This window comes from Elephas maximus, chromosome 25, assembly GCF_024166365.1.
Source record: "Elephas maximus indicus isolate mEleMax1 chromosome 25, mEleMax1 primary haplotype, whole genome shotgun sequence".
In the NCBI taxonomy this organism is placed as follows: Eukaryota; Metazoa; Chordata; class Mammalia; order Proboscidea; family Elephantidae; genus Elephas; species Elephas maximus.
In genome coordinates this window covers 36,116,566-36,243,262 of record NC_064843.1, presented here as the reverse complement: position 1 = coordinate 36,243,262, position 126,697 = coordinate 36,116,566, and the positions used below count along the sequence as shown (strand labels likewise).

Sequence of the window (126,697 nt, the reverse complement as noted above, 5' to 3'; positions counted from 1 at the left end):
GGGTGAAGAGATGGCAAAGCTGACAGAGACCCCCTTGCACACCACAGCACCTGTTGGAGCCCACAGGAAGTTTGGCCTGACCTGGGAAAAAGCAGATAAGGAGAAAATTTGGACCGACTGTGATGAAATCCCCACCACAGGCAGGATGAGGCTCATAATACTCTCTGTCTTGGAAGTGGGCAAGCTTTTGGCTCCCCTAGTAGTCCCTTCTGACCTCTGAGAAATGGAGGAGTGGGAGGGGCCTCCCAGAGGCCAATTCTCCACTCTGCAGTCCAAACGAGGGAGAGACCCCATAGGTTTTCATGGGCTCTGGTGCAGGGTCTCTGTCCCTTAGCAATAGGTTGGAGCCCAGAGCAAACTGTGGATTCTTTGACTCCCCAGCCTGTTTTACAAATACGAACCACAAGCCCAATCTTGAACAGAAAACATGTTCCCAGCAGGCAGTCCCCCTGGAGAGGTCTTTGGGCTAGAGCGTAGGACTTTGACCTTGCTCATAGGGGAGTCTCCCCACCCTTAGTGCACATATGAGATACATCTAAGGTAGGGTGGAGGCTGGGGCATGCTCTCCCATAGGAGGATTGAACCCTAACCCCATATCCAGAAATTTGCCACCCATATGTGAATGGGGTCGCCATGAGTGGGAACTGACTCCACAGAAACCAGCAACAACAACAACGTGAGCACAGCGCTGGGTATGAAGATGGTTGAATGTATACTCCCTCGGGACCCTGAAGGAAGCAGGGCGGGCCTCAGCCCCCTCCTAAGCAGGTGCGGCCTGTCCAGGCACGAGAGGGTGTCCTAGTCATCCGGTGCTGCTATAACAGAAATACCACAAAGTGGACGGCTTTAACAAAGGGGAGTTTATCCTCTCACAGTCCAGCAGGCGAGAAGTCCAAACTCAGGGCGCCGACTCCAGGGGAAGAATTTCTCTGTCGGCTCTGGAGGAAGGTCCTTGTCATCAGTCTTCTTTTGGTCTAGGAGCATCTCAGCACAGAAACTTCAGGTCCAAAGGACACGCTCTGTTCCCAGCGCTGCTTTCTTGGTGGTATGAAGTCCCCACTCTATGCCTGCTTCCCTTTCTTTTTATCTCTTGTAAGATAAAAGGTAGTAGAGGCCACACTCCAGAGAAACTCCCTTAAAATTGAATCAGGGATGTGACCTTAGTAAGGGTGTCATAATCTCACCCTAATCCTCTTTAACATAAAATACAATGACAAAATGGAGAACAACCACACAAAACTGGGAATCATGGCCTGACCAAGTTGACACATATTTTGGGGGGACACAATTCAATCCAAGACAGAGGGCCTCCCCTACCAGCCATGAAAGGCTGTGATTCTCTCTCATGACTTAACAGATGCACCACACTTCAGAGTTTATGCACTCACATCTGTTATTCTATTAGATCTTCATGACAATGAGGGGCCCCTGACCCACCAATAGGGATTTCGATTATCCCCACTTGCCAGGTGGGGAAGATCATACCACTTCTGATGCTGGAAGTCAGGACACAGGTCAGCCTGACTCCAAAGACCATCTTCCTCCTCCCTCAACCCTACATGGTCTCTCCCTGCCCCTACCCCTACCCCAAGGCCTCTAGGCTCAGCTGAGAAGCAAACCACCAGTTTCCCCCTGCCCCAAGAGATGTCTCCCTCTCCTGCTCTGGTAGTCTAAAGTCCCCCATTGGCATCACCCCTGAATGGTCTTCTTTAGGAAATAACATGACTTTCGAATTTTTCAAAGCTAATGGCCCGCTTCTTCAAATAAAAATCCTACAAAGAAGATTAATATGTAACACAGATGACAAGAAAGCTACTCTGGTTAGAATGTGGCTGGAGGCTGGAGCCTTGCGTCCTCAAGTTCCTCCTCCTATCCCCCAAAGCTGGCACCTTTAAGGAAGCTCTACCCTTCACGGAGGTAAGGCACTGACTTACCCAGGAGGGAGGCCCCAATATGTGAACTATCAAGAACCAAAGAGCAGAGCACTAACGGAAGGGAACACAAGATGGATGTGTTTTGACAGCTGGGATAATAATCTAAAGAATAGGGGAAAATTCCTTGGAAGAAAGGGACCTAGAAGGAAGAACAGGGAATGCTCTTAGTCTTCCCACCCAGGACAAGGCACCACCACCCACTAGGAGGTGGCTCACCCAAAACCATGATTCCCCCACGCCTAGTCCAACAGGAAATCCTGTTGTCCTACTTTCTAAGTCACTCTCAAATCTACCAGCAATACCACCTGAACAAGGCTACCATCATCTCTCATCTGGATTATTCCAACCGCCTTCTCTCTAGTTTCACTGGGTCCACTCTGCCTCTTCAGTCTAGACTTCATGAAGCCAGAGCGAGTTTCTCAAAAGATGAATCAATAATACCACTTCCTGCTTATAACCCTCCAATGGCTTTCTGTTCAACTCAGAAGAAAATCCAGAGTCTTCACCACAGTCCACAAGGTTCTATGTGACCTGGCCCCAGCCCACCCTCCAGTCTTATCCTCCTCCCACTCTGCTCGGCCACATGGCCTTCTGCAAGTTGCTTAAATACATCAGATCTTTCCACCCCAGGGCTCACACAAGCTGCTTCCTCTCCCTCTCTCCCTACCTCTTTGCATGGGTAGTTCCTTCTCTTCCTTTAAGTCAACTTAGAAATCACCTCCTCTGAGAGGCCCCCCACTACCGCATCTCAGCCCCACATTTCATTCAAAGTGCTTAGCCCAACTTGTCATTATTTTATTGAACAGTCTATCCACTTGTTCTGTGTCTGTCTCCCTGAGAAGACGTCATGACAGGAGAGACTATGGCTCATTGCTATATTTTCACTCCCTGACACATAAACCAGCTGCCAGCAAGTCGATACCAACTCATGGTGATCCCACGTGTGATAGAGTAGAACTGTACCCCATAGGGTTTTCAAAGGATGGTTTTTTTGAAGTAGATTGCCAGGCCTTTCATTCAAAGCACCTGGGTAGACTTGAACCTCCAACCTTTCAGTTAGCAGCCAAGTACATTATCCACTTGCACTACCCAGAGATACCTGACACACAGTAGGTGCTTAATAAATATCCAAGGAAGGAGTGAATCAATGAACGAATTCATCACATCCTATATCAGCCCTTATCCAGGCCCCACTTGCAACACACCATTGTTGGCACCAAGGGGAGAGGCAGGGATCAAGGATTTCAGATGCTCTATTTACATAAAAACGTATTCCAAGGAGAAATAATTCTCACCTGTTTATTAGAGCAGAGTCCCTGAAGAGGTCTTCTAGGTGATGCCTTAAAAAAAAAAAATTCTAGTTTGAGATGTTATATGGAGTCGAACTGCTTTTCTTTCCAAAGTAAATTTATAACTCTGACATTTTTCTAATTGACACTCGCTTTCCCCACAAGAAATCCATATGCTTGAAGTCAGCAAGAGTAAGCCAGGTCTCATGTGAATTAAGAACCTTGAAAATATTTATGTTCTTTAAAACACATGATAAACTCCCAGATCTGGGAATTTCCTAAGGAAATAATCAGAGATGCAGGCAAAGATTTAAGGACAAGACTGGCTGCCACAGCACTGGTTTCATGGCGACAAATTGGGAAAAACCTACGTGCCCAGCAATAGGAATGCTTCATAAATTAATTTCTATGATAAACTCCCAGTAAGAAATATTGTACAGTCAGCAACATCATGCTTTTAAAGGCCATTTGGTGTCATAGGAAAATGCTCATAATAGAATGTTTTGTGAGAAGATCAGCACACAAACTACTTAGAATATAATCCTAGATTTTAATACGTATGAAATAAATTGACTCAAAATGTTAGAACTGTCAGATGTCTTGAGTGGTAGGATGCACACGATTTCTATTTTCTTTTTAATGTCTTTGGCAAACTTTTTATGATCAACATAGTTCCTTTTATCATTAGGATAAAAATGTTTTCATTCATTCAGTAAATACCTGCCAAGCACCTACTCTGAGGCAGGTGAGCAAAACAAAGCAAAAATGGTTTCCACCCTCATGAAGCTTGTGAGGAAGATGACATTAAACAACTTGGCCAACAAAGAGACAGATGACTAAAAATTCCAATAAGGGTACCAAGAGAGAGAATAATGGCAGGGCAGGCAGATAGAGATGGAGTGACCAGAGGAGGCCTCTCAGAAGAGATGATATTTGAGCTGAGACCTGCAGAATAAGTAAATCAGGCAAAACGTGAAGGAAAATGTTTTAGGCAGTGGGAACAGAATGTGCAAAAGTCCTGTGGTGGGAATGAGCTAGGTGTGTCCAAGAAACTAAAAGAAAGCCAGTGAAGCTAGAGAGCAATTAGCAAGAAGTGGTAGGAAATGAGGTTAGAGAAGCAGGCAGGGATCAAATCATGTGGGGCCTCACAGGTCAGGGCCAAAATATAAGTGTTATTCTTTGGGCAGTTGCAAGCCATTGACAAGTTCTAAGCAAGAGAGTGATGCGATCTGAATTATGTCATATGTTTTTAAAAGAAAAACACTGGGCCAGAACTACAAAGCCACAGACCCCCAGAGATTTGGGGGGGAGTCCAGTGTCTATTTTATTATGAGGGGTCAGGAGATTCATCCCTGAGCTGTCTTAACTGACCATCCTAGGGAGCCCGGATCTCTGCCCAGTGCCATCGTGAAGACCAGTGGAACAGGAGACAGGAAGTCTGTAGATGGAACAAACTTCTTCCTCATGGCCACTGCCTTGTCCAGTTTCCACAACCACCATATAAGACAAAGCAGGAAATTGTTAGCCTATTTGACAAACAGAAACCAAGGCCCAGAGAAGTTTGCTCCTTCATTCATTCAGCATTTACTGCACAACGGGTAGGGACAGAACGGGTACACAAGAGGAGTAAGACATGCCCTGGTCCTCAAGAATCTCACAGACAGATGGAACAAGAAGGCAAGTGGCATGTCCTAGGTTAAGGTTTGGTCTTGGGCACATCTAAGTGTGAATCTCGACCCTACCACTTGTGTAAGTAAGTAACTTAACTTCTCTGAGTCTGGTTTCTTCATCTCTAAAATGGGGATGATGGTGATGGTGAAGCCGCTGTTAATGATGATGGTGGTTAGAAGAGTGTAAAGCATTTTCTGAGCGCTCAGTAGTGGGGGCTTGGCAGTTATGGTAGCAGCCTTTAGACTCCAGTTTTAGTTCAGTTTCCAGGACATGTCCCGCCCCCCTCCATCTAGGGCATCACTCATTCTCCCCCATGTGAAACCCAAGCTGAGTCCACAGGCGTATGTCGCCACAGGGACACTTGAAGCTCTGCACCGCCAACATGCTGAACTTCCAGAAGGGGTTGCTTTCTGGCAGCAGTGTACCCAGTGGATGGCAAACTGGCAGGAGACACTCCAAAGTGAAGCAGCCAAAGCGGAGGGTCCCTTTGCTCCTCTAGGAATGAAAAGCTCCCCTTGGCACAGACATATTCCATTTTGACTTAGGGAGCATAGACTGCAGACCTACCCCTGGATGTCGGCATCTGTGAGTGGGTAGATGGGAAAGGACCAAAGCAAAATATTTGTGAACGCATCTTAAAGTAAACTCTTAGCTTTTCGAAAACTCTTCAACATTTGTGGCAAGTTGTATTCATATGTATAATAGTAGGCTGTGTCAATAGAACTCTTCTCTCCTGTTGAAAATAAAAACTTCATGGTGAGGTTTAAAATCTCTATACCTTGTCTTCATTTTAATAAAAACATTGTAAGGGGTCCATATTTTTTAAAAGGAAGATAGCCAAAAAATCCTTACCTCATTGTTGTGAACAAGTAGTCAATGGTTGCCAAAATCTAGGTATACTGTATTGATGGCAAATGATATAAAATATGAGAAAAAAGAAAAAAAAAACTTTATGAACAGATGATATAATAGAAATGACGATGATATTAAATTGTAAAATATTCAAAAATAGCAGGTATGGTACTAGTTGCTTGATGTATTTAATCTCATTTATCCTTATAGCAACTCTATGACAGGCACAGAAAAGTGGGATCACTTCCCAAGGTCCCAGAGCCAGTATGCTGCTGAACCAGGACTCATACCCAGATCTGTCAGGCCCCCAACCAGGTACACAGGAGCACTGCCTCCTCCTAAAACACAGGTTCTTTACCTCTTATAAATCACAAGACCTGAGAATCTCATGGAAGGGATGTTCACTGAGAAGTACAAATTAACACCGAATTTTACACGTAATTTCAGAGGGTTCAGGGACACAAAGGCTCCTGCAGGAGGCCCCAGTAAAGAACCTCTAAACTCCTGCCAGAGATAAGAGACTAATTCTACATGGGGACCAGAGAGGGAAACTGAGGCAAGAGTGCCAGACATGATCTCTGAATTCCAGGGGACTAGATAGCATTTTTTTTTTTTTTTTAGATAGCATACACAGATAAAGGTGTAAACATCTACACAGGGATGTATGTGTCACCCAAGAAATATCCAGGTAAGGTCAAAATTCAAATAACACAATCAGTAGGACACCCTTGGCTTGACAGGGTTTATTGTAGCATCTTCACACAGAGGCCATTAAAATCTGTGGTTAATCCCAGCCAGCACTGGCCAGCTTTGAAAGGGTAATCACATCAAAGAGTCAGCAGGTCAAATCACTTACTGCTTAGGAACAAACAGGCCCTTGTGTCCAGCCTGATAACCCACGCTGCACGGCATAGTCCCTACGGATGCTGGATTAGCAGAATTCAATGGCTGACCCACCTCCAAAAACCGAAGGAAACAAAGACAAAGAACCCGGAAGGCTCGAGGGCCATCAAGGCCACATCCTGGACATGCCCCTTCCCGGCTTCTAAAGCTGGGTTCAGCCCGGGCTTTGGATCCAGATCTATTGGAGGCACCAAAACCAGGGGCCATGCCACCAAATTTCTCCAAAAAGATGGTTCAATTTCCCTCCGATGTCCAATAAAAATAAGACCCAGCGCAACTGGATTTTGTCTTCTCCTTATCATCATGTAAAACTCTAGGCTCTTCCCTCAGGGAAAATGTCAACCGTCATTTCTTCGATGCATCAGACATTTCAGCAATGCCCATTTGGGTCTCTTTGCAAGCAGAACTGTAGTTGTGGCTTGGAGTACGAGAAAGGCAACGGGCGTGGAGAGAGTCCTGCAGCTTGGGACAAGCGGGAAACAAGGTGAGCCTGCTAGAGGGTGGATACAAAAAAAAAAATCAAACTCACTGCTGTCGAGTCGATTTCAACTCATAACCACCCTATAGGACAGAGTAGAACTGCCCCCATAGAGTTTCCAAGGAGTACCTGGTGGATTTGAACTGCTGACCCTTTGGCTAGCAGCCATAGCTCTTAACCACTAGACCACCAGGGTTTCCTCAGAGGGCAGAGCCCAGCCCAATTCCAGGGATTGCAGGTGAGCTGAACCAGGCCCCAAGTCGCCATCCTGGTCAGAAATTATCTCTGTCCTAGACTCTTGCTTTTAAGACACAAAAACAATAAACATCATGACGAAATATACAAAATCACAAACTTTCCAGTGGTAGGACCTAACATCTGCCTGGGTACACCTGCTATTAGACAGAAAAAAAACAGAAACCCAAAGAAAAGACTCTAAAATGTTGGGAGCCAGCAAATAAGACAACATGTACGAAGGTGCCTGGACTAGGGACTGAGATTTCTTGAATACAAATGAGAACCACAGCAAACTACTGACACCATTTAGTCTCATTCCAGGGGTAAATAGGGAAAAGAAAAGGGGCTGAATGAGTTAGTCAACTCCCTTGCTTAAAACCCTTAAGGCCTCAGTTTACACTAAAAACAAAACCCAAACTCTCTACCACAGTGGATCACTGAAGATGCATCTGGCCACATGAAACAGAAACCAGGCTCCTGTTTATGGTTTCCCCCAGGAGGGCTCCAGAGACAGCTCCAGACTGGAACCATCTGGAGACCCATCATCCTTTTCATCTCTCTGCCTGCCTCCAGTGGGTGCGGGCTCCATCTTTACCCTCCCTACCATCCACCCCTCCCTTGAACTAGATAAGATCTTGCCCAATTCTGGGTCTTGGTTTTTTCCTTCTACATCGATTGCTTGGCCCCCAGACATTTTCATGGCTCAGTCCTCCAGGTCACTTATGTCTGGGATCAAATGTCACTCCTCAGGGAGGCCTTCCCTCAACACCCTCTCCAAAGTGACCCCAATCCCTCTCTCTATCATCTGGGTTTTTCTTTTTTCACACATATATCACTGTGAGAAACTGTGTCCTCCATGAAGATGTGAACTTCTTGCAGGGAGACCTTCTCTGCTTGTCTACTGCTGAATCCCACAACCTACCACAGTACCTGGCACAGAGAGGGTGCTCAAGAAATATTTGCTGAACAAATGAAAGCAGACACACATGCTAAGGGTCTCCAACAGCTTCACGCTTTATATCATGATAAGTAAGGAATTCTCTGCTGATCCCATCCTCCAAGTTCCCTCCAGTAAGGAGAAGCAGATTTAAGGAAGACAATTTTATTTCTTCTAAGAGGACTTGATTTCAAATCCTAAATCAGCTGCAGACTCATTTGTGTCCTGGAAGAATTCACTCCTCTCATGTGCAAAATCAGGATGTGGAATGGACTAGACCAAGGGGCCCCGTACCTGATAATGTGCCTGGACCACCTGGAAAGATTTACAAAAACACAAATTCCTGCAAATTGACTCTTACTCAGTAAAGCAGCCTTTTAGGAGTTGTGGAGAGGATCCAGGTATGGGAACTCTTAACAGCCACATCCAGGTGGTTCTGATAAGGCCACTCTCTGCAGTGACATAGAGGGTCTTCTAAACTCAGAAACGCTGGGAACAGAGAGCTAAGCCAAGCCTGTGACTACCATGAGGGCTCCATCAGACAAATCTTCCTGATGTTCCCATCGTGCCAGCTAGGGCCACTCAGAGAACCAACTTCCTTCCCCTCAGAGCCTCATGTCAGGGATCATTCATTATCTGTTCAATGGGTGCGGAATGTCAGTCTGTCCCACTGGACCATCAGCTCCGTAAGGGCTAGGACCACATCCAGGTTGTGCACCGCTGTACCTATGACCACACACAGGGCCTGAAATAATACATATTTGTGGAAAGAAAGAAATGAACAAGGGTAAGTAGGCCCTTCACTGTAGGACTTCTCAGAGCCCTCCATAAGTTAATGTGCTGAGAGGATCTCCAGGAGAGGGTTCACTGTGACACCTCCACCAAGCTCAGTCAGCCCCAGAGCCCTTCATCATCAAGCGTCTGGCAAAATGAGTATGTCAGGGGGAACAGGGCCCTAGCCCAGGGCAGGGTGTGTTAGAGGCACTCAGTACTGGAAAAATGCACAAGAATTTCCTATGTCTTGGAGGCCCATTAAGCTGCCAATAGACAGTGACCATCTCATCCTGTTACTGTTGGCATAATTCAACTAACTTCATTTTCTAGACTCATTTAGGAAGCATTTACTTTGTGCCAGCCTTTGTACTGAGTTCTTCATGTGCTTCATCTCTAGACTTTTCCCATAAACCTATTTCTAGGTGAAGTGAGTCCCTCAAACTCCCCAAGGTCTAGCCACCACTGGGCCTGTGAAAACTTTTCTCTCTACTAGAAAATTTTTCCACAGCCCGCTAGCTCATCACTTACAGAACACCTACTCATCCTTCAGATCTCGCTCCCATACCACCTCCTAAGGGAAGTCCTCCTAGATCCCCCTTGCCTTGTTCTCTCACAAACTGGGCTCCTTTCTATCTCAGCCCACCTTTTCCTCACTAAAACCAAAACAAAAAAACCACTGCCATCAAGTCAATTCATAGCGACCCTATACGACAGAATAGAACTACCACATAGGGTTTCCAAGGAATGACTGGTGGATTCGAACTGTCAGCCTTTGGTTAGCAGCCACAGCTCTTAACCACTGTACCAACAGGGCTCCTAGGCCCTCGATAAACAGCAGAGCACACTGAATTACTTGATTAACTTCTATTGACCCCATTAAACCAGAAGCTCCAAAGGACCAGAGACTGAGTTGGATTCTGCCAATCACTGTGCCCACAGCATCTGGCACACAGCTTGGCACGTTTATCCAAAATAAATGAATGAGAACAACAGAAGCTTGGAGAAGTTAAGTGACTTGCCCAAGGTCACACGGCTAGTAAGTGGCCCACCCACAGTATGAACCCAGAACTATCTTAATCCAAAGCCCACACTCTTCCCTGCTCAGCCACTCATGGGGTGGTGACAAGGTTTGGACACTCACGTATTGAGTGCTATCTATGCCCAGGATACCATACTGCCAGCACATAGAGCTCTCAGCTGCATGGTACCTGCCAGCCTGACAGAGACGTTCTGTTGCCCCATTCACCAAGTATCTCGTTGCTACAAGTCAGCAGGCCCCTAAAGATTTAGAATGCGGAGGGGGCTAGATTCCTGGCCTGGCTGCTGACTAGCTCTAAGGGTTCTTGACATCTTTCAGAAAGACACTGACAAATGGCACAACAATTAGATGGTGCTGATATTGGAACTCAGCCTGTATCATGCCACTCCTTATCAGCACAATTGGCCCATATCGCCTTGTGTGATGCCATTTTTCGAGAGACGTTGGATTATAAAAAGGGGCTGTAGCTTTCCCACCAACAGTTCGGAGGTGCAAGGAGAAAGTGAGACAGTTTCCGAAATCCTTTACCCATCAAGCACTGGGCAAGGTAAGAACTCGCTACTTCAGATGCTCAAAGGAGAAAGTCAGGAACCCTTGGGTAATACTGAAAAGTCCGGTAAAATCAGGACCTAAACATATGCTTTTTGAGCATAGTAATAGAAAGGCAACGGGAGGAGGGTACACTTGGGCTTTGGAACCAGAACAAGCTAAGTTCAAAACCTGACCCTATGCCTTAGAAACTTTCACTTTGATGTTGGGCAAGTGACTTAACCTCTCTGGTCTCAATTTTCTCATTAGCGAATTGTGGGTACCAATGATATTTACTTTATACAGTTGCCATGAAGGTTACTGTATAAAGTAAATATCAGGTAGTATTTGTAAGAAACCTGGGTGGTGGCCAGCTCTCAGTAAATGCAGTCAATAATAATGATAATGGTAGCTAAGTACACAGTAGCAATATTTCATAGCAAGCAGAAGTAATGAAGATATATCTATTTTCCTGTTCTTTTTTTAACCAAATTTTTATTTTTATAAAATAATACATCTTTATGTTGTAGACAGTTGTGATCATTTAGGTAAACAAAAAAAATAAAAATCACCATCTGGGGTGGGGGAGAGAAAGTCAAAATTCTGAATTTGAGCAAGAACAGCAGAGCTCATCAAAAGACTGGTAATTATGTCTTGTGCATTTATAATCTTTACAGTAAAGTTCCTTCCTTGCCAAAAACAGTAGGTCCTTAATAATTTCCTGTGATACAACTGCTTTTAAGAGAGTTAAAAACTTATTAATAGAATTCTCAAAGCCTACTTTGTGCCACCCGTGCATACAATAGCGGGACTGGCAGGTATGTACCTTCAGACCTTGCCCTCTGCCCTACTAGAAACACAGATAAAAGCTTTGCAAAGACAGAGATGGCCCTGAAGTGGTCAAACACACATGGAGATCTATCTGGCTTCAGCACACTGAGCGTAAAGGCCAGAACCGCCCAACAACCAAACGGGTGACGTCTATTAAAGCCGAGATTGATTCATTCAGCGGTTAAATTGTAACCAGGCAAAACTACCAGATGGGGTTGAAACTTGGGCTCAGGCAAATGGTTAACCACTTTTGCCTCAAGTTTCACCATCTTTAAAATGGGGCCATAGGCCCTGCCTCTCAGAGTTGTGCTCAGATTTTAGGGTAGCTTGTACCCATGACCCTACCACATAGTACCTGGCACATAGCAGTCATGCACCATTGAGAAAGTGTGCTGCCTGTCACCTGACCGGGAGCACAAAGTGCCCTTGAACCTCAGTGGAATGATAAAATTTGTAACTGGATTCCTCTCAGCTCTCAAATTGCCCAGTGGGTAATTCAGTCCATTCCAATGATGTTTGAGTCAGGAAGACTAGCCAAACGAGGCCAGGTCAGTGGGAAGGAGTTGGCCTGTAGTCCAAGGCTGCCACTGGCCCATAGAGTGCTATTACATGAAGTAGAAAAAGGGGACCTTCCTCGTGACATTCACTGCCATATGTGGGAACACTGTCACATGAATAGAGTGTATACGGTGGGATATCGACAATGGAAATGGCACTCTCCTACATCAAGCAGGGCCCTTGTACATGTACAATCTACATAGTCGTACATGGAGGCCCTATGGTCAGTTGGGAATGTGGTGTCTGACGAAGTCTTCCTTTGCAGATATCAACCACCAAGATGTTGACCCTATGGGCTATAGCTGTCATGCTGTCTGTCCACGTGACAGCGCTTATCACTGTGACTCCACCCTCAGCTGTGAAAAACATTTCCTGTCAAGCTGCCCTCTGCGACTGACACCAATAATCTTCCCGTTCCGCCACCACTGAATGTGCTTTCCAGGGGTCCTTCAATCCCAAAAGGCCATACATTAAGGAACTGTCCAGCTGGGACTGCAGGAGGCAGGTGTCCAACCGTGGCCACATACTTCATATCTAAACACAAACTCCAAAGCTGTAAGTAAAAATTGCGTTACCCACACACCTTTGCTCTTTCCACCTCTACACACACTTACTCATTTACAAGCACAAATGGCAGGCTCTACCTTCTGAACTTGAAGTTCTCCAACATGAGAAGACATGGGAATCACCTTGGGAGTATGCTGACAAAGCAGGTTCCTGGGTCTCATTCCCAGAAATTCTGGCGTGACAGTACCGGAGTGGGCCTGAGAACCTGGATTTGTAACAAGCTCCAAGATGATGTTAATGTGGCTGGTTTGCAGCGCACACTTTGGGTAGGCCAGGTCTAAGCAACCCTGGAGGAGAAAACTCTTAGATGCAGCAACCTGCAAGTACACCTTATTACCTTCCTTTTACTTGTCAGAAGTGGGGACTGGGCCAGGAAATATCACAGCTTCTCACTGCTGGGCCCCAGTGCTCACCCCAGACTCCCATGGGTGATGAAAACATCAACCTGGTTTATCAGCAGGCAGGAAATGGCAAATCTGGTTTCTACTACCAAATCCTTTGACCAGATTTGCCCCTCAGAGCTCCCTTCTGACTCCCTTTCTCAGTCTCGGCTTCCTTTCTCGGAAGAGAAGAAATTCTGCCTCTCCAGAAATCTCTCAGATGGCAAGACCAGAGGTGTTTGGGAAGGCCAAGGTTTGGCAAAAAAAGTGACTCCTATTTGGGGAACAGGAAGAGGATAGAACTAACTGGCAAACGAAGGTCAGCAGGAAAGTCCTCAGAGCTCCACTTGACCAGCCATCTGTGTCTAGGCCTAGGTCAGCCTTTCAGGATGAGAGGGGTATGAGACAGACTGGATCTCAGCACCTGTTGAGTGACCACGGTGCCCAGCTCCACAGCTCCAACATACCCTCTTTGTCTCTGAAATAAGAGTTGCACCGACTTTTCCAGACACTTTTCCTTATTTTGAATTATTTCAAATATATAGAAAAGTTCAGAAAAATGATTTAAAAAAAAAAAAAAAAGGAGAGAGAGAGAGAAAACCATGTACCTTTAAGTCCAGTGTGGTTGTTTTTGTTTTTTTAATTTTTAGATATACAAAAAGGTTAAGAGATATATATCAAAACACCCAGTTACCCACCCCTAGATTAAAGAATAAAACACTGCCATACGCCCGAAGACCCCTGTGACTCCCTCCATTCCTCCAGAGGTGGCCTTGAGCCTGAATTTGATGATTATTTTTATATTGCAATTTCTTTATATTTTATGACATGTGGATATTCCATACCAATATACAGAATTCACTGCCTGTTATAAAGTTTATAAAAAGGATGTCATGCTTGCTGCTGCAGCCTCATGTTTGTGAGGTGATTCATCCACTTGAAATGAAAAACGCTTCTCCATTCATCTTCACCACTATATTCTACTGAATGAATTCACCATGATTTACTCATCTACTCCATTTAGGTTTTTTTTATTTCCCAACTTTGCACTACTCCAAGCAATGTTGCTCTGCACACTCTCGTGCAGACCTCTCAGTGCACATGTGCATGAGAGTGAAAGCGCTTCCACGTTGCTGCACACTGGATAATTGCTCTCCAGAGTAGAGCCAGGGCGAGGGAAGCAGCGGAGATCCCAAAGCCTTGGAAAACAGACTTGACTATAGCTGATATTAGCAGATTGCTTCCTTCAGCTACTCTGCTGAGGTAGAAATGGTGTCCCGTGACCTAGTTACCTTTATTTGCTGATGCTGGCAAGGTTGGCCACCATACAGGTGTAATACCTCTTCTCAAATTTGTTACGGAGGCCGTCAAGAATGGAACGTTAGGATAGAACTCTCCTGACTTGACAGCTCTCTAGGTCAACTGTTGTTACTTCCATTCTCCTTCCCTTCTCCACCATCTTCTGGGATTCTACCTCTCCCTGCCCGGTATCTCAAGGTGCGGAGGCAAAGACACGGCCAGCACCTCCTACATCCTAAGAATGACACTGCTGCAGGAGGAAATCAAACCGGTGGAGCTTCATGTACCAGGGAAATCTTGTCAGAGGTGGCCGAACCTCCCAATGATCCACAAGGGGAAAATAAGGCCAGAGAGGAAAGGGAGTTGTGCAGAATCACACAGGACAGCAAGAGAACCCAAACCTATCAGGTGCACCACCACTTCCCCCACCCACCTCAGGTCCTATTCAGCACTTAGAATCGCCATCATCTCCTTCACCCTCCACCCAACAGCTACATGCAGCAGAGTCTACTGTTTGCGCACTGGACAGGTACAGAGACTAGGGTCCGGAAAGGTGAAAACCTTGTCCCAGGCTACTCAGCCTGCAAGGGATAGACCCTAGATTCGACCCAGGGATGCTGGGCTCCAAAACCAAACTAGGTCCTTTAACTCCACGTCCAAACTGCTAGAAAAGTAAAGCACTCGCCATGAGACCGGCTACAGAGCAGGTGCTAATAAATGTCTACTTTTATCCAGCAGATGAGTATTACTCTGTGTCGCCAGGCTGCTTCGGAGGTGGGCAGAGAGCAAGGATTACTATATTCAGGATGGACAATATCAAGTTTCTTTCTGCCCCACAATTCAAAGGAACATGTTCCTCCCGGCCCTTTTCAGATCTGAATGCGACCTTGCCACAGAAGATGGAGAAGATGCTGTTGTGTGAAAAGGTTGACATGGCTGGCATACTTGGGTCAGTGATATCAACACTGAAAAACCTCAGTGTGGGGTCTCTGACTTCATCCCTCAGTGTGCTTGATGGTATTGGTGTTGGTGGTATCTTAGGAAACGGAGGCAGCAGCAGCAACTCTGAAGGTCCCATTGATCTCAGACATCCTATCCGGGAGCCAACAGCCTCAGGACAGCCAGCCAGCCAGTGGTTCAGAGAATGATGCTCTTAACGGACTCACTGGCACACTGGGTCTCCAGAAACTCTCCTTACCTGTGAATGGTCTTAACAGACTCACTGGCTTACTTGGTCTCCCAAAAGTCCCATCGTCTGCGAATGATGTGGTAGACAAAGTCAGCGCACTCAAAGAATCCGCCGACAGCGCGCTGAACACAGCTGTGGCACCAGCAGTCAAAGGTGTAGTTGGTGATCTGATAAACACTGTTAACGTGGATGAGTTGTTGCTGGGGTAAGCTGTTGCTTCCTTGACCCTAAAGGCTTGTGGCATAAGAGGAAGGCTACCATTTTTGAATACTGATTTCAAACACATTTGTGGTTAAAGAGAAAAATGTGTTTCACATAACAATATACTCACTCTGAGCTGAAACTGTGACCTTTCAGTAGGAAATACGATCAAGATTTCTTGAGTCTAAGGAACTGAGAGGAGCCCTGGTGGTGCAGTGGTTAAGCGCATGGCTGCTAACCAAAGTTCAATGGTGCGAACCCACCAGCTGCTCTGCGGAAGAAAGATGTGGCAGTCGGCTTCTGTAAACATTACAGCCTTGGAAATCCTATGGGGCAGTTTTATTCTGTCCTACGGGATCGCTACAAGTTGGAATCAACTCACTGGCAACGGGTTTAAGGAACTGAATAGAGAGAGGGGGAGGAGAGTGGGTAGGTTGTTAATTGGGTGCTTACACAGGTAATTCTCCTACCTACCAGTCTGATTCCTTCAGTCAGAACTGACTCTTGATGCCGTTACCTTGCAGAATGAAGGTTACAAAAGTGACCGTGGAGACGGTGAACTTGAACCTAACAGGTGATGGGATTCACGTCTACGCCACAGCTATTGTCTCCATAGGTGGAAAAGGGCGAGCATGTTTCTGTATCATTCTGCACGGTCAGGTTGGACAGGGTCTGTAAGTTCCAGCGTCCAAGGGCCAGATAGTTAAGGCATGCGGTACAGCAGGATGGTAAGGTGTGGGCAAAGTGGGCACCTGGGACAGATGCTGCTCTCCTCCAGCCCAGAGACCAAGCTGGGAGTATGAACCCATGGAGCCCCATCTTCCAACCGTATAAGTTAAGACAGAAGTGCAGATTTCCAGTGAAATCTCAGAAAGTTTAAATGAAAAGAGAAACAGGCCACAGAGAGGGCCACGCTGGACTTCCAGAAAATGTACCTTCCAGGTCATTTGGACTCACATGGAAAGTCAGCCTGTTTTGTACAAACAACTATTCTAGGCAGTTGTGGGAGGTAGATACCTAAAAGGCCCTCATTGTCCTCAGGCAGCTACTAATTTAAACATGCAGGCATGTAGTCATTCATCTGCCTACAGGTAGTTAACACACACCATTCTGGGCCAGATACTGTGTTGGGCACAAAAAGAGGACAAAATACCATCCCTATGCTCAGGGAACCTCAAGGAGGTAGGGGAGGAACACTTTAATGGGTGTAGAGAAAAACATCCACTCTGGGGAGGAGACAGCTCCTTGGACAGACTGAGCACCTGCTACATCAAGAATCATTAAAGCCTCTAGAAAACCACTGCAGGAGAACAGTCCTGCTTTAGACTAGAAAACTTGGGCAAATCACTTATGTTACTTGCTCAAAGTCAGCTACAAAATGGCAACCACAGGATTTGAACCCAGGCAGTCTGGCTCTGGGGCCCGTGCTTAGACCCCTCCAGTAGCAGTATCGGGAACAGCCATTCATCTTGTTCAGAACATTTCATCTTTAATCTGACCAGACTCTGAAAACAGGTGGGTTTTCATCAGGCCGTCACTTCCCACAAGAGAAAGCTGGGGCACCAGGCACAATAATGAACCTGTCATGGGCATCTCATTGCGTCTGCTTTGTGCCACCAACAAAAGTAGGCTGATTCCTGTAGGTCGGTTAGGAAACTGATTTTCTGAATTCATGTCACCCTCAAATGGTCAATGAATGCCAACCATGGGCCAAGTTCTGTGATAAATGCTAGGGAATGTCACAGAGAGATTGAGAACCACGGCCTGCTCATGTCACTGCGCTCATTGTCCCACCACATGTTTATGGAGCACCTCAAGTGAGCCTGGCACTGTGCTGGGTACTGATTCTCCCTGACCTTGATGTGAAAGAAGAGGCTGTGTCCCCACGGGAAGAAGGAAAGGAAAATGTCACTTAGAAATGGAGTCCACCTTTAAAAATCAATTCTTTTGAAGGACGGGAGCCAATTTCTATCAGGTAAACACCACCATCACAGGGATACTAGTGTTCCAGAAAGAACGTTCCCAGGAAAGAATGGGACAGGCCTCACTAGTGTGATCCTGACGCTTTATACTGTGTGCCGAAGGAAGTTGAGCACTTAGGGCACGTTTACCGGAAAGTGCCAAACTTCCCGTCTCCTAGAATAACCTGGACAAATATATAAGGCTGCGCCCAAAATGCCTATCACTTGGCCTAATTGACATCTTGGAGTCAGGCCTGGTTTAACCTGCCTCTTGCTCTCCACAGCTTACCGGGACCCATAGTCAACAAAGTTGGATTTAAAGTGGCCACAGAGATGTTTCTGACAATTGGCATTTCCACAAGCAACACAAAATGCCCTACCCTCCAAGTTCAGAACAAAGACATAGCAGCCAAGAAAGTGAGCATTCTGATAGTGGAGATGTAAGTAAGATCATTTTTTGTGTTTTCTGAGTCAACTAGCATGTGTGCCAGAATGTGCCGGTGATACCACCCATAGAATTGAGCTCCTTCAACCCAGTGATTTTTACCCATCTATAAATGGATTTTTTTTTTTTTTTTTATAAATGAAAGCACAGAGAGGGTTCTCTGCTTAGGATAGCTCACTGTCTTTGAGAACGGCCTTCCTTCCCTCCACGTGCATTCCAGCTGCAGAAGCTTACTTTTTAAATTTAATTCTATTTTGTACATAAGCAGCACCTTTACCAGGATCAAAATTCAAAAGATACAAACAGGTATATAGTAATAAGTTCTCCTCCCACTCCTGTGTCCTAGCTAGCTAATTATTCTCCCTGGGGGCAACCGATGAACCCAGCTTTTTTTCTTCCCTCTCAGAGATACAATCCACACATGCAAGTAAATATACATGTGTGTATATATACAAACGTAGGTTGTTTCACTTAAAAAAAATAGTTTGGGAATGTTTTGCCTCAGTACATAAAGACCTTCGTTTTTTTATGGCTGTCTAGTACTCCATAATAAACATGCATTATACTTTATTTAACCAATCCCTTAGCAATGAATAGTTGCTGGTTTTCAATTAACTTTTGTAGCCTACCCCAATAAATAAAGCCATAAACAAGGCTTTTCTCCAATGTGGACGAGTACCTGAAGGATCAGCTCCCATATGTGGGAAGTCATCATGTGCATCGGTCATTTTGCCAGGTATTCTTGCATCCTTCTTAATGACTGAAGTTGAATGTGAAAAGGGGCTTGTTGCTTGTGCATATTAGGCAGCAGGACATCACTGCAGCTGTTACATCGTTTGGTGGGTTTTCACCAATGTTTGGGCAAAATCGAGAAATGCGAGAATCACTCAGTTCTCCACATTTGTCTTTCACAGGCTCACAGATTCTTTGCCCCTGCCTCTCCCTAACCCTGTTCCTCTGGGTGATATGGTTGCTAAACTGCTGACAGTAGAACTGAGTTCTCAAGTAAGTGACGGGAGACCCAGGGCCCCACCGGAGGCATAGTGCATGTGGGGGAAAGACCAGGGAGAAGTCCTTCCCTCAATGTGGTCGACAAACAGTAGCCCCTCTGGCTCAAAAGACTCAACTAGGAGGCTTGGACAGTTCCTCAGGCTGGGGAGAAGGAGAGTGAGTTCCACCAAAAATAAGGCCTAGAGAATGAAAAGGAGAACAGAGGAGAAAAAGAAGAGGACTGGGTGAAAAGACTTGCATGTAGGGAGAAAGCCTACTTGTGTGTCCTCAGCAAAGCTAACCGGTGGTGTTTTGACAGAGTTAAGACTCAAAATCGTGTGCTGTTGCCTTCAGTGATGTCAACGAATGCAAGAACTGTGAGTACAAACACCTGACCTCCCTGTGGCTACCTGGGACAATTCAGAGAGATGGCCATGGCTCTTATGGGACAGCGCTGGGTGACGGCCAGGAGAGAATGGTGCTGTGAGATACGACACCTACACACCTACAAATACCCAAACAAACTCCCCTGAGCACCCTTTAGGACAGAAAATATTACAACTTACCTACTTTTCTGAACCACTTGGACTTTATCCCCCAGGAACGTAAGATAACAGAGAGCCCCTGAGGAGTCTCTGTTGTGGCTCCCAATCCCTATTGGTCCCTAAAGTGTACACATGTACAGTGTCCGAGTGAGGAGCAGTCCTGGCCCCTCATCCCTGGGAGGCTGAAAAACTGGCAATCCCTCTGCTGTCTCCAGGCCTGCTCGAGAGGCAGGAATGAAAACATACGGGGAGGAAAGCAGCCACCAAGACAGTTGAGGAAGGAAATCAATAGCATTTCCCAAACCCCAGAGACACAAAGCATATGACCAGACCAGCAAGCCTTCCCTCTCCCCTGGAGATTTTGACACATCACGGACATGGTGGTATCCTCATGTCAAGTCTCCCCCACCCCACGCCTCACAACCTCCTCCAGACGTGCGAGAAGCCAATGAGGGCACTGGCTTTCCTGTTCTTGACAGGGAAGAGGGAGGTGTCCACACTGGCCCCACGTCTGTAGGGCAGAGCCTGGCAGAGCCTATGGCATAACAGCCTTCAACCGGTTTTCTGTGATCTCCACATGCTCTCTCTTTCCTCTTGCCTGCAGCTACCACCCTTTTTAAGTACCGACTTAGAATGAACATTTTCCAAAGACGGGCTTTCAATCTTTTACTGTGTAAGTGTTATTTTTCTCTATGAAGACTGAAGGTATGCTCCAACTCGCAAAATGTACTCGAATAACTTGCCAAACCAGCCTCAATCCCTTGCAGAATCCTCAGACCTTTAACCAGGGACTCAATCTCCAGGCTTCCCCAAGAGCCCTGAGCAACTATTACCGGGTCAGCTGTGTTTTCCAGTTCCAGCCCAAGGTAGCAATGCCCTTAGAAAGAACCCAACAACAACCACTTCTGGAACCATTAGATGTGCGTAGCACTGGTCTAGTCACTAGATGGGTAACACATAAGAAAACAAAGCTTTCTGGACTTTTCTGACTATCCCCACTGACACTATCTCAACCACCCAAGGAAGACAATACCTAAGTCATGAAAGTACTAAAGAAAGGCAAGGTTTTAAATCCACTCTGGGAATTCATATGGAACAAACATCCTAAGTGCAGATATATTTAAGTACAAAGATATACAGGGAGCAATGATGGAAAAGAAGGAAAAAAAAAAAAAGGAAACCATTAAACCAAGTGTGAGATCATTAAAATGTTTACAAAGTTTTTAATGGAATTTGAAGGCACTGTTAAATTTTTTAATGAGGTTAAAAAAAAATGAGGTAGTCAAAGATATGCAGAAAGATGAACCCCCCTACGAAAGAAATCTTTTTCCCTTCTTTATACTACTCTGAAATTTTCAAATTTCCTACCATAGGGAGCATACATTTTGAAAGTAGAAGGGGAAGTGCATATAAAGGGAAAAGGAAGTAATGGAGGCCAAAATATCTGTGAAAAGATTTCATAGACAATTTCATACAAACCCAAATTGTATAGAAATGGGAAAGAAGGAAGGAGAGCATTCCAGCCTGGGCGACCAGCGTAAGGAAAGGTGGGCCAGTGGGATGCCCACACACGTGCATAGATGGAGCGAACACCTCAGGTAGAATTTGTCTGAAAAATAAGCATTGTGGCTTCTCTGGGGAAATCAAAGCTGGGGGTGCCCTGAGCTACACTACTTAGGGGCTACCATCAACTGGAGCTGAGCAGTGGGTTTTCCCCTTAGAAGGGGTTCCTGCTCTCTAATCTCCACAAATCCCACCACTCCCCGCCTTCCCCAGCCTTGGTGCCGGGGAGCTCATCAGCCCTTTGTCTTTATGCCCTTCTCTCTCTTTGGCATCACGGCCAGGCCTCCAAAGCTGTTGAAATTGGTGTTAGTCTTATATAATGACAGGGATTTTTCTGTTTTTCTTTCTCTAGGCTGATGCCGTCTTGAATGGAAAATCAATCCCTGTACCTGGAAGTCGCCTGCCTCCAGGTCCTAAAAGTGCCAAAATTTCCCTGACTCTCTCCCACAATCTGGTCAAGATAATTTTCGCTAAGACTGCCAAGCAGAGCTCTGTCTTGGTAAGCGTCATCCACATGGCTCCTGGTACCACTCTCCCCTTTGCCGAAGCCTAGTCTGTCAGCCTCTGAGAGTGGATAGGTGGGAACACAGCAGGTATCCAGGAAGTTCTGCCAGGGGTAAAAATCAACAAATGCTGTGGGATACATATTTTCTCTTAACGATCATATAAGCAAGAACTTGGTCACTTCTGTGACAGCAGGGGAGCCAAGGAACAAGGGGAGTAACGCTTTCTGAACGCCACCTGTGTGCCAGGAACTAAGCTAGGTATTGTTACGACATAACCCATTTCATGTAACCCTCAGCACAGTGCTAGGATGTAGGTATTCTTATTCCCTTTGAACAGATGAGCAAAGTGAGCAGAGAAACTTGTTTACAGCCACAGCACTAGCAAGGGAAGTGGGTTATCCACATGTGAAGCAGTCATCTCCTACTGGCCCTAAAAGTGGTAGAAGGAATAGTAGCAACAGTCACGATAAAACTAGTTAATAACTGACCACTTTTCTATGTGCAGGCCTCCTAAAATCATCAAGCGCAGGGCGGTCATCCACAAAGACATAGGAAAAAACAGGTTTCAGAAAATAAAAGGCATAATAGAACAGTAATATTTTACACGCTTCATACCTACGGGTCCTCCAAGAAGGGAAATAAGACAAAGGACAATGCTGGGTAGTAGACTTTGTCTGTTGTGGTCACATCTGCCTCCTGAGCAGTCATTGAGGCACCTGGCTCATGACAGAGGATCAGTAAGTATTTGAGAGAATGAATTGAATGATGCATGAGTGTCTCAAAATGGTGACTTCTTTTACAATAGAAAGATGGCCTGCGTACAACCATAACAAAAATAAGCCGCTCCTACAACACACAGAAGGAAATCCAAGCCACGTACTCCGTAAATATTCACAGGGATCGTAAGCACATTGCCACCGGGGAAACGGTGAGTGCTGAGAAAAGAATCCGAGTTCAGTTGTGAGGGGGACGTAAATGGAGCAGAGCTGAGGAGGAAAGAAGAGAGCGTTCTGCGGGAAGCTACTGCCAAAACCCTGAGGCCCAGAGCACCTGTGGGTTGCTAGGACGAGGGAGACCAGCCAGCCCCCAAGGGGAGCATAGAGGAGGTGGGTTGGCTCAAGTGGTATCATGTTTGCTGAGTACGCAGGTCATGTTCCTATTCTTAACTCATGTTCCTTTTGTATTAATTCAGAGTTTAACCCTCTCACATGTGAGCAAGATTTCAAGTAACAAACTGGTAACAAACATCAAACTTTTCAGGTACTGTCCATAACTGCGTAATCCTCCTAACTTTTGACATTTCAAGAGGTAATATCCAGAACGTTGTATAAATTACATGAGAAGGATAATTTAAAAGGCCTTTGGGAAATACTTGCATAATGACAAGGAAATCAGGGGTTTTAAACTCTCATGCTCTCCTTCACCTCAATTTTATCATTTCCACTCAGTATTTTCTCATTTCCCCATGACTTCCTTTGAGTTAACACTTAAACTCTACTCTAGAATCAGGTGGTATTTTTTATAAGAAGCTAATCTTTCCTTGTACTTTGTTTTCTGGCAGCCCTGCACACTCTGTGACACCCCCTGAGGCTGTAAGTTGATTCTACTTTCAATACATTTATTTATTGATGACATGAGAAAAATTTTCACACCAGACTCTGAGTGGCACAGGGATTCTAAGAAAGGAAAAGGCCATGCGGACCACATCACAGAGGCATATATATGCAGTGGAACTACGAGCTCCAAAAGGGCTAACTGCCAGGGTCCCACATGCTGGCCCTGAGATAACAGGGAGTCTGCTGAGAAGCAGGCCCTGGGAGTCATCAAAAGCCCAGGTTTCCCTCCATCTAAACTTTTTTTTTTTTTTAAACTTTACTGGGCGGTTGTGATGTGCCAGGCTCTGTGTGACCTGGACAGAGAATATAAAAAGCACAACCCCTGACCTCATATAACTACCCAGCTAAAAGAAGAAACCGATATTTATACAAATTTTTGCAAATAGAGCGCATATGATACAGGCTGGAGAAGACAGAGTGGAAAGAGTATCAAGTGTGAGTAGACAGTGGGTTCACTGCAAAATTGATGTCTAAACAGCCTTCAAGGAGGAGGAAGAGTTTAACATACAGGCTCAAAGGGTATACCAGGTGGGGGACACAGAATGTGCAAAGGGCAGGCAGCAGGAAACCCTCAGGCCTGCTGTGGAGGGACTTGCAACAGGAAGGAAGGTAAATAGAGCACCAGCAGGGAAGGACGAGATCTGGGAGGGCCTCGGATATAGCACAAAGGAGACACCATTCAGCAACAACCAGTGCTCCATAAAAACAAACCTGCCTCTCATTCACTGCTATACCCCTCTCCGTAGAGCAGTGTCTGGCACATAACAGGAAAGAATCCAGCAAACATTTAATCAAGGAACCACCTAAGGCATCAAGAGATACTGAAGGGCCTTTGAAAACCCCAAGGAATCATGGGCCTGAGGTATAGACTGAGCACCACCTCCTCACACAGCCGTGTCTAGGGACAGACTTCCCCACTCTAGAGGAAAATGACGCACGTACAGAGGCACCTAAGACCCCTTCCCTGACGTTAAAGGCTAGATGAGGGGCTGCTGAGTGCTTTGCCCATCTCTTACAGATTGAAGAGGTAGGAGAAATCATAAAGGAAACTCTGAAGAAGTTCTACTTTGGCATTAGTGGTATGTGGAATTAATAATCTGACCATCTAGAAGAGTCTCTGGCACAGGAAAGGTTCGAGGGTATGAAGCCCTCAGACACTGAGGAAAAAAACATTAGAGCAACGACTGAAACACAGAGCACATTTTTGCTTTCAGATAGGGAGTTCAGCCTCTAGACATGGTGAGAAAAATAAAAACCAAATCAAAATCTCCTGGTCCTAAGGAAGTCTAGCCCGCTTGCACTCTTGGTGACCAACACCATCATGCCACTTGGAAGAAACATGACATTGGGGTCACCAAGTCACCCAGACATTGAGGGATTGAGAAATTCAAGAGGTTAAAATCACATTCCCTAAGAGCACCAAAGGATGATGGTGCAACCTATCACCTGCACGTATTTCTGGTTAATCAAAAGGGGTATAACATAGTGCAAAGGACACCAAAACAGCAGAGCCTAACCTTGAGGTTTAAGCTAGCAAGGGCAGACATGCCAGCTTATCACAGGGCATCAAATCATTACATACAGGATAACTACCCTGCTTCCACTTGTCACTAGGGTCTTCTCTCATACTTGCCACCCAAACATCGATCCCTAAAAGACTTTGAAAGACTATGCCTTAACTCAACTCTCTCAGTTAATGGTTAGAGGTGAGATTTCTCCTAGAGCCAGACGCTGACCGGAGGGTCCTCCAAGTTAAATGTGGCTAAAACAACTCAGCCCCAGTTACTTTTTTTGTTCGACTCATATCATAACATGCTTCTTTATTTCAGAGGGTCTTAATGAAATAAATGTACCAGAAGGATTACCACCATTTCATCTAAATGATGCCCCAGTTGTCAATGTTAATTTGGTAATTTGCTAAAGCCCACTCTGGGGGTTGGATCTTCAGAGAAACAAATGTGGACAGTGGGGTCCTGGAATTAGTCTTTTCCGGCTCCTCTATCAGTTCTGTTTCGATCTCCCACTCCTTCCTAGTCAGAATCGTTGTCTACTGTCTGTTCAATCATCATACAAGTCCTAACGCTGAGATGATCTTGTTCATAAAAATCAAATAATCTGTCCCACTGTCTCTCACATTGACCTGAATACATCTCGGTTATTTCTTTGGAACTATCCCTACCTCATTCTCACTGTCACTGTGTGCCCTGCTACAGCCTCTCATTCTCTGCTCCCTGACTCAAAATTCCCTGTATTCCTGTCTATCTAACACTAAACCCAGAGAAAATTTGAAAGAGAATCTGCTTCCTGAAAAAGGTTCAACAAAAGAATGCCATATTTATTCAACCTTTGTCACCAGGAGAAAACTTAATAATGAGGATGGAACTGGGGAAGATAAAGGAAAGAGTAAAGGGTTTTAATCATCTTCATAAACATTAGACTTTCCAGTCTTGACAAGTCTGCTTAATGAGTATGAAACCTGACCTAGAGTATCTCAACTTCTTTCATTTTGACTCAAACTTCAGAAGTATGTCTTCCTATTTTTAGCAAAATCTCCAAATTCCCTTGAGTGTGGTAAAAACAGCATTTCCCTCAGTGTTAGTTCTCTCCTCCAGCTCTAACACTCTCTACCTAAGAGTGGCCTTGGACACATCACCAAACCTCCCCAAGTATGCCTTGAGTCAAGGGTTTGGATCAGGTGATTGCTAAATGTGTTTTAGCTACCAGTGACAGAAGCCCAACCGACAATGACAACAAAAAAAACCGTAGGTCACTGAACATCAAGGGACGGTGCTAGCTTCAGTAAAGGCTTGATTCATGACCCAGACAATGACCCTAGAACTCATATCTTGGCTCTACTTCTTCTAGGTGGGCTCTGTTCAGGGTCTGCAAGGAGGACCTATGCTAGCAGGCATTTCATTCTTTATATTCTTCCCTAGCAGCTCAAATAACAATCATCCAGAAATAACATCTACGGCATCTTTTGGCCTGACTTCGGCTGTATCCACATCCTTGAAACAAGCACTGACGTTGGGAGGGATGGAGTGTATTGGTTGTCTCACCGGTGCCTGCACCCAGCTTATGTATTTAAGTGCATAATTAGCTGTCTTTTATCTCCTCACAGAAGGATCTCCAGGCAGCAAACTAAAGGCAGCACACCTGCAGCCGGGAACACTCCAGAATGAAAGCAGCAAAACTCTGTAGAACTTCTTCTCTGTGACGTTTTGAGCCAAGGACATCCTTACGGTTAAAGAGCAGAGAAGAGCTAGTGGTCTCAACATGCCAACTATCTTTTAGAATAGAACCGACACTACTCTGAAATAACAAGTTAGAAAGTCAGGAAGTCAGAGAGTTTTGGCATTTCTGTAATCATCCCTTTAATAAACAACCTATTTTCATGCAAAAAATGGCTCACTGCTCTTTGTTTCCTGCAAATAGACATTTCTTCCTATGTTTACAACTAGTGTTAGCACAACTGACCTGTTACATAAAAAATTAGCAATATGAATGATGAGGCAACCCCAGTATTAATTTATCTAGAGCACAAGGGGACAAGCATGATAATGATTAAGGCTTTTCTTCCCATGTCCTTCCCCCACCTCAAATGCATATGCTACATGTTCCACATCAGCCAAACACCAAAATCACATGGGAGCAAGAATCCAACTTCCCCTTCATCAGATGTCACACACTGAAAGGCACAAAGTGCTAAAAACTAGATGAAACAGAGCAGGTTAAGAGCCTAGTAACACCATGAACAGGGCAACACACAAAATCTAGGTCCCAGGTCAGTGACTACAGGCCCATCCTGGTGGCTGTGAGTGGAAAGCCAAGCTGAGAGGTCAATAGATCAGTAAATGCAGAGAACACTGGAAAGATATACAGAAGATGTTTTTATTGTGGTTAGGCCATTTAAGGTCCTCCTGATTTTACCAGATGTCAAGGCAGCACTTAATATTGAATGTTAATTTCAGACCTTACACCACACAGGGATGTTTGTGTACACGATTGAGACCTCTGATACCTGGCAGAGACGCTCTACCCTCTGTCCAGTATCTATATAACATGCCTATGCTGGGGACCTCTGGAATCAAAAGAGTTCAAATTGAGGCCAAGCAGTCTACACAGGGGAAGCAGGGTCAGATATTGTGCTTACCTTACAGCTCAGGACACAGTGCCACAAAGTGAAAGCAAAGGACCCTGTTCTCATCAGCCCGTTTTTCTAAAACTCAAGTCTTGATTTACCCCAAAGCCAGTTTCTTTTACAGTCTGTCACATTGTGGCAAATGGCACTACAATCTACCCAGCTTTCTTACCCAAAAATCTGACAATTCTTGATTCTTTCCCCTCTCTCACCAACAGAGCAAGTACTATTGATTCTGCCTCAAGAATACCTCTCCCATCTCTCTACTTCTCTCCATTGCTACCCCAGTCCAAGTCACCATCATCATTTACCAGGGCAACTGGTCTCCTTGCCTCTGCCCTGGCTACCTACAATCTGATCTCATCCTGGCAGCCAGAGGGCTCTTTATAAAATACATGACCTCCCTGCTTAGAAATCTTCCAAGTCCAGAATGAAGAAGAAACAAAGATACAAGAGAAAGATTAGTCCAAAGGACTAATGAACTACAACTACCACAGCCCCCAGCTGACTGAGTCTAACACAACTAGATGGTGCCTGGCTACCACCACTGACTGCTCTGACAGGGATCACAACAGAGGGTCCTGGACAGAGCTGGAGAAAAATGTAGAACAAAATTCTAACTCACAAAACAAGGCCAGACTTACTGGCCTGACAAGAAACTGGAGAAACCCCAAGAATATGGCCCCCGGACGCCCTTTTAACTCAGTAAAGAAGTCACTCCTGAGGTTCGCCCTTCAGCCAAGATTAAACAGGCCCATAAAACAAGACTAAAAGGGCACACCAGCCCAAGGGCAAGGACAAGAAGGCAGGAGGGGACAGGAAAGTTCCTGATTGGGAACCCAAGTTCGAGAAGGGAGAGTATTGACATGTCATAGTCTGGGTAACAAAACGATGTCACAAAACAATATGTTTACTAATTGTTTTTAAAAAAAGAAAAGAAATCTTCCAATTCCCAGTAGTAATAACAACATTCAGCACCAAGATGTGTGTTTCTAATGCCATTCCCCAGTGAAAGGAAGTAGGGCTCCTTAGAGAAATGGCTTATACTAGGAATGGAGTGGGAAATATAAAAGATGAGCCTAGATCATCTTGTAGAGCCTGAAAGTGAGGATATGCTTTAACACACACACACAGACACACACACAGTGATGGGGGTATGTTGACAGGATACAGGAGCCAACTGAAACAGCTCCCAATGAACAAGGTTGGAACAATCTGAGCAACAAAATAAAGTAGCATTATATTATAATCCAAAGAATAATATAGATATCCATCAGTCTATACTTAAATAAATAAATAAATGGCAGAAAATATAAAAACCTCCCATGCAGAAGGATTCCAAATAATTTCTGTAGGAAAAAAAAAAAAAAAAAAACCAAACCTGTTGTCATCAAGTCTATTCCAATTCAAAGCAACCCTATCAGACAGAGTAGAACTGCCCCATAGGGTTTCCAAGGAGTGCCTGGTGGATTTGAACTGCCAACATTTTGGTTAGCAGCCATAGCTCTTAACCACTATGCCAGCAGGGTTTCCAATTTATGTAGATAGTATGCCACTATGGAAGTGGATATCACACCCTACTCCTTAAGTTTGGGCTGCACTTAGTGACTTTCTTCAAATAGGACAGTATTCAAAGTGGGGGAGGGGGGAGAGAATAACTTTAATTGGAGAAACCTGAAAAATACTACCTGAAGCCAGGTGGTCAAGGTTCACATCCTCATTTATAAGGCATATTGACAGTATGTACCCTTGTTACGATACCATGAGAATGCTACTTTATCTCTGTGGTCTTCCTCCCAAAAGACAGCCTAATCATGAGAAAATCATCAGACAAATACCAGTTGAGGGACATTCTACAAAATACTTGACCATTACTACCCAAGGCTATCAAGGTCATCGGAAGCACGGAAAGTCTGAGGAACTGTTACAACCAAGAGTACCCTGAGTGATTCAACTAATGGTCTCAAATTGTCCAAAGCAAAAGAGAAAGAAGAAAACTAAAGACTCAAAGAAGAAACTTAGTCTACGGGATAAACAGTCTACATGAACCACAGCCTCATCTACCCTGAGACCAGAAGAGCAAGATGGTGCCAACTACCACTACCGACGTTCTAATCAGGGCCACAATAGTTGGACCATATTAGAATGGGAGAAAAATGTGGAACAGAACCTCAAATTCCTAAGGGAAAAAAAAAACAGACCTACTGGAGGAATCCCCGAGACTATTACTCTGAGACACTCTTCAAACTTCAAACTTCAAACTTCAAACTAACCTCTGAGGTCACCCTGTAGCTAAATAACATATTGGCTCAAAAATAATGACTATCATCCAGAAATACTGTGCTCCTTTGAAAATCACTACATGAGACCAAACAGCCAACAATTACTTTAAAGCAAAGATGAGAATGTAAAGAAACTAGATTAATTGAAATGGAACAACCAGAACAGAAATAATGAGATTCTTCACACATTGTGAAGACTGTAGCCAATGTGACTGAAAAAGTGTGTAGAAATTGTTAAATGGGAACCTAAACTGCTGTGCAAACCTTCACCAAAAATTTAAACGATGCAGGAAGCATCAAAAAAAGATGGTAGGTATATACAGAGTCACTGTACTAAAAAGAATTTGTCAAACTTCAACCATTTCAGGAGGTAGTATATGATCAAGAACCAATGGTACTGAAGGAAGAAGCCCAAGCTGTATTGAAGGGAATGATGAAAAACAAGTCTTCAAGAATTGATGGAATACCAATTGAGATGTTTCAAAAAATGGATGCAATGCTAGAGGTGCTCACTCATCTATTTCAAAAAATTTGGATAAATAAAAGACAAGAATCACACAATTTCATCAATTGATGCAGAAAAGGCATTTGACAAAGTTCAACACTCATTCATAATAAAAAAAAAAAAAACTCAGCAAAATAGGAATAGAAGGAAAATTCCTCAACATAATAAAGGGCATTTATACAAAGCCAATAGCAAACATCATCCTAAATGGAGAGAGTCTGAAAGCATTCCCCTTGAGACTGGGAACCAGACAAGGATGTCCTTTATCACCACTCTATTCAACATTGTGCTGGAGGTCCTAGCCAGAGCAATTAGCCTAGATAAAGAAATAAGGGGCATCTGGATTGGTAAGGAAGAAGTAAAAGTATCTCTATTTGCAGATGACATGATCTTATACACAGAAAACCCTAAGGAATCCTCCAGAAAACTACTGAAACTAGTAGAAGAGTTCAGCAGAGTATCAGGATACAAGATAAACATACAAAAATCAGTTAGATTCCACTACACCAACAAAAAGAACATTGAAGAGGAAATCACCAAATCAATACCATTTACAGTAGCCCCCAAGGAGATAAAATACTTAGGAATAAATCTTACCAGGGTTGTAAAAGACTTATATAAAGAAAACTACAAAACACTTCTGCAAGAAACCTACATAAGTGGGAAAACATACCTTGCTCATGGATAGGAAGACTTAACATTGTAAAAACGTCTATTCTACCAAAAGGGATCTATAGATTTAATGCAATTCCAATCCAAATTCCAATGACATACTTTAATGTGATGGAGAAACAAATCACCAATTTCATATGGAAACAGAAGAGGCCCCCAATAAGTAAAGCATTACTGAAAAAGAAGAACAAAGTGGGAGGCCTCACCCTACCTGATTTTAGAACCTATTACACCACCACAGTATTCAAAACAGCCTGGTAATGGTACAACAACAGATACATAGACCAAAGGAACAGAATTGAGAATCCAGACATAAATCCATCCACATATGAGCAGCTGATATTTGACAAAGGCCCCAAATCAGTTAAATGGGGAAAAGACAGTCTTTTTAACAAATGGTGCTGGCATAACTGGATATCCATCTGCAAAAAAATGAAACAATACCCATACCTCACACCATGCACAAAAAACGAACTCAAAATGGACCCCAGACCTAAATATAAAATCTTAAACAATAAAGACCATGGAAGAAAAAATAGGGACAACGTTAGGAGCCCTAATACATGGCATGAACAGTATACAAAACATTTTTAACAATGCAGAAGAAAAACTAGATAACTGGGAGCTCCTAAAAATCACAATGCTCATCCAAAGACTTCACCAAAAGAGTAAAAAGATTACCTACAGTCTGGGAAAAAGTTTTTGGCTATGACATTTCCGATCAACGCCTGATCTCTAAAATCTACATGTTACTGGAAAAACTCAACTACAAAAAGACAAATAACCCGATTAAAAAATGGACAAAAGATATGAACAGACACTTCACTAAAGAAGACATTCAGGTAGCTCACAGATACATGAGGAAATGCTCATGATCATTAGCCATTAGAGAAATGCAAATCAAAACTACAATGAGATTCCATCTCACTCCAACAAGGCTGGCATTAATAAAAAAAACACAAAACAATAAATGTTGGAGAGGTTGTGGAGAGACAAACACTTATACACTGCTGGTGGGAATGTAAAATGGTACAACCACTTTGGAAATCAATTTGGTGCTTCCTTAAAAAGCTAGAAATAGACCTACCATACAATCCAGCAATCCCACTCCTTGGAATATATCCTAGAGAAATAAGCCTTTACACAAACAGATATATGCACACCCATGTTCACGGCAGCACTGTTTACAATAGCAAAAAGATGGAAGCAACCAAGGTGTCCATCAACAGATGAATAGATAAATAAATTATGGTATATTCACACTATGGAATACTACATATTGATAAAGAACAGTGAGGAATCTGTGAAACATTTCACAATATGGAAGATTCTGGAAGGCATTATGCTGAGTAAAATTAGTCAGCTGCAAAAGGACAAATATTTTATAAGACCACTATTATAAGAACTCAAGAAACAGTTTAAATAGAGAAGAAAATATTCTTTGATGGTTATGAGGGGGGAGGGAGGGGGGAGGGATGGGGTATTCACTAATTAGATAGTAGATGAGAACTACTTTAGGTGAAGGGAAAGACAACACACAACACAGGAGAGGTCACCACAACTGGACTAAACCAAAAGCAAAGAAGTTTCCTGAATAAACTGAATGCTTCGAAGGCCAGCGTAGCAGGGATGGGGGTTTGGGGACCATGGTTTTAGGGGACATCTAAGTCAATTGGCATAATAAAACCTATTAAGAAAACATTCTGCATCCCACTTTGGAGAGTAGTTTCTGGGGTCTTAAACACTAGCAAGCGGACATCTAAGATGCATCAATTGGTCTCAACCCATCTGGATCAAAGGAGGATGAAGAATACCAAGGATACAAGGTATTTACAAGCCCAAGAGACAGAAAGGGCCACATAAACCAGAGACTACATCAGCCTGAGACCAGAAGAACTAAATGATGCCCAGCTACAACCGTTGACTGCCCTGACAGGGAACACAACAGAGAACCCCCGAGGGAGCAGAAGAGCAGTGGGATGCAGACCCTGAATTCTCGTAAAAAGACCAGACTTTAATGGTCTGACTGAGACTAGAAGGACCCTGATGGTCACGGCCCCCAAACCTTCTGTTAGCCCAAGACAGGAACCATTCCCAAAGCCAACTCTTCAGACGTGGATTGGACTGGGCAATGGGATGGAGAGGGATGCTGGTGAGGATTGAGCTTCTTGGATCAGGTGGGCACTTGAGACTGTGCTGGTATCTCCTGCCTGGAGGGGAGATGAGAGGGTAGAGGAGGTTAGAAGCTGGCAGAATGGACACGAAAAGAGAGTGGAGGGAGGTAGGTAGCAGGCTCTCTCACTAGAGGGAGAGCAATTGGGAGTATGTAGCAAGGTGTATATAAGTTTTTGTGTGAAAGACTGACTTGATTTGTAAACTTTCACTTAAAGCACAATAAAAATTTATTTTTTATTTTTTTTAATTTGGAAAACAGCTTCCTGGCCAACTGACTAGAAGAGATCCATATCTGTGCCCTTTCCAAAGAAAGGTGATTCAACAGAATATGGAAATTATTGAATATCATTAGTATCACACACAAGTAAAATTTTGCTGAAGATCATTCAAAAGCAGTTGTAGCAGTTTGACAAGGAACTGCCAGAAGTTCAACCCAGATTCAGAAGAGGACATGCAATGAGGGATATCATTGCTGATGTCAGATGGATCTTGGCTGATAGCAGAGAATACCAAGATGTTTACCTGTGTTTTATTGACTATAGAAAGGCATTCTACTGTGTTGATCATAACAAATTATGGATAATATTGTGAAGAATGGGAATTCCAGAACACTTAATCGTGCTCATGCAGAACCTGTACATAGACCAAGAGGCAGTGGTTAGAACAGAACAAGAGGATACTGTGTGGTTTAAAGTCAGGAAAGGTGTGTGTCAGGGTTGTATTGTTTCACCATACTTATTCAATCTGTTCCTGGACTACATGAAGAAGAACATGGTATCAGGATTAGAAGAAGACTCATTAACAACCTGCAATATGTGGATGACACAACCTTCCTTGCTGAAGTGAAGAGGATTTGAAGCACTTACAGATGAAGATCAAAGACTACATCCTGCAACATAAATAAAACAAAAATCTTCATAACTGGACAAATAAGCAATATCATGATAAACAGAGAAAAAATTGAAATTGTCAAGTATTTCATTTTACTTGGATCCACAATTAACATCCATTGAAGCAGCAGCCAAGAAATAAAAGGACATATTGCATTGGGCAAATCAGCTACAAAAGGCCTCTTTAAGGTATTAAAAAGCAAAGATGTCACTTTGAGGACTAAGGTACACCTAACCGAGGTCGTGGTATTTTCATTCACAAAAGCTGGCCAATGAATAAGGAAGACTGAAGCAGAATCGATGCCTTTGAATTACGGTGTAGGAGAAGGATGTTGAGTATACCACGAACTGCCAGAACAATGGACAAATCTGTCTTGAAGAAGTATGGCCGGAATGCTCCTTAAAAGCAAGGATGGCAAGGTTTACTCTCACATACTTTGAACATGTTATCAGGAAGGACCAGTCCCTGGAGAAGAACATCATGCTTACTAAAGTGAGAGTCAATGAAAGAGAGGAAGACCCTCAACAAGATGGACTGACACAGTAGCTGCAACGATGATATCTTAGGCTGGGTTCTCTAGAGAAGTAAAACCAGTAAAGCATATAAATATATATAGAGAGAGATTTATACTAAAGAAACAGCTCACATGGTTATAGAGGCTGGAATGTGGGTCAGGTTGGAAGCTTCTGATTCATGCAGCTGCGGGGGCTGGCGAACCCAAGATCAGCAAGTCAGACAGCAGGGCTCTTGCTCACAGGCTACAAAGACAAATCCCGAGATCAGCAGGCAAAACAGCAGGTAAGCTGCTAGCTCGAGTCTCAAGAACCAGAGGAGGTCAGACGAACAGGAGCCAGCTGCAGGGGCCAATGCAAGCAAAACCCCACGAGCCTTGCCAGAAAGTCCACCTATACTGGACGCATGCCACACCTCCAAGGAAATGCTCTTTCAACTGATTGGCTACTCACAGCAGATCCCATCATGGAGGTGATCACATTATTATATGATCTAATACAGATCATATAATACTGCCAAACTACATCATATCTGTCAAACCACTGAGAATCATGGCCCAGCCAAGCTGATACACAACCTTAACTATCACACGTAGGCTCAACCACAGTAACTATTGTGAGGAGGGTGCAGGACTGGGCAGTTTTCGATCTGTTGTACACAGGGTTGCTACAGGTCAGAACTGTCTCAACAGCACCTAACAACAACAACATGACCAGAAAAAAAAAAAAAAAGATTCTCTTGAAGTTTTAGATTGCTTTGCAGCCAAACACTATCACACAACTCTGCAAATGGCAAAAAAATAAAAAGGAAAAAGGTTTTTTTTAATGAGAATTCTTCTCACACTTCCCAGGTCTTATGGTTTTCTTAGCTAAAATAAGGAGGGCCCTTGTGGAGGTTTTGTAGTCCCATGATGCTGTGCACTTTCATCAATGCAAATGCCCTTAAATCAAAGACAGGAAAAATAAAAGTAAAAAAAAAAAGTTCATGCCTGGGAGTTTTCACTCCCTTCCCTGATCTGCCTGCTGTTGTTTAAGTGTCTTTGGGTAGTTGTTTTTTTTTATTCTGTGCCCAGTTTAAATTACAATTAGTGGATGTTACAGTTAATGTTATGTGTCAGCTTGGCTAGACTATGATTCTCAGTGGTTCAGTAGAGATTGGACTGATTGCTCTTCCACAATGTAATATAATGTAAAAATCCTCCATTTTGTGATCTGATGTGAGCAGCCAATCAGTTTCCTTGAGGGTGGGTCCTACATCCAATATATATGGCTGTTTTGGCAAAGCTCACTCTCAATCCTGCATTCTACTTGTCATCATCTGACTGCCGGCTCTTAAGACGTGAGCCACAGCCTGCCATCTGACCTGCAGATTTGGGGATTTGCCAGCTCCAGCAGCCCCATGAGCCAGCAGCCTGCCATCTCACCTCCCAATCTTGGGTTTGTCAGCCCCTGCAACCAAGTGAGTCAGGAGAAGCCTCCAGCCTGACACCTGACCCACGGATTTAGGATTTGCCAGCTTCCACAACTGTGTGAGCTATTTCCTTGAAATAAATCGCTCTCTCTCTCTCTCTCTATTTATATATATGTATATTATGAGCCCTGGTGATGCAGTGGTTAAGAGCTACAGCTGATAACCAAAAGGTCAGCAGTTTGAATCCACCAGCTGCTCCTTGGAAACCCTATGGGGCAGTTCTACTCTGTCCTATAGGGTCACTATGAGTTGAAATCGACTCAGCAGCAATGGGTTTATATATACATACACACACACACACACATATGTATATATGCTTCACCGGTTTTGCTCCTCTAGAGAACCCAGCCTAAGACAGTGGTCAACATAGGAAGCAGTATGCTTGCTCCATCTTGGCTGGCAACAAAGTCAAAGAACTCATAGCACCTCCATCATGGCACCTTTGTTGTTACTCAAGAAATGTAAAAGAAAAAAATTATAAATATGTTTCATGATCACAATGTAAATTAAAAATAAATAACAAAAATACTTGCATATTAAACTCCTAAGTAACTCATGGGAAATGAAAGCACAAGGGAAACTAGAAAATGTTTCTAAGTGAAAAATAATGAAAACATAACACATCAAGGATTTAGTGTACTGCTTGTCAGACATTTACTACCAAACAGAGGTCCATTCTACGCATCTTCCCTCTTTCAGTACTTACTCCTAGGACCGAACAGAGAAAACTGAAGGAAATGAGCAGTAATTAAGGCAGATTGGGACAGGGAAACACTGAATCCAGCATCCTGAAGGAAAATGAATAAATAAAAAAATAACTAGGATGAGAGCCAATCAGAAACGGAGCGCTTTCAATTCAACCTGGTTGATTGTGACATCTTCACACAGAGGCCGTTAAGGGCTGGTACCTGCCTTATCACCTGTGGTTTTAATCCCAGCCAGGTTTGGCCAGCCTGGAAAGAGACCACCCTTCAAAGAGTCAGCAGGTCGAATTACTTAAAGCTTGGGAACAACAAGCCTTTGTGTTCAGCCTGATGACCCAAACTGTGTGGCAGTCCATACAGATATCGGAGAATTCAATGGCTAACCCATCTCCTAAGATTGAAGGAAAGAAAAACAAGAAACAAGAAGGCCTCAAGGGCCATCAAAGCCACATCCTGGACATGCCCCTTCCCGGCTTCTAAAGCTGGGTTCGGCCCGTGCTTTGGATCCAGATCTATTGGAGGCACCAAAACTAGTGGCCATGCCACCAAATTTTGCCAAAAAGATGGTTCAATTTCCCTCAGATGTCCAAGAAAGATAACACCCAGCACAGTTGGGTTTTGTCTTCTCCTTATCATTGTAAAACTCTAGGCTCTTTTGTCATTTCTTTGATGCATCTGACATTTCAGTAATGCCCCAAATGGGTCTCTTTGCAACCAAAACTGTAGTTGTGGTTTGGAGTATGAGAAGGGCAATGGGGGTAGAGAGGGTCATGCAGCTTGGGACAAGCAGGAAACAAGGTGAGCCTGCTAGAGGGCAGGGCCCAGCCCAATTCCTGGGATTGCAGATGAACTGTAATGCAGACCCCAAGTTATCTGCCTGGTCAGAAATCATATCTCCAGTAGACTCTTGTTTTTAAGATACAATAAGGATAAACATCATTCATGACCAAATGTACAAAATCACAAACATTCCAGTGGTAGGAACCTAACATCTTCCTGGGGACACCTGCAATTAGGAAAAAACAGACACCCACAGAAAAGGCTCCAAAATGTTGGGCGTCAACAAATGAGACATGTGTGAAGGTGGCTGGACTAGAGACTGGGATTTCTTGAATACAAATGGGAAACACAGTAGGCTACTGACATCATTTGGTCTCACTCCAGGGGAAAGTAGGGAAAGGAAAAGGGGCTGAATGAGTTAGATAACACTCCTGCTTAAAGCCCTCAAGACCCCAGTTCACCCACCCAAAAAAAAAACACAAACTCTCCATCTCAGTGGATTACTGAGGCTGCCTCAGCCTGAGGTAACAAAAACCAGGCTCCTGTTTATGGTTTCCCCCAGGAGGGCTCCAGAGACAGCTCCAGGCTAGAACCATCTGGAGGTCATCATCCTTTTCATCTCCCTGCCTGCCTCCAGTGGGTATGGGCTCCATCTTTACCCTCCCTACCATCCACCCCTCACTCAAACTAGATAAGCTCTTGCCCACTTCTAGGTCTTGGTGTTACCGATTGCCAGTCTGACACAAAGGGTCCTTGTCTTTTCCCGAGTAAGAATATACGTGCAAGACAAACTTTATCTTCAGCAAGCTTTATTTTGTTTGAGTCAAGCAAAAGGAGTCAGCGGGGATCTATGCCTCTCCAAAAGACTACTTACGTGGGTTTGGTGGAGACAACAGAGTAATGAATATTTAGTGGGCTTCTTTCAAGGGGCGGATACTTCTCAGAATGGCGGTGCATGTTAATTAGGTTGCTCAAGCATCTGAAATCCAAGATGGAACCCGCTGATATTCAAGATGGAGTCCTCTAGGCAGCCCTTGGCATCACTTATTATGGGATATAGCCCACACGCACTGATCTTTGGCACAACGTCACCATCTTTGGAGGGCTAAGGAAGGTTAAACAGCAGTCACACTTTGTTCTTCTGCGCATGTGGGAGCCTGTAAAGGGGGAAGGGACTAGAAAAAAACACAAAGAAGGGGATAGTAATTCACGGGTCGTTTCAGCCTTATCTCACATTGACAGGGTGTGGTTCTTGTTCACCCAACCTCTAGATGGTAATCTTTTTTTTTTTATTATTAACTTTTATTGAGCTTCAAGTGAACGTTTACAAATCAAGTCAAACTGTCACATATAAGTTTATATACACCTTACTCCGTACTCCCACTTGCTCTCCCCCTAATGAGTCAGCCCTTCCAGTCTCTCATGACAATTTTGCCAGCTTCCAACTCTCTCTATCCTCCCATCCCCCCTCCAGACAGGAGATGCCAACACAGTCTCAAGTGTCCACCTGATACAAATAGCTCACTCTTCATCAGCATCTCTCTCTTACCCACTGTCCAGTCCCTTCCATGTCTGATGAATTGTCTTTGGGAATGGTTCCTGTCCTGGGCCAACAGAAGGTTTGGGGATCATGACCGCCAGGATTCCTCTAGTCTCAGTCAGACCATTAAGTACAGTCTTTTTGTGAGAATTTGGGGTCTGCATCCCACTGTTCACCTGCTCCCTCAGGGGTTCTCTGTTGTGCTCCCTGTCAGGGCAGTCATCGGTTGTGGCCGGGCACCAACTAGTTCTTCTGGTCTCAGGATGATGTAGGTCTCTGGTTCATGTGGCCCTTTCTGTCTTTTGGGCTCTTAGTTATCGTGTGACCTTGGTGTTCTTCATTCTCCTTTGATCCAGGTGGGTTGAGACCAATTGATGCATCTTAGATGGCCGCTTGTTAGTATTTAAGACCCCAGACGCCACACTTCAAAATGGGATGCAGAATGTTTTCATAATAGAATTATTTTGCCAATTGACTTAGAAGTCCCCGCAAACCATGGTCCCAAAACCCCCGCCAGTGCTCCGCTGACCTTTGAAGCATTCAGTTTATCCCGGAAACTTCTTTGCTTTTGGTCCAGTCCAGTTGAGCTGACCTTCCCTGTATTGAGTATTGTCCTTCCCTTCACCTAAAGCCGTTCTTATCTACTAACTAATCAGTAAAAAACCCTTTCCCACCCTCCCTCCCTCCCTCCCTCGTAATCACAAAAGTATGTGTGCTTCTCAGTTTATACTATTTCTCAAGATCTTATAATACTGGTCTTATACAATATTTGTCCTTTTGCCTCTGACTCATTTCGCTCAGCATAATGCCTTCCAGGTTCCTCCACGTTATGAAATGTTTCACAGATTCGTCACTGTTCTTTATCGATGCGTAGTATTCCATTGTGTGAATATACCACAATTTATTTAGCCATTCATCTGTTGATGGACACCTTGGTTGCTTCCAGCTTTTTGCTATTGTAAACAGAGCTGCAATAAACATGGGTGTGCATATATCTGTTTGCGTGAAGGCTCTTATTTCTCTAGGGTATATTCCAAGGAGTGGGATTTCTGGGTTGTATGGTAGTTCTATTTCTGTTTAAGATAACGCCAGATAGATTTCCAAAGTGGTTGTACCATTTTACATTCCCACCAGCAGTGTATGAGAGTTCCAATCTCTCTGCAACCTCTCCAACATTTATTATTTTGTGTTTTTTGGATTAATGCCAGCCTTGTTGGAGTGAGATGGAATCTCATCACAGTTTTAATTTGCATTTCTCTAATGGCTAATGATCGAGAGCATTTTCTCATGTATCTGTTAGCTGCCTGAATATCTTCTTTAGTGAAGTGCGTGTTCATATCCTTTGCCCACTTCTTGATTGGGTTGTTTGTCTTTTTGTCATTGAGTTTTGACAGAATCATTTATATTTTAGAGATCAGGCGCTGGTCTAAGATGTCATAGCTGAAAATTCTTTCCCAGTCTGTAGGTGGTCTTTTTACTCTTTTGGTGAAGTCTTTAGATGAGCATATAGGTGTTTGATTTTTAGGAGCTCCCAGTTATCTGGTTTCTCTTCGTCATTTTTGGTAATGTTTTGTATTCTGTTTATGCCTTGTATTAGGGCTCCTAAGGTTGTCCCTATTTTTTCTTCCATGATCTTTATCGTTTTAGTCTTTATGTTTAGGTCTTTGATCCACTTGGAGTTAGTTTTTGTGCATGGTGTGAGGTATGGGTCTTGTTTCATTTTTTTGCAAATGGATATCCAGTTATGCCAGCACCATTTGTTAAAAAGTCTATCTTTTCCCCAGTTAACTGATACTGGGCCTTTGTCAAATATCAGCTGCTTATATGTGGATGGATTTATATCTGGGTTCTCAATTCTGTTCCATTGGTCTATGTGCCTGTTGTTGTACCAGTACCAGGCTGTTTTGACTACTGTGGCGGTATAATAGGTTCTGAAATCAGGTAGAGTGAGGCCTCCCACTTTCTTCTTCTTTTTCAGTAATGCTTTACTTATCCAAGGCTTTTTTCCCTTCCATATGAAGTTGGTGATTTGTTTCTCCATCACATTAAAAAATGACATTGGAATTTGGATCGGAAGTGCATTGTATGTATAGATGACTTTTGGTAGAATAGACATTTTTACTATGTTCAGTCTTCCTATCCATGAGCAAGGTATGTTTTTCCACTTAAGTAGATCCTTTTTAGTTTCTTGTAGTAGTACTTTATAGTTTTCTTTGTATAGGTCTTTTACATCTTTGGTAAGATTTATTCCTAAGTATTTTATCTTCTTGGTGGCTACTGTGAATGGTATTGATTTGGTTATTTCCTCTTCGGTGTTCTTTTTGTTGATGTAGAGGAATCCAAGTGATTTTTGTATGTTTATTTTATAACCTGAGACTCTGCCAAACTTTTCTATTAGTTTCAGTAGTTTTCTGGAGGATTCCTTAGGGTTTTCTGCGTATAAGATCATGTCATCTGCAAATAGAGATAATTTTACTTCCTCCTTGCCAATCCGGATGCCCTTTATTTCTTTGTCTAGCCTAATTGCTCTGGCTAGGACCTCTAGCACAGTGTTGAATAAGAGCGGTGATAAAGGGCATGGTTGTCTGGTTCTCATTCTCAAGGGAAATGCTTTCAGGCTCTCTCCATTTAGAGTGATGTTGGCTGCTGGCTTTGTATAGATGCCCTTTATTATGTTGAAGAATTTTCCTTCAATTCCTATTTTGGTGAGAGTTTTTATCACAAATGGGTGTTGGACTTTGTCAAATGCCTTTTCTGCATCAATTGATAAGATCATGTGGTTTTTGTCTTTTGTTTTATTTATATGGTGGATTACATTAATGGTTTTTCTAATATTAAACCAGCCTTGCATACCTGGTATAAATCCCACTTGGTCATGGTGGATTAATTTTTTGATATGCTGTTGAATTCTATTGGCTAGAATTTTGTTGAGGATTTTTGCATCTATGTTCATGAGGGATATAGGTCTGTAATTTTCTTTTTTTGTGATGTCTTTTCTAGATGGTAATCTTTTAACAGCTCTTTTGTTCTGCCAGCACAGTTAACCCTATCTGTCTCATTGGTACTTTGCCTCTACAGAGATTGGTTAGCCCCCAGACCTTTTCATGACTCAGTCCTCTAAGTCATCTACATCTGGGATCAAATGTCACTCCTCAGGGAGGCTTTCTCTCAACACCCTCTCCAAAGTGACCCTCTCTCTATTGTCTGAGTTATTCTTTCCTCAAATATGTATCACTATGTGAAATTGTCAAGGTCCCCCATTAAGATGTGAACTCTTCGGGGGGGAGATCTTCTCTGTCTTGTCTACTGCTGAATCCCACAATCTACCACAGTACCTGGCACAGAGAAGGTGTCCAAGAAATATTTAGTGAATGAATAAAAGCAGGCACACATGCCAAGGGCCTCCAACAGCTTCATGCTTCATATCACGATAAGTAAGGAATTCTCTGCTGATCTCATCCTCTAAGCTCCCTCCAGTAAGGAGAAGCAGGTTTAAGGAAGACAATTTTATTTCTTCTAAGAGGACTTGATTTCAAATCCTAAATCAGCTGCAGATTCGTTGGTGTCCTGGTACAAGTTACATACTCATGTGTAAAATAAATCAGGGTGTGGAATGGACTAGATCAGGGGTCCCCAAACCTGGGCTATGTGTCTCAACCACCTGGAAAGGTTTACAAAAACACAAATTCCTGCAAAACAACACTTACTAATTAAAGCAGCCTTTAGGAATTCTGGAGAGCATCCGGGAATGGAAACTCTTAATGGCCACACCCAGGTAGTTCTGATAAGGCCACTCTCTGCAGTGACAGCGAGGGTCTTCTAAACTCAGAAATGCTAGGGATAGAGGGTTGAGCCAAACCCATGGCTGCCATGAGGGTTCCCTCACAGAAATCTTCCTGATGTTCCCCACGCCCAGGTAGGACTGCTCTGAGAACCAGCTTCCTTTCCCTCAGAGCCTGGTGTCAGGGATCATTCATCATCTGTGCGATGCGATGGGTGGGGAATATCAGTCTCTGCTACTCGACTGTCAGTTCCATAAGGGTTAGGACCACAACCAGGGTGTGCACTGCTGTGCCTACGACCACAACCAGGACCTGGAACGATACATATTTGTGGGAAGAAAGGAATGAAGAAGAATGAACAAGTCCTTCACTGTGGGACTTTTCAGACCCTTCCATGGGTTAACATGCTGAGAGAATCTCCAGGAAAGGGCTCAGTCAGCCCCAGAGCCCTTCATCATCAAGCATCTGGTAAAATGAGTATGTCATGGGGAACAGGGCCCTAGCCCAGGGCAGGGTATGTTGGAGGCACTTAGTACTGGAAGAATGCACAAGAATTTCTTATGTCTTGGAGGCTGATTAAGCTGCCAATACACAGGGACCATCTCATCCAGTTACTGCTGGCATAATTCAACTAACTTCATTTTCTAGACTCATTAATGAAGCATTTACTTTGTGCCAGCCTTTGTATTGAGTTCTTCATGTGCTTCATCTCTAGACTCTTCCCAACAACCTATTGCTAGATGAAGTGAGTCCCTCAATCTCCCCAGGTCCACCCACCATAGGGTCTGTGAAAACTTTTCTCTCTACTAGAAAGTTCTTCCACAGCCCACTAGCTCATCACTTACAGAACACCTACCCATCCTTCAGATCTCAGCTTCCATATCACCTGCTAAGGGAAGCCCTCCCAAATTCCCCTTTTTCTCTTACAAACTAGGCTCCTTTCCATCACAGCCCACCCTTTCCTCACTGTTGTTGTTGTTGTTAGGTGCTGTCAAGTCGGTTCCAACTTATAGTGCCCTATGTACAACAGGACGAAACACTGCCTGGTCCTGGGCCACACTCACAATCTTTGTTACGCTTCAGTCTATTGTTGCAGCCACTGTGTCAATCCATCTTGTTGAGGATCTTCCTCTCTTTTGCCGACCCTCTACTTTTCCATAACTCTTTGGGGCAATTCTACTCTGTCCTATAAGGTCGCTATGAGTTGGAATCGACTGGACGGCACTGGGTTTGTTGTTCTTTTTTTTTTTTTTCTACTTTCCAAACATGATGTCCTTCTCCAGGGAGTGGTCCTTCCTGATAACGTGTGCAAAGTAACATGACAAAGTCTCACCATCCTTGCTTCTAAGGAGCGTTCTGGCTGTACTTCTTCCAAGACAGAGTTGTTCATTCTTCTGGCAGTCCATAGTACATTCAATATTCTTCACCAACACAATAATTTAAAGGCATTAATTCTTCTTTTGTTCTCATTCATTGTCTAGGTTTCACACGCATGTAAGGCAATTAAAAACACCATGGCTTGGGTCAGGCACACCTTAGTCCTTAAATTGATATCTTTGCTTTTTACCGCTTTAAAGAGGACTTCTGCAGCAGATTTGTCTAATGCAATACATCCTTTGATTTCCTGACTGCTGCTTCCATGGGCGTTGATTACAGATCCAAGTAAAATGAAATCCTAGACAATTCCAATGTTTTCTACATTTATCATGATGTTGCTTAATGGTCCAGTTGTGAGGATTTTTGTTTTCTTTATGTTGATGTGTAATCTGTACTGAAGGCTGTGGTCTTTGATCTTCATCAGTAAATACTTCAAGTCCTCTTTACTTTCAGCAAGTAAGGTTTTGTCATCTGCATATCGCAGGTTGTGAATAAATCTTCCTCCAATCCCGATGCCCCATTCTTCTTCAAATAGTTCAGCTTCTTGGATTATTTGCTCAGCATACAGATTTGATTTAGGAGATAATGTTGGAGCCATTATTCCCCATCCTAAAATGTGACCCAGCTGGAGCTGGACTCAGAAGGACATATCAACTGGGCTCTAAGGTATAAAGACAATAGCTGGGAAAATCTTGGAGAACATCTTTTAGAGAATCTTTCACATAAACAAATAATAAAACCCAGCACAAAAGACCCACATACTTTCCACTCTTATCTTTTTCTAGCATTTAGTGAGTTTTTTTTTTTTTCTAGTGAGTAGTAAGGTTTGTTGGACCAATGAGGACCCTCCTGACTGTAGTTACTGAAACCTGTACCAATGATTGTTAAGAAAGATGATTCAAAATGTAGAATCCTGGTGACTTGACAGTTTCTAGCCAATCTGCGAAAAGGTGAAGCTTTCAATGATTTTGCCCATTTGTAATGTTAACATATACAGATGACTCTGTAACACTCCTCAGACTTCAGCAGAAATGGCTCTAGCAGTATGCTTGTCCATTTTCCCACTTTTGTCTGTTCTTTAATATTCCTTGGATTCGGGCAGACATGGCTCTGACAACATGCTTGTTCATTTCCTGCTTTTGCCTCTTTGAAGGTACGCCAAATAAAACTTTCTTTTTGCTTTACTAAATTTTGTGATGTTTTTACCCTACAACAGATTGAATAAGTATGGTGAAAGGATACAACCCTAACACATACCTTTCCTGATTTTAAACCTTAAAGTATCGCCTTGTTCTGTTCTAACCACTGCCTCTCACTCTATGCACAGGTTCCTCATGAGCACAATCAAGTGTTCTGGAATTCCCGTTCTTTGCAATGCGTTATCTATACTTTGTTATAATCCACACAGTCGAATGCCTTTGCATATGCAATATAACACAGGTAAACATCTTTCTGGCATTCTCTGCTTTCAGCCAAGATCTCTCTGACATTAGCAATGATATCTGTGTAAGGCAATTAAAGAGAAATTTGAGGTACCTGATATGATCTGAAATGGCCAATTTGAGGACTAGGTGCAATTCCCTGTGATTCCCTGTTTGTGGTTCCGTTTTCACCCTAGAGGCAACCACCTTCCATACTGTTTCTAAGAGAGGAATATCTGGTAATGATGATCTAACCACACTGCGACCCCTCCCTGTCACATATCTGTGTAATTGTTGCCCTGTAACCAATCTAAGAAAGAGATGTTACCCCTTTAAGCCAACTGCCTTATAGAACCGGGCACAGGAAGCCCTGCCTTAAAATGATCAACTACCAGTCGAGTAATGGCTTTTAATGATCTAAACCTGTCATTACCAATCAAGTAATGTCTTTCCATGATCTAAGTTTGTAAATACCAATCAAGTAACGTGTTTCATATTTATTGTTCTCCTATAAAACGTCACTGCTGAGTTGCCATTTTGAATTTCTGGATTCCACCGCAGGGAGTTCAGTTTATTCCCAACTCAAGCTGTCTCTTTTCTTATGATAAATCTCTCAGTTTTACACTAATCAGAGTACAGATGTTTACTCTATTCTCTATCCCTTGTTCCATGTCCTGTTCTGAATCCGGCTTGAATTTCTGGCAGTTCCCTGTTGATGTACTGCTGCAACTGCTTTTGAATGCTCTTCAGCAAAATTTTACTTCTGTGTGATATTAATGATATTGTTGATAAGTTCCACATTCTGTTGGATCACCTTTCTTTGGAATGGGCACAAATATGGATCTCTTCCAGTTGCTTGGCCAGGTAGCTGTCTTCCAAATTTCTTGAAATTGGCAAGTGAGCTCTTCCAGTGCTGCATCTGTTTGTTGAAACATCTCAATTGGTCTTCCATCAATTCCTAGAGCCTTGTTTTTTGCCAGTCCCTTCAGTGCAGCTTGGGCTTCTTCCTTTGGTCCTTGAGCATATGACGCCTCCTGACTTTCCTCACTGGCCTCTCAATAAATAGTGGATGCACACTGAATTACTTGATTAACTTCTGTGACGCCATTAAACCAGAAGCTCTACAGGACGAGACTGAGTTGGGTTCTGCCAATCACTGTGCCCACAACACCTGGCACACAGCCTCAAACATTTGTCCAAAAATAAATGAATGAAGACAATGGAAGCTTGGAGAGTTTAAGTGACTTGCCCAAGGCCACATTTTACCACAACAATGAGAAATAAATTTGTGAAGGGAGCCCCAGCATCCTTGAAGGCTGGTGTGATTGCTACTTTATGTCAGATTTGACAGTGGGAACTGTCCTAACTGAATAAAGACACCTAACTACATTGGGGCTGATTGGACACTGTGATGGTAGGGGTCAAGTGGCGGTACGCAATCGACAAAGACAGGGTGGGCGTGGTTACCGTAATGGTCAGTGTAGTCAAAGCAGTAATCAGAATAATCTGACTCGTATGGATTTAAGGTATTGGATACTTAGTCATGGTATCCCTAGGAGTGAAATAGATGGGAAATCTACTAAATATTTACTTCATCAATAAAAGCAGAAGAATTCTAGGTCCAGTGAACAGTAGTCTAACTCAAATCACCAGAACAGAGATTCACGGCCCCACAATCAATTCCCAGACTTGACCCAGGTTACAGATGCACAGCCCCTTGAATGAAGGGGACGCTGTGTCCCCTCGAGGAAGGACCCCACTACTCTGTAGAAAATTTATACTGTTTTCTCCCAGCCTTCCCCAAAGGGATCTGCACAAGAGTGATGGTTCATTGGAGAAAAGGAAATAATCAGACTTTTCAGGGATTCCTGGACACTGGCTCTGAATTGGCACTAATTCTTGAAGACCCAAAATGTCACTGTAGCCCAGCAGTCAGAGTGATGGCATATGGAGGTCAGGTTATTAAATGGAGTCTTAGCTCAGGTTTGTCTCACAGTGGGCCCAGTGTGTCCCTGAAATCATCCTGTGGTGATTTTCCGGGTTCCAGAATCATAATTGGAATAGATATACTCAGCAACTGACAGAACCCCCACACTGGATCCCTGACAGGTGTAGAAGGGGCTATTATGGTAGAAAAAGTCAAACAGAAGCCATTAAAACTGCGCCTACCTAGGAAAATAGTAAACCAAAAGTAATACCGCATTCCTGGAGGGACTGCAGAGATTACTGCCATTAAAGACTTGAAGGATGCAGAAGTGGTGACTCCCTTCACATTTCCATTCAACTCGCCTATCTGGACTATACAGAAAAAACCGATGAATCTTGGAGCATGGCAGTGGATCATCGTAAACTTAACCAGGTGGTGACTCAAACTGCAGCTGCTGTTCCCGAAGTGGTTTTATTGCTTGAGCGAATTAACACATCTCCAGCTACCTGGTGTGCAGCTATTGAGGACCAATGCCTTTTTTTCAATTCTAGTTTCAGAGGAACACCAGAAGCAGTTTGCCTTCAGCTGCCAAGGCCAGCAATACAATTTTCACTGCCTTACCTGAGAAGTATACCAACTCTCCAACCCTATGTCATAATTTAGTTCACAGGGATCTCAATCGTTTTTACCTTCCATAAGACTTCACACCGGTCCATTACTGATTGGACATAGTAAGGAAGAAGCGTCAATGACAATGACTCTGGACTTATTGCGTGCTAGAGGGTGAGAAATTAACCCCACAAAAATTCAGGCACCTTCCACCTCAGTGAAATTTCTAGGAGTCCAGTGGTGTGAGACATGTGGAGACAGACCATCTAGGTGAAGGACAAGTTGTTACATATGGCCCCTTCCACAACTATAAATGAGGCACAACACCTTCTGGACCTTTTTGGATTCTTGAGGCAACATATCCCACATTTGGGTGTGCTACACTGACCTATTTATTAAATGACTCAAAAAGCTGCTAGTTTTCAGCAGGGCCCAGAATAAGAGAAGGCTGCCATGCAAACCATTCAACCACTTGGGCCATATGCTCCAGCTGATACAATGGTGCTTGAAGTGTCAGTGGCAGATAGAGATGCTATTTGGAGTCTTTGTCAGACCCCTATTGGTGAATCACTGTGCAGACCCTTAGGATTTTGGAGCAAAGCCCTGCCATCCTTTCCTTTTGAGAAACAGCTTTTGGCTTGTTACTGGGCCTTAGTAGAGGCTGAATGCCTAGCCATGGGCCACCAAGTCACCATGCAACCTGAGCTGCCCATCACAAACTGGATGTTGTCTGACCCACAGAATCATAAAGTCGGACATGTACAGCAGCACTCCATCACTACATGAAGTGGTATATACGAGACTGGGATCAAGCAGGACCTGCAGGCACAAATAAGTTGCAAGAGGAAGTGGCCCAAATGCCCATGGTCTCCACTCCTGTCACACTACCTGCCCTCTCCCAGTCTGCACCTACGGCCACATGAGGAGTTCCTTATCATCAGTTGACTGTAAAAGAGAAAGCTCATGTCTGGTTTACGGATGGTTCTATGTGACATGAAGGCAACACTCAAAATCACTGCATTTCCTTTCCAAAACCTCCCTGAAGGAAACTGGTGAAGAAAATCCTCCAAATGAGCAAAACTTCAAGCAGTGCACCTGGTTGTTCACTTTGCTTGGAAGGAGAAATGGCCAGATGTGCAATTGTATACTGATTCATGGGCTGTGGCCAATGGTTTGTCTGGATGGTCAGGGACTGGGAACAAACATGATTGGAAAATTGGTGACAAGGAGGTATGGGAAAGAGGCATGTGGATAGACCTCTCTGAATGAGCCAAAGAAGTGAAGATATTTGTGTCTCATGTGAATGCTCACCAACAGTTGACCTCAGCAGAAGATTTTAACAATCAAGTGGATATGATGATGCGTTCTGTGGAACCTGTCAACCTGTTTCCCTAGCCACTCCCATCATTGCCCAATGGGCTCATGAACAAAGTAGCCATGGTGGCAGGGACGGAGGTTATGCATGGGCTCAGTAAAATGGACTTCCACTCATCGAAGTCAATCTGGCTACAGCCATTGCTGAGTGCCCAATTTGCCAGCCTCAGAGACCAAAACTGAGTCCCCAATATGGTACCATCCCTTGAGGTTTGCAGCCAGCGACCTGGTGGCAGGTTGATTACACTGGACCACTTCCATCATGGACAGGGCAGCATTTTGTTCTTACTGGGATAGACACTCACTCTGGATATGAATTTGCCTTCTCTGCAGTCAATGCTTCTGCCAAAACTACCATCTGTGGACTTACAGAATGCCTTATCCACCATGGTATGCCACACAGCATCACTCAGATCAAGGCATTCACTTCACAACAAATGGAGCACAGCAATGGGCCCATGCACATGGAATTCACTGGTCTTACCATGTTCCCCATCATCCAGAGGCAGCTGGCTTGACAGAACGATGGACTGGCCTTCTAAAGACACAATTACAATGCCAGCTAGGTGCCAATACTTTGCAGGGTTGGGGCAATGTTCTCCAGGAGAATGTATATGCTCTAAACTAGCATCTAATATATAGTGCTCTTTCTCCCATAGCCCAGGTTTCACAGTTCCAGGAATCAATGGGTAGATGTGGAATGGTATCACTCATTATTCCCCTAGTGACTCATCTGCAAATTTTTTCCTTCCTGTACCCACAATATGCTCTGCACATCTGGTGGTCTTAGTTCCAAAGGGAAGTATGCTCCCATCTGGAGAGACAACACAGATACCACTGAACTAAAGAATGACACCAAGCCACTTTGGGCTCCTTATGCCTCTGGATCAACAGCATAGAAGGGAGTTCCCATATTGGCTGGTGTGAATGACCGTGACTACCAAGGGGAAATTGAATTGATGTTGCATAATGGAGGTGAAAAAAAGAGTATGTCTGAAATGCAGGAGATCACTTAAGGTATCTCTTAGTACCACCGTGCCCTGTGATTAAAGTCAATGGAAAACTACAGCAACCCAATTCCAATATGACTACTAATGGCCCAGACCCTTCAGGAATGAAGGTTGGGTCACTCCACCAGGCAAAGAACCATGACCAACTGAAGTGCTTGCTGAGAGTAAAGGGAATATGAAATGGGTGATGGAAGAAGATAGTTATAAATACCAGTTATGATTATGTGACCAGTTGCAAAAAAAGGACTAATTGTTATGAGTATTTCTTCTTTGTATGTGTGCATCAAATATTTTTATTTTCTTCACTTATAAACTATGAGATGTAAACAGGCCTCGTGTATTTTCAGTTAAACATGTTAGCTGTGTCATGTTAGGTGCAAGTATGACCTTGTGTCTTTATTTAGAGACTGTGTACAGGTGCCAATCTGACAAGGGGTGAACTATGATGGTTAAAGTTGTGTGTCAACTTGGCTGGGCCATGATTCACAGTGTTTTGGCAGTTACGTAATGATGTACTTTGGTGGCAGTTATATAATGATATAGTTATCCTCCATGATGTCCTCTGTTGTGATCAGCCAATCAGTTGTAAGGGGAGTTTCCTCAGGGGAGTGGCCTCCATCCAATATATATGTGGACATTCTGGCAAAGCTCGCTTGCTTGCTTGCTTGCTATGAATCCTGCATCCAGATCCAACTCGTCATTATCTGACCTCCAGTACTGGAGACTTGAGCCAGCTACCTGTCACACTGCCTGCCAATTTAAGAGATTCATCAGCCTCTGCAGCCCAAGAGCCAGCAACCTACCATCTGACCTGCCAATCTTGGTTTGTCAGCCCCTGCAGCTACATGAGTCAGGAGCAGCCTCCATCCTGATGCCTGACCCACGGACTTGGGACTTGCCAACCCTACAACCACATAAGCCATTTCCTTGAGATAAATCTCTCTCTTTCTATATATAAAACCCATTGCCGTCAAGTCAATTTCAACTCATAGCGACAGAGTAGAACTGCCCCATAGAATTTCCAAACAGCACCTGCTAGATTTGAACTGCTGACTTTTTTTGGTTAGCAGCCATAGCACTTAACCATTACACAACCAGGGCTTCCTTTATATTTATATATATATATATATATATATATATATATATATATACACACACACACACACACACACACACATATATGTGTGTGTGTATGTGTGTGTGTATATATATACATATATATATGCTTCACTGGTTTTACTTTTCTAGAGAACCAGCCTAAGACATTACCTCAATAACTTTTTCTTAAAGAACAGTATGTACAGTGTGCAAACATTTGTGAAGAACAAATACATACTTACACAAATCACTGTATATAGAGATGAAAGTGCTGGCCTTTGTAACAGGGAAAGAGGCAATTACAGAAAAGCGGTAGGAAGGAAATTGACTGATTGTAGGTACCTACTGTATTATTTGAATTATTTGCTACATATTTTACTTTCTTATAAAAAGTGAAATAAAATTTCAAACTTTTTTTTTTTTAAATATCTTTTGAATGAAGAACTGAGGTAAAGTGCCATAACAGATTTTCTTCCCAACAGAAGACAAACCCTGAGACTAGGAACCCATTTTCTCAGTGTAACCAGTACCTGAGGAAAAGTTCCCAGACTGGGGTTCCCAAAGGCTGCGATGCAGGTTGATGAAAGGCCTAAAGGAGATCACGTAGCCAGGCATACGATAAACCTTCACCATATCCTAATAAATGCAGTCTATTTTAGAGGCAAAATCTTTCAGTGATCACTCACATTTAATTAAAACTGCCATGGACTGTAGTAAGCTGTTTACAAGTGTAAATCTCGCTTAACATCAAAAGCAACATATAAGTATTTTATTGGTATCGTCTTGTCCCACATTAAAAAGCCAAGGCATAGAAGAATAAAGTAACTTGCTAAAGATCACACAGCTCTTAAGCAATGGAGTGATAGGGACTTGAGCCAAAGTTCTTCTGAGTTCAAATATTCCATGGTACCACCTCTTAGATTTTTTTATGACACTGACAGGAAAAAATAATCTAGCTGGTAAATTAGCCAAGAACCTGCTCTGAGGCTATTGGTGGGTAATGATGTTTTCCAAAAACCCAAGGGCTTCTAGACCTGAAGGAAAAGAATAAACTGACAGGCTAAAAAAAGGGTCCATGAGGAACATCCTCAAGTAAGATATGAAGAATAAAATAAGGAGATAGGCAGATGAGTCAATGGTATCAAATCAAAGTGTCAGAAAGATCTAGAGCAGTTTTTCCTAAGCAAATGGTTCTCTTCCCATCATCCTCTCCTCTAGTCTCTAGTTCCTCAGGCCAAGGGGAAAAAAAACAGAGATTAGCAGTGTCTGCAGCTCAATCTGGGTTGGGAAACACAATGCAGAGATTATTGGGAAAACTCTAGACTAACACTAAAACTAGCCAAGGCAAAAATGAAGTAAAAGAAGAGAAACAAAACAGGCCACTTAAGTTTAGGCAAATTTAATAATTTAAAGGCTGTTCACAGAGCAGCAAGGAGAGGTGTGTTCCACTTGACATGAAGTTGAGTCACCATTTGCAACCAGTCTCCAAAGCTTTATTACCTCTTTGATTAGTGACCAGTCAAATCTCCCTTCCTGTTGGGAAGGACTGCCCAAGTCAGCCCTGAGTGGCCATCCACTCAGGTCAGCAATATGCTGAGGAGTCCTTCAGAGTGGTCCTGTAGAGAACATGTCCCTTCAGTGTCTGAGAGCTGGCGGAGGTGATCTGAAAGAAAATCAGTCCGAAGAAGACAAGGTAAGCAAGACTGCACCACAGGGACTAAATGTAGAGCCCCTGGGGGAGAGGCCACTAAAAGGAATCTGACGGAGATGACAGGCTGGTAGAGGCTGCGTGGTTTCCGTCAGCCCCCAGTCCTGGGAGAAAGAGATGCAATGGCAATGCATATAATTTAAGTCATCAAAAATGGGTGAGTCCTCAAATAGCCACTTCCCCTCTTCTCTCGGAAAATAGCTACTCCCCAGCTCCAACCATAAGGTTCATGTATGAAATGCCTATCACAGACCTGTCCTCCTAAGCCCAGAGGTGAGCTCTGACCCAGGCTGGGCCAGTCAAATGTTTCCTTAGGCTATTTATAGCCAAAATACGGTGAGAAAGGTTCTCTTTCCTCTTTAATTGGAAGCTAAAAGAATGTGGGCCCCAAGTTTCCAGTGCTCAGATCTCTTACCATGACAGCAAGTCAGTCCATTAATAAATATTTACTGAGTGCGTATTATGCGTTAAGCACTGTCCTAGGTGCTGGAGACAGAGTTGAACAAAACAGATATTTTCCCTGCCCTCGAAGGAGCTTACGTATCACTAGGAGAAGACAGACAATAAATATGTAAACGAACAAATAAAGATGGTTTCAGGCAATGAAGATAAAATGGGTTAATGTGGTAAAAAATGACTGGAGAGAGATGGAGAAGGTGCATTAGCACTACAGAGGAGGCTTCACCAAGTAGGTGACATTTGAGAGAGAGAGAGCCAGAGTTAAAAAGAAGGCAGTCAGCTGCCTCCATGAACAATGGCCTCCTTTGCCATGAGACTAGAAGAACTGGATGGCACCTGGCTACCATTACTGAACATTGTCATCCATAGAAGAATTCTGATCAAAAGAGTGAGAATGCAGAACAGAATTTCAAGTTTTCATGGAATCCAGACTTTCTGGAGCCATGACGGCTGAACCCCTGAAACTATCTCCTTGAGAAAATCTTTAAACCTTAAATCAAAAATGTCACCTGAAGTCATCTTAAAACCAAACAACAGTTCAGCTTAACTAGTGAAAAAAGGTCTGCCTTTAGCATTATGCTCTTTTAAGAATCTTATGTGGGATTAAATTGACATGTGCAACTCAAAAGATTAGATAGGAACCTTAGGGGGAAGTGAGTTTATGTTAATGAGGGAGGGACAACTCAGAAAAGGAGGGTGAGAATGGTTGCACAACTTGAAGAACTTAATGTCACTAACTCGAACATGTAGAAACTGTTTTTGCTGTGTATATTCTCAACAACGACAAAATAAAATTTAGAAAAAAAATGCCAATTCTGTTGATCAATTGGGCTATCAACAGGAGAGGGGTTAAAGAAATTACAGTATAATAAAATAATGGGCAAAAAAAAGAAGGCAGTCAGGCAAAGATCAACAGCGTCCCAAGCAAGAAGGGTACATGTAAAATCCCTGAGACTAAACCAGGCCTGAGGGGCAAAAAAGAGGCATGAAGGCTGGAGGACAGAGAATAAGGAGAGCAGAGGGACCAGGGGATTGCAGAGTAGTTGGGACAGGTCACAGAAATTCTTCATTTGTTGTTGTTGAGAATATACACAGCAGAATATATACCAAGTCAACAGTTTCTACATGTACAATTCAGTGACACTGATTACGTTATTCAAGTTATATACCCATTCTCACCCTCCTTTTCTGAATTATTCCTCTCCCATTAACATAAACTCACTGCCCCCTAAGGGTCCACTCTAATCTTTCAAGTTACTGCTGTCAATTTACTCTCATATGGATAACTCTTAAAAGAGCATAATGCTCAATGCAAACATTTTTTACTAGTTATGTGAAATTATTGTTTGGTTTTAAGAAGACTTCAGAGTCAGAATTGACTCAACGGCAATGGTTTATGGTCAGGAATATTTTTGGTTTAAGGTTCAAAGATTATCTCAGGGGGTTCGTCCAGCCTCCGTGGCTCCAGAAGGGTCTGAATTCCATGAGAATTTGATATTCTGTTCTATATTTTCCCCCTTTTTGGATCAGGATTCTTCTATAGAATCCTTGATCAAAACGTTCAGTAGTGGTAGCCAGGCACCGTCCAGTTCTTCTGGTCTCACGGCAAAGGAGGCAGTCACGAAGGCAATTAGTCACACATCCCTTTTCTTTCTCCCATTCCTAACTCTCCTTCTTCCTCTTTTGCTCCAGGTGAGATCACATAAATTCTTGGGCACTGTGCATTTCATGCTGGCTCCAATGGGAAGACACTGGAGGGTTTAACCAGGGGAGTAAGTGATCTTATTTAGAAAAAATCACACTGATTGCTGTGTGGCAGGCAGACCAGAGGAGGACAAGAATGGAAGCGGGGAATATGATGCTTCCAGAACTCTCATACACTGCTGGTGGCAGTGTAAAATGGTACGATCACTTACACAGTTTCTATTACACACACCCCACGACCCAACAATCCCAATTTATACACCCACCAGACATTAGTGTGCATCAAAAGACATGTACAAAAATATTCAGAGCCACACCATTCATAACAGATCCAAACTCGAAACAATCAACAGTACAATGCATAAACAAACTCTGGCACATTCAGGTGATGAAAAACTTGGCAACAGACAATGGTGATGGTTACACACAATTAATATAATTGGTGTCACTGAACTGTACATGTAAAAACTGTTGAATTGGCAAATATTGTGTTATACGTATTGTTTACAGCAACAAAAAAATTTGTGGCACATCCATATAAAGGAATACTATGCAGGAGTGAAAATAAACTATTACTACATGCAAAGCAAGGATGAACCTCACAAACATAAGGTTGAGGGAAAGAAGCCAGATACCAAAAATATAAACTGTACGATTCACTTTTATAACAATCAAAAACAGGCAAAACTAAACAATGGTGTTAGAAATTAGGGAAGTAGTTACCTTTGGGTGTAGGGAAGAGGAGTGACTGGGAGGATCATGGGGCAGGAGAAGATTCTGGGGTTCTGAAAATATTCTATTTCCTGACCTGAGTAGTAGTTACATGGATAGAGTCACTTTGTGATAATTCCTCAAGCAGTATACTTGTAATTTGGGCACTTTTCTACATTTACAATATCCTTCAATAAAATAATTCCTTAAAAAAAAAAAAGAAATAGAAGACCAGTGAGGAGGCTTCTGCAAGCTTCCACACAAGAAATGATAGTGGTTTGAAGAAAGAAAGAAATTGTCAGGTTCAAGATACATTCCACAGGCAAAGCCAGGACTGCTAATGGGGAGTGCAGAAAAGAGAGGATTTAGGATGAGTCCTGTATTTTTGACTTGAGCAACTGGGTAGTGGCATATGCTGAGATGGGCAAGGATTAAAAAGAAGAAAATTGCAGGAGAGCAAAAGAAAATAGTTCTGTATTAGCTAAATTAAGCTTAAGATGCAAGCAAGAAATCATTACTGAACATTTCGATCAAAGATTCTATTGAAGAATCCTGATCAAAAGGGTGAATATGCAGAACAGGATTTCAAATTATCATGTACTCTAGACGTTCTGGAGCCTGGGGACTAGGTGAACCCCTGAAACTAGGGCCCTGAGATAATCTTTAAACCTTAAACCAAAAATATCCCCTGAAGTCTTGCTAAAACTAAACAATAGGTTAACTAGTAAAAAAAGTCTGCTTTGAGCATTACGCTTTTTAAGAACTATCTATATAAGGTCACTATGGGTCGGAATCAACTCAACGGCAACAGATTTGTTGGTATCAAAGTGAAAACAGCAACTCAAAAGATAAGAACATTAGGGTGAACTAGATGGTGCTCAGCTACCACCAATGAATGCCCTGACAAGAAAGACAACAGAGAGTCCCTGATGGAGCAGGAGAAAAGTGGGGTGCAGAACTCAAATTCCAGTAAAGGCCAGACTTAATGGTCTGAGAATGGTGGAACCCCAAAGGACATCTCCCCCAAACTCTCAGTCTACCCAGAACTAAAACCATTCCCAAAGCCAACTTTTTTTTTTTAATTTTTTATTATGCCTTAAGTGAAAGTTTACAAATCATGTCAGTCTCTAACACAAAAATTTATATACACCTTGCTGTATACTCCTAATTGCTCTCCCCCTAATGAGACAGGACACTCCTTCCCTCCACTCTCTACTTTTGTGTCCATTCGGCCAGCTTCTGACCCCCTCTGCCCTCTTATCTCCCCTCCAGGCAGGAGATGCCAATATAGTCTCATGTGTCTACTTGATCCAAGAAGCTCATTCTTCACCAGTATCATTTTCTATCCCATAGTCCAGTCTAATCCCTGTCTGAAGAGTTGGCCCAAAGCCAACTCTTGAGACAAATAGACTGGACTATAAAACATAAAATGATACTCGTGAAGAGTATGCTTCTTAGTTCAAGTATATACACGAGACTAAATGGGCAGCTCCTGTCTGGAGGCGAGATGAGAAGACAGAAAGGGACACCAGCTGGGTAAAGATGCAAACTAAGCAAGTAACTGGTTTCGCTGGGGTTGAGATTTTGCCAAACAAGCACCACAGAGGAATGGGGGAATGAGCAAATGAGGACATGGGGGTGGTTATAACGCTGCCCAGAGACTCTAACGTGGGAGAACACACAAGCAGCAGAGATGAGCAAGAGCGGGAGGAGAAGCAACAGGCACCTGTTTGCAACTTCTCCTTCAAGCCTATCCTTCCACCAAGTCTTACTTGTGGGGTGTATACCACTTGGGGACAAAGTGTCCTGAGGAACACAGCATCATCTTTCTATCTTTCTTGCCAAATGGAACTTTCCTATTTCACAAGATAGTACCATACTAACACAATTCAAACAAGCAACCACCCTTTTTTTCAAGTAACCCTTAGCTGCAGTGCAGGGCAACCCGGGGGTTATGCTCAGGAACAGAGTGAATAGCCAGGGGCTGTGGGAGGTCAACTCTGTAGTGAGAAGAGGGGGAAGTGCTTCCTGGCTCCCACAGGAGGATGTGATTGGCTTCTTTGAATACTTCTGCAGACTGGCAGGGAACCGAAACCAGCTATGCAGGGCTAAGCAGGAACTGTGCCTCATCTCCTTGACAGGAGGGTTGTTTGGCTAGGGGACCTTATCCACGGGAACAGAGCAGGGAGCGGAACTTGTATTTAGGCCATCCAAGGTCCTCCCAATTTCACCCAATGGCAAAGCAGCACATAATGTCGGGCCTTAATTTTAGACCTTAGATCACACAGGTCCACAGAAGTTATGTGCTAAGGTAATGAACCTCTTTCAGCTGCAAGCACTGGGCCATGACTTCCATGACTCAAGACCTAGGTGACAGTAAGAACAAGGACAGGAAAGCAAAGCAGAGGATGAGGCTCTAAGGATAAGGAGGAGGCAGTAACACTGATCAACATCAGGGGAAAAGAATCACCCTCTACTCATCTCTCTCACTTTTACAAATGCCCTTGGTCTTGGAGAAGCATCTGTGCCCCTCCTACCTCATTAGTACATGCCCTGCTGGCTTCTGGTTCTGGGGCAAAGTGGACGTAAGAATCATAAAAAAGGGAAGATGGCAGTGCCAGACCTGTTAACAGTGTGAAAAGACATGAAGCATGAAACACACGGACAGAAGAAAGAAAGCCCTCAGTGAAAGGGGAAAATCCCATGTAGCTAGACTTGTGATTCCAAGGAAAGAACCCAGGAAAACTTGAACACAGTTAAGTTAGGGGTGCCCGGGGTCTCAGAGACCACAAAGACTATGCTGACCTGACAGAGGCCACTATCAACTAACTCAAAATCACCTACAACTCCTGGCCTCCCTGTAGCAGAAACTATATGCTACACTCTCACTTCACCAAGTTCCCTCAAAGAAGACTTCCAGGGCAGGAGAAAGAAAAGGAAAAACAAGAGGACATTAGTTAGGAGCAGTCTAAAATCCAGTCCAATCTGCTGTACAAGTTGAGAAATCTACTGACAAGGGTTTTTATCTCACTAAATCTTACTTTAGTAAGATTTTATCTTACTAAAGACTTTCTCCAGGAAAAAACCTTGTCTCCCAAATTATCCAACCCAACATTCATTTTCACAGTACAAGCCAAAAACGCAGAAGGACACCTTACCTTCACCATGACATAGTCCCCAGGTTGGGCTCTGACTCTGAGCCCAGGGTTAGTGACATCCTCCATTTCTGTATCAGGAAAGATCACCTTAAGGTTTCCATCATTTCGGCCACACAGGTCAGTGGCAGAGCGTTTACTGAGCTGCAGAAAGAACAAAGAAGGGTACTTTTCGGCAGTCATGGTACACGAATTTTTAAGGGGAACAGAACTACAATATATCTTCTGTCTACTATGTGCCAGACACTGTGCCAGGTATTTTACATCCATTGCCTCTTTACCCTCTTGACGTTAATACCAGACTTTTGCAATAGGCTCCTAATTACCTCCCTGCTTTCACCCTCTTCCCTCTATGGTCTAGCCTCAATAGCTATCCTCTCAAAACGTAAGCTGGATATGTCAAACCCCCCACCTCACTCAGATTAAAAATCAATGTCCTTATGAAAAGAGAGAGTGGAGGGAGAGAGCGGGCTGTCTCATTAGGGGGAGAGTAATTGGGAGTGTGTAGCAAGGTGTATATGGGTTTTTGTGTGAGAAACTGACTTGATTTGTAAACTTTCACTTAAAGCACAATAAAAATTATATTTAAAAAAAATCAATGTCCTTAAAATGGCCTATGTGGCTCTCAATGGTGTGGGCCCTCTACCTGTCTGAATGCATCTGCCACTGTCTCCCCCTCACTCACTCTGTTCTAGCCACATTTATCTCTTTTCTGTTCCTCCAAAATTCCAAGCTTGTTCCTGCCTCACTGAAGTTGCTATTTCCTCTGCTTCACACAGTATTCCCCCAAATATGGCATGGCTCACTTTACTTTCTCCAGGTTTTTCCACAAACATCACTTTCCTGGTAAGGTCTTCCCCATCATTGATGTAAAATGCTAAATGACCACTATGCGCCTCTACCTACTCCTTTGCCCACTATGACAGCTAGCCTCCAAGAGGGTCCCAGTGATCCCCACCTCCTGGAATACAGACCCTTGTACAGTCTCATCCCATACTAAAGGAACGTTGACCTATGTGACTAGGAGAATAATGAAGAAGTGATGATACGTCACTTCTGAGATCAAGTCAAAAAAGACTGGAGCTTCCAGCTTCCATCTTGGACTCTTCATGTTCACTGTTTCCCTCCCCTTTTCCCTGTCTCTTGAACCACTCACTCTCAGGGAAGCCAGCTGTCGTGTCATAAGGACCCTCAGGCAGCCCTATGGAGAAGCCCATACCATCACTTCTATAATATTCTACTGATCTACAGTATTCTACATAGATCAACCTTCTTCCAATATGGATGAACTTTAAAAGGGTGTTATATCAGGAGGTGGGGATCACTGGGACCATCTTAGAGACTGGCTACTACAGGGGGAGAAGGCGTGAATAGGGGTGCACGGTGGTCATCAGCATTTTACATCAGCAGCAAGGAACTGTGGCCTCTGGCTAACAGTCAGCAAAGAACTGAGGCCTGAAAACAACCACGTGAATGAGCCTGAAGGTGGATCCTCTAGCTCCAGTTGACCCTCCCGACGGCCGCCCTGGCCAATAGCTTGACTACAACTTCATGAGACACGAGCCAACTAAGCCACTCCCAGATTCCTGACCCTCAAAAACTTTGTAAAATAACAAATGCTTATTGTTTTAGGCTACTATGTTTTAGGGTAATTTGTTACACAGCAATAGATAACTAAGCAGCCCTGGTAGCGCAGTGGTTAAGCTCTCGGCTGCTAAGCGAAAGGTTGGCAGTTTGAACTCACCAGCTGCTCCACGAGAGAAAGATGTGACAGTCTGCTCCCAGAAATATTACAGACTCAGAAACCCTATGGGGCAGTCTTACTCCTTCCTATAAGGTCACCCTGGCTCAAAAATCGACACAACGGCAATGGATTAATTAATAACTAACACTCCCCCTTCCTTGTTTTATTTTTTCTCCTTCTAATATAACATCCATTTGTTTGTTTAAAGTCTGTCTCTCCTAAATAATGCAAAAGCTTAGGAGGCCTGTGTCGGTCTAATATGTAGAACAGTACCTGGCATATTTTAGGCATGCAAGAGGTATTTGTTGAATGAAAGATTAAACGATCTAAGAGATAGGTGTTGTTAGCTCCATCTAAAAAAGAGGACAAACTTAGTTAAGGAACTTGCCTAAGGTCACTGAGGTAATGAATATCAAAGTCAAAATGCAAGCCTAGCTCTAACTATAGGGCCAATTCAGGGCAATCACCCTGTGGCTTTGGCTAACCTTCAGTAGATGCTCCTGAAAAGGACAGAAAATTAGCAGTGTTCCCGAGACCCCTGACCACAACATGCAATGGGAACAGAGCGACAGGTGAGAAATAACAGAAAAAAGCCCAAGCCCTCTGAATGGCGGGGAACTGTTCTCACTCACCTTTAAAGGTAGAGAGCCAGTGAGAGGAGAATGGAGTTACCTGCAGTCGCTTGGCTACAGACACAGAGCAAGCAGAATGGGAAAGGAGGAATGAGCACTGAGCATCCTCCTTTATTAAGGCACTGACCATATTATACTGAAACAGTCCTTATCTGTTTATTAATTTGTCATAGCCATAAGTTCTTGGAAAGCAGAAATTGTGCTTTACCTATCTCAGAACCCCAACTGTCCTATCCACAGAGCATTCCAAGGTATCACAGAAGACTAAACATTCACTGCTGCTTCATCAACAAGAATAGTGCATGGCACGCGGCAGGATCTCAACAAAGTTTTACTGACTATATGTTAATGAATGACTCAATCAAGGAGTCTCTGACTATAGAATTACCTTCTTCAAGAATGGACCTCCAACAGGCCTAAAGCCAGAGGCTTACATGTGATGTACTTGGCAAACCAATTTTCACTTTACTCCGTCTCATAGAAATCACTCAGGAATGTCCTAGGGTTATCTGGCCTAGGTAAACTGCTCCTACTAAGCAGGCAGACTCAAAGCCAGAGTGTCCATCACAACTGGTAGAAGACAGGGCCAAGAAGATAATAAAACCACTATGATGGGGTTAATTTCTAGAATATATATGAGGCTTTCTCATGTATCTTCTCATGATGGAGTGACAAGAACCAAACTTACTCTCCATTCTTAAATAACCAGGAAACTGGACAAAATACATGAAATGACGATTTTCAGATATTGGACAAGAGATCGTGCAAGACCATGATTCTTTGAGAAAAGGAAAACAAATGAGGTGAGTCTAAATGCCTGTGCTCTCTGCCAGAAGGCACATACCAGACAGGGAGAGGAATCTCAAGGAGAGCATGGTAGTTTTCTGTGAATTGAGGAGACAGGGTCAGAGTTCACCAAGTCTGAGACAGCAAGAAATTGTGGAGCAGAGTTCTAGAGAGGAAAGAGCTAAGCAGGAAAAAAAAACAGCTCCAAAAAATATGCATTGGTCAATTGGATAACAAAGTTTACTAAGCAAATGTTCTGCAACCCACTTTGGTGAGTGGCGTCTGGGGTTTTAAAAGCTATCAAGCGGCCATCTAAGACACATCAATTGGTCCCAACCCACCTGGAGCAAAGGCAAATGAAGAACATCAAACACACAAGGAAAATACGAGCCCAGGAGACAGAAATGGCCACATAAACCAAAGACTTCATCAGCTTGAGACCAGAAAAACTAGATGGTCCTCGGCTACCACCAATGACCGCCGACAGGGGAACACAACACAGAGTTGCTGATGGAGCAGGAGAAAGGTAGGGTACAGAACTCAGATTCTATTAAAAAGACTAGATTTAATGGTCTGACTGAGACTGGAGGAACCCCAGGAGACATGGCCCCCAGACTCTCTGTTAACCCATTCCCGAAGCCAACTCTTCAGACATAGACTGGACTATAAGACATAAAATGATACTTGTGAAGAGTGTGTTTCTTAGTTCAAGTAGATACATGAGACTAAACGGGCAGCTCCTGTCTGGGGGAGAGATGAGAAGGCAGAAACAGACAGAAGCGGGTTGAATGGAGGAGGGGAGTCTGGGGTAAAAAGGAGTGTGCTCTCACATTATACAGAGAGCAACTAGGGTCACATAACAATGTGTGTATAAATATTTGTATGAGAACTAACTTGAGCTGTAAACTTTCACTTAAAGCACAATTGGAAAAAATATTTTTTAAAAAATATATATATATGCATTAAGGGTCCCTGTCATGGACTGAACCGTGTCCCCCCAAAAATACACAACCCCTGTAACCCTGTGGGTCAGTTCTACTCTGTCCTATAGGGTCACTGTCAGTTAGAATTGACTCAACAGCAACAGGTTTGGTTTGGGTTTTGGTTTTATACCTGTGGAAAGGAACCCTGGTGGCACAGGGATTAAGCACCTTTTGGCTGGCAGTTCAAACCTACCAGCCACTGTATGGGAAAAATGTGGCAGTCTGCTTCTGTAAAGATTACAGCCTTGAAAATCCTATGTGACAGTTCTACTCTGTCCTATGGGGTCCCTATGAGTCAGAATCAACTAGATAGCAAAGGGTTTGATTTTTTGGTTTATACTTGTGGAAATAATTCCATTTGGGAAGTTTCTTTGTTATGTTACTGAAGCCGTATCAGTGCAGGGTGTGTCTTAAGCCAATCACTTGCAAGATATAAAAAAGAACACACTGGGCAGAGAAGCAAGGAAGCACCAACGGATAGGGAAAGTCTGATGCCACGCCAAGGAACAAAGGAAGAGAAGCTGCAAAGAGATTACAGACCTTCCCCCAGAGCTGACAGAGAAAGCCTTCCCCTAGAGACCATGCCCTGAACTTGGACTTCTAGCCTCCTAAACCGTGAGAAAATTAATTTCTGTTCATTAAAGCCACCCACTCATGGTATTTGTTACAGCAGGACTAGATAATTAAGACAATCTCCTTGAGTCTGCTAAATACTAACACATGCATCTGTAGAGTGAAACTCTACGTCAGGCAAAAACACTGACCTAGGAGCTGTCACCTGAACAGTTCCCCAAGTCCATACAGTTCAGAAGGGCCATACATTAGTGAGTAGTGAGGCAGATATTCCTAGCATAAAAAGGCTTTTCTAATAAAGCTTAAAAACTTACTGAACAGCAAGTAACTCAACTGCCTGATAGAACGAAGCCCAATGCAAAATCCAGACACACAAAAATGAACATTAAGATGTCCATTATCTAATAAAAAATTACTAGTATTCCAAGAAAGAGAAAAATGTGATCCATAATCAGGAAAAAATAAATCAACAGAAATAGACTGAGAAATGAAAGCAATGCTAGAAATAGCATACAAGACATTAAAACAGCTATCACAACTATTTAAAGAAAATAGTAAGAAGTGGAAGACACACAAGAACCAATGAAACTTATAGATAAAAACATAGTATCTAAAATGTGAAGTTCCTAGGGTCTCATAATAATGTGTGTATAAATTTTTGTATGAGAAACTAACTTGAACCATAAAGTTTCACTTAAAGCACAGTAAAATAAATAAACAAATAAAACGTAAAACTCAGTGGTAACAGGGGCAAGGAAACCAGATTAATGGAAACAGAACATCCAGAATGGAAATAATGAGAATGTTCACACACTGTGAAGAATGTAACCTATGTTACTAAGCAACTTGCATAGGAATTGTTGAATGGGAACCTAAACCGCTAAATCTTCACCAAAAACACAATATGAAAAATAAATAAATAAATTCAATGGTAACAGCAGGTTAGACACTGCCAAAGATAATAACAGGAAACTTGAAGCCAGAGCTAAAGAAACTATGCAAAATAAGTACAGAGACTAAATAAAAGACAGAGAAAAAAAAGAACAATCTCAGTAACCTACGGAACAATATCAAGTAGATGAACATATATATAGCTGGAGTGACAGAAGGAGAGGCAAAAAGGGGAGAGAAAGGGAGTACAGAAAAAATATCTAAAAAAGTCATTGATAAAATTTTCCAAATTTGATGAAAACCATAAACCCACAAACTAAGAAGCTTCACCAAACCCCAGAGAAAATACAAAGAGGTAAACACAAAGAAAAACCATCTCAAGACACATCACATCCCTAAGTGATAAAGCAAAAATCTTAAAAGCAGGTAGAAAAAAAAGGTATTTTATGTACGGAGAAAGACAGATAAGAAAGACCTCAGATACCTCATCAGAACTATGTTAATCAGAAGACAATGAAATGAAATCTTTACACATCAACCTAGAATTTGACACCCTGGGAGATTAATTTTTAAAAATGAAGGTGAAATAAAGACTTTTTCAGACAAACAAAAGCTGAGAGGATTCTTCACTAAAAGACATGCGTTACAAGAAATGTTAAAGGAAGTTTTTCAAACACAAAGAAAATGATATCAGATGGAAACCTGAACGTACATAAAGGAATGAAGAACACCAGAAACAGTAAACGATATACATAGAACAGTAATAAACATAACCTTTATATATAACAACATATTTTGTGATGTAGAAATAAAAATCTATGACAACAGCACAAAAGGTAAGGGATAGGATCCAGCTGGGACTGGGGATGAGCCTGGACCGTGATCAGTAACAAGTGAACGATCTGAAAAAAAATTCCACTAAGAAGGACACACAGATCAATGTTCTCTGACAAACTGAAGAGAAGCAAGTACAACAAACAGAGCAGCAGTTAAAATGTTTGGCATTTCAAAACCCTGGACCACAGGTAGAAAGAAGACTTCAATCCTAAAAACAGCAGAAAAACGAAGTTGTACATCAAAGATGAATGAGTATTGCTCTGTGCAGTCCAAGGTTATGAGGAAGTATGAGAAAAGCGGCAGTCTAATTTGCAGTGACGTGGATCTGTGTGGCTCCCTAGAGAAGAGGTGCCTGGGCTGCCCCAACCCTGCTCCAAGTGTAACTCCAAGTGTGGGCCTGAGTGCCGCTGCAACTGACGGTGGGTGCATGATGCCATGGTCACCAAATTGGGAGAGGTTATCAGCAGGCTGCCATTTAATATGCCTGACAAGGAGCTATTATGTAGGGATTAACTTTTTTTCATCTTCTTATACATTTAAGTTGATCTCTTTCTCTTGTGTGAATTTTAGGGCTTGGGGAAAATGTTGGGAAAACCTACTTAAGAATCATGCTCTCCCCAGCACTAGAACAATACAGAATGTCTTCTCAAATTGCTTAACTTGTGACCAAAGAATGTGACAGTGGATGAATTTCAGGGCCTCCCATCAGTTCCCCCAGTCCTACTCCACCCTCAAATTAAAAAATCTCTTTCTTCTTTGCTGATATCTGAGAAAATGTAATTTTAATATTTTCAGAATTCTGTAACAGAGATTTTCTTACACTGCACATAGAATCATAACATTTATAATACCCAGTTACTCTGAGATCTTACACATCACTAGTTCTAAATCAGAATTGCCACTTAGATTTAAAAAAAAAAAACTTGTGACTTTGCACTATATACCTATAGCCTCATTTTTTAATTGTTTGAATAACACTAAAATTCCATCTGGCAATTTAAAAAAAAATTAAAGAGGGAAGAATAGAAGAACATTGTTCTAAGAGTCTTACATTATACATGTTGAGTGCCTTGTCTGGAGTTAAAACAACTGACCAAAGATAATCGAAAGGGCACATAATTTACCTTTAGAAAATTAAGCTCCAACTACATGCTGTATTATTAAATGATCAAAGACGTAGAAAGCAGTGTAGTCCTTAAAATACTAATTCAGAGAAACATACATCAGATAAGACTGAAAACGATCCTCCACTCTGCAGCTCTCTAGTAAGCATGAGTTCCTCCTATACCCCGGTAAAGCCTATGTGAGAACCAGCTCTGGGCTGTAGGGAGGTGACAGAGGTCAACACCTACTGACTAGTACTGAATTGACCCAAAGATGCAGACGAAAAGATATGAACTTCTCTGTATACTAGGAGGGACAGAAGTCACAGCACAGGATACTCATTCTCCCAACAGAACTTTTAACACACTGGGACAGTCTCCCACCCGCAAGAATAAGAAATGAATAAAATCAGGTGCATCTCCCTTCACCCCTGGAGACTCCCCATGTAGAAAATTACAAGGAAACTATAAAAAGAGAACACCTAGAACTATTACGTGAGCTCAGCAAGGTCTCAGGATACAAGATAAATATACAAAAATCAATAGTATTTCTATATGAGTAATGAACACACGGACATTTTAAAGTATATCATTTACAATCACTCAAAAAAAATGAAATACTTAGGGGCACTAGGAGTCAGAATCGACTCAACGGCAGCGGGTTTGGTTTTTGTTGTCTTTTTTTTTACACCAAACAAAACATGCGCAGGACTTGTATGCTGAAAACTACAAAAGGCTGATAAAAGAAATCTAAGATCTAAATAAATGGAAAGACATACTATGTCCAAAAAAACAAAATATATATATGTATGCGTATACACACACACACACACACACACACATATATATGTCCTTACCCCCTCTACCAGCACCAGCTGGGAAGAGCCGACAGAGGTCTTGTTGGCTTTTGTTGCTTCTTCTCGGAATACAGAGATAAGTTCCTTCAAACGCCTTTTTTTTACCTCTCCCGGGACATCATCCTGCAGCCTGTGATACGCCCGCGTCTTCTATTAAAGCAAAAAAAAAAAAATGGAGGTCACCAAGGACTTGTAGAATCCATCCTTGAGACACAGAGTGGGATCATGTTTGTCCACCTGCAAACTACAGACACGTGTACAGAGATCCAAGCCATTCCAAGAGGGCTCTCTGACTCTGGAAGGATCCCAAGAGAAAAAGATAACTCTACAGTAGAGTGAAGTCACATTTTTACCAGGGTTAGATTCTAAATTTACCACATGAAATGAAAATCACAGACTCAAAATTACTCTTGGTATTTATCGTAAGGTTACATTTGTATGTATGCTAAATGGCTCACGTACTAGGTTACTCATTGCAGCACTGTCTATAAAGATGCAAAATGCAAAACATTTTAAATGTCTATCAATAGGTAACTAGTAGAACAAGTTATGGTTTATTTATACAACGGAATACAAAGCAGCTATTAAAAAGAATGAGGTAACATACTGACGTGAACTGCTCTCCAAAACATACCACTTAGAAAAATAAATAAGGTGTAGATCAACATCTATAAAATGATACCTCTGGTGTAGAAAGAATATATTTACAAATGCATGAAATATCTTTAGAAAGTTATACAAAAATTGTTAAGAGCATTTGCCTTTAAGAAAGGAAGTGAGAAAGTAGGAAACATGAAGAGAATTACATCTCATTTATACATTTTGACCTTCTGAATTTTATATCATGAACATATACTACCTAGTCCAAAAAGAAAAAGGAAATTTATTCTTGTAAATTCCTTAAATCACCCAAACCACAGTGAGTATGTATTTGTATGTTGTTATGTACATGATCTCATGTTCACTACAGCTGGAGAACCACTGACCTAGACAAAAGTGTAGATTAAAAGGAAAGTCCATACACAGGAGCACGGACATTCAAACTAACATGCCTTTGAGAGAACTACCAAATCCACAGAGGAGAATGGAGTATGAGTGAAGAATTCCAAAATGTTTGCAGGGTTTACTCACTGTCTCATTATAAACAACAAGAAAAATACATCTACTGTGAACTATGTGCAAGATGCTATTCTAAGTGCCTTATACGTAATATCTTATTTAATCCTCAAAACAACCCCATGAAGTTGGTACCAGTACTATTCCAATTTCACAGATGAGAAAACCAAGGACTTTGTGGAAGGTTCCACAGCTAATATGGGGTAGAGCCACAATCTCTTATCCACTAGGCGACCTGATTAAGTTTCTATAACCTTAACCCTAACCTAGGAATTAGATCTCAAAGTAAACATTATATTCAGTGTCCATAGACTATGTTTCCACCACACAGTGAAAATCCATTTCCCAACCTTAGCATTATAAAGAATTTCTATTGTATATTTGGGACAGCCACAGAAAAAAAGTAAAACAGAACCCAACAGCTCCTCTGGAACTTCATCCCTAAAATAATTCTGTAAAAGAGACATGAACGTACACATTGGCCTGCTTACATGCCTACAAAACACTAGGCAGTGGGCTTTAAAAGAAATAAATCAGCTTGGTTGACAGCAGCTCAGTGACACTGAGGCTAAGATCATGGGTTCGGTCTTCATCAGTCAGCTTTCCTAAACTCCATGGCCAGACAGGCTCCCCAACCTACAGCCCAGACATGAGGCACACTGCTCTCAAGGTGACTGGGAGAATGAAGGATGGCACGTGCACATCCATTCTTACCACCAAGTGCATGGCAGCAGACCAAGACTATCCCCTCTCTGCAGGACACACGCATATCTCTCCCTCTCTCTCCTCATCTCCTTCTGCTTCATTTTCCTGGCCATCTGTGTTACAAGGACTCCAAAGTGAGTAACAGTAGGTTCAATTGGCCAAGGAAAATGGAAACTAGAAATAGCTGAGGATGGCTCGGAAGATGGCTGGGAGGCTGACAAGTGGCCTCTATAAAACAAATCATATCTGTCAAAAAGTTCTGCATGTTGAGTAAGTTTCTTATAAAGAAGACTAGTCTCACTCCCTCCACATCCAAATTCTAAGCAACCTAAACTTAATTTAAAATATTCTAAGAAAGAAGAATATTAGTGTAAGTAATCTTTTTTCATCTCAAATTGCTGAATTGTGTCAAAGAGTAGACACAGTTGGTAAGAAAAACAAAAAAGAAGTGAACGGAAAGATCCTTGTGGTTCCTCAAGTACTGTCCTGCTGCTACTTTCTTTTCTGTCCAGTTGTCTATAATGAACCCAACATTGGTCAGACATGATGTCAGTCCCAAAGGAGAAGCAGCTCTTCCCCCAACCCAGGGCTCACCTGTCTCATGCTGTAGGCAAAGAGGAAGCCCATGTTGTACTGAACTTCCCGAAGTAAAGACACTGTCTGGAGGTGATCTTCCTCAGTCTCACCACAAAAGCCAGCAATGAAATCGCTGCTGAGGCTCACACCTGCCACACATAATAAAGGACAATAGGCAGTTGAAACTTACCTTTAAGAGAGGCCTTTGGTATTTGTGGATTACAGAGGGAGGGACATCAACTGTAACACTTTCCCTGGAGCTATTCAGCACGTCCGCAAATAGAACAGTCATTACAGAGCAAGGGGGATTTACAGAGCAAGGAGGATGGGTCAGAGCCTGGCTTCTCAGTCTAAGTGCCCCTTAGCACAAGAAAAGGTATTTCCATTTCAAATCCTGGATTTAACAACAAAAGCATCCACATTTTCAAACTGTTTGTTTTCACCAGTGAAAACCCTGCAGTGCCTCATACAAATATATTGCTCTGAGTTTTGTTTCACGTAATTTTCATTTAAGGCAGTAAGTATTAACTATCAGTTACTGAATACTTACTAAAAATCCCATTGCCACAGGGTCAATTCCGACTTAAAGTGACCCTATAGGGCAGAGTAGAACTGCCCCATAGGGTTTCCATGGGGAGGCTGATGGATTTGAACTGCCAACCTTTTGGTTAGCAGCCAAGCTCTTAACCGCTGTGCCACCAGGGCCCCAAATAGTTACTGTGTGCCAGAATTTACTATCTATTTAATTATCCCAACAATCTGAAGAAAGGAGTGTTATAGATGAGGAAACAAAGGCCCAGAGAAGTGAAATGAAGTGTCTTGTCTGTGGTCAGACAGCCGAAGCCCAACATGAAGGCAATGTACTTAGCCTCCATACCATTATGCCCTATCAAAATGAAAGCATTTGTACGCATACAAGTGAAAATCATCAGAAAGCTTGAGGGGAATATAGATACTGTCAACCAAATTTAAACCAAAATTACAGAATAACTTTATTAGGAGGAAGGTAAAAGTAACAGATCCATCTGCCAGCCCAAAGCAGAGGCAGCCATGTATTGGAAGCTATGCAAAATAAAAGGGAGTAAATAAGGCTTAAGATAATAAGGAATTATCTCTAAAATTTGTAATAATGAGTTGCCAAAATGCTAGTTAGAAAGAGTACATGTTTTAAAAGATAACAACTGCCCCCAAATCAGAACTAATTTAGACCATAACTTTGCCAGCTCACTAGAAGGAATAAGGTCACTCCCACATGTTCAGAAACACCAAGTATAGAAAAGGAATCTCTTGAACTCCGAGGTCATAAGCTTATGAGTATTTTTAGCAGGACCAAGCTATCAAAAAACTCACAAAGATGTAAAGAAAAGCAGGAGAAAAAAAGAGAGAAAGGAATAGGTGCAAAAGAAATATAAAATGGTGTTGCAAGAACTGTCACAGGGGTTGGTGGGTACCTGTATCTGACAAGAAGATGGTGGTCACTCATACAGTAGTAAGTTCATTCAACAGAATATATTTCTTTTTTAAACTTACTTTTTGTTGCTGTTATTGGGAATACACACCACAGAACATTTACCAGTTCAACAGTTTCTCTATGTGTGTAATTCGGTGACATTGATTACATTCTTCAAGTTATGCAACCATTCTCACCCTCCTTTTCTGAACTGTTTCTCCTCTGTTAACATAAACTCTAAATTTCCTATCTAATCTTTAGAGTTGCTGTTGTTAATTTGATCCCACACAGATAGTTCTTATACGAGTACAATATTCAAGTCAGACATTCTTTACCAAATAAGCTAAACTATTGTTTGGTTTCCCACCTGAATTTGGAGACCATCTCAAGGACAGATTTGACACACTTAACACTTCTGACTAAAGACCACACAAGTCATGGGATGACATCAAGGATATCATACACAAAGAAAATAAGATTAAAAAAACAGGAAAGAGAGAAAAGACCAAAATGGATGTCAGAAGAGACTCAAACTTGCTCTTCAGTGTCAAATACCTAAGGCAAATGGAAGAAACAATAAAGTAAAAGAGCTGAATGGAAGATTTCAAAGGCCAGCTCAGGAAGACAGAGTAAAGCATTATGACATGTGCAAAGATCTGGTGTTATAAAACCAAAAGGGAAGAACGCACTCAGCATTTCTCAAGCTGAAAGAACTGAAGAAAAAATTCAAGCCTCAAGTTGCAATTTTGAAGGGCTCTATGGACAAAATATCAAATGATGCAGGAAGCATCAAAAGAAGACAGAAGGAATACACAGTCACTGTACCAAAAAGAATTGGTCAATGTCCACCCATTTCAGGAGGCAGCATATGCTGAAGAACGGATGGTACTGAAGGAAGAAGTCCAAGCTGCACTGAAGGCACTGCTGAAAAACAAAGGCTCCAAGAATTGATGGAATACCAATTGAGATGTTTGAACGTATGGATGCAGCCCTGGAAGCACCCACTTGACTATGCCAAGAAATTTGGAAGACAGCTACCTGGCCAACCAATTGGAAGAGATCTATAGTTATTCCTATTCCAACAAAAGGTGATTGAACAGAACGTGGAAATTATCGAACAATATCAGTTCTATTACACACGTGTAAAATTTTGCTGAAAATCATTGAACAGTGGTTGCAGCAGTACATCGAAAGAGAGCTGCCAGAAATTCAAGTCAGATTCACAATAGGATATGGAACAAGGGATATCATTGCCGATGACAGATGGATATTGGCTGAAAGCAGACAATACCAGAAAGATGTTTACCTGTCTTTTATTGACTATGCAAAGGCATTCAACTGTGTGGATCATAACAAACTATGAATAACATTCCGAAGAATGGGAATTCCAGAACACTTACTTGTGCTCATGAGGAACTGTTTGTACATTGATCAAGGGGCTAGTGGTAAGAACAGAACAACGGGATACTGCATGGTTTAAAGTTAGGAAAGGTGTGCATCAGGGTTGTATCCTTTCACCAGAGCTATTCAGTCTGACCTGTATGCTGAGCAAATAATCTGAGAAACTGGACTATATGAAGAAGAATGGGGCATCGAGATTGGAGGAAGACTCATTAACAACCTGTGATATGCAGATGACACATCCTTGCTTGCTAGAAGTGAAGAGGACTTGAAGCACTTACTGATGAAGATCAAAGACCACAGCCTTCAGTACGGATTGCACCTCAACATAAAGAAAACAAAAATCCTCACAACCGGACCAATAAGCAACATCATGATAAACGCGGAAAACACAGAAGTTGTCAACGATTTCATTTTACTTGGATCCACAATCAACACCCATGGAAGCAGCAGTCAAGAAAAAAGGATTTCTTTAAAGCATTAAAAAACAAAGATGTCACTTTAAGGACTAAGGTGTGCCTGACCCAAGTCCTGATATTTTCAATTGCCTCATATGCATGTGAAAGCTGGACGGTGAATAAGGAAGCCCGAAGAAGAATTACTGCCTTTGAATTATGGTGTTGGAGAAGAATATTGAACATACCATGGACTACCAGAAGAATACACAAATTTGTCTTGGAAGAAGTACAGCCAGGATGCTCCTTAGAAGCAAGGATGGCAATACATGGTCTCACATTTTTTGGACATGTTATCAGGAGAGATCAGCCCCTGGAGTAGGACCTCATGCTTGGTAAAGTAGAGGGTCGAGAAAAAGAGGAAGACCCTCAACAAGATGGACTGACAGCACTGCAATAATGGGCTCAAACACAGCAATGATTCTGAGGATGGCACAGGACCAGGCAGTGTTTTGTTCTACTGTACATAGGGTCATTATGAGTCAGAACCAACTCGACAACATCTAACAACAACAACAACTGTTTGGTTTAAAGAAGACTTCAGAGGATATTTTCCATTTGAGGTTTAAAGATTATCTCAGGGCAGTAGTTTCATAAAGTCTGGATCCCAGAAAAATTTTAAATTCTGTTCTACATTTTCCTCCTTTTGACCAAATGTTTCTTAAATGTACCTGGAATAGACTCCCTGATATGGTGAATCAACTCCACATATGCTTCTCTTGAATATCTGCAATAAACAACAAAAAGAAAAGGCCTAGGTAAACTAAACTTCTTTAAATGAGTGCTGAAAGTATCTGGTCAAAGTATCCAAAACAGCTCTTTTGATCCAAACTCTATACCATAATCTAATCTAGAGCCTATAAATTTTTAGTACAAGTACATAAATTATTTTTAATTGCCTTTTTTTTTAATTTAATTAATGAATCAAAACAGATTAAACATTTAAGAGATCTCTAAAACTCTTTGTTTGCCAATATGAAAAAGAAAGCAAAGCACCAGTCCCATACAGCTTGCTATGGGTCAGAATCTCTTTTCAGTCATCATCTCTGCAATTCTCATTCCCAAAATAAGTAAATACATATATAGCTATACGTATACTTCAAGACATAAAAAAAAGTTTAATGTTAAAAATCAGAGGATTAAATCTCAGGATGTGCCACATAGTAGGTGTTAAGGCTTAGGAAAAGAACTTGGTAAAAAAATGAAATGAGTGATCTAGCCTTTGGTCTATGCTTTTTTATGGAGTGAGCAGAAACAAGCTTCAATGTCGGTGGGTCTAATGCCCAATATCCAAATATTTACTGAGCAGCTACTATGTGCCACACACTGCGCTAGGTTCCTAGCAATACAGACGCTGTCTGGTCATTAAGGAAACATGGAAAGGTGTGATATGCCCTTCTCCCCAACAAGTCTGACCCCCTACGCATGGCCTCCAACACACGGCTGCTTCCACTCTGGGCCGGCAGGTGGATCTGTTTACAGATGTTGTGTCTCTCATCAATCAGCTGCAGAACCTAACCAAATAGAACACATTATGGGTCATCACAGTCTCACCAAAGAATCTTGCAGAAACAAATGACACCCCCACCATTTCTCATCAACATTAATTTTCAAAATAATTAAGAAGCTGATTAAACAGAACATATGAATTACTCAGATCCCTTACTTCTGCTCAAGCCACCTTCTGTCTGTCCCAGATATTTCACCTGATGACACCTCTGCTTTACAAGAATGGAAGGAAGAAAACAAGCCGACTTCAAATTAAATTCAAGACACAGGGCTGTTTGCGGATAGCACAGACACAAGGGTCAGCAAGCCAGAAGACAAAAATGGCATTTCTTTCATCTAACTTATAAACTAATTTACAAGTGCTTTATCGCTCACTCGCCAAACACTTAAAGAGCATCTGCTAAGTGTCAGGACTATACTAAGATGCTGCGAAACACAAAGATGAATGATAATGCCTTTCCCCTGAAGCTCACACCACTTGGAAACTGGCTATTTTTCTTTCTAGAAACCCCAAATAGGACAGTAGGTTCCAAATATAAGAGCAAAATGAGAAGTCAGGAAACAAATCTAGAATTTGTTCTCGATTTTGTTAATAACCCTTTGTATGCTACTGGTATGGCAGTGAGCATCAACCACCTAACAAAGCCAGAATGCCTCTTCTGGCCACATTTAACATTTTTATTCAAATTCTTACTTAACTGTGGTATAATTTTTCCCCATTTTTCTTTAAAATACTATTTTTTTTTAACAAACAGGTGCACAGCCTGTCACTTTGCTTCTACTCTACAAGGCCTTTGTGTGTATGTATATATACGTGTGTGTATGTATTTTATATATAATATATATATTTATACTTTTTTAATTAAAAAATTACAGCAAATTTTATTTATAAGATATTTGGAAATTAAAGTGTAAAGTTTCAGTAATGCTTAGGTCAGGAGAAAATACTAGCTCCTGCCTCCTTAAAAAAATCCCGTTGACAAAAGCATTAAAAAACATAAAAATACTTATGAATAAATTTAATAAAAGATGTGCAAGACCTCCACATTGAAAACTATAAAACATTACTGAAAGAAATTTTAAAAGATCTAAACAAACATAGAGATAAATCACATTCATGTATTAAAACACTCAGTACTGTTAAGTTGTCCATTCTCCCCAAACTGATCTACAGAATCAATACAATTCCAAACAAAATCCCGGCAGGTTTTTTTGTTAAAATTGAGAAGCTGATTCTAAAATTTATATGCAAATACAAAGGACCTACACTAGGGAAAATACTCTTGGAAAAGAACACAGTGTGGGGACTTCCACATCTGCTTTCGAGGCTATAGAAATCAACAGTACAGGACTGGTGTACAGTTAGACATATAGGTCAGTGGGACAGAAGAATCCAGAAATAGGGCCAACACACAGATGCCAACAAAATTTAGCTCAAAAAGGATAATCTTTTCAACAAATGGTGCTGAAAATCATATGAAAAAAAAAAGACCCTCCACCTCTACCTCACACCATACAAAAAATTAAATTTGAAAGGGACTCTAGACCAAAATGTAAAAGCTGAAACTATAAAACTTCCGGAATAAAACAGAAAATCTTTACAATTTTATCAGGTTTTCAAAGACTTCAACAAATTAAAATCTTCTGTTCTTTGAAAGTTACCATCAAGATACTAAAACTGGGAGAAAATATTTGAAAACATGTATCTGACACAGGATTTGTATACAGAATACATAACCAACTTTTACAACTCAATAAGAAGACAACTAATCCAGAGGAGAAAAGGTAAGAGTGGAGGCAAAAGACTTAAACAGACATTTCACCAAAACAAAAAACCTATAAAACAAAGGTTTCCTGTGTGGGGTACCTACTCCACGTCAGGCACTGTGCTAAGTATCATGGATATACTATATCTATTTCACAACAAGCCTAAACAGGAGCTAATTATTCATCCCATTTTACAGATGAAGATGACAAGTTGATAAAGTCACGCTGGTAAAGCAGTGGAAGGGCTGAGATTTGAACCCAGGTTTAAAGCCAGTGTCTGGGCTTCACATTGCCATCCTTCCTATCCTCCCCATACCACCATTACCACCACCATCACTACCACACAGTTGCCACCTTGTAATAAAACCTCTCTCTGCGTAGCCCTCATGGTCCCACAGGTGATCTTAACCTCCCATTCAATATCAATCTTATCTTCACCGTCCACCTTGTGGACTTTAAGTTTTTCCAAAGGGCTGGTGGATTCGGAGGGCTATACAGCAATACGTCACAGGACTCCGAGAGCAGGATTTGAGGTCTCTGTTGCATACCTACTGGGTCCAGCCTTTGGCATGCTTAAAGATACTGGTATCAATCTACCACATTCACACACTTAACTGTCAACACTTACCTCATCAGGAAAGTCCTTGGGGTGGGGAGAGGTAAAACGGATTCTCATTTCAGGATCTACTCTGGAGACTTGATCCAGAAGGTAAGCAAAACGAAGGCCTCCTTGCTTCATTTTATAGTTGGTGGTGAAGCCACGGCTAAGGTTGGTGGACACTGCATTGTTGAACTGGACCTCTGAACTGTCCCGAAAACTATTAACATTCTGACCAAGGAGTGTCACTTCTTTCAACCCCTGAGAAAGGGAAAACAAAAATATTTGGGGCAACTTCTAAAACTTGGCAGGTACCTTCACACCAAATCACTAGTTTAGAAGTTAACTGAATCTACCAAGAGCCATTCACATATATATTCCGTCTTTAAACCAAAAATTTCATGCCTGGGCATTTTGTCTGAAGAACTGAACTTCAGAAAAAAGCCTTATGTGAAAATCAATCTTCAAAACAATCCTTAAATAGCAAAAAACTGGCAGCAAACTCAGCGTTCAATAATAATGGTTAATTTATGACATTCTGTTAGTTAAATGTTATATAGTCATTGCCTATAAAGTATTCTTGCCAAAATATTTAACCTAAATTAAGTCAAGCTTTTACACCTAACTTCATTTACCAGAATTCGGAATATATTAAATGACAACATAAGGAAATCAGAGCAATCTAAAATGTGGGACGTTCTAGAAGATACTCATCTGATCTCTTCAAAACATGAATGTGTCACTTAAAACAAACAGCCAAAAAAAAAAAAAAAAGTTAAGGGGCTGTTCTAGATTAAGACCCAAAGAGCTGTAACAGCCAAACGCAAATGCACTGATCTTGATTGCATCTTGACTTGAAAATAAAACAGCAACAAGAAATGTTTTGGGGACAGTTGAGAAATCTGGCATATGGACTGCATTTTAGGTCATATAGAACAAAGTTCATTTTCCTAGGTGTGATGGTGGTATTAGAGTTATAAAGGGAAAAATTCCTGTTCTTAGGAGATGCATGCTGATGTATCCAGGGGTTAAATGGCTGGATGTCTACAACTTCCTCTTGAATGGTCTAGAAAAAAATATATGTATTCACGTAGACAAAGCAAATATGACAAAATGTTAACGATAATATTTACTGTACTAGTCTTTTACTTGTCTGTGTGTTCAAAAATTTGCATTAGAAAATTTCAGAAGGAAAAAAACTAGTGGCTGCTATAAAAGCTGTTTTTTTAACTTTATTTTGATATAATTTCAAACTTACAGAAAAATTGCCAGAATACTACAAAGAATTTCTATATACCTTTTGCCCAGGTTCATCAATTGTTAACATTATGCCCCATTTGCATCACACAGTTCTCTCTCTACACACACACACGCACATACGCACACTCACATTTTTCTGAGTCTTTCAAGAATTGTAGGCATCATACTGTTTTATACCCCTAAATACTTCAGTATGCATTTCCTAAAAAGAATATTCTCTTACATAACCACAAAACAATTATTAAAATCAGAAATACTAACATTATACTATTAACTAATACACATTTCTTAAATCAAATTTTACCAACCGTCCAAATAATGTCCTTTGCATCTATCTTTTTTTTCCTAGTCAAAATCTCAATTCAGGATTATGTGATACATTTAGTTGTCAGGACTCTAATCTCTGTAAAGATGATGTATTTTTACAAGTCGTGACATAATGTTAACTTAAAAAGCAGAATATGCTAAATGCAATGTGGATCCTGGATTGGATCCCACAACAGAAAAAAGACAGTATGTCAAAGAGAAAAACTAATAAGAATCTTACTTTGATTTTAAGGTTTTTCTTACCCATAAAACCAAGTATTAACCATAAAAAAATTTCTGACTCAAAATTAATCCTGCCAGTGGCTTTTTTTCACCCAAAATTGCTAATCTTTTCTTTCCAGTTTGAAACCCAGCTTACTTACTTTAAATTTCAAAAGCTATGAGGGCAACCAGTTTGGGTTTTTTGGATTTTTTATCATGGCTACAGGTGGGTAGAGAGCCAGAGACCACTTTGTGACCTGGTATCAGTTGATTTCTGTAAAAAGGGGAGGGGAGGGTTCAATCAATCATGTTAAGATTAGCCAATGGCTTATCTTCTATTTTTCTCCCTCCTCTTCATAAGCATCATTATAACTAGCCTACTTCTAGCCATTTGCTTTTTTTTTGGGAATCAGAATGGTCTCCCTATATGCATATAGAATCACTGCTCAGAATAAACCTTACGTTTCAATTTCTTTGAGTTTTGATTATTTTTAAGAAGTGGAAAAATTAGTTAAATCAAACCTAAAGTTTAGATAATAGTAATGTACCAATGATAATCTCTCAGTTTTAACAAATACGGCAAAGTTAAGTGAAAAGTTAACATTAGAGGAAACTCTCTACTCTCTTTATAGCTTTTCCATAAATTTTAAGTTATTCCAAAACAAAAAGCTTATTTAAAAAAAAAAAAAAAAACCAGCAGAACAAAGAAATTAAGTAAAACTTGCACACATATAAAAAGATAGAGCAACCAAGCAAAATAAGATTTATGAGACAGTTGGGAAAATTTGAATATAGATGAATTGAGATATATTTAATAATTTTTGTTAATCTTGTTAGGAGAACTAATGGTACTGAAAATATTATTTTAGAAATGCTTAATTACTTAAGGGTAAAATACCATTGACCTTTGAAATACTTTATCAACAACAACAACAACAAAAATAGATGAAGCAAATAAATAAAATGTAATGAATTTAGGTGACTGTTAGCTTCGGGGGATGTTATATTATCCTCTCTCTTTTCTGTGTATTTAAATTTTTTTTCATTAAAAAGAGAGGCTGGAAGAAAAAGGCTGCTTACTTAGATGACTTCCAATCAAATAATCATTGTTGAATAAACAACATCCTGTTAAAAGCACAGTATTTTATTCTTTGTGCAACTGTAGTCTCGAAATTTTAATTAAAAAAATTTTTTAACAGTACTTTAAAACACAATGCAGAATCTTAACTTTCCGTAAGTCAATGGTCTTGAATTCTCTAAGATCCATTTTAATGTTATTAAGTTCCTTCTAGAAGGGTTATAGAGCTTTTGTCACCATCTCAATCTATTTAAACAGAATGTCTCTATCCTGAAGGAGTGACTTTTGGTGCTCATGCAGCTGGGAGGGGGAACACTCTGGGGGAGGAGGGGAATGAAGGAAAGTGGTTCTGAGCAGCCAGAGACCAAACCAGGGAACGGAGAATCTGGAGGTGGGAGAAGAGAAAGTGCACTGCCAGGAGGTGAGAATGAAGGAAAACTGCTGGCTGAGAGTGAGTACAAAGGTAACCCTTGCCCTCTCCCCTGTTCCTGAGCCAATCAAGTTAGGAAACAGGGAGGCCCCGGCAGAAGAAAAGCTCCATATCCTCACCTAGTGTCCTCTTTTGCAGTACTGAAAGGTTTGGGCCTGGGGCTAGGGAGAGACCTCCCTCCAGGGCATATCTCTCTCTCTTCCTGCTGGCCTCAGATCCAACTCACTCCCTTCATCTACTCTCCGTTCCTCAACTAGTGGGCTGGCTCAGTGATAAAATGAACAAGAGACACACCTGTAAAAAACTGAATTGGTAAAGTTGTGTGATAGATATACCTACAACAATGACAAAAGAAAAGAATAGTTGCTGAGGCTGTGTATGTACAACGAAACACCTCATGGGATCTGGTTCCTTGGTTTGGAGGTTTAGGATCATGGTTTCATGGGACATCTCATTCAATTGGCCTAATACTGTGTTTGGCGCTTCTGTTCTTCCTCCTGTTGCATAGCATCTGGGATCTTAAAAGCCTGCAAGGGGCCATCAAGGCACAACAATTGGTCTCTATTTGCCTGGAGCAGTAGAGGAATTGGAGGAGGATATGGAATGCATGGCTAATTGCTTCCTCTGCCATAAGACCAGAAGAAGTGGATGGTGCCTAGCTACCACTACTGAGCGTTTTGGTCAAGGATTCTATAGAAGAATCCTGATCAAAAGGGGGAACCTGCATAACAGAATGTCAAATTCTCATGGAATCCAGACTTTCTGGAGCCATGGAAGCTGGATGAATCCCTGAAACTACTCTCCTGAGATAATCTTTAAACATTAAACCAAAAATATGTTCTGAAAGTCTTCTTAAACCCAAACAATTGTTAGCTTAACTAGTAAAAAAAAAAAAGTCTGCCTTGAGCATTATGCTTTTAAGAACTACCTATATGGAAACCCTGGGGGTGTAGTGGTTAAGTGCTACAGTTGCTAACCAAAAGATCGGCAGTTCAAATCTACCAGGCGCTCCTTGGAAACTCTATGGGGCAGTTCTACTCTGTCCTATAGGGTCATTATGAGTCAGAATCAACTCGATGGCAATGGGTTTGTTTTTTTTGTTTTTTTAAATATGGAATCAAATCAACAACAGCACAAACAATTAGGTAGGAACCTTAGGGGGAAGTTTATGTTAATGGGAGAGAAACAACCCAGAAAAGGAGGGTGAAAATGATTGCACAACTAGAAGAATGTAATCAATGTCACTGAATTGTACATGTAGAAACTATTGAATTGGTGTATGTTTTGCTGTGTATATTCCGAACATCAACAAAATAAATCAAATTTAAAAAATAACAATGACAGATCTGGGAGGTTTCCCTAGGACAGAGACAGACTAATAAATCATTCCCTGAAAACTATGGGCCTGCCATTGAGACGATTCTGACTCACAGCAACCCTATAGGACAGAGTGGAACTGCCCTATAGGGTTTCCAAGGAGCGGCTGGTGGATTCAAACTGCCAACCTTTTGGTCAGCAGCCAAGCTCTTAACAACTGTGCCACCAAGGCTCCTACTACGTGCCAGGTAGCTTAAAAACAGTTACTCTAACCCTTGCTGGAACCCTGAAGGAAGGTATTATTTTATGCACTTTTCGCCGACAGAAAGTGTGCTTTGGAAAAGACAGTTAAATGACTTATGCCCGGGTACCAAGTAAGAGAAAGGTGGAGCCAGAATTCACATGGGTCATCTGACTCTAAGCCTGTGCTTTTTCCATTCCACTGTGCCACCTCCTAAGCAAATTCCACAATGGATATGCCTGTGATTTGTAGGCAGCAAACCTAAGATGTACACCAGGTATTTCGTTCTGGCCGGGAGTGGCCCTAAACTTGTACAGCTTAGAGAAACACCATAGGCTGTAAAACTGGAAAGTTTGTCCTCATCCTCCCACAAACACACTCAACAGAATAGCCTGGAGAACTTTTCACCTGCTCAGAAAGCTTCCTCACTTCCTCCAGAATTGAGGCGACAGGCCGGCTCCTCTCCCGGCCACGTGTGAAAGGGACAATGCAGTAGCTACACATGTTGTCACAGCCTCGCATTATTGACCTGAGGAGGAAAGCACCAGAAATGAGTAACAGGGTCAAGGCGTCCTGGTCCAACCCAGGAGCAGGTCACAGCTCCCTTGGCATTATCCTCTGGCACTGAATCCGCCTGGTGCCACCATCGCCCTGGACCAATCTGAGATCGCAGAGGCAAGAAGGCAGACGTTTTTTACCTTTAACATTGGTACCTAATCACAGGGTATAAACCAAACTGCAACTGGTAGAGAGTGGTTACCCTGCGGGAGCACAGCGGTGAGGGAATGGGGTGCAGATTTACCACACATTGACTTTCCACAGTTTGTATGTACTTATTGTGGGAACTTCTTTCCAGAGCTAGAAAGAAGTAAATATTATAAAGTGTGTGTGTGGAGGGAAAGGAGACCTTGGATTTAAAACATAGGATTCTGCCTTTCTCACTTGTCCCCGACCCAATTCCCATGTATCTAAGTCACATCACTCTCTTTTATTTGCATTCTAAACATAAAAGCCTCAATTTGCCTTAAGGAAATAATTATGGACATGTACCAAGGATGTTCAATGCAGAACTGTATAATAAATGATTACTATTATTTTTATTAAGCATTCCAACAAGAGAGTACTGGACAGCCATTAAAATGAATGGAGGTTGAAAAACATTTTCTGTAAAGAATGATCCAGTTGCCAACGAGCTGATCCTGACTCATGGCAACCCCATGTGCGTCAGAGAAGAACTGTGCTCCATCAAGTTTTTAAATGCTTGATTTTTTGGAAGTAGATCATCAGGCCTTTCTTCCAAGGAGCGTCTGGGTAGACTCAAACCTCCAACCTTTCAGTCAGAAGCCAACCACATTAGCCATTTGTATCACTCCATAAAGAAGCAGATAGTAAGTTTGTTAGGTCATACAGTCTCTCTCACAACTACTCAACTCTGCTGTTAGAGTGACAAAAGCAACTATAGACAATAAATAAAGTAATGGGCCATGGCTGTATTCCAAAAAAACTTTATTTACAAAAATAGGCAGTAAGCCATTTGCCAACCTCTGTCATAGAAAATTGAATTTAGACGCAAGGAATGATCACCATATTAATCAAGAAAAGGTTACAAAACTAAGCATAGCAAGATGCGATTTTAATAAATAAATACACACACACACAGTATACACACATAAGCACAAAGGAAAAGGACAAGAATGATATACACCAAAGCGGTAACAGTGTTCATCCCTAGAATTGTTTAATAAATGATAACTATTATTTTTATCACTAGGCAGTGGAAGTATAGGTAATTATTTTCTTCTTTATGCTTTTGTATTTTTCCATATATTCTTCAATAAATATGAACTATTTTATAAACTGATCTTTATTTCTTAAAAGATCGGGAAAGATTTAGCTTTACTAGTTAAAAAAAGGTCTGCCTTGAGCATTATGCTCTTTTAAGAACTATCTATATGGCATCAAACTGACAACAGCAACTTGAAAGATTAAATAGGAACCTTAGGGGGCACTGAGTGTTTGTTAATGAGGGAGGAACAACTCTGAAAATAAGAGTGAGGATAGCTGCACTACTCAAAGAATGTAATCAATGTCACTAAATTGTACATACAGAAACTGCTGGAAAAAAAAGCAGAGAATGTTAACACATTGTGACAAATGTAACTAATGCCACTGAAAAATCTTTGCGGAAATTGTCAAACGGGAACCTACCTAGCTGTGTAAACTTTCACCAAAAACTCAGTAAGATATTATTTAAAAAAAAAAATCAGGAAAGCCCAATTTACTTTAAGTGAAAAAATAACAGCATATAGAATTGTATGCTATCATTGGTGTAAAAGAGGGGGTAAAAGCGGGGGTTAGGGAAGGACCCATATGGGTATATGAGTGCAAAGAATATTTCTGAAAAGATGATACAAGAAACAAGGCTGCCTCTCTGAGAGATGGCCCAGGAAGCTAGGGATAAGGGGTGTGACAGAGTCTTACTATGTATCATTTTTTGTATTTTATACCATGTGCATGTATTACTTCTTTTAAAAAGTAACAAAATTACGTTTTAAAAATGAGATAAAAAGTAAAGGAGAGGCTCACTCCCTTTCTCTTGGGCAGCAACTCACACAAAGGCAGAGGTGGCACTGCGGCTGGTCTGGACCGGCATGACATCGGCATAGGTCTCATCCAGAGAGAGCAGCACATTGGCAGCTTGCTGGCCTGACTCCGCTATAGCCAGCAGACGGGGAAGGTCCCGATAGGCATCAGGGCCAGCCAAAAGATCCACCATTTTCTCCCTGTTGAGGATCTCCTCCTTCAATCTCTCAGCCATGCAGCCTGGGAGGGAGAAAAAACAAGTATCTGTCACCAAATGCATCTGGTCTCATGACTTCTCCTAAGTACACATTACCTCCAGCTTGCCTTAGAGACCACGGCACAAGAAACTTCTCGAAGAGATCACCCTCACCCCTCAGATTTAACCAAAACTCATCGCACCAGAAACTACATCCTGCTATAGAAGAAAATCACAGGAAAAGAATTCCTGAGCAATTCAATGCCTGGAAAAATTTAAGCCACATCTAAAAACCATTCTAGATATGAACCGTCTCTTTTTTCCGTTGAAAATTACTTGGTGCTACCAATAAAAAATGTTTTATTAAAAAAAAAAAAACTTAGTTATATCCAACTACACTTATGTTCTCCCTCTCTTCTTAACCACAATACTTGCTAAAACCTGTAAGAAATGAGTCAACCAGGTATATTGGGATCTTTCATATCCTAAAAGATGTTATTAGTAAGACTATAGAATTTCAAAAATCTATTTTATTACAAACACTCTTCGAAAATGTCTGTTTAAAAATCTTCTTGGGATTTCTGAAATTGCTAACAGACACACCCAGGAGCTTCTATAATAAAGGAACTGAAATGGAACAAAACATTTCAGCTCCACTATAAAAAAGAATGAGGTTCCAATGCCTGCTATGACATGGATGAACCTCGAAAACAGTATGCTGCATGAAATAAGCCAGACACAAACAGGTAAAAATATTATATGATTCCATTTATATGAAATATCTAGAACAGACAAGTGAATAGAGACAGAAAGTAGACTACTAATTACCATGAGCTTGGGGGAGGGGGAGGGAGGAGTTATTGCTTAATGGAAAGAGTTTATTTGGGGTGATGAAAAATTTTTGGAAACGAGCAGTGGTAATGGCTGCATGACACTGTTAAGTGTGATTAATGCCACTGGATTACACACTTTAAAATGGTAAAAAGGCAAATTTTATATTATGTATATTTTACCCCCCCCCCAAAATTTTTTTTTAAATTTCTGCTAACCCTTCTGTAACCTGGCCCATGAACCTCCCAGCATGCCTGCAGGTGGGAGGGGTGGAACCCCCCAAGCACACCTGAGGGGAAAGCCACGTCCCCCGCAAGGGGAAACCCCCTCAGTGCACCTCTACCCAACCACATAAAAGCCTAGTCTATGAATAATCCCAGCGTAGCGCCCTGCCATTCAGGGATACATTGTTTTTCACAGTCTGTTTATAACTGAATTCTGGTACAGGAAGAGTAAAGAACATTTACTTATGAAATATGCTTCCCACCCATTTAGATCAGAGCTGCCCAACAGAATTTTCTATGATGATGGAAATGCTCCTTATCTGTGCTGTCCAAAATGGTTAACCACTAACCACATGTGACTATCGAGCACTGAAAAGGTGGCTGATACAACTGAGGAAGTGATTTCTTAGTTTATTTAATTTTAACTAATTTAAAGTTTAGCCACATGTGGCTAGTGGCTACCATGTTGGCCGGTGTAGATCTAGGCTAGGCATGCTTTGGGAGTCAAGGTGGAAGGTGACTACACTGTAAACTCACGCTGCTCGTTCAGACTCCAAGTTCTCTCCTAACCACAACGCTGGCCACCAGGAGCCACGTTAGACTACACGAAGGATAGTGTAGCACCTATTATTCCAAGGCATTATGAAAAGCCGTTTTATGAGTTTGATCTCATCTAATCCTGCAGCCTCTGCCATTAAGTACAAGAGTTGTATGGAGCACATAAGATTTCTGCACACACTGGGAACCCAGCCTTTAAGAAAACTAGCATAAAGAGCCACATAGAGCCCGAGCCTCAAAACTGACAAAATCTGCAAATTACTGGATACCTAGTATCCCAATCCTCAGAGGCACTCGAGAGAGGGGCCGTTTTGTCTTCAGGACTTTAAGTTGTCGCAAACGATTCCAGATGGTCTGCTCAGCTTTCTCCCTACAAAAATTGAAGGATCCAGGTAGAAATGAACATGAGAATAAATCACAGAGTAATTAAGAAGTGGGACAATGGGAAGAAAATAACAACAAACCTTCAACACTTTTAATGAATGTCCACCTTTTAGGCTTAGGGAAGGCAGGTGGGGGCTAGTTGACGAAGCACCTTTTGTTATAATTCACCATTCCTAGAACGATGTCCTTCTTGCACATCTTCAAACCCTGACAAAGCTTTAAACCAAACTCGAAAGCTATCTATTTCACAAAGCCTTCCCCAACTCTCCTCTGTTGAGAGTATTTTTTTCCTTCCATTCAACTGTCCTTCTACTTTATATACCTTTCCCTGTACTTTGGAACTTCTTTTTTTGTTTGATTTTTTCCCCCACCGAGGGCCTTCTGTCATGTGTTAGAGCTATCTGCGTATCTGTCTTAGTTTCTGTATCAATCAGACTAAGCTCCTTAAAGCCAGGCTCAATGGAGATCTCACTTGTGAATCTCCCAAAGCACCTAGTTCAATGTCTTGGAGCAAAGGCCCTCAGAACAAAAATGCTAAATTAGATTAACAAACTGATTAACTGATGGTACAGCCAGCTGCGGAAACATTAACACTAACATGCCTTGTACATAGAAACCAAGTAACAACAGGATATGTTCACCTCTGATGGATGACAGCCAGCTCTGTTAAGAGGATTCTGTCCCCTGGCCACTAACCATACCCCAGCCCTGCCAGCTATATCATAAACATGTGACATTAGTCACAAAAACCTCAAGAAAAGTTGGGTGACTCAGTAGTCTCAGTTTCTTCATCTACAAAATGGATTTGATAACACCACCTACCTCACTGGGTTATTTTGAGAATAGTTAATGAATCTATCCTGCTCAGCACAGGACCTGGCACGCATCTTCTCAGCAAATGTCAGCAGATGTTACTACCTCCACTGCTATAAAGTTGCAAGTCTTACTGACATGGGTCTGTCAGCTCAACTCCATAGGTGGCCAGCCGGGCACTGTTAGCTGAAGCACTATTATACAAGATATATTCATTCCCTAGTTAAAGAACAAATTCTCACCTGATGGAACATGTGACAAGAAGGACCACGTCAGCCTGCGTAGAGAGCAAGGAAAAAAAGGACAATTATGATCTTTGAAATTAGCCTTGAAGAATCCCTGCCTCGCAGTCTATTTTTAACTTAGCATCCTGCCTGAATGTGAGTGCCACCCAAAAAGTTTCAAAACAACTGGAACAAAAGTACATGTCAGGATAAACCTCAAAAACATTAGCTAAATGAAAGAAGCTGCACACAAAGGTCACATATTATCTGATTCCATTCATAGGAGATATCCTGAATAGGTAGATCCAGAGACAGAATGCAGACTGGTGGTTGCCAGAGGCTGGGGGGGAAGGGAGAGTGAAGTGGCTGCTTAAGGAATACAGGGTTTCCTTTTGGGGTGATGAAAATGTTTTAGAACTAGACAGAGGTGGTGGTTACACAACACTGTGAATGTACGAACTGCCACTGAATTATTATAAATTACAGAAATGATTCATTTTATGTTATGTGAATTTCATGTAAAAATTTTTTAAGTTCTTTTTTAATTAAAAAAAAAAAAAAGTACACCTTAAGCCTCATGGTACACATTTCACTCAAGGAAACTGACTCTCGTCAGGCTGCCCCCTTTCCTGAAAGTGCATCTAAGAACTGGCATAAATGCAGAGTCTCCCCCAGGCCAAGAAAACAAGGGAAAGGAGGAAAGGCGTGTACCTCTCGGAGGTTACTGGTCCTCAGGTAGCCACTCTTCTGTAGGATGGACCAGGCTATCTCTGTGTCATTCACATTCATCTGGCAGCCATAGGTCTCCAGGTAGACTACAATGAGGGGGATTCCATGAATAGGCAGACAACAAGGAGGCACATGTCTCAAAACTTCCCCTCCTCAAATGTTCCAGAAACATCTGAGGCAACTAGTTATCCACTAGTAAGTTCCCTGTGCTTCAATTCCTAGACACCATTAATCACCAGATATATGCCCAAATGACAGCCTTTTAGAACAAAAGATATACCACATTAAATGTACACACCAATTATCAGCCACTGCATTTAAAATATGAAGAAAATATGTGCCTAAGAATCAAGAAAATATGGTTATAAAAACAATTAGAACACAACTTAAAGAATGTAATCAACGTCACTAAATTATACACACAGAAGTTGTAATAAAGAACAAGCAAACCATAGAGAGAGAGGGAAGCTGGCAAAATTGTCACGAAAGGAGAGATTGAAAGGGCTGACTCAACAGGGGGAGAGCAAGTGGGAGTACGGAGTAAGATGTATGTAAACTTATATGTGACAGACTGATTGGATTTGTAAACGTCCATTTGAAGCTTAATAAAAGTTAATAAAAAAAAAAAAAAAAGCAAACCGTTGTTTAAAAAAAAATTAGACAAGGGAGGACTCCCTGATAAATAATATTGGATTATCAACCCAGGGAGAAAATAAATATAAATCCACAGGTTACACTCCTATTTCTCAAATGAGGTTCTCCAACCTCAGAAGGTAGTATAGTTAACAGTGGTCAGAAGGTATACAAAGCCACAAAAGAAACACAAGAAATCTTCCTAGTGTAACTTCAAACATCTTAAATAAAACAAGCATGGCTATATTGTGAAGTAAATTGCAAATTTTTTAAATAATATTTTTATTGTTTTTTCAGTGAAAGTTTATACAGCAAATCAGGTTCCTGTTTGGCAATTTCTATACAAACTGTTAGAAACGTTAGTTACATATTTTGCAATGTGTCAACATTCTCTCTAATGCACTCTGCTTGTTCCGTTGTAAAATGCAGATTTTGCACAAAGTTTTAAGAACATAAATTTAACACTGGCAGCCTCTTCGAACTAGATTCCCAGATAAACCTCTGCTCCCACCAGCACACTTTAATCCACAGACCAGAATAGGGTCCAAATGGGTTTAAAAGTTGAATGACAAAGAATCATATGAAAATCAGCAGAAAATAGCAGTTATTTAAAAAGAAACAAAAACAAAACATCAGGTTTTTTGTTTGTTTTTTAAACCTTCTTTGGCTTACTTTTGTTGTCTAAAAAATGAAAACATCAATATTTATGTCAAAGAGGTACTGAGGGGAACAATGAGTTACAAAGGATCGCAAAATATCTAGCAGGAGTCACAAGATGTACATATTCCTTGATTTACAAATTCAACTCCTAGAGGTTTATTCCGGAATAAAAAAAATTTTTTTTAATATCTACATATGAAGACATTTAATACAGTATTATTTGTAACATCAAAATTGTTTACACAACCTGAAGTCCAACCGCAGTGGAATAGTTGAAGGACATCATGGCACAACTCAATGAGTTTATTCTGTACCAATCAAAAATAAATTTAAATACAAAGATTGCAGTGTACAGGAAAACATTAATGAAAATAGTGAAATACAAATAACTTGCACCATATGATTGCAACCAGATCTTTAAGAATTATGAAGGGAATTACTTTTTGAAAACAGGGTAAAGGGGGGGATCTGGTTGTCCTTTAATGTCTCTTCAAACATTTTTTAAAAAGATAGCTTAACTAATCGTATCGTGTTACTAAGAAAATCCCCGTTCAAGTATAAAGAGGGACTTTCTATAGCACCAATTACAAAGGTTGTTTTGTGACTTAAGATGATTTAAAAATTAGATCACAGATTATAAGGTTCCCAAAGGTAACCAAAGAGAAGGCTCCCAGAACTTTTATCCCCCCATCATTATGTGCCAACACTATGGGTTTCTTTAATGTTACTTGGCAGAGTTTGACAATTCCATAACTTAGCAGCCTTCCCACACTGCTAATCCTCCAAAGCCAGATATGTAATAAAAAAAACAAAAAATCAGGCCCTATCTAAGATACAACTATTGTTGTCTACCCAAAAAAAAGCAAAAGAGTAAGAAGGTAATCAAATCACAGAGAGGAAACAAGTCTACAAGGCTGACAGCCTACCCGAGCCAGGAGCTCAACTACCCTGAGACCAAAAGAACTAGATGGAGCCGAGCTACCACTGACCAATCTGACCCAGGGCACAACAGATGATCCTGGTTAGAATGACTGGAAAATGCAGAACCAAACTCAAATTCTTAAAAAAGCCCAGACTAGGGGGGCTGAATCACTGGGCTAAGGGCTGTTGGGGACCATGGTCTCAGGGAGCTTCTAGATCAACTGGCATAACATAGTTTAAAAAGAAAATGTTCTACATGCTACTTTGGTGAGTGGCATCTGGGGTCTTAAAAGCTTCTGAGCAGCCATCTAAGATACTCCACTGGTCTCACCCTGTCTGGAGCAAGGGAGAATGAAGAAATCCAAAGACACAAGGGAAAGATTAGTCCAAATGACCAATGGACCACAAGTACTACAGCCTCCACCAGACTGAGTCCAGCACAACTAGATGGTGTTCAGCTACCACCACCGGCTGCTCTGACAGGGATCACAACAGAGGAACAGAGGATCCCAGACAGAGCTGGAGAAAAATGTAGAACAAAATTCTAACTCAAAAAAAAAAAAAAGACCAGACTTACTGGTCTGACAGAGACTGGAGAAACCCTGAGAGTATGGCCCCTGGACATACTTACAGCTCAGTAATGAAGTCACTCCTGGGGATCATCCTTCAGCCAAAGATTAGACAGGCCATAAAACAAAACAAGACTAAAGGTACACACCAGCCAGGAGCAAGGACTAGAAGGCAAGAGGGGACAGGAAAGCTGGTAATAGCCAACCCAAGGTTGAGAAGGGAGAATGTTAACAAGTCATGGGGTTGTTAAACAATGTCATAAAACGGTATGTATACTAACTTTAACAAGAAGCTAGTTTATTTTGTAAACCTTCATCTAAAGTTCAATTAAAAAAAAAAAAATAGCTATCCCGAGAGATCACCTTTTAGCAGAAAAACAGAGTGGCACACAAAATAAAGGGTATTACTGGTAAGGGTGATGCTCCACTAGAAAAAACACCTGTGTGAGTCCAAAAGCTCAACATTTAATCCAAAGCAAAGATAAGAAGATAAAGGGACCAGGAAACTAGAGTACTGGAAATGGAACAACCAGAACACCCTTAAAGAGAATGCTAACACAAGGTGAAAAGCATAACTGATATCACTGATCAATTTGTGTGAATACTGTCAAACAGGAACCTAACTTGCTGTGTAAACTTTCATCAAAAACAGCAGATTAAGTGGAATTATTAAAAAAAAAAAAAAAATCAATCCCTCGATGCTGGGAAGGAACAAGGCACGAAGCCCAAAGGGAGAAAAGAAAACAAAACCAACCTTTTCTCTGCCTTCCTAGAAGTTCGTCCACGGTAAGATAGGGGGGTGGGTCCTCTGCTTCTGGAGAAGACGGCTTTTCTTGAGGACCTGAAGCACTTCTTAAAAAATCCTGAAAAGTTGGTCCAGTCGCCAGCCTGGAGCTAAAATCCTTTGGAACTCCATCCTCCTGCCTTTCTGGACTGGGATTTGCAGTACTGGGAAGACCGCCGTGAGCCCTGAAGTTCTTGAGCAGCAGCCAGGATGCAGGGGTCAACGGCCCCCACCTCGGAGACCCCTGTGCTTTCAGGACGTGCCGTAAAGGCTGCATGGCACTGAACAGCCCAAAGTCTGCAAGAACGATGGACATCACCAGCATTTATCGAACACTATGTACGGGCACTGCTCCGGCACTTCAAGTGTATTCATTCATTGAATCCTCACAAAAACCCATTAACAAGGTACTCTTAATAATATCATCCCCGCCCCTCGGACTCTCTGTTATCCAGAACTAAAACTACTCCCGAAGCCAAGTATTCAGACAAAGATTAGACTGGACTATAAGACATAAAATGATACTCATGAAGAGTGTGCTTCTTAGTTCAAGTAGATACACAAGACTAAATAAAAATAATATCATCCCTATTTTACAGGTAAGCAAACTGAGGCAACTTGCTGAAAACCACACAAAGCAGCAGCATAGATGAGATACAAATCCACACAGACTGTTTTCAAAATGAGGCAGCTAGAGATGAGATGCAAAGCCATGAGAGAATAACAAAGTAGCCCTGTGAGCCAGAAATAGCTTGAAGGGCTTTAAGTGTATTAATTCATTCAATCTTCACAGCAATCCTCAGCAACCTAGGAAACAGATACTGCTATTATCCCCATTCAGAGATAAGGCAACAGACATACGGGCTGAGGAACTTACCTAAGATCCCACAGCCAGTAAGCAGCACAGTCAGGACTTAAATCAAGGCCTGCATGAGGGCAAAACCAGAGCCTCTAGCCACTTGGCTACACTGTTTCCTAATATAGGTAGTGGCTGATTTAGAAGATGCTCTAGCTACATCAAACCCCATTTACTAAGCTGTCTTTTCTTTTTGTACATCTTATCCTTATTAATACGTACTACATACAATATTGCAGTGCACAATTTGCTGATGTTATCGTTCTCATGCCAACCCCCAAAGACAAACAGGAGGGGATTTATAAAGATATTGTTAATAAAAGGCAATAAAAATGAAAACTGAAAAAAAAAAGGGGGGGTATTCAACTTACATCAGAACCAATTTACAAAGCAGTTGTTGGAATGTAACCCCATGGTAAATTGGGGACTGCCTGTGAAAACCACTTATTGGCTGAGAGCATCTTCCTCTGAGCTCCTTCAAAAGGAAAGTATCTAATGTGATGCCTGATGAGTAATTTCTTCTACCTTCCAAGAGACTCAAATCTCTTCAAGGCCCTTCCCACCCAGGCCCTTCTCACACATGGCTGGAGGGACTAGAAAAAGCCACGACCTTTACAGAGGGCAATTTGCCACTTTCCATCAAAGTTACAAATGCACAAATCCTTTGACCCAAAAAGTTCCATTCCTAGATATTTATCCTACAGATATATGTGCAAAATGATCTAGGTATAAAGATATTCAATACAGCGTGTTTCTACTAGCAAAGAAATAGAAGGAAGAGATCTAAATGCCATCAACAGGGGACTAGTAGTAAGGCTGGAAAAAGATGCAACTGTTAGAAAGTGAGGCTGATCTCTAACACTAGTACATGACAAAAGCAAGGAGACAAAGCGTTCAACGCTACACAGTGTGCTGCACTAGGATCTGTCGGGGGAAGGGGCCAGAAAAGTTGAGGTACACGTTTGTAAATGCTCAGAATATGTCTAGAATGCCTAAAAAACAGTGGTTCCTCCCAGTAAGGAACCTAGCTAGGTAAGTCAGGTAACGTGATGGGGGCATACTTTTTCATGACATATTCTTATGGACCCCACGTGTAGGGCCTGATGGCCTCAGTGCAGCCATACCTGATATCTTTGTACTAATTTTCACTAACTTCTAAGCTGCAATATCCCCCTGTACTGCTTCCTCCTGGAATCTTGCCCTAACCACTCCCCCTAGCCCCCAAGTCTAGGTTGGGATTCTCCTCTGGGTTCTCAAAGCTCCCTTGCGACCATCACAGGACTCAGCACACTTTGCTCTTAATTACTACTTACACTTCCGCCGCCCTTTAAAACTGGGAGCTCCCTGAAAGCAGGGGACAAATCTCATTCACTTCTACACCTCCAGCATCTCCCACTCCAGTAACTAGATCAAGGCAGGCGCTGTACATGTGTAATGGGCACAGGTACCTGTTACCTCAGCCGGATCACCTGCAGTTATCTGCTACCAGCACCTTGGGCAGTGTCAGAGCACAGCAGACTTTTAGTGTGTGTTGTAAAGCCACCAATTTCTGCCTTACTTGCTGTGTGACCTTGGCCAAGACAAATTTCTGTATCTGAGCTGCCAATCCCACATCTGTAAAACAAGAACAAAGGAGTAACTACCTCCCAAGAGATGTTGTGAGAATTAAAGAAGATATTAAAAACCCAACCTGGCATACAGGAAACCTTCAGTACCGCCTGCCTGCCAGGTAACCTTGAGCATGCGACTCAAAGCTCTTCAAGCCTTCATATGTAAAATGGCAATAAGGTACCTACCTATATCATCTGTGAGGATCAAATGAGATAATACAAGTAAAATGCTTGCATAGCACAGTGCAGAGGGCTCCCTGGAAGATGCAGAGATTAACCGGTAGTCGGCAATGGCTACAGCATCCCAAACGTTCTACTAAGTGGTTACTCTGTGCCAGGCCTGCTGCTAAAAGATTTAGATGGATTACTGTTATTTCACCCCCACAGCAACCTGTGAGGCAGACTCGACTACCATCCCCACTTCATAGGTGACGAAGCCAGGGCTGGGGGCAGTGGGGTGTGATTTGCCCAAGGTCACAAGAGGGAAGGCAATGGGGCAGGAGTACGAACCCCGGCACTCTGACTCCAGAGCCCGCGTCGGAACCACCGCGCATCCTCCCCCTTGAACACCGCGACTCCACGGCCCCTGCCGCCCCAGACCCGGGCCGTGGACAGGTGCGCAGACTGCCCCCGACAGGCGCGTCGCTCACCTTCCGCAGCCTTGAGCACCCAGCGTAACGCAGCGGAAGCTCCCGCCAGTCGCCCGTCCCCTCTCCGCCGTCCGCCGCTGCTGAGGCAAACGCAAAAGTTCCGTTCCGCTGCGACTTCCGCCTGGGGCCTGCCATCGGAAGTGCCACCGCTACACAATCCGGGTAGGGCCGGGATGCTGGCTTTGAAAAAGAGGTACAACTGCGCTGGACGATATGGTGGCCCCAAGCCGCATGTGGCTATTGAGCGCTTGATTTGTGGTGAATGCGAATTAAATGGGCTGTATCCCCCTTGTGTTTCAGAGTAGAACTGTTCTCCATAGGGTTTTCATGGCTGTGACCTTTCAGAAGCAGATCGCCAGGCCTTTCTTCCGAGGTGCCTCTGGGCGAATTCCAATTGCCACAGTTAGAAGTGAGCACTCAACCATTTGCACCACTCAGGGACTTCTTAAATGTAAAATACACACCTGATTTCAAAGAAGGAATGTGAAATGTCTCATCAATAATTTTTACATTGATTACATGTTGAAATAATAATACTTGGGATATATTGGGCTAAATAAACATATTGTTTCAACTAATTTCACCTGTTTCTTTACTTTTTAATATGTTACTAGGGAATTTTAAATTACATAAGTCGTTTGCACTGTATTTTTATTGCACAGCACTGCCTTATAGGTTAATGATCCCCAGAGTCACTTCTCCAGCCTGGACCCTCCCTGAAGCTGCAGATCCACAACTACATCTACGTGGCACCTCCCCCTGGGTGTCTAATGCCCATCTCTAACATAATACATAGCTCTTAATTTACACACACGCACCTTCCCCAAAACCTGTTCCTGCCCATTCTGGCCTATTTCAGTAAACGGCACAACCATCCTCCCAACTGCACTAGGAAAAACTGAGGAGTCATTTTCATTTCCTCTCCCTTAGTTTCCACACTCAATCCCTCAGCAAGTTCTGTCAGCTCTAACTCCGAAATGTCTCAAATCTGTTCTCTTTTCTGTCCCTGCTGCTACAATTCTAGCCTGCGCCACCATTATCTCATCAGAAACTATCACAAACTATTGCCCTGTCTCCTGCAGACTATTTCCCACACAAACCCTAGAGGAGTTTGTTTGTTTGTTTGTTTTACTAAATTAGCTCATACCACTCCTCTAGTGAAAACTCCCAATGGCTTTCCATTGCCCTTACAATAAAATCCAGATTTCCTACTGTATCCTAGGGTCTACAGACCTGACTCCTGCTTATTTCTCCAACTTAGACTGCAGGGAGAGGGAGAGAAGGCAATTCAGGAAAGTGTTTAGGAGGTTGTGGCTTTCATGTAGGATCAGATTGTGGAGTCTTCGACCACCACGGTGTCTTGGGGCAGACAAGGCGATAAAAACAAACCCCCAGATTCCAGGAGTTTGAGACAAACTGCAAAAAAGTTCACACTATCTCCTCAGGTGACAGGTGCCAATTCAGTCAAAAACATAAGGGCAAACACAAGCCAAGAATTGTAAAAACCATCATTTTTGGTTTTACTGTGGTTCTCCAGGTAACCTAGAATGTGATCTGATCATTTGGGAGAATTATCAGCACCATGGCAGTCCAAAATATCAGAATTTCTGGAAAACTCTTGGACCACAGAGGCAAGTTCTTAGACACTTTGGAATCTAAAGACTTCAGCTGGAGAATCATTCAGGTTTATTGTAAAGTTTTTTTAGTGCAACGGGAAGTGAATGTCCTGTCCTAATTTGGCCATGGGGGAAGAAAGCACCATGCTATGCAGAGCTCCAACATGGTAGCAGCAACTACATCCCAATATGAGTTTGGAAATAAAAGGGGGAAGCCCTCACCCATCCCACTGACAGCAGACAATGCCCCTCCTCCTTCCAGATGACCCCCAAGGCTAGACCCCATCCTTCTGGCCACATCAACTTCCTGTTTCAGGCCCTGACTTTTGTGTTACCACGTTCCTTGTCTCACTACTGTCAGTAATCACATGATGGAGGAATTCTAGAGCTGGAAGGAAGCCACTTTTAGGGCTTCCAGTGTGGGAGTCAAGGAGGAGCCAGGATGTGAATCCATGTCTCTTGGCCTCTTTACCCCGTGCTCTTTCAAATCTGGACCTTACCCCAGAGGCCCAAGAGAGACCTCATCTTACCCCTTTGTGGCTGGGGCAGGAGGCAGCAGGTCAGAGGATGTCAGAGCTACCCCTTGCCAGTTCTGACGGCCTATGGGGCTAAGCTGGCAGCATGACGGGTGTTCTCTGGTGGCTTTTCTGCTGCCCCATTTACATATACACTCAACAGCCATTCCCAACATCCCCTACTACTGCCATGCACCCATTCCAACCCACATGAGCCCCAGGGGCCATCTCCCACCATCCTCCCCATCAACCACCACATTTTAACCACAAGGGTCCTTTTTCAGAACCCATGTTTCCAAAAACCCCTTGTTCCATCCTCCTCAGGGCCTTTCCCCTGGGTTTCTCTGCCTGGGAAGCTAGTTGCCTTCCACCTGATTAACTCCTACTAGTTTCTGACAGTTCTAATTATACTGAGCAATTATTCAATCCCCTTTCCCTCCCACTGGGGGCCCACTGTGTTTGCCTTCCCCAGTGATGTCAGGCTCAGCTGTATGACTTGTTTTGGCCAATGGATGAAGAGTGGGTATCATGCTGGCCTAGGATGTAAATGTACTTGTGCCATTTGCCTTTCTTTGCACTCCAGCCATCTACCATGAGAAAATCACGGTCCCAGAGCTGCTGCCTCTTCACCCTGAGCTCCAGAAGGAACATAGAGCAGATCTGAGCCCAACCCACAGCCTGAAGCAAAGCAACCAGGCGAGACCAGCTTATAATAATCAACCTGCAGTCAAATTGCAGCCCCCCAAAACCAAACCAAACCCATTGCTGTCAATTCGGACTCATAGTGACCCTACCGGACAGACGAGAACTGCCCCATAGAGTTTCCAAGAAGCAGCCATAATAGCACTTAACCACTACGCCACCAGGGTTTCCACTGCAGCCCCAGGAGCATGAAAATAAATGCTTTTTGCTATAGCCACGGGGATTAGGGTTGGTTTTTTTTTTTTTATCACATAACATTATTGGAAATCCGGGGTGCTACAAATGGTTGAGTGCTCAACTACTAGCCAAAAGGCTGGCAGTTTGAACCCACCCAGAGATGCCTCAGAAGAAAGACCTGGTGATCTGCCTCTGAAAACTCACAGCCTTGAAAACCCTACGGAGCAGTTCTGCTCTGCACACGTGAGGCCGCTAGGAGTCGGAATCAACCCCACGGCAGCTAACAGCAACAGCGGATTAAAGCTCCTTCAGGTGGGTGTCAGCTGCAGGGTCTCCTCCTGAGAGAGACCTTCCTAGCCCCCAGGCCAGGGCAGGCCCCCGCTGAGCGCTCTGCCACCTCCACGCGCGTCTGCCCAACCTGAAATCACACGTTCGATCATGGGATCTTCTGATGAATTTCTTTCCCCTGACCTGTCAGCTTCCCGAGGACAGGGACCCTCAGTCTTGCTCTCGGTTACATCAGCTCTGGCCCCAAGGTCGAGCACATAGCAGGTGTGCACTAAACATTTCTCAGGTGCCAGCAGGTGGGTGGTTGGATGAGAAAGGCCTGGAATAGCCATTTATCTCCATTCCCCCAAGTTTCTAGTACCTGGTTTCTAGGACCAGCTCTGGGTCGTTGTATGGTTCCAAGTCCCTTCTCATCTGGGCCTTGCTTTCCTTATGAGGAGGTTCCATCTGAACTGCTTTGTCCAATACAATAGCTACGAGCACGCTTGGCTACTCAGCACTTGATATGCAGCTACTGTAAATGAGGAACTGAGTTTTTCAAATTTAATTTTAAATTTGCAAACCAATACTCAATGCAATTGTTGGAAAACTTTAGTAGGTTTGGAACAACTTGGGTATGTGAATCTACTTTTTTCAACTCTAAATTTTATGAAATCTAAATGCAGATCTAGAATTAATTAAAATTGGACATCTGAATAGAGATGTGCTGTAGGTATAAAATACACTCTGGATTTTGAAGACTTAAACCCAAAAAAAAAAAAAAAAAACTTTGCCTTTGAGTCGATTCCAACTCATAGCGACCCCATAGGACAGAGCAGAACTGCCCCATAGGGTTTCCAAGGAGCAGCTGGTGGATTCCAACTGCCGACCTTTTAGTCAGTAGCTGAGCTCTTAACTACTGCACCACCAGGCTCCAAAGACTTACTCTGAAAAAAAGAATGTAAAGCATCTCGTTAGCAAATTTTTCTACTGATTATATGTTGAAGTAATAATTTATTCTACATAGTGGGTTAGATAAAATGTATTATTAAAATAAGCAAATGTAGAGACCTGTTAACAGGGGTGGAAGAGAGAGGGGAAGGGAAAGTCATTGCTTAGAGGGCACTGAGTTTCTGTTAACGGTGGTGGAATGATTTAGAAAAGGATAGTGGTAATGATCATACAACATGATGAAGGTAATCAAGGTAATCAGTGTCACGGAATTATACATGTAAAAATTGTTGAATTGGAAAATGTTTTGTTAGATGTATTTTTACCATAAATAAAAATATTTTTTTAATTATTTTCAACTTTTTTTTTTAATGTGGCTACTAAAAAATTTACTACTATACATGTGGCTCACATGACTCCCTAGACAACACAAAGGTTAAGCACGTGACTACTAACCGAAAGGTTGGCAGTTCAAACCCACCCAGAGGTGCCTCAGAAGAAAGGCTGGAGATCTGCTTCTAAAAGGTCACAGCCTTCTCGGAATTGTACATGTTGAATTGGTGTGTGTTCTGCTGTGTATATTCTCAACAATAAAATTTTTAAAAAAAGGTCACAGCCTTGAAAACCCTATGGAGAGCAGCTCCACTCTGCAACATGTGGGGTCACCGTGAGTCAAAATTGACTCCATGGTAACTGGTGTCACGGGGGTCACACTCTATTTCTGTTGGATAGTGCAGGACCAGAACGTCTCTAAGATGAACAAGGGCTTTGGAGTCAGACGGACCTTGTCTGAATGCCAACCCAGATACTTCTGAGCTGTGACTTTGGGCAAGTCCCTTTTCCCTTTGAGTCCCAGCGTCCTTATCTGTGAAATGGAGATAATCTTGCCACCACAGAGGTGTGTGGTGAGAATCCAATGAGATAAACACCATCTACAGTGTCTAACACAGTTCCTGGCCGAGCGTAAGTGTTCTTTAAACGTTAGCTACCGTAACTATCATCATCGTGACTTTCTGGACAATGTAGGCAAGCAGGAAATCGTAACTGTGGCTCGATCACATCCAGCCAGCACATACAGCTTCCAAAGCACATTCTAGTCATCCTCCCTCCTGCAGAAACAAGGTCTGTGGTGGTTTAAAAATATGTCCACACGTTCTTTGACATGCCTCTCTACAAGGGGTGGAGCCTAATTCTACTCCCCGTAAGTGTAGGCTGGAACTGAGTAACTTGCTTCTACCAAATAGAATATAGCCGATGACAGCATCTTACTTCCAAGACTGGGTCAGAAGAGGCACTGTGGCTTCCTCCTTGCTCTCTCTCTGGGATCACTGTCTCTGAGGGAAGCTGCTACGTCCTGAAGACTCTCGGACAGCTGTATGGTTAGGTCCATGTGACGAGGAACTGAAGTCTCCTGCCATCAGCCATGTGAGTGAGGCTTCTTGGCAGTGGATCCTCCAATCCCAATCAAGCCTTCAGATGGCTGCAGTACCAACTGACATCTTGACAGCAACTTAATGAAAGACCCTGAGACAAGGATAACCCAGCTTAGCCCTTCTAGAATTCCTGACCCACAGGAATTGGGAGATAATGGTTGTTGTCTTAAGCTGCTAAATTTGGGGGTAATATATCACATGATGGAGTCCCTGAATGGTACAAACGGTTAACAGTTAACTAACTGAAAGGCTAGCAGTTCAAGTCCACCCAGAGGCACCTTGGAAGAAAGGCCTGGCGATCTACTTCCGAAAAATCAGCTACTGAAAACCCTGTGGAGTGCAGTTCTATTCTGGCACACATGGGGTTGCCGTGAGTGGGAATCAACTTGATGGCAATTGGTTGGTTGGTTCTGTCACACAACAATAGACAACTAATATACTCTCTTTCTGGCTCTGTGGTTAAAGGCCTGTTTTTCTCCAGGGAAAGGGGCCCCAGTCCTGAGTCTGGTCTATGTTGACACTGTAGAGGCCACCGCAGGGCCTGAAGGCCAAGGCACAAACCACAGACACTTGGCCCGGCTGCCTGTGTGTTCATAGGCTGTTTATTTACCCAAGAGTAAGGAGGAAAGAGAGAGGATGAAGAGAAAAACACACCCCAAGGTGGTGGGGCTGAAGGAAAAAATGAACAGAAAGGCTCCTCCTCCTTCTCTTGCCACTGACCCCAAGGGACCCCAGCTTCAGAAGGGGCCTCTGGGATGGCTTAGGGGCCTGCGGGAGGCCTGGCAGCTGTTGGCTGGGGTCAGGATCCCCACGGGCGCAGGCCCCAGACTCAGAATGGCTTCCGCATACACAAAATATCTCTCTGCAAAAGGCACTGTTGGGGAGGGGGCAGCAAGGAGGCCACCCGTCACAGGTCAGAGGGCAGGGGCCGCTGTGTCCTGGGTCTGGATCCCAGTCCCTGAGGCCATTCTAGCCTCCCTTCCGGGCTGGTTCTCTGCAAATCTTATTTCTCTCCTCTCGTTTTCCTCAGCCCAGTGGTGAGCAGGCAGTTGGCAGAGGGCCAGGTCAGGCCATGTGGTGGGCATCCCTCTTCAACGCTGGTGCATCTAGTGACCTCTAGGCCAAGAGCCCCAGGCGGGTGACTTTGGCCGAGAGGAAGGAGTGGATGATGAAGACCATGGTTTTGGGGCACGAGTGCAGGTCCAGCTGCTGCAGGGTGGATGGAAAGAAGGTCAGGGGCCCGGTCCAGCCTGGTCTCCAGGACAGCACAGCCTCCCACCCCAGGGCATGGAGGCCACCCTCCACTCACAATCTCGCCCTCAGCGCCCCCAAAGTCCAGGAAAAGGAGACTGGCACCATCGTCCGAGGACATCTGCAGCTTCTCAAAGGGCTGCCGGAGCAGCACTGCTCGGGCCGCACCTGGCTCAGCCGCCCATAGCGTGAAGCCCTTGTCAATGTGCACGGACAGGCTGCAGGGACGACCGTTCCATGTGCAGGCTGCGGGTAAGGCGTGTGGGCACAGACACCAGTCAGTACCTCAGAGACCCCAAGTCCCACCTCCAACCCCTGACTGGCAGCTCCACAATGTGGGAGCTTGACTACCACCAGGGATGGGAGGTTCACTGTCTGTCATGACATCTGCGCATCTACCTGGCATAGAGTCATCCCCACCCTGAAATACCAAAAGAAGGTCCTTAGAGAACCCACACCCCACTTCAGTCCCACTTTCAGTGGCACCCCAAAATGGAAAAAAGGAGCTGAAAAATCTGCCATGGACAGGGAACCCACTTCCCATAATGACATCAGCAGACCCGCTAAGCATGGCCTGTAAAATTGCCAGGTTCAGCAAATAAAAATTTACGGTGCCTAGTTAAATTTAAAATTTGGATAAACAACAGATAATTTAGAAATATTTATACTAAAAAAGTATCGATATCTGAAATTCAAATTTAACTGGGTGTCCTGTATTTTATCTGGCAACATTACCCCAAGGGCCATTTCTAACATCCTCACCAGCAGAATCACAAAGCCAGGACTACAAATACCCCAGGGAAAAGAGGCACCAAAACATAGGACCTTCAGTGGCCCCCAACCCCACTTTCCATCCCTCCTTCTGAAGCGCCCTAAAGAAGGAAACTTGAATGCTTCTAAGGATGAGAGGCTCGTTACTAAGAGGCACCCCCAGATCCACCCAGCCTACCTGTAGATACTTCCTGTACACCCTCAGCGGCCCGGTGACAGCCATCCACCAGCTGGCGGGTCCAGGCAGCCAGCTCCTGTGGTGACTCCACACTGAACAGGTGAGTGTCCACACCGTGGCGTGTACCCGTGCGCAGGACAAAAGACAGCTCTGCATCGTAGGGCACTGAGCCCTTGGAGGGGCCTGAGTGCACCAGCCTAGGGGTGGGGGGCAGAGGGCTAAGTGTGAGGCCTCCGGAAGGGGAAGGCAATTCTGGACGAAGGGGAGGTGGCCTGGGGAAAGACCCCATGAACCTTTTACCTCCTAAAGGGGATAGGGCTTCCAGGTGGGCACTGACTGACACAGCAGAGACCTTGCCACTGGCATCTCCTGCCACCCTCCCCTCACTCCCTCTGCTGGGCTTCTCTGGGGTTCCAGAAAACACCAAGCACATTCCTGCCTCAGCACCTTTGTACGTGCTCACTCCCTCACTTCCTTCAGACCTTTGCTCAAATGTCACCTCCTCTGAGAAGCCTTCCCTGACCTCCTTGTTTAAAATAGCACCCTGTCAACTTTCTTTTAAAGCACAATTTTAAAAAAAGGACTTTGATCTGGATAAAAAATAAAATAGCAGCCCTGTCATTCACTAGCCTTATTTTTCATCATGGCACCAGAAATTACACTTTTTATTTCTTTCTTTCAGTTCGTTTTTAACCGTCCTTTTCACTAGAACGTCAGCTAAGATAGAAATCTGTTTCTGTTTTTTTCACCACTGCATCCCTAGTAACTAAAGCAATGTCTGGTACATAGTAGGTGCTCAATAAATATTGTGGCCTGGATTAATGAGTCACTTGATTACATAGGCAATCCAGCAGTTTGGTGTGTTTGAGGCCCAAAGCCCAGCCTAGGATGGGGACACAGGTGTAATAAAGACTCCAAACCTGCAGCTTGACACTCATTTGCTGTGTAGCCTTGGGCAGCTCACTATCCGTCTCTGGGCAGGAGGCTTCAGAGTCCTGGTCCTTAGTTAACCCTCTTTGTTCCTCATTCCATACACTCTCCGTCCTATAGCCTCATTCCCCCTGGAGCTGCTGCTGACACTCTGTCCCATTTTCCAGCCCTGTGCTACATACCCGTGAGTCCCCAAGTTTTGGCTCCAAGCCCCTAACCATCCCCCACACACTTGGGACTCAACTCAGCATCTTGCTCCAGCCTCCTCCCTTTGTACCACTCCCTGAATAGTCCCACTGCCCACTCAGGCACAAGCTCCAAACCTCCCGTTCATCTCTTTATCCCGATGTCTCCCTCACCCTCTTCATCTGGCAAGCAGTAAATCCTGTTAATTTTACCACCCATGTGTTTTTCAAAGCAAATGTAGTCTTTCTTGCCCATCTGCTACCTCCAGCCACCCCCGCCCACTTCTCCAGTTGCCTGCACGGCTGCAGCAGCCTCCCAACTTCCATCCTGTCCCCTCCAGCACATTCTCCACATGGCAGGCAGCCATGGGAGGATTCTTTTAAGACACAACCAGAGTCCCCTCACTCCCCTGCTTAAACTCTCGAATTTTTCACAACTCTTAAGATAAAGCTAACATTTCCTAACCAGGCAATCAAGACCCTGCAAGATCAGGCCCCTGCCAACTGCCTGTCTCACTTCTCTCCGTTTCTTGCATGGATTCTACACATTGGTTATACCACACTCACAGCTCCATGAACACACTAGAGCTCTTCATGCCTCAGTGCCTTTGCACATATTGTTCTCTCTGCCTGTTATCCTCTTCTACCCTTTCTGAAGTAGCAAACTTCGACGTCCATCAAAGTCCAGCTCAAATGTCACCTCCTCCCTGAAGCCTTCGCCAACCAGGCCAGGCAGTTAAGGGGCTCCTACAAGCCTACGCTATAATGGCTGTTTCTGGGTCTGTCTCCCCCACCAGACTGGATGCTCCCTGAGGGCAGAGACTACGGGGGTCAGCGTTATGTCCCCCAAACCATGCAACACAAAGTTGGGCAGAGAGTACGTATCAATGAATGAGTGACTAGTGGGACTTCACGTCCTTCTGTTCCAAGCTTTCATTTCACAGATGAGGAAAACAAGGCCCAGACAGGGTAGGGTCTTGGCCCAGGTGACCTGAGGAATAACTCAGGAGCAGAATGGGGCAGGAGTTCCCAGCTTCTGAGGCCTATCTGGAGAAACCCCGCCAAGCTCTGGGTAAGACCCCCACTTTGCCTGTGGCTACCTGGTGGCGATAAGCGGAGCAGTACGGGCCGGCCGGCTCAGGGCCTCACGGGTCTGGGGGAGACAGGAGTAGAGAAGCAGCTCCTTGTCAGTCAGCAAGGCCAGGGTGGGTGCTGTGCTCCCACTGGGCAGCTGCAGGAGGGCAAGGCAGCAGTAAGGAGGGGTGGGGAGGGGAGAAGTCAGAGAGCCAGGGAAGGGAGGAAAGGGAGAGATAAGTCCCAGACCCAACAGGCACCTGCTCAGTCAGCCAGCCGATCTGCTTGATGTCCTGGCTCCCAGCTGTGCTGGTGGCTGCCAGCAGTGCCTGCAGCTCATCCTTGACCCAGGGCATCAGAGCACTGACCTGGGCTTGGATAGCAGCTGCCCATGACCTCGCGCTAGCCTCATCCTTGGCTCTCAGGAAGAGAGTGTCTTGGCCATCAGCAGAACAGATCTCCAGATACCTGCAGGCACAAATACTGTACAGAGGAAGGCCTATCCACTGAGCTGCAGCTGCCCAGCCCTGAAATCTGGCCCAAGAAACCCTACCCCACCCCAAACCACAGGGGATGTCCAAGAGAGAATCAGGAGCTACGCTTATCACTGGGACTCCAGCCACAGTTGATGAAGCCTCATCAGGTCTAGGGCCCAGAGACTATAACACACACAAACACATGCATATACACACAAGTACTCAGAGACATGTGACATGTGTGATAGGGGCCAAAATTATTCCTGTGTGTGGATTCATAATGTCGCCCTTTTCTCCTGGTTTCTAAGAGGAAGGATTCTCTTGCTGGGCCAGCTGTCAGGTTCTCCTTTGTTGCACAGAACCAAAGTACTGTACTAATTGGGAGAAGAAACAGAAAACAAAAACTAGTCTGAGAGGCCAAGTTGATCTACATAACAAAGAGCTGGGGGAGTGAAGCAAGGAGAAGGCAGGAAGACAAAAAAGCCCTGCAGGCAAGTGTGGGGGAAAGAGTTTCAAAGAAGTACCAAGAGGAGTAGTGACAGGGAGAGATGCTTTTCAAAACGTTTTGTGGGCATTAATTAAGGGTCCACTCCCCTTTGGCATTTCTGTAAGAGACAGAATGTGACAGACGATGATCACATAACAACCATTCCAACCCCTTCACCTTTACCTGCCTCTACTACAGAACCAGGAAGCAAAATACCTTAATGCCCAGCCTCCCTTCGCCATGTGACCCAGTTCTGACCAATGAGATATAAAGAGAAGTCCCTTCCCTATGGAGAGGGTGTCTCTTTCAGAAAGAAAGGTAGATCTTTCCTAGGATGGTAGTTAGTCTCCAAAGATGGCCTCCATCAGAGCCATCCCTCGCTGTCTGCATAGTCACCTCTCTCATCAAGAGGTGGAACATGTTTCTCCTCCCCTTGAATCTGGATTGGCCTTGTGAGTTGCTTTGACAAACAGAATGTGGCAGAAGTGACATAATGGGATTTCCAAGCCACTCTTAATTTTTTTTTTTTTTATTTAAGAAGTCCTGAAACACCTATCACTGGAATAGGATATCATGTTTGGTAAAATAGAGGGTCAGTAAAACAAAGGAAACCCTCAGTGAGCAGACTGACACGATAGCCACAACAGTGGATCCAAATATACCAACCATCACGCAAAGGGCACAGGACTGAGCAGCCTTTCACTCCTTATACAAGAGGTTGCCACGCGTCAGTCAACTAGAAGGAAACTAAGAACAACAACATACAAGACGTCTACACACAAAGCACAGCCTCTTGTCAACCTGAGACCAGAAGAACTGGATGGTGCCTGGCTGCCACTATCAACCATTCTGACCAGGGACACGATAGAAGGTCCCAGATAGAATGGGAGAAAAATATAGAACAAAACTCAAATTCCTAAAAAAAGGCCAGACCTACTGGACAAATAGAGACTAGAATGACCCCCAAGGCTGTTGCCCTAAGAAAACCTTTGAACTTGGAATTGCAGCTGCAGGTCACCTTTCAGCCAAATAATAGATTGGCTTATAAAATTAACAATATCACACATATGTAATGTGTTCCCTTAAACAATTAACTGTAGGAGACCAAATGGTCAAAATGCACCAGAAGCAAAGACAAGAAGGCACACAGGGGAAGGGAAACTAAATCAATGGAAACAGAACAAACCTAACGGAAATGAGAATGCTCATACATTGTAAAAATTGTAACCAATTGCACAAAACAATTTGTATAAAAAATGTTAACGGGGAACCTAATTTGCTGCATAAACTTTCACCTAAAACACAATAAAATATTATCTAAAAAAATAAATAAGTGATAAACTTTCGAACACTAAAAAAAAAGTCTAGCTACCCTGAGATCAGCATGCTATGAAGAAGCACAAGCTAGCCCTGTGGAAAGGCCACATGGAAAGAGGAATGGTCAGCCCGTCCCTAGCTGTCCCAACCATCTCAGCTGAGATGCCTGACAGGTGGATGAAGCAGCCATCTTGGACTTCCAGCCCCAGCAGACACCACATAGAACAGAACTGGCCAGCTGAGCCAGCCAGAATGCGGAAGTAAGAAATAACAGTTATTTTCTAAGACACTAAGTTTTAGGATGGTTTGTCATGCAGCAATAGATAACCAAAATAGAGAAAAATCCCTTTGCCTTTAGTGTCTACCTGTTTGAAACATGGATACAATGCTTGGAGGTACAGCTGCCATCCTGTCTCCATGAAGAACATTCACACAAAGATAGCAGAGGAGGAAATTGGAAGCCTGGTTCCTTGATGGCACCTTTGGGCAGCTCTAACAGCCTGTGCAGATGACCCTTGAACTTCTTTTTAAACATGTGGAAAAATAAGACTCTTCATTTATTTAAGCCATTGCTTGTTGGGGTTTCTGATACTTGCAGCCCAATGCAATTCTAACACTAAGTAAAAGTTTGAAATATTGTCATTACATTTTGGCTGCCAGGCTGTGTCCCTTTGGGATACTGTGCTGACAGCAGGCCACACAGAACCTCAATTATATTCAGGTTACACATGTAGTCACACACAGTATGCATACGTTCAAGCACACATGCATACATGCATGTGCACATATACATACAAATATTAACATATAGGGACACATGCACAAAATCTACATCCATACACATGCAAACGCTCACACATACAAACACTGCATTTACATGCCATCTCCAGGTGCATACACATAGAAATACAGGCACACACATGCTTCAACTGATGTCTGGAATCAGGCTAGCAACCGTGATTAACCTAAGGTTCTGTGAGTCTCAGGAAGGCCTAATACCCACCTCGCCTTCTCCCAACACAAACGGTCCCTTCAGTACAGCAGCTCTAAGTGACCTGTGAAACACTAGTTCATGCCTCATGGGGGCAGACTGGGGTGGGGCACCAAGTAAGGCCAAGAAATTTGGATGGTGGACATTAACCAATCCTCCCAACTGATGTTGAGCATTTGCCTGGCACTGAACCTAGGCTGGAACTGGGACCCACCGGACAAGCCTTTTATGCACATACCATATAAACACCACCCCAACACAGCATAGCCCACTTGACCAACATATATTCCATTCAACCACCACTATCACTTAGGCATCCTGCAACTTCTAAAGCACAGAGGGCCATGTGGAATGGGGCAGGTTTCACCTCTTCCTAGTTGCGTGACCTCGGGCAGGTTACTTCGTCTCGCTGAGCCCACGTCCTCATCTCTAAACTGGGAGTGAAATAATGGCATGTCCTCATAGGGTTGCTGTAAGAATTAAATGAAATTGCACAGGAAGGCACTCTACACCCAGTTATTGTTGGCAGTTGCCATCGAGTCAATTCCGACTCATGGCAACCCCATGTATGCAGAGTAGAACTGCTCCACAGGGTTTTCAAGTCTATAACCTTTCAGAAGCATATTGCCAGGCCTGTCTTCTGAGGCACCTGTAGGTGGGTCTAAACTGCCAGTCAAGTGCTGAACCATCTGCGCCACCCGGGGGCTCCTCAATAAATCTTAGCTGGTATCAACCTTATTATGAATGAACTGTTAAGGGCTGCTCAGATGTGAGGAATGCTAACTTCCTGGCCCTGATACAAATGTTACCAGACACCTCAGAACATCAATCAGAGTTAGAGGAGACTTTACAGGACCATTGAGCCCAACAACCTTATTTCACAATAGGGAATCTAAAGTTTAATGAGGAAAAAGGGCTAATCCAAGGAAAATTGGGGCTGGAAACCAGGGATCCTCACCAAAGTCTCCCTCAGATGTAAACTTCCAAGTAGAAGAAGAGATAAGCAGACCAGTTATCACTCCCATAACTGCAATCATGCAACAAACATTTCTTAGGTTCCTACTACATTCTGGCATTGCGCTGGTCATTTACAATACAGAGGTATCCTTCCTTTGGCCCCAATGCCTAATTCCAGGGTGCCGGCGTGTCTGAGTTGCTCCCTGTCCCAGTCTTACCTGGACTCTGAATCAGTGGGGGTGCACCTCCTTGAGACATATGCCATTTTCAAAGACACATGTTTGGCATCACTGAGGTCCCGGAGTGGGGGGCCAGGGGAGGAAGACTGCTGCTGAAGGGGTGAGGCAGGAGGCGAGTCCCAGCTGACCGAGGTCCCACCAGCAGAGTTCTTGAAATGTGGTGAGACCTCCTTCATGTACTTGACTGCTCAGGGGAGAGGTCAGCAGTTACCACTGTGACATGGAGTCCCATGCAGCACACATCACAATTGCCACTAATTCAGTAAGAGTTTAATTTATGTCTAATTTCACTATCTTCCTCCAGGATAAAATCTTTGACATGACAGGGTGTTAGAAAATACTAGATGCCTGCCAACATCCACTCTCTCACTTTTCCCCTGATTTATAGACACATGGCCACCTGGAAGAAACACTGCGTTTCCCAGGCCCCTTTGCAGCTGGGTGTAGCCATGTGACTAAGTTCTAATCAAGCAAGCAGAAGTGTTGTTTGAGCCTTCCTCCACTTTTCCTCTCCACCAGTCTTTAGATGTTGCAGGGAGAGGACTTTGTCCCAAAGAAATAGCCACCTTTTGACCACAGGGTTGGGGTCCACATACTGATGGGGAAGGAGAAAGATGGACAGACCCAGGTCTTTGATGATACCATGAGCCCCTAGATTAGCCGGCCCCCGAGCCACCCTGCCTCAAGACTTCTTGTCTGGAATATAACACAATTTCTTCAATATTTGAGCCTTTTTTAATTGGGTTTCTGTTACTTGCAGCCAAAAGCATCCTAATACCACACCCTTGTGCAGTACAAAGGGCACCGGCTATTAAGATCCTAAATGCGTGTGAACCCTTTATCTGACGATATCCCTTCCAGAAACCATGTTTCAGGCAAATGAAGACAGCCCCCCGCCAGTGGTGCAACAGATACCTCTTCCTACTAAAACTAGCCATACCCAGTCCCTGCTCAGATCCCTGCTCTGGTTCTCCAGCACCTTTCACCTGACTTTAAGGCCCTCCAGGCCTTGGGCCCTGCCCACCTCTCTGGCTTCACTTCCTGCCATACTCTAGTCCAATCATACTGACCTACTCAGAGCTCTCAGAAGCTGTATGAGCTTCCAAATCTCTACACCTTTGACAATGCTGTTCCCTGTGCATGGAGTGTCCTTAGTACATAATTTGGAGTCAGACACTATTGGATTTAAGTACCAGCTCCAGCACTTTCTAGCTATGTGACCATGAACAAAGTAATTTACCTCTCCGGGCCTCAGTCTGCTAGTTGATAAAAGAATAATAATATCTAGCTCAGAGAGATGTTAAAATTAAATGAGACAATGTGGCACATAGTAGGGACTTGAGGAATATGAGTTTCTTACCTATCAGCCTCCCTTGCCCATACTTCTTAGAACTCAGCTGTGACTGTGTGTGTCTAAGGCTATCTCCCCCAGGAAACTGGGAGCTCCTAGAGGGCAGAGACTGGGCTTGATTTGAACCCAGAGTTGGTGTTCAGTGAGTGCAGAAATGAATACCAGGACCGAACAGTCTCATTCAGCAAGAAGGGGCCACAGCCTAGGAGACCTGGATTAGCTCAGATATCACCCCTTCTAAGAAGCCTAAAAAAAAAAAAAAAATTTTTTTAAGAAGCCTGCCCTGATGGTCAGGCTGGACCCATCACCCCTACAGTCCCCTGGGTCCCACTTCCCTGTAATTGTCTGTGTCTGAGTCTGTGTCCCCCACCTGGTAAGGAGCACTGTGAGGGCAGGGACCTCATCTGAATCATCTCCGTGTCCCCAGAATCTAGTGGGGGCCTAGTATCCTACAAGCTCAGCAAACGAACATGGGTCAATTTGGAAGTCAAAGAAACTGCTGGAGCCCCTGCTCACCCAGGCTGTCCCAGAGCTGGGCCCTCCTTCTTTCCCACAGGAACATGCTATAAATGGACAAGATACCAGCTGGTGCCTGAAACAGGGGTTGGATTTCACGAGACAAGCAGTGTGTTCCAGAGTGAAGGCGGGGTCTTGGGGGGTCCCAGAGTCTAGCCATAAATAGCTCGGCTCTGAGGCTTCCTCCCTGCTCTGATGTCTGCCTGAGTCACCTGACCATGCAGGGTGGGGCTGCCCAACAGCTGTGGCCTGAGAGCAGAGGGCATGACCACGACCTTGTGGCCAACATTTCTGAGACTTCAAGGACAGGCCCAGCTGGTGTCCACACGCTCCCCCAGCCAAGCCCCGGCCAGGAGCCTGGTAAAGCAGTGACACATGGGCCCTTCCTCCTTAAAGAAGCTGAGACAAACAAACACAGGACACCCTACCCCTTCCAGGAGCCCCGACACCTAGGGACCATCAGCTCTGCCAAAGAGGGAAGCCAGACCTGGTCCTGGCTGCAAGAAGCCAGGAATAGATTCCACTAGAAACACAAGGAACAGAAACAGGGCGGGACCATTCGCCCGGCCCAGTTCAATTGGGGGGGTGACATATATGTGGCAGAGAGAAGGGACACATATGATTTGGCTCAACACAGTACCCAGTACTTATCCCAGTGCTCGATAAATGTTCGTGAATGAATGTCCTGGCTTTGAGCCTTGGCTGAGAGGAAGCCTGTCCTCTAAGCTCAAGCTGTTCCTTGTCTGTTCAGTGGGTGGTCACTTACTTACCTCTGCCTGAAATTACCTGATCTATATCCATTTGGTTCTATGGTGTAATGGTTAGCACTCTGGACTTTGAATCCAGCGATCTGGTAGAACCTCACCTATAACTGCCACTGTTAGAAACCCTGGTGGTGTAGCGGTTAAGTGCTGTGGCTGTTAACCAAAAGGCTGGCAGTTCGAATCCACTAGGCCCTCCCTAGAAACTCTATGGGGCAGTTCTACTCTGTCCTATTGGGTTGCTATGAGTTGGAATCAACCCGACAACAACAGGTTTGGTTTTTGATTTTTTGGTATATTCGTTTGGTTACTAGTCAATGGCCTTGGGCAGGGATCAGTTGTGCGCTATAGTACCCCAACCATCTAGAATAAACCTGTTGTCATCGAGTCGATTCCGACTCATAGAAACCTTACAGGACTGAGTAGAATTGCCCCATAGGGTTTCCAAGGAGTGCCTGGTGGATTTGAACTGCTGACCGTTTGGTTAGCAGCCACAGCTCTTAACCACTGCACCACCAGGGTGACAAACCAGGGATCAGCAAATGAAAAAAATATTAAATAAATGAACATCGAGGGCTTGGGGCTTCTCGGCTTGGAGAGAGAGCACTGAATGTGGGCTCTAGAGGGCAGCAGGCTTGGGTTTAGCTGCTTTGCTGTGTGACCTTGGACAAGTGACTTGACCTCTGTGACCCTTTATTTCCTCATCTATAAAATGGGAGTAAAAGTATACCTACCTCACAGAGTTTTGAAAGATTCAATACATCTAAAGCCCTCTGCTGTGTCTGGCACAGTAATAGCCAATAAATACTAGTGTGGTTATTATCCCTCTGCCGCTCTCAGTATGACAGAATGACAGGATGGGCACAGGATGTGGTGGCAGACAGACAAGGATTTGAGTCCAAGCCATGTCACTTGCTATCTGGTCTGGCCAAGTCCCAGTCTCTCTGAGCCTCAGTTTCCTCACCTATCTAATAGGTACTGATATGCCACCTCCTGGCAAAGCATTGCGAAGATTCAAGCCAAGGCTGCCAGCCTGCCCACCCCAGATGGTGTGGAGAGGGCTTGGGATTCCAATGAGTTCTGGAACGAATGACCTTTAAGGTCCTGCTGGTCCAGCAAGGCTGGACTATAAATAGCTCCTGGCCCCTGGCAGGCCCTGCAGCAGGGATAGCCAGCAGGGCCTGGGCTGCCACACTTTGGGGGATAAAAACTCACCTTACCACACCCTTGTGCAGTACAGGGGTACCACTTATTAAGATCCTAAAGGCATGTGAATCCTTTGCCCCAACAATATTCCTTCCAGAAACCACGCTTCAGATAAATGTGCACACATGTGCACAGGGGTCATGGCACCATTGTCTAGGAATGCAAACAGTTTAAATGTCCTTAAGTTGTTGTTCTTAGCTGCCATCGAGTTGGCCCCCAACTTATGGTGACCTCGTGCATGGTATGAAGCATTTGTCCTGTCATTTGCCATACCCTTGATGAGTTGTGGATCAAACCATTACTATCCATATGGCTCTCACTGGCTAATCTTCAGAAGTAGATCAACAGGCCTTTCTTTCTAGTCTGTCTTAGTCTGGAAGCTCCACTGACACCTGTTCAGCAGCAGGGCAACACCCAGGCCTTCGCTGACAGAAAGGTGGAGGCTGTACATGAGGCGCATTGGCCAGGAACTGAACCCAGGTCTCCCTCATGCAAGGTGAGAATTCCACCACTGAACCACCAATGCCTCCCTGTCCTTGAGTAACCCATTGCTGTACAGTCGATTCTGACTCATAGGAACCCTACAGGACAGAATAGAACTACCCCATAGGGTTTCTAAGGCTGTAATCTTTATGGAAGCAGACTGCCACATCTTTCTCCCACGGAGCAGCTGGTGGGTTCGAGCCATCGACCTTTCAGTTAGCAGCCGGGCACTTAACCACTGCACCATGAGGGCTCCCTGCCCTTGTCTAGGGGCTAAGAAACATAAGATGCCAGCTCCCTGACTGGCAGAGACCACTCAGTCTTGTTGATGGCTGTATTCCCAGTGACTAGATAAATTCTTGGCACAGAGCAGATGCTCAATACATACTTGATAAATAGATAAATGAATCTCAATAATGATGTATTATTCAAGTGTGAAAAGAATCGGGTAGAGCTACCTGTACTGAGTTGGAGAGATGTCCTCAACTTTATTAAGTGATGAAAGCAAATACGGAAATTCTTTGGAAGAAAAATGTGAGAAAATATCCACAGTGGTTATCTCTATAAGAAAATAATGGCTTTACACTGTTTTCTTTTATTTAATGATTATACATTATCTTTTAAATTTTTAAAAAATCTAGGTTATTTTTCAAAAATATACCACCACTTTCCAAACCATCCAAGCCAGGATTCAGAGATAAGGCCCCTATCAATGCAAAAAGCCTAGACTCGGGGCTGTAGGATCTTAGTAAAGGGAGAAAGAAGCATTTGAGTGCCTACTATATACCAAGCATCAGGCCCACCTCTCCCAAGTACTCCCTCACCTACAACTCACCAATTCAGGGAGATGCATCAATATATCCGTTTAACAGGTGAATAAACTGAGTCTTAGAAAAGTGACATGACTTGCAGTGCAATATAAATATTTAAGGACAAGGGTTTCAGCATCTGACAGATCTGAGCTTAAATCCCATCTCCGTGTGACCTTAGGCAAGCGATTTCACCTCTCAGAGGTGCAGTTTTCTCATCTGTATGATGGGATAAATAGTGTATCTAATTCACAGGGTGCTTTTGAGGATTCAATGAGATAACATATGGAAGGCACTTGGCACAGTGCCTGGCATATTGTTGGAGCACAAAATCAGCAGGTGCTGCCCTTGCTATTATTATCAGTATCATCAATATCATTGCTATTTCCGTGACCACGAGCAGCAGCCAGAGTCACATAGCTAACTAAGGCGAAAGCCTGCCTCCAGAGCCCCACGGGCATTTTAATCAAGGTCCAGGGAACAGGGCAGGCTAGACTAAGCCAAGTTTTGTCTGTGGGGAGTCACACGGTCCGGAGCGGTACGTGCGCAGCCAAATAAATGTTTCCTTGAGAACAGTGGTTCAAACAGCAGGTCTTTGTGGCCATGGGAGGACTCGACTGGGGGCTCCATTTACACCTCTGTTCCTGGGACAGGAGTCATGCAGGCACCTCTGGGGCCGGGCTTCACTTGGCTAAACTGAACAGGGTGGGCCCAGATAAGCTGCATTCACTAATGACAGCCCACTTTTGACAGTGGTGACACATTGAGCAAAATTGCAGGCAGGACACCTGACAGCATCCATCACCCAGGGGAGGAACTGGCGGGGGAGTGGGTTTGAGCCTCAGAGTTCTAAGGACTCATAACAGACTCACAGTCTTAGGAGTCTGTCCAGCCCAGCTTGAGCCTTGGTCCCCATCTTAACATTCAGGAACTTCAACTGCAATTGATGAGGTTAAAGGTAAAGTAGAAAGGGTCCAAGATACACCCTAGCCACCATTCCCCAAACACTTACCAAAATCTAATGGGTGCTGGGCTCAGTGACAGCCCTGGGGACTCAAAGACAAACTACACATGGTCCCTACCCTCAAAGTGCGTCTAGTTTACTGGAGAAAACGATGATGATGGCGATGACTATAAAGCTGACATTTATTGAGTGTTTGCCATGTTGAAGATATTATGCCATGCACTTCACATGCATTGTTTCATCCTTATAAAAAACAAATAAATAATAGATGCCATTTATTAGGTGCCTTCTATGGACGCTGGTCTTGGCACTTTACACTCATTATTCTTTAATCTTGCAAACACCATGAGAGGTAGGTTTTATCCAAGACTGAGGCTGTAGTGGTCTACAACCACAGATCTCAGTTTGAATTCTGACTCTGCCAATTTATTAGTTGTATGGCTTGAAGGAAATTACTTATCCTTAACAAACCTTACTTTCCTTGTCTGTAAAATGGGAATTATAGCAATATGTATTACTCCATGCTGCCTCTTGGAGCCTCGGTGGTGCAGTGGTTAAGAGCTTGGCTGCTAAACAAAAGGTGAGTAGTTCAAATCCACCAGCCACTCCTTGGGAACCCTAGGCAGTTCTACTCTGTCCTATAAGGTCGCTATAAGTTGGGATCGACTTGATGGCAACGGGATGCTGCCTTTTATTGTGCGTATTTATGTACATCCTATTCTACGCCTATATCTTTTAAAAGACTGCTCTTTGTGTGGTATGTGCCTTTCCCGCTTTGTACGAGGCACTAGGAAACCCTGGTGGTGTAGTGGTGAAGAGTTATGGCTGCTAACCAAGAGGTCGGCAGCTCAAATCCACCAGGCACTCCGTGGAAACTCTATCGGGCAGCTCTATAGAGTCACTACGAGTCGGAATCGACTCGACAGCAGTGGGTTTTTTTGTTTGTTTACAAGGTACTAAAATTGATTTTATTCATTTTTACTGTCCCTTAACATTATTTTTTAATGCATCACAGGCATAATATTGCCACAGGCTTGCCAGCCACACCAGGGATGGGGATGAGGAGATGATTTTCTTCATGGCTGTCCTTCCATCCTCCCCCAGGCCTGGTCTCCAAGGGCCCAGGCTGGCCCTGGCTCCAGGCCTACCCAACACAACGGGTTTCTCTAAGCAGCAGACAGGCGTGCTAGCTGCCAGGTTGGGCCCAGACTTGTTACAGACACATCCCTATGCCTGGGAACAGGTTCGGGACATTTGTGTGAACTCCTGACGCAGCAGAAGAAAGCTCCAGGAGGCAGGCTGGGGTTGCTGAGGCCCAGCTGAGTCTTTGACTTAGGTCAGAGAAGTGGGGCTCTGGCTGGCACCCAGAGTTTGCTGATGACCCCTGTTCCTCAGGACGTTCTCAGGGGGCTTTGTATCCATTGAGCCCCAGGCCCTGGGAAAGATGCCCAGCTGCCCTGCCAAGTTCACATCTAAAGTACAAGCCACCCTTCCACAGCCCCTATGAGGTGGCTCAGGAGTGGGGTGGGGGAGGGAAGGTTCTGAACAATGTGGCCAGTGATTTGGTCCTGGGGAGCAGGCAAGAGGGGGTAGGTGGGGCGGGGTGGGGGGGGAGGCTATATGGGGTGGAGCCCAGGCCCAGAAACTCTCCCAGGAGCCCTGGCTCCTGGTTGGGGCAGCTGCCAGGCCTTAACCTTTTGCAGAAACCCCCAAAGTCTCGAAGACCAGCCACAACTCAACATCCCAGTTCCGCCACCCCCCCCCCATCCTCCAGACTCCTCAGCTCTCCCCTGAAATTTAGAGATTCTTAACCCCAGTTCCCTCTCCCCACCTCCTTTATTGCCCTGTGTGGAAACACCTCCTTTCACAAGCCTGCAGGATCAGGAGACTGGCTCAAAAGAGACTTCAACTAAGAAAAAGCAGGGGAAACCCAATAAGAAGGCTACAACCTCCAGGTGCTCCTCTTATCCATGCCCACTTAGGTCAGACCACCAATCATCGCCCTCCTGTTCCTGGCCCCAGCTTCCTTCCTGTCACTGCTCCATTCACTTTGCTTTCCTCCAAACCAGGCTGATGCTGCTAAAGCCCAGATCTGAGCATGCTCCACCCCTGCTGAAAATCCTTTAATGGCTCCCTTTTTTCCTCCAGAGAAGGTCCAAAGTCCTTTAGCCTGGCATTCAAGACCCTGTAGCATCTGTCAGTCTGGATAGCCTCCTCTTTCCCCAGGCCCTTCCTCATGCCATAGGCTCATAATCATGCTGAATTCCTTCCCAGGCAATTCGTCTGGTAAGTCAGGTCATTTCACCCCTCTGCTTCTTGTTCATCAATAAGTACCAGCATAACCTCCTCTGGGCCACCCAGACAGAAGTGACCACTGTCTCCTCTGATCCGTGGACTGACTCTCATCTCAGCAACTGTGACATTGGTGATCTGTCACGTTCACTCAGCTATCTCCTCCACTAGGCTGAGTGTCCCCTTGAAACAACCAAGTAGAGCAGAATAAAGGGAGGGCAAGATAAAAAGAAACTAGAAGAGGGCTCTTACCCAAAATGATGGATAATAAGGGAAGATTAAGAACAACTTTATGTCAATAAATTTGACAACTTAAATGAAATGGACAAATTCCTTGAAAGACAGACACGAACTACCAAAGCTCACGTGAGAAGTGGAGAATCTGAAGAGCCCTATTAAAGACATTGAAATTGCAGTTTAAAAGCTTCCTACAAAGGTGGCTTCCCTGGAGAATGCTACCACATGTGTAAGGATGAGATAATACCAATTGTATGTAAGTGGGAGGGGAAAGCTGGGAGTCGAGTGCCAACTATACGCCAAATCCTATGCTGGGTAAGAGATGGGGGCCAGGCTCCATCTGAAGCCTGGGGCAAGGCTTACCAAGGAAAGATCTTGCCCTGTGAAAAGCCTCAGAGACCATAACAGCTGGAGACCCTCAGTCCTGGGAGGGTCTTCTCTTCCTTACTGCATCGTTGGTAGATGTTACTAATCAATTCCAGCCCCTTTCTGCTGAGCCCAGACAAGGCCTCCCAATCCCAAATATGGAACTCCTAGTAGCAACCAGTGCAGCTGACATTCAAAATGAAAGCTAGTGGTCATCTCTGATCTAGCCTAACTCTAACTGAAAGGGAAACTGAGGCCCAGAGAAGGCAAGGGTCTTGCCCAAAGCCAAATAGAGATTCAAGATATAAGAGACAGGCTTTTAGGAACTTTTTTTTGTAAGTTTGTATGGAGGAGACAATGTTTATACACTGTCTCCCCCACCAGACAGTGAGCTCCTTTAGGAGAGGGCCTGGGTCTGGTTTAGCTTCTGACCCCAGTGTTCTCCACACCAGGCACGTAGTGTCTGTAAATGTTTCTTGGCTTAGGGAGGGAGGGAGGGAGAGTATACATTAAAGGGAAGGCTTTCTAAAGCCAGGAGATGCTTCAAATATCTAATACTCAAACTTGTTACCTTCATAGGATGATAAAGCCCTTTGAGAACCCATACAGAACATTCTCAACCTGAAGATGGCGGGAGAGATTTGAGGGGGACCACAGTGTGGATTAGAAATGTGTCTACAGTAGAAATTTTACCATTTATAAACTAACCTTTCAAACAGCAAAAACTAAAAGAGCTTTTCAAATCGACTAAAATAGGAAATTTCAATGAATTTCAACTGTTTCAAACTGCATTACCAGCTATAAATATCAAAGTAATCAGGAATCTGGGAGGAAAAAAAAGCCTCTTACATGCATATCAAGGGCTCTGGTGGCAAAGTGGTTAAGCGCTCGGCTGCCAACCAAAAGGTCAGTGGTTTGAACCCACCAGCTACCTGTGGGAGAAAGATGTGGCAGTCTGCTTCTGTGAAGATTATAGCCTTGGAAACCCTATGGGGTACTTCTACTCTGTCCTACAGGGCCGCTATGAGTCGAATTACTTGACAGCAATGGGTTTGTTTTTTTGTTTATACGCATATCATTTATGTATGATCCTGATATTAACTTTGCTTTTAAAATACAATTGATATACTTAAGCTTTTAGGGACCAACACTCTAGAGGCAGCCTTTTTAAAAATATAAATAAAAAATGCAGCTGTGAAATTTAAATAAATAGACCTAAAAAAAGAAAAAAACCCATTGCCATCCAGTCGATTCCGACTCATAGCAACCCTACAGAACAGAGTAGAACTGCCCCATAGGGTTTCTAAGGAGTGTCTGGTGGATTCGAACTGCCAACCTTTTGGTTAGCAGCCGTAGCTCTTAGCCACTACGCCACCAGGGTTTCCAGATTTACCTAGAATGCAAAAATTAAAATAAAACTGAGAGGAACTTGAGGTCTGGGGCACAAGTGCAGGTCCAGTTGCAAGTGGACAGAGACCCCGTCCACCCTGGTCTCCAGGGTCACCTAAGGACCTGGAGCCTGTTTGCTTCTGTGGCCTCTTGGAGACCCCTTTTGGGGAAACCAAGGCCACCTACCAGGATCTGTGCCTGTGACTCAGCTCAGCGGCTCTGCTGGCCACAGCATTTTCTGTCAGCCCCCACCACCTCCCTGTGCCTGTTCTGGGCCACAAGCCAAAGGCACATTCCTCAGGCCCCCCACAAGCTTCCAAAGCTGACAGAGTGGAGTGAGGAAAGGGCTGAGCAAAGCAGAAACCTCCTAAGGGAGACAGCAAAAGGAGGATGTGGGACAAACATAGCAGGAGGCCTAAAACAACCAATGAGGAAACTGAGGCCCAGAGAAAGCAAGGGTCTCACCCTGAGACAAGAGTCACATACTGAGGAGACAGGAAAGCAACCCCTCCACCAAGGTTTTCCCCAAACTCCTCTCTGATCCTCACTGGAAGGATCTGATGCCCTGCTACATAAGGTCAAGTCCCCTCCCAAAGGAGGACAGGTCTCCGGGTTTTTGGGTGCTAGAAGAACCTGGAATTCAGGCCCTCCAGGCTCCTCAGGAAAGAACCCTGGCTGCTCCCTCCCTGGTCCCTGCCCCTCTCCTTCCCTGAGTCACTCACTGGGTGGCAGATCCTGTAATCTACCTTTTGTCCTATTCATAACAGCCCAGCAAGGTAGGAGTTATGTCCCTCTTTCACACAGGAGGAAACTAAGGATCAAGCAAATGAAGAGGTTTGTCCAAGACGATACAGCTAGTGAGTGGGAGAGAGAAAATGCAAATCCAGGTCTGTGTGGCTCTGTGCTGGCTCCCCCTCCACCATCCTATCCTGTCTCCAGGCTCGTCCTCATGTTGTGTTTCTGCTTTCAACCCTGTCCACCATTCAGCCTCCACTCAGGCCTGGGGGAGGCAGGGAAGAAGTTAAACACCCCCATCCACCCCTCTGTGCCCTGGGGACCCCAATGCTTACCCTCCAGCACAACCTCCTTGCCTGTCTTCTTCAGGGCCTGAACTGCCTCATCGTGGGTAGCAGAGGACAGGTCTTCTCCATTCACAGACAGGATGGCATCCCCCACAAAGAGGGCCTCTGTCTGGTCAGCTGCCAGTCCCTTGAATATCTTGGAAATGAGAATGGGCATCTTGTTCTCCCGGCCCCCTGCAAAAGCACAGAAGGAAGAAGAAACTGAGGCATACTCTCCAATGCTTAGGAGTCACATCAAGGCAAAAGTACTGACTGAAGGCCCCTCTTGGTGCCCAGCCCAATGCTGGAAAAGGGGGAATGAAAGAGTAAAGAGAATCTCAGGAAAGAGCCTTAGAAGTTTGGGACACAACCAATACTACACAAGTCGTGTTCTGAATTCATAATGTTCATAGTTTGGTCGGGGCCCTGGTGGCACAGTGGTTAATAGTTACAACTGCTAACCAAAAGGTCAGTGGTTCAAATCCGCTAGCCACTCAGAAACACTGTGAAACAGTTCTACTCTATCCTATAGGGTCGCTATGAGTCGGAATCAAGACGACGGCAAGGGTTTGTTTTTTGGTTTATAGTTTGGTCCCTGGATCATCTGGCTAAATTGTTTGGGTGTTCATCAGTGTTTAAACAACTTACAAGGTGCCTCAATCACTTTTTCTTATTTTAGATTTTAAACCATTTTCCCACAATGAGGTAATCCACTGATACCCTCAAGTCTGCAGTTAAGATAGAAGTCAGCTATTCCTATAGCCCCAAAGGACCTCTTTAGCATTCAGAAAGCATTTTGATCCAGGACCTAGATTGAAAACCAATGCCTTAAAACGTAGACATTTCAAAAGCCTGTCTGAATTGCATCTCTGGTGCAAAAGAAGCCAACAGTTTTTACTGAATTCCTTTATTGCTAAATTCTTAAATGCTCGTTTAAAATAAATAGTAGTAATGGCTCACATTAGTTCACAGTACCACATGCCAGGCACTGTGCTAAATCGTTTAAATGTCATCTCGGCACATCTTCACAACAGCCCTATCACACAGGCACCCTCAATTTGCTCTTAGGAAAACTGAGGTATGGAGAGTAGCCCTTTGCTTTAGTTCACCCAGCTAGTAAGTGGCAGAGCCAGGATTTGAACCCAGGTCTGCTGGCTCTAGATCCAACATTCTTAACCCTATAGTAGACTGTATGCTGGGTTCTCAGGTATCACACTCCTGGTCCATCCCCAGAGTTTTGAAAATGAGGAACTAGTGGCCCAAAGAAAGAAAAACCAAACCCATTGCCACTGAGTCAATTCTGACTCATAGCAACCCTAAGGACAGAGTAGACCTGCCCCACAGTGTTCCCAAGGAGCAGCTGGTAGATTCGAACTGCCAACCTTTTGCGTAGCAGCCGAGCTCTTAACCATTGTGCCACCAGGGCTCTGGCTCAAAGAAAGGAGGTCCTTATTCCAAACACAAAACAAGTTGGTGGCAGACCTGGGACTGGAACGCTTCTCCACCCTCCACACAAGCCCAAGAGTTTACCTGTCAAACTGCTCAGACTGAGGTCTAGGAGAGGAAGGGCTTTCTATCTTTGCTGCCATCTCTGACCTGGGAACCCTGGTGGTATAGTGGTTAAGAACTATAGCTGCTAACTAAAAGGTTGGTAGTTCAAATCTACTAGGTGTTTCTTGGAAACTCTATTGGGTGGTTCTACCCTGTCCTATAGGGTCACTGTGAGTTGGACTTGAACAAAACTGGTGTTTTTTTTTTTTTTGGCGGGGGGCGCCTCTCTGACCTGAAACTAGGGATTTTAATCCAGTTTGAAGCCATGATCATTCCTGGCTGCCTGCAGCTGCACTGGACCCTAGAAGGGCAGTCACCATGGCAACCACAGGAATTAGATGGAACTAGTACTTACCCTGAGCCTCCTAAAAGTACCCTCCTACCCACCCGGAAGCATGGAACTAGGGAGTAACTGTATGTGACCTTAGAAAGCCTCTGTTCTTCTCTGGGTCTTGGTTTGTCCATCTGAGAAATGGAACTCTATATAAACTCTAAGTTCCTTCCTTCTCTGACACACTGAGTGTACAATTTTTGGATTGGCCCACTTGCCCTATGCCATGCTGGGATTTGGGGGCAAAGCTAGTGCCTGCTCCCTGGCTTCCCCACTCCCTTCTTTTAGACACCCACTGTTGGGTGCCTGGGGACTTACCCTTCCACAGGAAAGAAACAATGCTAATGGGCACTCCCTACGTGGAGCAGGAGGCAGGGGGATGGTAGCCTCATAACTGAGGTTTAAATCTCAGCTATTCACTGTGTGACCCTGGGAAAATCGCTTCACCTTCTGAGTCTCAGTTTCCTCACCTGCAAAATGGGGGTTATACTCCCTTCCCTTCATCACTGTTGTCAGGATGTAGTAGATCCTGAGCCTACAGTACCTGGCACTCAATGGTGGCATTCACCTCCATCCTCATACCCACACCCAGGCCAAAGGGTCTGAAGGCACCAATGAACAGAGAGGACAGTACACATTCAGGTGATACGGGGGCTGGAACCCTAAGAAACAGACAGGCAGGAATGGTGAGCACAGCAGCTGAAGGTATGCAGGGATTATTTTAAGCAGTATGGTTAGTTGTTTCTGGAGTCTCTTCTGGCCTCCATTTTTCCTCTCATCTAACAGCAGTAACTAACCAAGCACCTACTATGTGCTGCCATGGTGAACACTTTAGACATCTGGTGTCAAAGAAACATCACAACCCTATCATTATCCTCATTATACAGTTGAGAAAACTGAGGTCCAGAGATGGGAAGTGACTTGTCTAAGTTCACACAGCAGATCCTGGACTCAAATGGAATCTGGTTGAGCCCCAAAGAAGGCTGTCAGTATTGGGGGCTGGGAGCTCACAGAGGAGCAGCAACTCTGGGTCTGCCCCTGTCAATCCTGTGCAAGGTGGGGAGGGTCGGATCAGGATTCAAGCCCAGAGGTCAGGGCCCCCTGGCTAGGTGCACAGCCTTCCTCAGATTTCTAGGTCCATTGTGGTGCCCTGTTTGTGACTGAAGCCTGTGTTTCCACCGTCTGCTCTCTGCCCCCGTCCTTCCCAGACCCCATGCCCTGCCCCCACTTGGTGATGTCTCAGGGACTCCCCCTCACCACCCCAGTAGTGTCCGAGGCCTCGCCTTTCTCCACCCTCTGCTCTCCAGCTGCCCCTCTTGTCCTTGGTGCCCATGCTAGTTGCCCTCCTCAGGTCCCTATGTCTCCACACAGAACTCCCCACCCACATGTCCTTGGTGCGCTCCTAGCCCTCTCTGACACCTGAGACCTCCGGTCCTTGACGACCCCCCCTGCACTGTCAGGGGCTCCCCTGCATTGTCAGGGGCTCTAAGTGTCCGACCTTGGTGCTCCGCATGCCCCGGGTTCCCTCAGCTCCCTCAGATTCCCCATTCCCTCAGACTGAAGGCCTCCAAATCCATGTCCTCAGTGAGCCGCCAGCTTCCACGACCCCTGCGCCTCCGGCGGCCCCACAGACACCACGACCCTGTGCCCTCTGTGCCACCGCGCCCACCTTTGATGCTGATACCCAGCCCACCGGCGTCGGCCTTGCGCACTGTCACGCGGCGCCGCTGGAGCAGGAGCCCCTCGGGCAGTTGCGGGGGCGCCGCGCCCGGCTCAGCGGCGCCGTTGAGCTGCGCGGGCTCCGGCTCCCGCGGGGCGCCGGGATCGGGGCCGGGCTCGCCGTCGGCGGGGCTCACGGTCAGAGCGTCCTCCGCCAGGCTGAGCAGCACCGGCTGCCACCGCTCGCCGCCGGCCCCCGAGCCTGCCCCGGCGCGCAGCTCCAGCAGCCCGGTGCGCGGCGCGCGCCTGCCTGCCGCCATTTTCGCCTCCGGGGCCCCCGGCCGCCGCGCTCGCCCGGCCCCGCCGTGCCGGCCCGCTCCGACCGAGCGCCCAGGGCACAGGGCAGCGGGGCCCGGCTGGGCCAGCCGCCACGCTAGCCCGGCCGCCGCGGGTAGCGCCTCAGGGGCGGGGCGATCTGCGGGCGTGGCCGCAGCTGGGGCGGGGCGACCTGTGGGGCGTGGCCCGCAGCTGGGGGGGTGGTCTGTGGGCGTGACTCGAAGTTGGGGCGGGGAGGTCTGTGGGCGGGGCCTGCGGCTAGGGGCGGGGCCCCATGCGGCCCGCGGGAGGCCGGGGCGGGGCGAAGCAGTGTGGGACCCACTGGGCAGCCGGCCCGCGAGGGAGGCGAGGAGCCGGCGAGGTGCGGGTGTCCCGGCGGGCCATGCAGGGGGCGGGGTTCATGGCGGGGACGGGGCCCTTGGTTCCAGTGGAGGAGACTCCGCGCTGCTCAAGGCCGTCGAAGGCCCGGATCGTCGCTCACAAAGGTGGGCGCACAAGAACGCGGGCAACAGCACGGGTCCTCGGGCGAGGCTGTGGGCGTCGGGGCAGGGCTGCGTAGGGCGGAGCGCCGGACTCCAGTTCAGGGCTTGATTTTAAGAGGTGAACGCCGATCCAAGAGGGTCTTTGCAGTTGGGGCTGCTGCTGGGGTAGCTTGGACAGGGCTGGTTTCCCGTTTGGGTTGGGGGTGGGTGGGAGTTGTATGTGGGCGTGGCTTAGTGTGGCGTGTGACTTCTAGAGCCCCGCCCATGGGATAAGCGCGAAACAGCCGTATTTAGGGCTTGGCGAGAGGGTGAACACGCTTCACGCTTTGAAACTGGAGGCGAGTTTCAGAGGTTAACCCTCTTGACTGAGTACGTCGAGCCCCAGTGAAGCCTGAAGTCTTGCACTTTGAAGTCTGGCGGGAGGAGAACCCAGGACTTTTGGCTGGACTATGGGTGTGGGCTCTTGGTTTTCTGTTCCAGCTCAGATACTCTGTTGGCTCCATGTCAACCTTAGTCGAGTCACTTCACTTCTCTGAACCTTAGTTTCCTCATCTGTGAAATGGCCAGACTCAAGCCTTGTGTAAGGATCAAATTGATGTGAAAACACATTGTGGGCTGTGAATTACTGTGCTATCAATATAACCACTTTCGTTTATCGAATGCTGTCTATTGGCCAGGCCTAGCACTGAGAATTTTTCATGTGTTATCTTTACAGTAGCCTCATGGAGTAGCTACTGTTAGGAATACCCCCTATTATACCAAAGCTGTTGCGCTCAAGTCCATTCCGACTCATAATGACCCTATAGGACAGAGTAGAAGTGCCCCATAGAGCTTCCGAGGAGCACCTGGTGGATTTGAACTGCTGACCTTGTGGTTAGCAGCCATAGCTCTTAACCACTGTGCCACCAGTGTTTCCACCCCATATTATACAGAAGGGAAAACTTGGATTTAGATGGTAAAATTGGCCTAGGCCACATGTTTTATGTGGGGCAGAGCTGTCTGACCCCAGTGCATCCTTATCAG

At 43.8% G+C, this 126,697-nt stretch overlaps 2 protein-coding genes and 1 pseudogene across 10 annotated transcripts; 1 reads left to right on the top strand and 2 right to left on the bottom strand.

Annotated features, from left to right (window-relative positions):
- Positions 1-52,947: 52,947 nt before the first annotated feature.
- CDK5RAP1 (CDK5 regulatory subunit associated protein 1) lies at positions 52,948-95,420 on the bottom strand. Of its 7 annotated transcripts, none has more exons than XM_049869108.1 (15): positions 95,364-95,420; positions 94,662-95,059; positions 92,218-92,544; positions 88,663-88,766; positions 87,970-88,004; positions 86,800-86,900; positions 84,751-84,961; positions 82,547-82,667; positions 77,315-77,545; positions 74,827-74,924; positions 74,082-74,137; positions 70,123-70,253; positions 67,708-67,857; positions 59,305-59,445; positions 52,948-53,227 (listed from the first exon to the last, which is right to left on the bottom strand). In XM_049869108.1, exons 2-15 carry the CDS (start codon positions 94,798-94,800, stop codon positions 53,147-53,149), a joined length of 1,926 nt encoding a protein of 641 aa, XP_049725065.1. In that variant the 5' UTR covers positions 94,801-95,059; positions 95,364-95,420; the 3' UTR covers positions 52,948-53,146. The 7 variants fall into 7 exon arrangements, with proteins under 7 accessions (XP_049725065.1, XP_049725064.1, XP_049725066.1 ...); XM_049869107.1 differs by having other exon boundaries at positions 94,662-94,717; positions 95,224-95,406; XM_049869109.1 differs by lacking the exon at positions 95,364-95,420 and adding an exon at positions 95,224-95,302.
- LOC126067797 (ARL14 effector protein-like) lies at positions 65,905-66,260 on the top strand (annotated as a pseudogene).
- A 5,019-nt stretch (positions 95,421-100,439) lies between the features above and the next one.
- On the bottom strand, positions 100,440-125,288 carry SNTA1 (syntrophin alpha 1). 3 transcript variants are annotated; one of them, XM_049869117.1, is made up of 8 exons: positions 124,867-125,288; positions 121,325-121,510; positions 109,860-110,064; positions 105,782-105,881; positions 105,440-105,570; positions 103,225-103,421; positions 102,444-102,521; positions 100,440-102,233 (listed from the first exon to the last, which is right to left on the bottom strand). In XM_049869117.1, exons 1-8 carry the CDS (start codon positions 125,174-125,176, stop codon positions 102,028-102,030), a joined length of 1,413 nt encoding a protein of 470 aa, XP_049725074.1. In that variant the 5' UTR covers positions 125,177-125,288; the 3' UTR covers positions 100,440-102,027. The 3 variants fall into 3 exon arrangements, with proteins under 3 accessions (XP_049725074.1, XP_049725072.1, XP_049725073.1); XM_049869115.1 differs by having other exon boundaries at positions 100,442-102,233; positions 105,674-105,881; XM_049869116.1 differs by having other exon boundaries at positions 102,041-102,233; positions 102,334-102,521; positions 105,674-105,881.
- Positions 125,289-126,697: the final 1,409 nt, after the last annotated feature.

What these genes read in the sequence shown, in the direction of transcription:
- CDK5RAP1 (XM_049869108.1), bottom strand. Translation starts at nt 94,800, where the DNA reads ATGCCAGGTTGGGTTTTTAATATCTTCTTTAATTCTCACAACATCTCT. An exon ending in TCTGAGGATTGGGATACTAG is followed by an intron (nt 84,962 to 86,799) that starts GTATCCAGTAAT and finishes TCTCCCTCCCAG; the next exon opens with GCTGCATGGCTGAGAGATTG. An exon ending in AGCTGGTGCTGGTAGAGGGG is followed by an intron (nt 59,446 to 67,707) that starts GTAAGGACATAT and finishes TTCTTTCTGCAG; the next exon opens with CTCAGTAAACGCTCTGCCAC.
- SNTA1 (XM_049869115.1), bottom strand. Translation starts at nt 125,176, where the DNA reads ATGGCGGCAGGCAGGCGCGCGCCGCGCACCGGGCTGCTGGAGCTGCGC. An exon ending in CAAGGAGGTTGTGCTGGAGG is followed by an intron (nt 110,065 to 121,324) that starts GTAAGCATTGGG and finishes TCCCCTGAGCAG; the next exon opens with TCAAGTACATGAAGGAGGTC. An exon ending in GCTCCGCTTATCGCCACCAG is followed by an intron (nt 103,422 to 105,439) that starts GTAGCCACAGGC and finishes CCCCACCCCTAG; the next exon opens with GCTGGTGCACTCAGGCCCCT.